Raw genomic sequence first — 144,179 nt, 5'->3', positions numbered from 1 at the left:
TAATCATCTCGTCATTGTCATGATATGCAGACATGCAGATCATGATATACAGACAGGCAGCTAATGAACACAGAGAACAGGACATGACCAATGAGCAGGCAGCACACTCAGGGGTGGTATCTCACTATAAAAGGCACGAGGCACTCACACTCCATCTCTATCCACTGATGAACATCTACAGAGTGAGTCAGGGTATATGTACAGTATCACACCTCCAGCACGTGGCTAAGAGCAAGTCTGGTTCAGTCAGACAGAGTAACCACACTTAGGTTAGCAGAGAGTCGAACTCATAGAGAACTGTGCAAACTGTGCTACTGGTTCAATAAATCAGATTGAACTAACTTCAAGGTCTGGAGTATCTTTTGGTTAAAACTGCAGTCTGTTGCAGCCTGTGTTATCCCAGAGTACATAACACGACATGCTACCAGGAGACTGCTTAATCTAGGTGGTTTACCTCAGTCCGTTCCGTGACGACCAGCGAATGTATCCCGGCACCATGGAGAAGATTCAGGCTCCTCACCAGCTCAGGACCTACGGCAATCTCAGCATTCAAGCAAAGGTTTCTGCTGTACATCGAAGCTTCAGACCTCGTGGGTGCGTCTGATGCAAGGAAGATCGCGCTTCTCCTCTCAACAGCGGGTGATCAAACCATCAAACTCTTCAACTCTTTTCACTTCACCGAAGGTCAGGACAAGACAAAGTTTCAGACCATCCTGGACAAGTTTGACAGTCACTGTGAAGTGGACACCAATGAAATCTTCGAGCGCTACATATTCAAACAGCATCTACAAGGTAAAGATGAATCTTTCAACTCCTTCTTAACTAACCTCCGCCCGCTAGCGCTGTCCTACAACTTTGGTGATATTGCTGACTCCATGATCAGAGACCAAATCATTTTTGGAGTTCACTCTGATCCTCTGAGAGAGCAGCTACTGAAAATCAAGCATATGACCCTGCCAGTCGCGATTGAAACATGCATGAGCACTCCAAAAATGGCTATGCCCAGTACAAATCGGCTGAAAATGAGAAACTTGCCTCCCACGAGGCAGAGAGTGTGCAGGCCATTTCCCGGGTGCAGCGCCTCAGCATTGATGAAAGTGGCCATTTCATGCGCTTTTCCCGTGGGCCACGCATGCGCGATGTGAACGGGATAACGAAGCGGCCGACACCCGCACTGCACATGTGCGACGACACGCGGAGCGTCAGGACGCCGCCGTCATGACGTGCTCGAACTGCGGCAACGCCCACTTATAGAATCACTGCCCTGCAAGAGGCAGGCGATGTTTAAACTGCGGGAAGCCTGGACACTATGCAGCCTTGTGCAGGTCAGCACCACCAGTCAGGGGCCAGCGCTCCCAATTCCGACAATGACGCATTCAGAGTGTGCAATTACGATTGCAGGATTCAGATCCTGGCAGCGCAACGGATCCAGAGGAAGAATGCCTGGACTCCGCCTACTGTGTGGGCATCATTACCAAATGTGAATATGCCACATCCAACTCATCACAAATTCAATCCATCCTCGCTGTGGATTCTGCGGACGAATGGCGTGCGGTGATGCAGGTCAACCACTGCTCCATCCAGTTGAAGCTGGACACAGGTGCTTCTGCCAGCCTCCTCTCACAGGCAGATTTCAAACGCATCAAGAAGCCCCCCAAGGTCCTTCCAGTAGCCTGCAGGCTCATGGACTACAACGGAAATGCCATCACGGCACTGGGATCCTGCCATCTACTCGTCTCCAACCGGAGCCCCCATGCACGGTTACGCTTTGAAATTGTCAAGCCAGACAGGGCATCCCTACTTGGCGCGCATGCCTGCAAGCAGCTGAACCTCGTGCAGCGGGTTTACACAATGGCAACCTCCAATGTGGATCTTCAGGCCGGCATTGATGACATCCTCGCTCAGTATCCGGATGTGTTCGACGGGATGAGCATGCTGCCATATCGATACAAGATTCTGCTACGACCTGATGCCAAGCCAGTGGTCCACGCACCACGCTGGGTCCCGGCTCTGCTGAGGGAGCGCCTGAAGGCACAGCTCAAGGATCTTCAGCAACAGGGCATTATTTCCAAGGTAACTGAACCGACTGACTGGGTCAGCTCGATGGTATGTGTTAGAAAGCCTTCGGGAGACCTGCGCATCTGCATTGATCCCAAGGATCTCAATAAGAATATAATGCATGAACACTACCCCATCCCGAAGTGGGAGGAACTCACCAGTGAGATGGCACACACACGTTTTTTCACCAAGTTAGATGCGTCACATGGATTTTGGTAAATCCAGCTGGATGAGTCCTGCAGAAGGCTCTGCATCTTCAACACACCGTTTGGCAGATACTGCTATAATCGCATGCCATTTGGCATTGTCTTGGCATCGGAGATCTTCCATCGCATCATGGAGCAGATGATGGAGGGCATTGAAGGGGTTCATGTGTATGTGGACGACATCATCATATGGTCCACGACCCCTGAAGAGCATGTTTCCCATCTCCAGCAGGTATTCCGCCGTGTCCACGCCAATGGCCTGAAGCTGAACAGGTCCAAATGTTGCTTTGACCAATGAGCAGGCAGGACACTCAGGGGTGGTATCTCACTTTAAAAGGCACGGGGCACTCACACTCCGCCTCTTTCCACTGATGAACATCTACAGAGTGAGTCAGGGTGCATGTACAGCATCACACCTCCAGCACGTGGCTAAGAACTAGTCTGGTTCAGTCAGGCAGAGTAACCACACTTAGGTTAGCAGAGAGTCGAACTCATGGAGAACTGTGCAAACTGTGCTACTGGTTCAATAAATCAGATTGAACTAACTTCAAGGTCTGGAGTATCTTTTGGTTAAAGCTGCATCCAGTTGCAGCCTGTGTTATCCCAGAGTACATAACACATCAGTCATATTTGCAAAACTGTCTAAAACGATATGGGGAAAGTGAAAGCAAATACAATTAAATGGATAACTCCTTTAGAAAGCCAACACAGGTCCATTGATTTTAATTGCCTTGCTCTGTGTTGTAAAGCTATACAAAGACCATTTTAGCCCTCCCCACCCAAGGGTGACCAGCAAATGGGCAGTTAAAATCACCCAGGCTGCTTACCTGCTTACCAGCTGAGCTGCTGGTTGCTGATTTTAACCCTCTGTGCTGACCAGATAGCAAGGACGCCTGCCTATGTTCGGTCCCATTTAGAAACCATTCAGACCACAAAAAGTGCCCGACACACTGACTCCATCAGTCATCCGTCTGACTAATGCAATATAGGTATATGAATCTATGTTGTGTCAGTGACTCGTACAGCCCAGCAAGCTTCCAGCTTCAATCACTACTGTGCAAAATTGTCTCATCTGACAGTGAAGGTGCTGCAGACCTCAAGGGAGCCAAGTTAGGGAAGAAGAAAATAGACTCAATCATATTTCCTATTGCTCTTTACTGCTTGAGGCACGATCAATTGGACAAAGACGATAGTTGAATCCAACTGAGGCTTTATTGCTATCAGATGTGTGGCCTCCCACAGCAGCTGGCGAAATGGCTGCTGGCTGGAGGACACGCATATTTATACCCCGCCTCCTGGGCGGAGCCAGCAGGCAGGGACTACCGGCGAACCTGTCGTACAGGTCCTACCGTACATCACCTAATACAGTGTAACAGTGGTTTACCACACTGTTAAAATGCAGATTTCTTTTAAAATTGAGAGTACCCAATTTTCTTTTCTCCAATTAAGGGCAATTTAGTGTGGCCAATCCACCTACCTTGCACATCTTTGTGTTTGTGCGGGAGATGTGGGGAGAATGTGCAAACTCCACAAGGACAGTGACCCGGGGCCAGGATCGAACATGGGTCGTCTGCACGGTGAGGCAGCAGTGTTAACCACTGTGCCACCATGCCACCCTTTGCTTAAACTCAAATGTGTGTATGTCAAGTGGAGAGAGAATCAGACTCAGTTATGAAGTCCCATGTTTGAATGGGCTCTTCTTGACACTCACTGTTTAGGCTTGTGCCTGAAGAATGTCCGCTTGGCTCAGTTACCAAACAAGTTGCTAACACACGGTGTTACAGTCTCCAGGTGAGGGAAGGGGAAAAAGAACAAAGACAGCTGTGACCAAACAATTGAATAATCTGTACCACGCTGATTTATTTCCTGTAAATTGCTGTGACCTGGTGCCTATTTATAAATAGGTCACAAGCTTATTTCAAATAGTAGTGAGCATTTTTAATCATACTTACAGCTCAGAAAGAGCAATTGGCACAACTATGTTCAGTACAGAATAGATTAGGTTATCGATGGAACAGTAGGTTAACAGTCCACCATCCTATCCTAATTTGAACTTAGACCGAACAAATTATTTTTTTTCTCTCTGGTTGTAGTAACTTTCGTAGATACAATTAGGCAAAAATTAAGTGGTTCTTGGGTGTTCCTACTCATAACGTGGCACAATCTATCACTTATTTAAAGGTCATGTGGGAAATATTAAAAACTTGCAAAGGTGCTGTAGGTGGAGAGGGTTCTCGTTTGAGCGCTAAATTGAGATATGTTATTGGAACAAAATAAAGGAGCTTTTGTACACCTGGAAACAACAAATTGGTAAAATTTCCTTCTCACTTTGAAGAATATTACAAATTATCTAAAATTATTTTGAAAGCCTCTGGTTTTAATTTGTTGGCATTTATGCAGATATTGTTTGGAATATAATTCTCAGATAAGACAAGACAATGGTCCATCTAATTCGTCTATCATACAGGCTACATCTGTATCCTGTGGCTGCCAAGGGAACCAGCAAATCTGAACCATATGAATAGCAAAACCATTGGTTTTGAATTGATCAGAAACGAGCACGATTCAGCGACCCTGTTGTGCCCGGCACGAAACCGGGAGCAATGGGTGAATCGCCAGCCGGGCACATTAGCAGTGCCACCTTGGCACCCTGGCAGGCAGTGCAACCCTGGCATTACCAGAGTGCCATGGTGGCAGTGCCAGAGTGCCCAGGTGCCAGGTTGGCACTGCCAGGGGAAGCGCCTGGGGGGGGCCTTGCCAGGTAGAGGGGAGGTGAGGGCGGGTGACAGGGGCCTTCCCAAGATTGGGGGAGTGTGGGGCAGGGGGTCAAAAGCACTGGAGGGACCTGAAAGTGGGGGGGGGGGGGGGGGGGGGGGGGGGGGGGGGGGAGGGGCAGCCGGTCAAAATGGTGCCGCGATCTGCAAGAAGCCTTTCCTGCAGGAAATCCTTGGTCCAGTCGCGGTGGAGTGAAACTCCCCAAGACCAAAAGTGCCATTGGATAGCGTGATGTTTCTCGGTGTTGGAGCCATTGAGGAACACCCTGCTAAATGCACCATTCAGTGGACTTAAACTTCAGTCTGCTGAATCGCGCCCAAGGGGTATCAAAAATATCAGATCTACAATTCCACATGTCCCAATTCGACATCTGAGTCAATACTGTTCAGAATCATTGTTGTGTAAAGTGTAAGGGTTCAAACTAAACCTTTGCACAGAGCCCCACAAATGCCCTCCTGCATCTATATCTACATCACCCAGATACAACATCACCAATGTTCTCCCCTTCCAAGTTGTATACTATATAAATTACTCATCAAACAGTCATTCTTCACGAACATTCTGTACTTCATTTTATTCTTTCGCAGAATGTGGGCATTGTTGCCTCGGCCAGTATTTATTGCTCATCCCTAATCACCCTTGAAAACGCAGTGGTGAGCTGCCTTCTTGAACCCCTTATGTCCATGTGGAGTAGATACACCTACGGCACTGTTAGGAATAGAGTTTCAGGATTTTGACCCAGCAACAGTCAAGGAATGGTGAAATAGTCCCAGGTCAAGACCCTGAGTGGCTTGGTGGGGTATTTGCAGGTAGTGGTGTAGCCATGCGCTTGTTCTTCTAGGTAGTAGCACTCATGGGTTTGGAAGGTACTGTTCAGTTTCTGCAATACTTCTTATAGATGGTACACACTGCTACTACTGTGCTTCAATGGTAAAGGGAGTGAATGTTTGTGGATGGGGTGCCAATCAAGCAGGTTGCTTTGTCCTGTATGGTGTCAAGCTTCTTGGGCGTTGTTGGAGTTGCACTCATCCAGGCAAGTGGAGAATATTTTATCACACTCCTGACTTGTACCTTGTAGACGGTGGACAGGCTTTGTGCAGTCAAAAGGTAAGTTACCTGCCGCAGAATTCCCAGTCTCAGACCTGCTCTTGTAGCCACAGTATTTGAATGCTGGTCGAGTTCAATTTCTCGTCAGTGCTAAGCCCATGGTGTTGATAGTGGGAGCTTCAGCTATGGTAATGCTATTGAATGTCATGGCGAAATGGTTAAATTCTCTCTTGTTGAATGTGGTCATTTACTGGCAGTTGTGTGGCGCGAATGTTACTTGCCACTTATCAGCTTAAACCTGAATGTTGTCCAGGTCTTCCTGCATATGTGCATGGGCTGCTTTAGTATATGAAGAGTCATAACTGTGCAATCGTCAGCAAATATCCCCACCTCTGACCTTACAATGGAGGGAAGGTCATTGCATGAACTAGCTGAAGCTTAGGGCACGACCCTAAGGAACTCATGCAATGATGTCTTGGGACTGAGATGATTGACGTCCTATGACCACAACCATCTTCTTTTGTGCTAAGTGTGACAAAAATAGGTCCTGCTCCATTGAACAGAACGTGCCTTTTTTTGAAAATCCTCCTGTGGCTTATGTCCACTCTACCTTTGCAGTTTCTTTCTCACTCTGCCCCTTTTTGCATCCTACCTCTCTCTGTTCTGTGGTGTTGGGTGCTTTGAGGTACAGATGAACCAACACGGTTGCGATTGGTACAATGCAGTTTTATTCCAACTTGTTATTTACAGATCTGTATTGGTACTCAGCATGTGGTGACTGTGTGAGTGTCTTGTTAATCAGGTCCTGTCCTTGTCCTTGTATCCAGATGGACTGTCCACCAGGTGTTGTGTTTCTTGTCTTATACTGTGTCTGCTCTTGTCTGTGATTGGCTGTCGTGTTATGTGTGCTAATTGGTCTGTTGGTCTATCAATCATGATGTGTGTGTTTGAATATCATGACATCCCCCCTTTTTTTACAAGATTATGAGCCTACGTGGTTATAAATATGAATGTGTCCTGAGTGCAGCTAAAGGTGTGTGTGCGTGATATTTACAGCATGTACATGTGGCGTAACTATATACATGGGGCAATGTCAGGTGTGGCATGCTAACGAGGTTTTACCATAACAAAAGAAGAAAAACTTTGAAGTGTGGTCCGGTCAAACGAGATGTGGAACGATAAAACACTAACATGTTACAATACAATAGTTGCTAAACTTTGACGTGTGAACAGTCTCATAAGTCCAGTCTAGTAGGTGGGAGACGAATTCGGGTTGACCGCCTCAAGGGTGGGTCGTGAACCACCGGCTGAGGTGCGAGCCTGGCCACGGGTGGCGACAGAAGGGGCATGGTATATGGCAGCTCCACGAAGTCACTATCAGGAACCAGTGGAGGACACGGTGTCTGTGTATGGTTCCGTTGCGAGCGTGGAAGTAGGCGAAGGGCTCGCCGATTGCGCCTACGCACGGATCCATCCGACATGTGTACCAGGAACGAGCGGGGAGCCACGCGTCGGAGAACTTCGGCAGGTGCTGACCAACCACCGTCTGGTAGATGAATGCGGACTTTGTCTCCAGGGGCCAGGGGGGAAAGATCAGTTGCCCTTGCGTCGTACGATCTCTTCTGGTGATCACGCTGCAGTTGCATCTTATGCAGTACCGGAGCATGGTCTGTTGTTGGTGCCAGGATGGAAGGCACAGTGGTTCTGAGGGCGCGACCCATCAGCAGCTGTGCTGGTGAGAGAACAGTGGCTAGTGGGGCCGAGCGATAGGCCAGCAGGGCGAGGTGAAAGTTCGATCCGTGTGCAGCAGCCTTGCAGAGGAGCCGCTTGGCAATGTGAACGCCCTTCTCCGCCTTTCCATTGGACTGGGGATGCAGAGGGCTGGACGTCACGTGTGTGAAGCCATACGAGGCGGCAAAGGACGACCATTCCTGGCTGGCAAAACAAGGCCCATTGTCTGACATGATAGTCATCGGAATGCCGTGGCGAGCAAAGGTGTCTTTGAAGGCCCTTATGACAGCGGACGATGTTAAATCGTGCAGGCGTATGACTTCTGGGTAATTGGAGAAGTAGTCCATGATAATAACATAGTCCATGCCAAGCGCGTGAAATAGGTCGACACCCACTTTCGCCCAGGGGGACGGCATCAGCTCATGGGGCAGAAGCGTCTCAGGAGGTTGCGCCGGCTGAAACCTTTGGCAGGTTGTGCAGTTGAGCACCATGTTGGCAATATCGTCACTGATGCCCGGCCAGTATACCACCTCTCGGGCCCTCCGTCTGCACTTCTCGACCCCCAAGTGGCCTTCGTGTAGTTGGTCGAGAACCAGCTGGCGCATACTGTGCGGAATGACAATCCTGTCTAGCTTCAGAAGGATCCCATCAATGATGGCTAGGTCGTCCCGTACATTACAGAACTGCGGGCACTGCCCTTTGAGCCATCCTCCCATCATGTGGCGCATCACTCGCTGTAAAAGGGGGTCGGCCGGTGTCTCTCGGCGGATGCGGGCCAGACTGGAGTCGTCAGCCGGCAGATTTGCCGCTGTCAAGGCCACCTGTGCCTCGACCTGACATACGAACCCCTCCGCATCTGGTGGTGTGCTCACTGCTCGGGATAGGGCATCCGCCACGATGAGGTCCTTCCCTGGAGTGTAGACCAGTTGGAAGTCATACCTCCTGAGTTTAAGTAGGATGCGCTGGAGGTGAGGGGTCATGTCGTTCAGGTCCTTGTTTATTATGCTGACCAGGGGGCGGTGGTCAGTTTCGACCGTGAACCGTGGAAGACCATATACATAATCGTGGAACTTGTCCAAACCGGTTAGCAAGCCCAGGCATTCTTTTTCGATTTGCGCGTAGCACTGCTCTGTGGGGGTCATGGCCCGCGATGCATAGGCAACCGGGGCCCATGACGATGTGTCATCCCTCTGCAGGAGCACTGCTCCAATGCCGGATTGGCTGGCATCAGTTGAGATTTTGGTGGGACGAGACATGTCGAAGAACGCCAACACTGGTGCCGTGGTGAGTTTGTGTTTGAGCTCCTCCCATTCCAGCTGGTGTGTATGTTGCCACTGGAACTCTGTAGATTTTTTTACGAGATGGCGCAGAGTCGTTGTGTGGGAGGCAAGGTTGGGAATGAATTTCCCTAGGAAGTTGACCATGCCAAGGAATCGTAGGATAGCCTTCTTGTCGGCCGGCCGCGGCATGGCTGTAATGGCGCTCACCTTGTCTGCATCCGGACGGACCCCTGACCGGGAGATATGATCCCCCAGGAACGTCAACTCGGTCTGGCCAAAGGCGCACTTGGCTCGGCTGAGGCGCAGGCCGTTTTCCCCGTATGCGGGCAAAAACGCGTTGGAGACGATGTATGTGCTCCTGCGGTGTGGTGGACCAGATGATGACATCGTCCATATATACGCGCACCCCTTCGATGCCTTCCATCATCTGCTCCATGATTCTGTGGAAGACCTCGGATGCCGAGATGATGCCAAATGGCATCCGGTTGTAGCAGAATCTGCCGAAAGGGGTGCTGAAGGTACATAGCTTTCGGCTGGACGGGTCCAGTTGGATCTGCCAAAACCCTTTAGAAGCATCCAGTTTCGTGAATATCTTCGCTTGGGCCATTTCACTGGTGATCTCCTCCCGTTTTGGTATGGGATAATGTTCCCGCATAATGTTATTATTGAGGTCTTTGGGGTCTATACAGATGCGGAGCTCGCCAGAGGGCTTCTTGACACACACCATGGAGCTGACCCATGGCGTGGGCTCCGTGACCCAGGATAGGACCCCTTGGTCCTGGAGATCCTGCAGCTGCAGCTTGAGGCGGTCTTTAAGTGGCGCAGGAACCCTGCGAGGTGCGTGAACGACCGGGATGGCGTCCGGTTTGAGTAGGTGTATGGCAGTGTTCCCATGCCTTCGAATGCCTCCTGGTTGTGGGCGAGGAGCGATTGGAGCTGTGCGTTGAACTCAGCATCCGGGAAGTCAGATGTGTCGTCTGGAGAGAGAGACAGAATTTGTTGTACAAGGTGGAGAGCCTTACATGCCTGTGCGCCCAGCAAGGAGTCCTTCAATGAGCCAACTATTTCGAACGAGAGTGTGGCCGTGTGTGTTCTGTGTGTCACCTGGAGCTGGCAGGATCCCATGGCCGGGATAATGTTCCCTTTGTAGTCGACCATCTTGCACCGGGATGGCTGGATTGGTGGTCTGACCTTCATGGCATAGAATGCTGACCATGCTATGAGGTTGGCGGATGCGCCAGTGTCCAGGCGGAAAGTGATCGGCGATCGGTTGACCGTCAGGGTGGCACTCCATTCATCGGCCGTATTGATGGTGTTGACCCGGTTCACATCAATGACCGCAACCCGGAAGGCGTCTTGGTCATCTGTGTCGTTGGGTTGGATGTCCTGATGTGGAGGCTGGATGGTTCGCACGTGTCTGCGAGGTTTTCGGAGATGTGGAGGATCCATCGGTTGAACCGCTCGACAGTAGGCAGCGTAGTGGCCCATCCTGCCACAGCGTAGGAATTGTCGGGTTTTTGCAGGACATTGCCCTTTTAAATGTGTAGCTCCACAGTTGCTGCACGTCATGACGTCATGGCGTTCGTTACGCCACTGCGCATGTGCAGTTCGGTCTTGTGTCGGGCGCGCCTGCGCAGTGCGTCCCTCGATGTTGCCGTTGGTTTTGGCGCGCACAAACGCGGGAGACCTCAAAAAGCGCGCAAAACGTCTGCCCTCATCCGGGCCGCGGGCCGGGAGAAACTCGATTGCCTGGATATGTTCGGCCTCGTGGGCAGCCTGGCTTGCCGATTCGATCACTTGGGACCCCCTCCGTGCCGATTCGGTCGCCTGAAATTGGGCAAAGCGGCTGGTTGCATTTTCATGCAGGACACAGGCTTCCACTGCAGATGCTAAGGTCAGGCCTTTAATTTTAAGAAGCTGCTCATAGGCCACTGGAGGCAACGCCAAAAACGATCTGGTCCCGGATCATGGACTCTGAAGTGGTGCCGTAACCGCAGGACTGCGCGAGTATGCGGAGGTGCGTCAGAAAGGGTTGAAAGAGCTCATCCTTACCTTGCAGGCGTTGCTGAAAGATATACCTTTCAAAACTTTCATTGACCTCAACGTTGAAGTGCTGGTCGAGCTTGAGGAGGACCGTGTCATATTTAGATTTGTTCTCGTCTTCCGCGAACACCAAGGAGTTGTATACATCGATGGCGTGCTGACCTGCGGTAGTGAGGAGCATGGCAATCTTTGTTTCGTCCGAGGCACCCTGTTTGTCGTTGGCTCGCATGAACAGTTCAAATCGCTGCTTGAAGAGCTTCCAATTGGTGCCCAGGTTCCCAGCGACTTGCAACGGCTGCGGTTTGTTGTGGGTGTCCATGGCTCAGGATGGCAGATTTGCCGGCAGGTATCGATCCACTCACTGGTATCATGTGGTGTTGGGTGCTCTGAGGTACAGATGAACCAACACGGTTGCGATTGGTACAACGCAGTTTTATTCCAACTTGTTATTTACAGATCTGTCTTGGTACTCAGCACGTGGTGACTGTATGAGTGTCTTGTTAATCAGGTCCTGTCCTTGTCCTTGTCTCCAGATGGACTGTCCACCAGGTGACGTGTTTCTTGTCTTATACTGTGTCTGCTCTTGTCTGTGATTGGCTGTCGTGTTATGTGTGCTAATTGGTCTGTTGGTCTATCTATCATGATGTGTGTGTTTGAATTTCATGACATGTTCCAGCCTCTTCTGTTCCACTTTCAGTATCTGCAGCTGCGGCATTTCATTATATTGCAGTTCTTAGAAAGGCTTTGCCAGGATTGGAGCATGTGCGATTGAGTCATGTCCGACCTTCAAAAAGTGTATCTGACTTTGATGCGGCCAAGTATATAGACTTTTTCATGCTGAGCATCTGCAGCCTTTTCCTTTATAGGTGACAGGTTATGGCCATGTAGGTTGGTCTGGAGTATGCTGGAAATGGTGGGATTTACATTGTGACATTTTTCAGTTGAAAACAAAAAGATCTTGGAGGGGTCACACTCTGGCTGAAACTGGGATGCAATGACGGGCACGGGTGTGTCGCACCAGCACCCTGGCATCTGCAGCTGGCAATGCCATGCATCACCTCAGGGTCTTCTGTTTCTTTTCCTGCATTCTCATTTGATCTCTGCATTGTCCCACTTGCTGCTCCGTTCCTTCTTGGCCCATTTCAGTACCCTCTCTCTGTCCGTAAACTGGTGAAATCTCACCACCATCGCCCTTGGCAGCTCATTTGCCTTGGGCTTCCTCGCCAGCACTCAGTGCGCCCTTTCCAGCTCCAGCAAGCCAGGGGGGGCCTCCGCACCCATCAGCGTCCCGATCATTGTGCCCGCATATGCTGCGGCATCGGCCCCCTCCACTCCTTCTGGGAGACCCAGGATCCTCAAATTGTTTCTCCTCGACCTGTTCTCCAGGTCCTCGAGTCTTCCCGCCCACGTCTTGTGCAGCGCCTCGTGCCGCTCCACTCTCTCCGCCAGGCCCACGAGCTCGTCGTCGTTCTCACTCACTTTTTCCTGGATCTCCTGGATCTTCACCTCTTGGGCTTTCTGGGTTGCTCCAAGTCCTTCAATTATTGCCAGCATAGGTGCCACCAACTCTTTGCGCAGCTCCTCGAAGCAGCGCTTAATGAACTCCTGCATCTCCTCTTTGTCCGTGGGCGCCGCCATTTTGCTCTTTTTCTCTTTCTTCTCCCGCTGCTCCAGGGCCGCTTTTCTCGCCGATTCGCTGCGTGTCCGGTCCATGCAGGTTAGTAGGGGACCTCTCTCCTTCCTTCCCCACGGGTTGTCTTTATCAAAAGTTCCGTTGGGGCTCCGTTAGCGAGCCCAAAAGTCTGTCTTTGCGGGAGCTGCCGAATCGTGCGGCTTAGCTCCTCATCGCCGCAACCGGAAGTCTCCTGCATTCTCATTTGAAGATGAATCCAGCTCCTGCATCACCCCAGCTGGTAATTCCTCACCCCCCTGCTGCACAAGGTTGTGTAGGGTACAGTAGACCACAATAATCTGAGGGACTGCCTGAGGTGCATACTGAAATACTCTGCTTGAACAGTCCAAGCAGTGGAACCGCAGCTTCAACAGTCCAGTGGTTGGGTGTATTGTTGTTCTTGTGAGGCACGGAAGGCATTGGGCTGGATTCTCTGCACCTCGATGCCGAAATTGCGGCCGGCGCACGGGCGGAGAATCCATTTTCCCGCACGGAATCGGGACCGGCGCCGGTTCCCCGATTCTGCGGGCCCCAAAAAGCGGAGTACTCGGAGAGTATGCCGTGCCGCCTACCGATTACCTAGGGCCATTTCCAGAGGCCCGCTCTGCCATTCTCCGCCCTCGACCGGCCAAAGTCCCGACGGCATGAATCTAATGTGGTCCACCCTGTCGGGATACTCGCACGGCAGCTGTGGACTCAGTCCACGGCCGCCCAGGTCAGGGGGGGGGGGCGACCGGAGGGCAGGGGGGCCTTATAGGCGGCCTGGAAATGTTTGTGCAGGCAGACAGGGTCGGGCGCGCGGCTGATCGGGGAGTTTATTTTTAGGGTCCAGCTCCGCGGTCCGAGTCCACCATGGAGCACGGGACGGCTGCTGGAGGCCACCGCCGTGCGCATGCATGGCCTCCGACCCAGATGTGCGGGGACCCGTATCTACAGCTAAAGCTGCTAGATCTACGCCGGGTCCCTGTTAGCCCCCTGAGGGCTAGGAATTTGTGGCCCTTTCATGCCAGTTTTTCTGGCGTGAAACTCCACAGTTTTGATGCCGGTGTGGGGACATGGTCCCAGTAATGGAGAATCCAGCCCACCGTGTCTTTCCTCTGCTGGGACATGTGTGTTCTGCATAGTGCTTTGAGCCAGGTCTCCCTTGGGTATCCCCTGGCATCCAGGAGCCATCACTGCACATGTGAAGAGTGAGCAAACATCTGTGGCACCTGAGTGACTGTGTCGGGTGAGGGCGATGAGGGAGTCTTGACAGAGATCCCGGAGTTGGGGAGGGAGCATCTCCTGGGTGGGGGGGGGGGGGGGGGGGGGGGGAGACCTTTTGGGGGGGGTGGGGGCATCCGATATGGAAAAGGGATCCATGAGGGAGGCACCTCTTTCTGCCCAAGGCCCAAGTTGAGTTGATGTCTGTACTTTACCCAAAGATAATTCACACCTTCCTAGCTTTTTTAAAAACAAACATGTTTCCGATTATTTGCATTTTTGTACTCAAGATCTTGCGTTTTTTTTGGTACAGTCCTAAGGGATTTGCCATTTTCTCGATTTTCTCTTTGCAAATACTCAGGGACCTATTGAACATTTCCAGCCTTTGTACTTCAGATTTCATTTTCCTGTGCCATTGTGCCAAGCTATCCATGTCAAGAAAGGTAACTCACACCACAACAGAAAGAGAAAATTAAAGAGAGTGACCTTACTTTATAACCTCCGAAATACAACCAAGGAGATGAACTCACTCATAGTTTAAACAATTATCCAGTCATTTTCCAGAAACTCAAAATCGGAAAAAGGGTGAATTATTCAGGAAGTTTTTAAGCACAAAACTAAAAGCAAAATACTGCGGATATTGGAAATCTGAAACTCAGCCACGAAGAAGAATCACATTGGATTGAAAACATTTGTTTCTCTGCAGATGCTGCCAGACCTGGTGAATTGTTCCAGCACATCCTGTTTTTATTAATGGTATTAAGTATTCTCTGTTTTTATGCGGCTGAATGCTTTCTCACTGCAGCAGTTACAAGGCACCTAAGTGTTGCAGCTATTAAATTGTCCTGGAGCCATATTTAGATTGCTTCCGTAGTTCATAGAAAATTGTCAGCTAACTTAATTGGATTCATCATTAAAATGTTATTATCCTGCTACAATTAATTGAAGGAATATAGGTTTTGTTCCATTTTGTTGTCACTTTGAAAGACATGCATGCACTTGAATCTGTCTTATTATGTTTGTCGTGTTTAAAGCTATTAGTTATTACAGCAGCCAGAGTGATGTATTAAGCAAATTTATGACACAGTGTTATTTCAGGTTTGCTGTTTACTCAGGTTGAGTCATTACACTTAGATTTTCTTTTTGAGTCTCTTCCTGTCACGCCATTCATTACATTTTTTTTTTGAAGTATTTGTGAATTAGTTTCTTCCTTTATGCAACCCACTAACATTCTCCATTTCTTGTCTGACATTACTTTACCAATGTCACTATTCCTAAACAGACTTTGTGTCCATTCCATTCTTTCCGTGGTGAAGTACCTCCTTCACCTGTCACCCATTTTATTGGTCAGTCAAATTCTCGACCGACTTACGTAAGGTAATTAGTGACCTGTGCTCTATCACTCTGTTGTACAGCACATTGGTTCATCACTAAAGCACCATAAACCCACTACAAGGCTGCAGGAAGGACTGTTCGGCAGCAAGAGTCTTCGGGAGCAGAGGGGTGGAAAGTTGAGTGGCGAGGAATGTATAGGTGGGGCAGGGATTCAGGCCTGTGTGGGGGGCAGGGGGTGTGGGAGGTCGGGTGCTTGGCGCAGAGGGAATCGGGTAAGTCTTTCAATAGTTCAGCTGAAGTGAAACAGGAGGGTGGAAGCGCCATGGTCTCTGGTGGGTGGGATTGATCTTGTGCATGTCTGAAGGGTCATGGAGGGTGTACAGGTCTGAAAGAGCATGGGGGAGTTGTAGAGGTGTGAAGGGATTCACATGGAGGAGTCAGTGAAGTGATGGTTGACTCCTGTGGAGCAAACTGAGGATAACCGTGGTAGGAAGGTGTGGCGAGGGTTAAAGGAGGCAGTGGGAGCTAGTAGGGTGAGAGGGTGAAGATCCAATGACACATGAAGAGGCGCTGAGCATTATTGGTGGGGTTGCATCGATGGGCACAGATTCAGGGCATGGACAGGATGAGGGCGGGCAAATCAATGCTAATGGGTTTGGGATTCTTGCGTTGGAAGGGGACCTCAACATTAGTCTCGATGTTTGCAGAGGTGATGGGGAAGGGTTGAAGAGTGATGGTGAGGAGGTCAAAAATGGTTCCGATGGGGTCAATGGTTATCGGGGAGAGGGGTGAGTGACTGGAGAAAGAAAATGCTGTTGGATAGAAGTAAAAATTACTAACACTATGGCTGGGCAGGTCGTAACGATGCAGAGCCTCATGGTGGAGATCTCAAAATGCTGCAATTGTGTTCAGAGGCGGGCAGAGATGCAGATCATCTCCACTGTACAACTGAAAGGGAACTCCAGCATATAGCTTTTGTATTGCTAGGACTATAGAACACGGGAGAGCTTGAACCCAAAGGCTCAATGTGCATGGGAAAGTGCTTCTACATGGCTTGCAAGGGCCCAGGTAAATACCTCTGCCTCCCCGCAGATGCCTCATTCTGGGGGATGGGGTGTGCCCGGGAAGGTGAGTTGGGGGTGGAGGGGAATACTAAACCTGAAGGAATATCACTAAAATAACACAGTAGACATAAGTAAAGTGAAAATGAATATATTTACAAAAGTTTGATATCTGTGTTATTCAATAGTGCACCTTTTCAACCAATTGTGATTTCAGTATTTCTTAATTTGTCTCTCCCTGCACCTTCTTCAAAGTGCTCCACTGACATCCGCAGCAGGGGGAGAGGCAGACTGCTGACCAGTTGGCTCTGGTGCCTTGGATGAACTTGGCAGCCGTCCTCTGGAGACCCGAGGCCTGGAGGGTCCTGACTTACTTTGGCTGATCTGCTGTGGGCCAGTTGCTCCCTCTGCAGTGACAGAGGATGGGGATGAAGGGGTCACAGGCAAAGTGGATTCAGAAAATGTAGACAACCTATGAAAGTGCTCAGTGGAGGTCCCAGGGATGTCCAACTGCTACTCGTCCTCCATTGGGGTTCCCGGAGGTCTCTACCTGACTCCTGAGGGGAAGGGGCACCCGGAGGGAGGTCAAAGCACCCTATTCCCCTCTCAAATAACATTGTGAAAGCTCACCCAAGGCTAAGTAATGGCTTGCCGTTCTGCACCAATCTCCGGCAAAGCCCTTTGACTAGGACCTCAATGGAGTCCGCCATCCTGCCCATGGAGACCTCCATTCATGCGCAGGTTGACCCCATTTCATCAGCCAGCAAACGGAAAGCCTCCTCCACCTTGGCTTGATGTTCCCCCATCTCTTGCTGGCTCTGCATCATCATTTGGAAGGCCGATTCCAGAGGCCTGCCATCAGACCTGACTTACAGGTGTCCCCAGTACTCCTCTAACTGCCAGCGAGCACAGCCGACATTTCCTCCTCCTGATGCAGACATGGGTCCATGTGGTGACGACCAGAGTGCGAAACCCTTCTTGCTCGAGAGCTAATACCCACCAAGGTGTTTGTCTCTGGGCTGGTGAAGGGTGCAGGTGTGTCGACTGTGTTGCCTCTCCAGTCTTCTGTGATGTCCTTCTTGTGGCTTCGCCCTTGCCCACATCCTGGTGACACATGTGAGTGAGAGAGGAGAGAGAGCGAGTAACAGCACGTGCTACCTCCAACATGGAGGCACCCTTGGCACCAATGTATGGAGCCTTACTACTGGAGGCCTAAATCCAGTCTCCCCAACTCCAATGCCTACCAGCTGGACTGTTCACCCTCCAAAATCTGTCACTTCCTTCAGATGTGGCTGACCACCACCTCCCAAACACAAACCAACCCCCCCCACCCGCCCAACTCCACCCCGTCCATAACTCCCATCTTATTGGTTTCTTGGCAGTTATGGCTTAAGTCTCCTGCTCAAAGAGAACAGAGATGATGGGGAAGAGGAATTGTCACCCCCCCCCCCCCGCCCCCCCCCCCCCCCCCCCCGCTCCACCCCATCCATAACTCCCATCTTATTAGTTTCTTGGCAGTTATGGCTTAATGTCTCCTGCTCAAAGAGAACAGAGATGATGGGGAAAAGGAATTGTATTCAGCATCCATTTGTACATTGCAAATTCATGTATCTTTCTCATGCTTGCTGTCTTAGAGATAACCCATTAGGTTTTGTGGCATGTGATGGATGTGCCACATGATGCCACATGAATTGCCGGTAGCCTCCAGAGCAGAAAATATTCTGCATCCTCTTCTATGCCCCCACCATGGGTCATAGCCCTGGGTCAGAAAATTCCATCCAGAATAGAACAGCAAGAGAGTTGGATATCGAGGACAGTAAGCGGGCATGGGAATAGAAAGAATTTGGGGTGTGGAGGCAAGAGAGGAGGATAGAGTAACACACAGAAAAGAAAACACGGAGGGCAGCACGGCGGTGCAGCGAGTAGCACTACTGCCTCACGGCTCTGAGGTCCCAGGTTCGATCACAGCTCTGGGTCACTGTCGGTGTGGAGTTTGCACATTCTCCCCATGTTTGCATGGGTTTCGCCCCCCACAACCCAAAGATGTGCTGGTTAGGTAGATTGACCACGCTAAATTGCCCCTTAATTGGAAAAAATTAATTGGGTACTCTAAAATTTAAAAAAAAAGAAAAGAAAACACGGGCGACATTTGTCTGACCTCCCATGAGCAAGAGATCAATTTGCGCTTTCTTCAAGAATCAAACTTCCGATAAGCAATTGTTTTCCTTTTTGACATTTTTTTATTCAGAAAATATTAAAATCTAACAGCCTAATTAAATTCATATTGCTAATAATTGCTTTTATTACCTTAGGTTACTAATTTTCTTGAAATTGAATTTAATGAACAAAATTTATTCATACTTGCCCAGGAAGGATTGGCGGGAGGCCAATTGATTGGCTGATGTCTGTCCAAATTTCAGTCTGCAGTCCAGCTTTTTATGAATTTGTGGCGACTGAGGTTTGGCAGCATTCATCAAATTAAGGTCTGTCCTATTAGCAACTTCAGGTGGAACACAGCAAAGCATCAGGAGGAAAGAAGTCTAAGGTCTTAGGACAGAGATGAGGAGAAATCTCTTCACCCAGAGAGTGGTCGGCCTGTGGAATCTGTTACCACAGGAAGTAGTTGAAGCCAAAACGTTGCATGTTTTCAAGAAGCAGTTAGATATAGCACTTGGGGCGAAGGGGATCAAAGGATATAGGGAGAAAGTGGGATTAGGCTATTGAGTTGGATGATCAGCCATGATCCTAACGAATGGCAGAGCAGGCTCGAAGGGCCGAACGGCCTCCTCCTTTTCCTATTTTCTATGTTTCTATGTATGGAGTGACCATACAGGAATGTCACAGCAGGCAGCATGGCATGGAACTATTTTTAATCTAGTACTGCCAGAAAACAAATATGGGGAGCTAAAGGGAATATCCTAAGTGCATGGGGTGCCCGGGCAATTTACTGTGCGGTCCAGTGAGATGTGTGTGCATGGACTGTTAATAACAAACGTTTGAGAAATAACACAAGCTAATATCTATTCTCTTTCTGTGATCATTATTGATGTGTGTTTTATGAAAGCACTCTTCATAGACAGCTCCTCCTAAACCCATGGCTTGCCCCACCTAGAAGGTGCATGGGAATAAAATTACCTCCAGGTACCCCTTCAAGTCAAACGCCATCCCAATTTGTAGGCTTTTCCTTTAAAGTCAAAATCCTAGAATTCCCTACGTCATAACACTGTGCGGGTACCTTCACCACATCGACTGTAGCAGTCCAAGAATGTAGCAGTCCAAGAATGTATATGTAAAATGGAAGCCCAAACAGTTTAAAAGTGTTAATGGAGTGATTTAATTGGTATTGATCAGTTTCATGGGATCAGGGCAGTTCCTGAACGGTAACCTTGAAAACAAATTGAGGTATTTGATCAGTTATTTTGGTCAATGCTTATTTTGCTCCTATTTAAACAATCAAATGTTTAATAATTGACTTAACAGAAAAATAAGTGTTATTTAAGTTAATTGGGATTATTTTTGTCCTGAGCACGCGTGGTACTTTAGAAGTGTGACACGCTGAAGTATGAAAGCTCTGGGATGCGGGGCCTTTCTGGCTACAGGGGCTGGTTTAGCCCAGTGGGCTAAATAGCTGGCTTGCAATGCAGAACAATGCCAGCAACGCGGGTTCAATTCCCGTACCGACCTCCCCAAACACGCGCTGGAATGTGGCGACTAGGGGCTTTTCACAATAACTTCATTAAAGCCTACTTGTGACAATAAGCTTTTATTATTATTACATTTACAGGTGCTGCATCTTGAAAGGTGGAATGAAGGATTTTTTAAGATAGCAAAAGCATTTGGACTATTTTAAAACCTGTTTAAGATCCATGAGTGCCTGTATCATTCATAAGTCAACTTTTATCTCCCATAGAGACAGACAGCTATGTTTTTAGATAAAATTCAGCAGAAAACAGGTTTCAGTCTTTTGAGGATAAAGAAAAACTGTTTGGATGTGATGAGGCAAATCTTTTGAAGTCTCCATTCCCATTTTTAGGCTCATTCTTACTTCAGATATATTTTCACACCCGACAGATAACTATTTCTTAACGCGAGATTTTTAAATATAAACAAGCACTCTGATGAAAATATCATAAAAAGTCTTGAGTTTGTGAAGTATTGTAATTTGTGTTTGTTTTTATAAAGCCAGTTAGAGCATAACTGAAAGATCACAGTGAAAACTTGATTCCTGGTTTGTAATACTTACTGACATATATAATTCACAGGGCTTTTTGATCAGCCTTTTGTAACTTCAGCAGGAATTGTTTTGTTACAATCAGTGCCATAGAAGCCATGGAAGCAGAAATACAATGATATTGCACAATGTATTTAAGTATGAACTGCTTAATGAGATTTCTCCTGTACATTTCCAAATAAATTTTAATGTTTTATTAATCTTTCTTGAACTTAGAATCTCTCTGTCTGAAGGGCCTGATTTTACCCCTTTCAAAACCCTGCGGCTGACACGGAGTTAAAATCGGGTTCACTGTTTCCTTTCCGATTCCCTTTAACATCAGGGGTGGGATTCTCCGACCCGCCGCCAGTCGGAGAAACCCCGGGGGGTGGATTAGACATGGTCCCACACGGCGGGACCTGGTAGGTAAGTCGGCTGGGGCGGTCCTCGGGGGGGAGGGGGGGGGTCAGGGGCCGGGGGATATGACCCCGGGGGGGTCCCTACGGTGGCCTGGCCCGCGATCGGAGCCCACCGATCTGCGAGCGGGCCTGTGCCGTAGGGGCACTTCTTCCTTCCGCGCCGGCCCCTGTAGGACTCCGCCATGGCCGGCGCAGAGAAGACACCCCCCTGCGCATGCGCCAGAATACGCCGGCCCTTTGACACATGCGCGGACATGTGCAGTCCCTCCAGCGCGGCTGCTGCGGTGCCAACCCCTCCAGCGTCCACCTAAAGAACAAAGAACAAAGAAATGTACAGCACAGGAACAGGCCCTTCGGCCCTCCAAGCCCGTGCCGACCATACTGCCCGACTAAACTACAATCTTCTACACTTCCTGGGTCCGTATCCTTCTATTCCCATCCTATTCATATATTTGTCAAGATGCCCCTTAAATGTCCCTATCGTCCCTGCCTCCACTACCTCCTCCGGTAGTGAGTTCCAGGCACCCACTACCCTCTGCGTAAAAAACTTGCCTCGTACATCTACTCTAAACTTTGCCCCTCTCACCTTAAACCTATGCCCCCTAGTAATTGACCCCTCTACCCTGGGGAAAAGCCTCTGACTATCCACTCTGTCTATGCCCCTCATAATTTTGTATACCTCTATCAGGTCGCCCCTCAACCTCCTTCGTTCCAGTGAGAACAAACCGAGTTTATTCAATCGCTCCTCATAGCTTATGCCCTCCATACCAGGCAACATTCTGGTAAATCTCTTCTGCACCCTCTCTAAAGCCTCCACATCCTTCTGGTAGTGTGGCGACCAGAATTGAACACTATACTCCAAGTGTGGCCTAACTAAGGTTCTATACAGCTGCAACATGACTTGCCAATTCTTATACTCAATGCCCCGGCCAATGAAGGCAAGCATGCCGTATGCCTTCTTGACTACCTTCTCCACCTGTGTAGCCCCTTTCAGTGATCTGTGGACCTGTACTCCTAGATCTCTTTGACTTTCAATACTCTTGAGGGTTCTACCATTCACTGTATATTCCCTACCTGCATTAGCCCTTCCAAAATGCATTACCTCACATTTGTCCAGGTTAAACTCCATCTGCCATCTCTCCGCCCAAGTCTCCAGACAATCTAAATCCTGCTGTATCCTCAGACAGTCCTCATCGCTATCCGCAATTCCACCAACCTTTGTGTCGTCTGCAAACTTACTAATCAGACCAGTTACATTTTCCTCCAAATCATTTATATATACTACAAAGAGCAAAGGTCCCAGCACTGATCCCTGTGGAACACCACTGGTCACAGCCCTCCAATTAGAAAAGCATCCCTCCATCGCTACCCTCTGCCTTCTATGGCCTAGCCAGTTCTGTATCCACCTTGCCAGTTCACCCCTGATCCCGTGTGACTTCACCTTTTGTACTAGTCTACCATGAGGGACCTTGTCAAAGGCCTTACTGAAGTCCATATAGACAACATCTACTGCCCTACCTGCATCAATCATCTTAGTGACCTCCTCGAAAAACTCTATCAAGTTAGTGAGACACGACCTCCCCTTCACAAAACCGTGCTGCCTCTCACTAATACGTCCATTTGCTTCCAAATGGGAGTAGATCCTGTCTCGAAGAATTCTCTCCAGTAATTTCCCTACCACTGAAGTAAGGCTCACCGGCCTGTAGTTCCCGGGATTATCCCTGCCACCCTTCTTAAACAGAGGAACAACATTGGCTATTCTCCAGTCCTCCGGGACATCCCCTGAAGACAGCGAGGATCCAAAGATTTCTGTCAAGGCCTCCGCAATTTCCTCTCCAGCCTCCTTCAGTATCCTGGGGTAGATCCCATCCGGCCCTGGGGACTTATCTACCTTAATATTTTTTAAGACACCCAACACCTCGTCTTTTTGGATCACAATGTGACCCAGGCTATCTACACCCCCTTCTCCAGACTCAACATCTACCAATTCCTTCTCTTTGGTGAATACTGATGCAAAGTATTCATTTAGTACCTCGCCCATTTCCTCTGGCTCCACACATAGATTCCCTTGCCTATCCTTCAGTGGGCCAACCCTTTCCCTGGCTACCCTCTTGCTTTTTATGTAAGTGTAAAAAGCCTTGGGATTTTCCTTAACCCTATTTGCCAATGACTTTTCATGACCCCTTCTAGCCCTCCTGACTCCCTGCTTAAGTTCCTTCCTACTTTCCTTATATGCCACACAGGCTTCGTCTGTTCCCAGCCTTTTAGCCCTGACAAATGCCTCCTTTTTCTTTTTGACGAGGCCTACAATATCATTCGTCATCCAAGGTTCCCGAAAATTGCCGTATTTATCTTTCTTCCTCACAGGAACATGCCTGTCCTGTATTCCTATCAACTGACACTTGAAAGCCTCCCACATGTCAGATGTTGATTTGCCCTCAAACATCCGCCCCCAATCTATGTTCTTCAGTTCCCGCCTAATATTGTTATAATTAGCCTTCCCCCAATTTAGCACATTCATCCTCGGACCACTCTTATCCTTGTCCACCAGTACTTTAAAACTTACTGAATTGTGGTCACTGTTACCGAAATGCTCCCCTACTGAAACATCTACCACCTGGCCGGGCTCATTCCCCAATACCAGGTCCAGTACCGCCTCTTCCCTAGTTGGACTGTTTACATATTGTTTTAAGAAGCCCTCCTGGATGCTCCTTACAAACTCTGCCCCGTCTAAGCCCCTGGCACTAAGTGAGTCCCAGTCAATATTGGGGAAGTTGAAGTCTCCCATCACCACAACCCTGTTGTTTTTACTCTTTTCCAAAATCTGTCTACCTATCTGCTCCTCTATCTCCCGCTGGCTGTTGGGAGGCCTGTAGTATACCCCCAACATTGTGACTGCACCCTTCTTATTCCTGATCTCTACCCATATAGCCTCACTGCCCTCTGAGGTGTCCTCTCGCTGTATAGCTGTGATACTCTCCTGAACAAGTAGCGCAACTCCGCCTCCCCTTTTACACCCCCCTCTATCCCGCCTGAAACATCTAAATCCTGGAACGTTTAGCTGCCAATCCTGCCCTTCCCTCAACCAGGTCTCTGTAATGGCAACAACATCATAGTTCCAAGTACTAATCCAAGCTCTAAGTTCATCTGCCTTACCCGTAATGCTCCTTGCATTAAAACATATGCACTTCAGGCCACCAGACCCGCTGTGTTCAGCAACTTCTCCCCGTCTGCTCTGCCTCAGAGCCACACTGTCCCTATTCCCTAGTTCTCCCTCAACGCTCTCACCTTCTGACCTATTGCTCCCGTGCCCACCCCCCTGCCATACTAGTTTAAACCTAGCCCCCAGAAGTGCGGAAAATCCCGCTACGTCCGGTCGGCTCGACGCCGGAGTGGTTCGCCTAATTTTTGACGCCGGCGTCAGGCCATCGCGACGATTGCGGAGAATCCAGCTGCAAATGTGGGGAAGTTATTGAAATCTGTTGGACAGAAGAGAGCAACAGCACATGGACAAGTATGAACTGATCAAAGTGAGTATCACAGGGAGGGACAGGACTGGCTGCTCAATATTCCGGAGTGTAGAATCTTCCAGCAAGATCGGGGGGAGCGGGGGGGAGGGGGGGGGGGTGGAGGCGGTGTCGTAACAATGATCAATGGGTTAATCACTGCAGTGAGGAGGGATGATATGTTAGGAGCCTCCTCAATTGAGGCCATATGGGTAAACTTAAAAACAAAAAGGGGACAATCACATTGCTGGGTGTGTACTATAGGCCCTCAGTCAGGGAGATATAGATGAGCAGGTATGTGGACAAATCTCAGAGAAGTGTAAAAGCAACAGGATAATAATAGTAGGTGATTTCAAATTCCTCAATATTAATTAGGATTCTGAAAGTGTATCCAGGAGAGTTTTTAAGCCAGCACCTCGAGCGTCCTACAAGAGAGGAGGCAGTACTTGACCTAGTTTTAGGGAATTAAGCCGATCCTGTGGCTATGTCCGCAGGATTCGTCTAGTCTTACGACTAGAAAGTCGGCGCCGGGACTTCCGGTGGCGCCCTCGAGGAAGCAGGTCGCAGGTCGGACCGCTCTTGCCCGCGATGGGCAAACGGACCTGTCTTGCAGGATTTCTTCAGGACCTGGCGGCCTGAATCGGTGGAGGAGACGAAAAGAAGAGGTTTTCCTCCCGGGGTATGGACAGTCGGACCAGAAGTGGTCGAGTGGAGCGGCGAAGTTCGAAGCAGGAGCAGCGGGGACCTCTGACCGGGCGGCGAAACATGGCGGCCAGCAGGGAACAGGGAGCGGAGGCTCACTGGCCAAGGGAGCAGCAGATGGAGTTTTTCCGGAGCTGCTTCGCCGACTTGAAGAGGGACACGTTGGACCCGACGAGGGCGGTGATGGCTCGAATGGTCGAGGCGCAGGCGGTCCAAGAGAAGGCGCTCAGGGAGGTGAGGTGAAGCTCTCCACCCAGGCAGACACAGTAACGGAGCTGGAGCACGAGGTAGAGGAGCTGAACGCCCACCAGAGGAGGATGCAGAAGCAGCTTGAAGAGCTGGGGAACAGAGCCAGGAGGCAGAACCTGAGGATCGTGGGCCTCCGCGAGGGCTGTGGGAGATGCTGAAAGAGAAATAAAAATCTCAGGAGCACATTCATTTTCATAATCTGAACACTAACCTGTCAAGGATAGGGGGAGGTAATCCCACCTCTGCAAGTCTGTTTTGATCCTGTCCACCAGATTTGTGTAATTTAATTTATGAAGCGAGGCCTTGTCGTGGGCCACCCGGACCCCCAGATAACGAAAGCTAGTCTTGGCAAAGGGAAAAGGTAACATCTCCAATTGGGCCCTCCTCCGATGGGGGGTTCACTCTCGCTCAAGTTCAACTTGTATCCTAAAAAGAAGCCAAAAGTACAAAGCAGTTTCATTATTACGTCCACAGAGGGGAGTTAGAACATAGAGCAGTACAGCACAGAATAGGCCCTTCGGCCCTCGATGTTGTGCCGAGCATTGTCCGAAACCAAGATCAAGCTCTCGACCAAGCTCAAGCCATCTGAGTAAAGGGACACCCGATGCTTGGTAGAGAAATCTACAGACACTTTCAGCAAACTATCCGTCCCCCTCCTCCTCCACCGCATGCTACCACCCTTGAATACAACCACACCCAAATGCAAATACAAACAGAGACAAGGCAAACACAGAATACTGAAATCTACTTCTAACAAACCTAAACAAAACAAAATCGCCAAACTCATAATCTAAACAAACTACTATTATGAGCTAATGCCAACCCCCCAAAACTTCTCTTGTGAGCTAACTCTTAGGTTAATAGGGGGGGGGTTCCCGACTGGAGATAAGAAAAAATGGTTACAGACAACAAAACCCATGAACCTTGCACTCCAAAAGGGAGCTATATATTATCATAACAAACTGAGCCCCACATAGAGCTAAACCCAAAATCTAAACAAGAACTATAAAAGTTTAACCCCAACAAGAACAGGAGAATACAATACAACTATGAAATCCCACAATGCAACAATTTAACATTCTCATCAACAGAATCAAAAATTCAATTACACCGTGCCTATCTTGCGTTTTTGACCGAACGAGTCAGCCTTTCCCAGTGCGTCAAAGAAATCTTTTCCTTCGAAAGTTACTCTAAACCGAGCAGGGTAGATCAACCGAACTGAACTCCACTGTTATATATGGATGGCCTTGGTCTATTGAATGCAGCCCTATTCTTCTCCAGCTCCGCACCCACATCTCGATAGAACCTGATGGATTGGCCTTTCCACTTAAAGACACGGTGTTCATTCGCCCAACTCTCTTTCTCCTTGAAGTTGTGGGACCTGATTATCACTGCACGCATGGATCTTCAGAATGAGGCCTCAGTGGTGCGTACAATGGACTCGGTCCAACTCAGGATGGAATGTACTACAAAGTACTCCTTGGGCATTGGGCCTTCCATCCCCTCTAGCTGGTTTGATCCTGGGCCTATCCTCTAGGTCACGGGTTTTCAAAATTAAGGTTGCGATCCACAGGGCAGGTTTCAGGCAGTTGTCAGGAGGGCCGCGGAGTATTCAATCAATGCCTTACTGATCGCGGGAGTAGCACCCAACGGCCCTGACCAGCTTTTATGAATGCCGGCCAAGACCGGGCTTTTAAGTTGAGAATGTTGGCCACAACCGGCCTTTGAATGCTGGAGTCTTCCCACCAGAAGCAGTGGCAGAGAGCAGGTCACGCACCCAGCAGATACACTGACATCACTCATCCTGTAGGTCCATGCTTTGTGCTTGAAATAGAGATGCCTCTATTTTGTAGCTGCCAGCTAGCAAGCAGGAGGACTGTGAACAATGGAAGATTGTTTTGTAATAAGGAAGAGAGTTGGAGACACAAAAAGGCCAGGATTTCATAATTGAATCTGCTGGAGTGACCTTCCCAGGAGAGTCCACAGCAGGACAAAACATATGCTGGTGCGAGCTGTATCCAGAGCTCCAGGGCCTCTGGTGAACAACGCATTAAGAAGTAGCTGAAATCGGGTTCAAAGCAGTATAAAGATTATTTCTTGAGGTATGGTACTGTTAATTTTGCCAATGCAAATCAGATGCAAAGCCCATGTGTGTCATATGCCGGTAAGTAGTGGCAAATGAAACTTTAAAACCCTCAAAACTTTAAAGGCATTTCAAAGCTAAGTATGGCGAGTTCGAGGACGAACCTCTTGATTTTTTCCAAGGGATACAACAAGAACTTAAATCTTTAGCTGAAGTCCTTCGCAGAAATATAACATTGAATGACAAAGCAAGTGAGATTGTGAAGATCAAGCAGACTCACACGTCGCATTAAAGGTAAGCAATAATGGTGGGTCGCGAAGGTCAGCTTGGGCCCCGAAGGTCAGCCGGTTGGTAAAAGTAGGTCCCGGGGAAAAAAGTTTAAAGAACACTGCTCTAGGCCATTTACTTTGGCCTTCAATGGCTTGTTCACTTCAATCATCAAAGATAGCTCCGATTCCAGTGAGGCAATGCTGTGGCTCAAATGGACCACTTCCATATCTTTGCTCATGGCTCCATGGGCTTCCACGGTTTCATTGGTTTGCCCCAGAGCCGCTCAAAGGGGGACCAAGGCCTCTTCCATTAATTTCTGAATACAATTCGTTGGTGCTTGCCAAGGTATTAGAAAGCACCTCGGCCTTTAGTGGAGTGGCTGGAGCACCAGAGACTGATTCTGCCTTTTTACCTGCCAATGAACTCTGAAAGGCCTTAGACCCTATTGACAAACTACTGCTTTACACCTTCTTTCACAAGACTTTTTTTGGCATCGCAGTCATGATGTGTTAGGCAGGTTGGTTCGAAGTGGACTGCACTCGATACAGGGAAATTAGAAACAGACGTCTAACACAGGAGAAGATCCAACAATGTTTTATTCAACTAGATGAACTGCTGTACATATTCAGCTGTGGGTCGACACTATACTGATCTGACTAGTGACCTTGCAGTAGCCTGACCAGACTTACCAGCTACCGCATGGTGTTTGTGCTTGCTAGCTCGTGGACTCTGACTGTCTCAGTAGCTGAGTCCCGAGAGCACGGGAAACCTAGTGCCCTCTGGCTTTATAGTGGTAGTGTCCTATTTGGTGATTGGCTGTGCTGTGTTGTATGCTTACTGGTCACCCTATGTGTCAATCACTGCCTGTCTGCATCTCATTATATACATGAGTGGATATTATGACAAGTCATACAAGATCCTTATTACATTAACTACGTGGGTTTTCATGAGAAAACAAGCCATGATACTAAGAAAAGGGGCAAAAAGTACAGTACTCTAGCGGGAGCCACCTCTTGCGCGTCTTCCCCCTATATTACACCACCAGAAGTCTAGGCCTGACATTTATGATTCCAATTGGCTGATGTCCCACTAAACAAAGGTAGGTGTTATATCCTTTTTAAAATAATTTCAGAGTACCCAATTCATTTTTTCCAATTAAGGGACAATTTAGCGTGGCGAATCCACCTACCCTGCACATCTTTGGATTGTGGGGGTGAAACCCACGCAGACACGGGGAGAATGTGCAAACTCCACACGGACAGTGACCCAGAGCCGGGATCGAATCTGAGACCTCGGTGCCGTGAGGCAGCAGGGCTAACCACTGCACCACCATGCTGCCCTAGGTGTTCTATCCTGACAGCTTCACAATCCAACTGCTACCATTGCTGCCTTGGGCCAACCTGCAAAGATGGAGAACCCAACAACATCCTGAAAAGCCTCTCCAAGGATGAAAATATAGCGAGCAGGGGTCATGAGGTGGATTTGCAGAGTAGGAAACTATTCTGACTCCTTCAGGAAAATATGACCGTTAACACTGTTAGTCTCTTCATAGGTGCTGGGCGGGATTTTCCGGTCGCAAAAAATAGCTTAGACATCGCTTCTCAGCCTTTTGGCTAAGATGAGCATGAGGCCAGGTGTAATGCCTGGATCTGGTCTGTCTCTCTTGTGGAAACCATGAATTGGATTCAATTTGAATTGGTTTTTGGAGCAGGCAAGGAGCTGGATTAGGGGTTCGCCCCTATCCACACACTGAGCCCTGGCTTTGTAACTCTGATAAAGTAATTTTTTTTAAAAATCGTAGCGGGAGGGGGGGATGATATTCTGCGCTCCCCTCGGTGTGTCTCCCGGCGGCAAGCGCCGGCCACTGTTGGCCGGTGGCAGAGTCTTCTAGCCCCGCCGCTGTCAATGGGATTTCCCATTGCATACTTTGGGCAGCACGGTAGCACAGTGGTTCGCACAATTGCTCCACAGTTCCAGGGTCGCAGATTAGAGTCCCGGCTTGGCTCACAGTCTGTGCAGAGTCTGCACGTTCTCCCATTGTGTGTGTGGGTTTCCTCCGGGTGCTCCGGTTTCCTCCCACAAAGATGTGCAGGTTAGGTGGATTGGCCATGCTAAATTGTCCTTAGTGTCCAAAATCGCCCTTCGTGTTGGATGGGGTTACTGGGTTATGGGGATAGGGTGGAGGTGTGGGCTTGGGTAGGGTGCTCTTTCCAAGAGCCGGTGCAGACTCGATGGGCCAAATGGCCTCCTTCTGCACTGTAAATTCTATGATTCTATGATCAACATCAACTAGCCGCCAGGAATCCTGTGGCGAGGGTTTGCCATCGGTGGGTCTGGAAGATCCCGCTCTTCCGAGAACGGCCAGAAAATCTCCCATAGTGTTTCCATGAGACCATACGAAACTACCTTTATGTCAAGGAGCAAATTACATTGACAAAGAAATGGTCCATCCGTGTCATGATGAGATGGCAATGGTTCTGGGTGGGGATTGGATTGGATTGGATTGGATTTGTTTATTGTCACGTGTACCGAGGTACAGTGAAAAGTATTTTTCTGCGAGCAGCTCAACAGATCATTAAGTACATGGGAAGAAAAGGGAATAAAAGAAAATACATAATAGGGCAACACAACATATACAATGTAACCACATAAGCACTGGCATCGGATGAAGCATACAGGGTGTAGTGTTAATGAGGTCAGTCCATAAGAGGGTCATTTAGGAGTCTGGTGACAGTGGGGAAGAAGCTGTTTTTGAGTCTGTTCGTGCGTGTTCTCAGGCTTCTGTATCTCCTGCCCAATGGAAGAAGTTGGAAGAGTGAGTAAGCCGGGTGGGAGGGATCTTTGATTATGCTGCCCGCTTTCCCCAGGCAGTGGGAGGTGTAGAAGTCAATGGATGGGAGGCAGGTTCGTGTGATGGACTGGGCGGTGTTCACGACTCTCTGAAGTTTCTTGCGGTCCTGGGCCGAGCAGTTGCCATACCAGGCTGTGATGCAGCCCGATAGGATGCTTTCTATGGTGCATCTGTAAAAGTTGGTAAGGGTTAATGTGGACATGCCGAATTTCCTTAGTTTCCTGAGGAAGTATAGGCGCTGTTGTGCTTTCTTGGTGGTAGCGTCGACGTGGGTGGACCAGGACAGATTTTTGGAGATGTGCACCCCTAGGAATTTGAAACTGCTAACCATCTCCACCTTGGCCCCGTTGATGCTGACAGGGGTGTGTACAGTACTTTGCTTCCTGAAGTCAATGACCAGCTCTTTAGTTTTGCTTGCATTGAGGGAGAGATTGTTGTCGCTACATCACTCCACTAGGTTCTCTATCTCCCTCCTGTATTCGGACTCATCGTTATTCGATATCCGGCCCACTATGGTCGTATCGTCAGCAAACTTGTAGATGGAGTTGGGACCAAGTTTTGCCACGCAGTCATGTATGTACAGGGAGTAGAGTAGGGGGCTAAGTACGCAGCCTTGCGGGGCTCCGGTGTTGAGGACTATTGTGGAAGAGATGTTGTTGTTCATTCTTACTGATTGTGGTCTGTTGGTCAGAAAATCGCGGATCCAGTTGCAGAGTGGGGAGCCAAGTCCTAGGTTTTGGAGCTTTGATATGAGCGTGGCTGGGATTATGGTGTTGAAGGCGGAACTGTAGTCAATAAATAGCAGTCTGATGTAGGAGTCCTTGTTTTCGAGATGCTCTCGGGATGAGTGTAGAGCCAGGGAAATGGCGTCTGATGTGGACCGGTTGCAACGGTATGCGAATTGCAGTGGATCAAGGTGTTCTGGGAGTATGGAGGTGATGCGCTTCATGATCAACCTCTCGAAGCACTTCATTACGACTGAAGTCAGGGCCACTGGACGGTAGTCATTGAGGCACGTTGCCTGGTTCTTCTTTGGTACCGGTATGATGGTGGTCCTCTTGAAGCAGGTGGGGACCTCGGAGTGGAGTAGGGACAGGTTAAAGATGTCCGCGAATACCTCTGCCAGCTGGTCCGCGCAGGCTCTGAGTGCACGACCAGGTATCCCGTCCGGGCCCGACGCCTTCCGAGGGTTCACTTTCAGGAAGGCCAATCTGACTTTGGAAGCTGTGATGGTGGGTATGGGTGAATTATGGGCTGCTGGGGCACTCGACAGCGGATTGTTGGTTACCTGCTCGAACCGAGCATAGAATACATTGAGTTCATCGGGGAGGGGTGTGCTGCTGCCAGAGATACTGTTCGACTTCGCTTTGTAGCCCGTTATGTTGTTTAGTCCTTGCCACAACCGCCGAGAGTCTGTCTGTTACTCTAGCTTGGTTTGATATTCTCTCTTGGCATCTCGGATGGCTTTGCGAAGGTCGTACCTGGATTTCTTGTATAGGTCAGGATCATCTGTCTTGAACGCCTCAGATCTGTCCTTCAGTAGGGAGTCAATCTCGCGATTGAGCCATGGTTTCCGGTTGGGGAACGTACGTACTGCTTTCTTTGGCACGCAGTCGTCCACACATTTGCTGATGAAGTCTGTGACGGTGGTGGCATACTCATTTAAGTTGGTCGCTGAGTTCTTAAATATGGACCAGTCCACTGTCTCTAAGCAGTCACATAAGAGCTCTTTGTTGTGGTTAATGGTAAAGAGCCAGAGTCACAGATGATAAATCTTTTCGACAACCAAGTTCTGGTATCTCTCTGATTTCCTGATTTCTTTTTCTCACTCTGTTTTGTGGTTGGAAAAACTGGATGGTGGTAAACAAGAGACAGTCTAGACGGTGTCACTACTTTCATGTTGTCAGGGCCTTCACTCGACTACACCCATAATCTTAAAACCATACTTCCTTTGTTTCTGATGAAGAGTTCTAAACATGGCATGTAAGGCCAAAGATACAAAGCAGCAAACTGGCTTAAACATTCAATCGTGGATTTAGCGTCTTAGTCAGGCACCAGAATTCTTTAAATATTGGCCTATTAGCATGCACCATTAATGTTTCTATTATGGCTTCAATTCATATGGCTGCTGTGATCTGTCACCAAAGAGACCTCATAAATAAAATAAACATTCCATTATGTGCTTTTGTGTATGTTGTCAGAAGTAGAAAGGTGACAAATGTGGATGTTTCAGAAACTAGTCCTATTATCTGCCTTCCCAATTATCCACCAGACGTTTTGCAGGCTGAAACTTAATTTGAGCCATTGCCTGACTGCAGAATAATAGTTATTGCTGCTGATCAGAGAGACACAGCAGGAAAGGTGGATCAGAGTCGTTTCTAAATGATGGGACGCAAGTAGGCAGAGAGATTTCAGGGTCCAGGCACCAAAAGCATGAAAATAAAATGGACAGCTAGAAAAAAGAATTTCAAGGGTTAATGGAATGTTCGGTGAGATTCTCCCAAAGGGAGACGAAGAGCTGAATTCTTCGTTTCTGAGACTAGGGGCTAGATTCTCCGATTGTGGGGCTATGCCCCCACGCCGGCGTGGGAACGGTGGCGTTTAACGTCAGAAAACATGGTGCAAAACGGCCACCAATTCCCCACTTAGCTGGGGACTAGCAAGACGGCAGCGTAGAGCACCCGGATCTAGCTGCCGATACGCACTGCAGAATTTCTGGGTCCGTGGCCACGCATACTCGCGGACTCGGCCCGCAAAATAGTCCCCCCCTTCGGCCGGCTCCCGTGCCCCAGACAACGCTCTCACAGTGCCCCCCACCCCAAATAATGTCCCCCCCCTGCTTGCAGATCGGCCCTCCCCCGACTGTGGCGCCACTAGACTGAGCCCGCAGCCGCCACACTGAGTTCCCGACAGGTGAGACCACACGTGTCCCACGCCGTTGGTAACTCAGTCGGTCGAAGGTGGAGCATCGGGGAGGTGGAGCGTCAGGGGGGCGGGCCTCAGGCAATGTCCTGATGCCATCGCTACGTGGCGTGGCATACTCCTAAAGTATGCCGTTATGGAGGGGGCAGAGGATCGCAAAATCAGCTTCATCCCCGATTTAGTCAGGAACTCTGATTCTCCGGCCGATCGGCAAACGTTATTTCGGCGCCGGCGACCGGAGAATCCAGCTCTGAGTGTTGACGCCGGTGCAGAATTCGTGAGTTCCAAGACAGCAAAACTGGCGCCACACCTACCGATTCTGCTACCGTTAAGGAGCTAGCACCAACACCACATGGAACTCAATCGATTCCAATGAGAAACGATGCCGAATTTGCGGGTTTCGCGATTGACACTCAGGAGGCTGACACGCTGCAGCCACATATACACACTTCACTCCCCACACACACCACCACAGTCAGCAAGATGGCAGCGAGGAGAGCATCACCGAGTTCACCGAAGCCGAGCTGAAGACCCTCTCAGTTAAGGTGGAGGAGAGGCGGATGACCCCACCAGCCACCGCCACTCGCCGTGCCCGGGCGCAGGTGGCACAGGCGGTGAGCACCGTGGGTAACACTGTCCGGACCGGCCAGTAGTGCTGGAAAATTTGCACAACTGCCTCAGGGCGGCCAGAGTGAGTAGGCAGCACTGTGCACCTAGCTCCAACCCCCGTCCCACACAGCCGTAAGCAAACCCTCCAACCCAGAGGGCGGCCGAACTCCCACCCTGCACCACATGCCAGCATCCATATCGGCCGCTATGGCCTTGGCCACTGAGGCCACCAGCTACCCACCCCCTGGGCTGCATGCATCGGATTGTCTAACACTGTCGTTTTCCATTTGCAGCCCCCCCTGCCCCGGTCCCCTACCCCAGGGGTAGGTCCCAAACAACCGCCGGACCTATGGCCCCTCACCGTGGCAAAGCAGAGGGCCCTGGACGCGGTCGGCGGCCTAGAGGAAAGGAAGTTTGCCGGAATGAAGGTCGGCTGCGGGCGAGGAAGTGAGACCCCACTGAGTTGAGGTTTCCCGTGATACATGTGCCAACCACGCCCCCCGCCGTAACACCCCCCCCCCACACCACCCTCACCCCACACCACCCTCACCCCCACCGTTCACCCCCCCCACCCCGCCACCCCCACCCGCACCCTCACACCCACCACCCCCACTCCCTCCCGGCCCACGGTCTAATCATGCGTCTTTTCTTGTATCTTGCAGGACCTGCTGCCGTTGGGGCAGGTCCAGCTGGTGTCCCAGGCCCCAGCCAGTGCCACAGCCGAGCCCCCTGTGAGCCGAGCACCGACGATGAGAGCAGCTCGGAACCAGTCCTCCGCCTGAGATTCAGGACACCCCGGACCTCGGGTCAGTGGATGACATGGATTTTCCATCACAGCTGTCTCCAACACCCTCCACCATCCCAGAGACGCTCACCTCGGTTGGGCATGTTAATGAAGAGGCTCCTGGGACACTCTCTGGTGCATACCACACAGCTGATCCAGTACAGCAGGTGGAGGTGGGAACTCCTAAGGGGGTGAAAGGTCGGAGGGCAGGCCGACCCCAGGAACTAGCTGCCATCCAGATGTGTTTCGGGCTTCTCGAACGGACAGTCCCATCGATTGTGGAGATGCAGTCGCAGTGTCAGATTCTACATGAGGGGTTGTCCGCGAGCATCCAGCACCTGCAGGTGTGGCGCAGTCCCTGACGGAGATGGTCCACTCCCTGTGCTCAATGGCCACGAGCGAGCAGACCCTGGCCTAGAACAGATTGGGCAGGAGTCAGTTGTTGTCAAACGATGTGGAGCACCAGAGCTCATCGTAGAGCGGGTTATCATCATCCTCCATCCCATGGAACAGACACGTTGTCACTGCCAACACAGGGCCCCAAATCCCATAGTATGGCAGGTATGTATCACAGAGCGGATTGCAGGCGAGGGGGTGGCTGGGGAGGGGATGTCGGGAGGGGATGTCATGTGCGTGGCCCTGGCAGTTCCACCCCACTTAGTTGGTGAACCTGGAGGCGATCTGAGCAACCCGTGCACGTTGGCTGTGGCGCACACCTTGTGCCGCCTTCCTTGTCTGCCTGGGCTCCATGTCCTGCCCATCCTCCCTCTCTTGGCATACCCCCTCATCCTCCAGCACATCGTCCCTTTGTTGTGCAATGTTGTGGAGGACGCAGCAGGCCTCCACGATGCGGGCGACCATCACAACATCCTACTGGAGGGCCCCTCCAGCGCAGTCCGGGCACCTGAACCGTATCTTCAGAAGGCAGAAGCACTGATTGATCACACTCTTGGTCGCTATATGGGCGTCATTGTAGCGGGTCTCTGCATCAGTCTGTGGCCTTCAGATCAGCATCACCATCCACGACCGCAGCGGTTAACCCCTGTCACCAAGAAGCCAACCCCTCAGCCAAGGTGGGGGCATCTCGAACATGTCAGCAATCTTTGAGTGTGTCAGGATGAAGGTGTCGTGCGCACTGCCTGGATATCGGGCACAGACATGTATGGTGCGCAGCTGATGGTCACATATCAGCTGCTTGCATCCCCATCCCCTGGAGTAGCCCAGGCGACATCGGGCAACCCGAGGGAGGAAGAGGCGATGGGGCCTGAACTCGTGACCCTCGCAGGGGAGGTGCCAGAATACCACAGCACGCGGAATCCCCCCTCCCCCCACCTCCTGTCCCTGATGCATCACATGAGGCAGCCGGCAGAATAGGGTGGCACCACGCCACGTGGGAGACCCGAGCAGCAGCCGGGCCCATCCAGGCCCGGTCGCCCCAGAAGACGGCCGCCAAAGGGGACCCAAGTCATAGGGCGGGAACCGCGGTAGACCGCCTCCACTCCTGATGTACCGCCTGGCTAGCTACCTAGGCGTAGCATTAGGACCCGTAAGGTCAGAAAAATAGACACCAGTTAAGTTGGCACAGGTGCAGGGCACCATATAGCAATAGGGGCTAGGGCACAATCCCAGGGTCTTTTCACAGTAACTTCATTGCAGTGTTAATGTGAGCCGACTTGTGACAATAAAAGATTATTATTATATTATTATAATATATATTTTTCACTTTAAACACCTGTGCACCACATTCTCCCCGTGTTTGCGAGGGTTTCTCCCCCACAACCCAAAGATGTGCAGGGTAGGTGGATTGGCCACGCTAAATTTCCCTTAATTGGAAAAAATGAATTGGGTACTCAAAATTTGTAAAATAAAATACCTGTGCACCACGTTGCAACCTACTTTGGTGCTCTGTCAGAAGGGTGTGAGGGATGGGCTGGTCTGGGCTGGTTGCGCAGTCTCCCGTGCCTTCCCGGGCCCCATGTCCTGTCCTGGCATCCTTGCCCTGCCCGGCATCTTCCTCTTCGGACGAGGACTGACATTCATCCTCCTCCTCCAGTACGTCGCCCCTCTGTGCGCGATGTTGTGGAGGTCTAATCACGGCAGCAGGCTACCATAATGTGGGAGACTCTCCAAGTGCTATTCTGGAGGCTCCCTCCAGAGCGGTCCAGGCACCTAAATTGCATCTTCAGGATACCAAAGCACCGCTCCACCACGCCGCTGGTCGCAGCCTGTGCATCATTAGCGGATCTCCGTGTCGGTCTGTGGCCTCCGGATAGTTGTCATTAGGCTCACCGCAGAGGATAACCCCTGTTGCGCAGGAGCCAAGCTAGCCCGGGATGCGCCTTGAAGAAGCCAGGAATCTTTGAGTCTGCCAGAATGAAGGTGTTGTGCACACTGCCCGGGTATCGGGTGCAGACGTGCATGATTTGCATCTCAGGGTCACACACCAGCTGGACATTCATCGAGTAGAACCCCTTTTGTTTTGTGAAGACCAGTCTTGTGGTGTTGGGTGTTCTGACACACAGATGAGCCAACACAGTTGTATATGGTACAACGCTTCTTTATTTAAACTCACTATTTACAGTTTGGTCTTTGCACTCTGCACGTGGGGGGCTCCCTGCTTGTGGTGTTTCAACAGCTCTTTCTTGTTCCCTTCTCCCCAGACCAACCGACCTCCAGGTGTCGTGCTCGTGCTTTTTATGTGGTTGGTGTTCTTGTCTGTGATTGGTTGTGGTGTTGTGTACTCTGATTTGCCTGTTAGTGTGTCCATCATGATGTATGTGTTTGAATATCATGACATCCCCCCTTTTTACAAAGATATGTGCCTACGTGGTAATAAATATGATCGTGACGTGAGTGCATCTAAGAGTGTGTGTGTGTCGTGTGCAGCATGTGCCTATGACGGAACTATGTACATGGGGCGATGTCGGGTGCGTCACATGAATCAAGTTGTACCATAACATAACAGAAATGCGAACGAGAGAAGAAGAAGAAAAAAAAAAAAACTTGAACAGTTGTCCAGTCAGACGACATCTGGAACGATAAACAACGATAAAGTTCCACGATTATCATGTAAAATCGTGGAACTTGTTAAACATATGAACGGTATTATAAGTCCAGTCTAATGGGTTTGCGACGAATTCGGGTTGACCGCCTCAAGGGTGGATCAAGAACCACCGGCTGCTGTGCAGGCATGGCCATGGGTGGCGATGGAAAGGGCGTGATGTGCGGCAGCTCCACAAAGTCATCCTCGGAAGCCTGTTGAGGATCTGGCGTGCTGTGTGGCTGTGAGCGTGGAAGTCGGCGAAGGGCGCGCCGATTGCGGCGACGCACGGAACCATCCGGCATGCGAACCAGGAACGAGCGGGGAGCCACTTGTCGGAGGACTTCGGCCGGTGCTGACCAGCCACCATACGGTTGATGGACGCGTACTTTGTCTCCGGAGGACAGGGGGGGCAGGTCCGTCGCTCGTGTGTCGTACCGACCTTTCTGGCGATCACGCTGCAGTTGCATGTTCCGAAGAACCGCCTCATGGTCTGTTGTCGGTGCCAGGACGGAAGGTACCGTCGTCCTGAGGGAGCGACCCATTAGTAGCTGCGCTGGCGAGAGGCCCGTGGATAACGGGGCCGATCGATAGGCCAACAAGGCAAGGTGAAAGTCCGATCCGGCATCAGCCGCCTTGCACAGGAGCCGCTTTGCGATGTGGACACCCTTTTCAGCCTTCCCGTTCGATTGTGGATGCAGAGGGCTGGATGTCACATGAGTGAAACCATATGCTGCGGCAAAGGACGACCATTCACGGCTGGCAAAACAAGGTCCATTGTCTGACATGACAGTCCTTGGAATGCCATGGCGAGCAAACGTTTCCTTGCAGGCCCCAATGACTGCGGACGACGTCAGATCATGGAGAGGCATGACTTCCGGGTAGTTTGAGAAGTAATCTATAATAACAATGTAATCTCTGCCGAGCGCGTGAAATAGGTCAACACCCACCTTCGCCCAGGGGGACGTCACCATCTCGTGTGGTAGAAGTGTTTCCGGAGGTTGCGCCGGCTGAAACCTCTGACAGGTTGTGCAGTTGAGCACCATGTTGGCTATGTCTTCATTAATACCCGGCCAATATACCGCCTCCCGGGCCCTTCGTCTGCATTTTTCGACGCCCAAGTGGCCTTTGTGTAGTTGATGAAGAATCATCTGGCGCACGCTGTGTGGAATGACGATTCTGTGCGATTTCATAAGGACCCCGTCTATATTGGTGAGATCATCCTGCACATTATAAAACTGGGGGCACTGCCCTTTTAGCCACCCTTCCGTCATGTGGCGCATCACTCGCTGCAGAAGGGGGTCAGTCGCCGTCTCTGCGCGTATGTGGGCCAGACTAGGATCATCAGCTGGCAGATTTGCTGCTGTCAGAGTCACGTGTGCCTCAATTTGACGCACGAACCCCTCCGCATCTGGTGGTGTGCTCACCGCTCGGGAAAGAGTGTCCGCCACGATGAGTTCGTTCCCCGGAGTGTAGATCAGTTCAAAATCGTACCTCCTGAGTTTGAGTAAGATGCGCTGGAGGCGAGGAGTCATGTCGTTCAGGTCTTTGTTAATGATGTTGACCAGGGGGCGGTGGTCAGTTTCGACCGTGAATCGTGGCAGGCCATACACATAGTCGTGGAACTTGTCCAGTCCAGTTAACAAGCCCAGGCATTCTTTTTCGATTTGCGCGTAGCGCTGTTCGGTAGGGGTCATGGCTCGTGAGGCATACGCAACCGGGGCCCATGATGACGTGCTGTCTTTTTGCAGGAGTACCGCTCCAATACCAGATTGGCTGGCGTCTGTTGATATCTTTGTCGGGCGAGTCGTGTCAAAGAAGGCCAGCACTGGTGCCGTGACCAGTTTGTGCTTGAGCTCCTCCCATTCCCGCTGATGCGATTGGTGCCAGTTGAATTCCGTCGATTTTTTTACAAGATGGCGCATATTTGTTGTATGAGAAGCCAGGTTGGGAATGAACTTCCCAAGGAAGTTGACCATGCCCAGGAATCTTAAGACAGCCTTCTTGTCAGCCGGTCGTGGCATGGCTGTGATGGCGCTAACCTTGTCTGCATCGGGACGGATCCCGGACCTTGAGATGTGGTCCCCGAGGAATTTCAGCTCCGTCTGGCCGAAAGCACACTTCGCACGGTTGAGACGCAGGCCATTTTGTCGGATGCGGGTAAAGACACGTCGTAGACGATGCATGTGTTCCTGCGGAGTGGTGGACCAAATGATGATATCGTCCACATATACACGTACCCCTTCGATGCCTTCCATCATCTGCTCCATAATGCGGTGGAATACTTCAGATGCCGAAATGATGCCGAATGGCATCCGGTTGTAGCAGAATCTGCCAAAAGGGGTGTTGAATGTGCATAGTCTCCGGCTGGCCGGGTCCAGTTGGATCTGCCAGAATCCTTTGGACGCATCCAATTTAGTGAATATCTTGGCTCGCGCCATCTCGCTGGTGAGGTCTTCTCGTTTCGGGATGGGATAGTGTTCCCGCATGATGTTGTTGTTCAGATCTTTTGGATCTATACATATACGGAGCTCGCCAGAGGGCTTCTTTACACAGACCATGGAGCTGACCCATGGCGTGGGCTCCGTGACCTTGGATAGGACCCCTTGGTCCTGAAGAATTTGCAGTTGTGCCTTGAGGCGGTCTTTGAGAGGCGCAGGAACCCTGCGAGGTGCGTGAACGACAGGGATGGTGTCCGGTCTGAGTCGAATTTTGTACGTGTGTGGCAATGTCCCCATGCCTTCAAAAACCTCCTGGTTGTGAGCGAGGAGGGAATGGAGATTTGCGTGGAACTCAGCATCCGGGAAGTCGGATATCTCATCTGGAGAGAGAGACATGATACGCTGTACCAGGTGAAGGACCTTACACGCTTGTGCGCCCAGTAACGAGTCCTTTGATGAGCCAACAACTTCGAAGGGGAGTGTGGCCGTGTACCTCTTGTGAGTCACCTGTAGCTGGCAAGATCCTATGGACGGGATAATGTTCCCGTTATAGTCAACCATCTTAAGCCGGGATGGTGTGATGGGTGGTTTGACCTTCATGGCCTGGACTGCAGAGTAAGCAATCAGGTTGGCGGATGCGCCGGTGTCCAGACGGAAGGCGACGCGCGATCGGTTGACCGTCAGGGTGGCACACCACTCATCGGCTGGATTGATGGCATTGACCTTGTTGACATCAATGACGGAGACTCGGAATGCATCCTGGTCATCTGCATCACTTAACTGGAAGTCTTGATGCGTGGGCTGGACGGTCCTGACTCGTGTGCGAGGTTGTCGAGGATGCGCCGGATCCATGGGTTGAGGCGCACGACAGCGGGCTGCGTAGTGGCCCATCATGGCCCATCTGTGGCACTGTCGGTTTTTTGCAGGACATTGCCCTTTTAAGTGTAGACCTCCACAATTGCTGCACGTCATGACGTCACGGCGTTCGTTGCGCCACTGCGCATGCGCAGTGCGATCTTGCGGTGGGCGCGCCTGCGCAGTGCGTCCCTCGTTGTGGCCGTTATTTTTGGCGCGCACCTGCGCGGGAGACCGCGAAAAGCGCGGGAAGCGGCCGCTGTCGTCCGGGCCGTGGGTCGGGAGGTAATCGACGGCCTGGATGCGTTCGACGTCGTGGGCGGCCTGGATTGCGGATTCGACGGCTGGGGACCCCCTCCGTGCCAGCTCGGACGCCTGAAATCGGGCAAAACGGCAGGTAGCATTTTCGTGGAGGACACAGGCTTCCACAGCAGACGCTAAGGTGAGGCTTTTCATTTTAAGAAGCTGCTGGCGTAGGCCACTAGAGGCAACGCCAAAAACAATCTGGTCCCTGATCATGGACTGTGTAGTGGTGCCGTAACCGCAGGACTGCGCTAGAATCTGGAGGTGCGTCAAAAAGGGTTGAAAAAGCTCCTCCTTACCTTGCAGGCGTTGCTGAAAGATGTATCTTTCAAAACTTTCATTTACTTCAACTTGAAAGTGCTGGTCCAGTTTGAGGATGACCGTGTCATATTTGGCCTGGTTTTCGCCTTCTTCGAACACCAGTGAGTTAAAAACATCGGTTGCGTGCGGGCCTGCGTAGAAGAGGAGCATTGCAATCTTCGAGTCATCCGAGACATTCTGTTTTTCGGTGGCACGGATGTACAGGTCAAATCGCTGCCTGTAGAGCTTCCAGTTGGTGCCTAGGTTCCCCGTGACTTGCATCGGCTGCGGTTTGCCGGTGTGGTCCATGTCCAGAATGGCAGGTTGGTAGGCAGGTATCGATCCACTCCTGTACCATGTGGTGTTGGGTGTTCTGACACACAGATGAGCCAACACAGTTGTATATGGTACAACGCTTCTTTATTTAAACTCACTATTTACAGTTTGGTCTTTGCACTCTGCACGTGGGGGGCTCCCTGCTTGTGGTGTTTCAACAGCTCTTTCTTGTTCCCTTCTCCCCAGACCAACCGACCTCCAGGTGTCGTGTTCGTGCTTTTTATGTGGTTGGTGTTCTTGTCTGTGATTGGTTGTGGTGTTGTGTACTCTGATTTGCCTGTTAGTGTGTCCATCATGATGTATGTGTTTGAATATCATGACAAGTCTGTCATGTGCAAGTGCTTGTAGGGTGGCATGCATCCCATCGATCACTCCCTAGACCTGGAATATGTCGGCGATGGCGACCAACACCCGCTGCCCAGGCCTCCCAGTAGGTTCGGTCCACATTGAAACGGATGTAATGTGCCGACTGGGTATATAGGACCTCCGTGACAACACGTATGCACCCGTGCACCGGGCTTTGAGAGATTCTGAACACGTCCCCACTTGGTGCCTGGAAGGACCCCATGCAGCCGTTGTCACTGCAGAATAATGATTTTAAAAGCACAATTGAATCTCACCGACGTGAATACTCCCCCAGCAGAGGCAGAACATCGCGGAGGCCCTGGAGAATACTGGGTCAGGCCTGCTAATGATATGTGAACATTGTTTACTGTACGTGCGGAGTGGAATGCGTTGAAGCCGTTATTGAGGCACCAGAGAATTACAATTTGGCGTGGACCCGGCACCCCCCACGATTTTTGCTTCACGACCGATTCTCCATCCAATCACCTTTCCCGATTTTGGCATCAGCCAATGGAGAATCCAGACGCTAATGTTTTGGCTTCAACTACTTCCTGTGGTAACGGATTCCACAGGTTGACCACTCTTTGGGTGAAGAAATTTCTCCTCATTTCTGTCCTAAATGGTCTACCCCGTATTCTCAGACTGTGGCCTGTGGTTTGGACACGCCCACCATCCTTATTGCATCTACCCTGTCTAGTCCTGTTAGAATTTTATAAGTCTCTATGAGATCGTCTCTCGTTCTTCTGAATTCCAGCAAACACAATCCCAACCAATTCAATCTCTCCTCATAAGTCAGTCCTGTCACCCCAGGAGTCAGTCTGGTAAACCTTCTGTGCACTCCCTCTGGAGCAAGACTATCCTTCCTCAGATAAGGAGACCAAAACTGCAAACAGTGTTCCAGGTGTGGCCTCACCAAGGCCCTATATAACTGCAGCAAGACATCCCTGCTGTTGTACTCAAATCCTCTACTATGAAGGCCAACATACCATTTGCCTTCTTTACTGCCTGCTGCACCTCCATGCTTACCTTCAATGACTGGTGTATGAGAACACCCAGGCCTCATTGCACATTCCAATCTCCTAATGTATGGCCATTCAGATAATAGCCTGCCTTTCCATTTTTGCTACCAAACTGGATAACCTTGCATTTCTGCCATTCTTTTGCTCACTCACTCAACTTGTCCAAATCACACTGAAGGATCTCTGCATTCTCCTCACAGCTCACCCTCCCACACAACTTAGTGTCATCTGCAAATTTGGAGATATACAATTTGTTCTGTCATCAAAATCATTAATATATATTGTGAACAGCTGGGGTACTAGCACTGATCCCTGCGGTACCCCACTAGTCATTGCCTGCCTCTTGGAAAAAGACCTGTGCATTTCTTTGTTTCCTGACTGCTGGCCAGTTTTCTATCCATCCCAATACCTGCTCCTAACCCCATGTCCTTTAATTTTACAGCCAAATCTCTTATGGTACTTTGTGTCTCATTCATGTCCTGTGCAATTGAAGTATAACCTCCCTACTTTTGTGTTGAATTCCCCTCACAATAGTTGACCTGTAACCTTCTCAGAATGGTAATCTCCAGCGAATTGACACTCTCAACGGATTAACTTTGCTGCGATTCCAAAGACCCTGTCTCGTATAACCTTCCTCACTTAAACTGGGTGAAACAGGAACAGCGAAGCACGCCCCCAGCTCCATCGGTGTTGAGTAATTGGAGCGCAGAGAGGAAAGTCACTCCCCCTTTTTACAGTAGTAGATTTAAAGGGACTATTAGAAGGTAAGTGATTAGGACAATGGGATTGGTGGTCAGGACGGACCAGAAGGGAAAGAGAGTGGTGAGGTCGAGTAGGACCGGAGGGAAGAGGAGTGGATATCCCTCTACACATCAGAGATGTGCAATCTCTCATTATTTAGGTAATATGCTCCCTTTTTATTCTTCCTGCTAAAATGAGCAATTTCACTTTTTCACCACATAATGCTTCATTTGCTATTTCTTTGCCCACTCACTTAACTGATCTATATCTTTTCTACCCTCCTTATACCCTCTTCACAAGTTACTTTCCTACCTCTCTTCGTCTCATCAGTAAATTTGGCAACTATCCTTTCAATGCCTTCATCCAACTCATATATGAACATTGTAAACTGTTGAGGTCCCAGCACGGATCTCTGTGGCATATCAGTCGTTACATCTTGCCAAACTGAAAAGGCTCATTTATGTCAATTCTCTGCTTCCTGTTAGCTAGCCAATCTTCTGTCGATGCCAATATGTTACCCCTGCACTATGGTATTTTATTTTCTGCAATAACCTTTGATGTGGCACTTTATCAAATGACCTCTGAAAACCTAACTACATCCACTGTACATTGGGATTTGTGGGAGGAAACCGGATCACCCGGAGGAAACCCACACAGACACAGGGAGAACACGCAGCCTGAGCACAGACATTGACCCAAGCTGGGATTTTATCCCGGGTCCCCGGTGCCGTGAAGCAACAGTGCTAACCACTGTGCTATCATGCTGCCCTTATGTGCTTGTTAGGTGAATTGGATATTCTGAATTCTCCCTCAGTGTACCCGAACAGGCGGTGTAGTGTGGCGGCTAGGGAGATTTCACAGTCACTTCATTGCAGTGTTAATGTAAGCCTACTTGTGACAATAATAATTATTATTATCAAAGAACTCTAGTAAATTGGTTAAACGCAGTATTTTACAGTGGTGGAGGTGGCTGGCATTGGTCGCCACGGGATCATCTGGTCCTGCTGATGTCTACGACGTCTTGTGTGACTCACCCGTATCACCGCCAGGGTGCCCACCGCGGAGGGTCACCAACGGGAAGGGCTTGAATGTCCCGATCATGATTTCCCTTTCACAGAACCATGTTGACTCTGCTTGATTACCTTGAACTTACCCAAGTGCCCACCTGTAACATAAGTAATGGCTTAAAACATTTGCCCATGTCAAATGTTAAGCTAACGGGGCTATAATTTTCCGCTTTCTGTCTTCCTCCCATTTTGAATAGTGGAGTTGAATTTGCGATTATACTGCACTTGCACCGAGCTCCGGTTAAACCATATCTAGAGTATTGTGTTCAGTCCTCAGCACCATACCGTTGTTTGCCTTGGAGGGGGGTGGAGCAGAGATTGTTTTTTTTTTCATAATACTTTAATGGGACATGGGCTTCACTGGCAAAGCCAGCATTGTTGCCTATCCCTAACTTCCCTTGAACTGAGTGGATTGCTAGACCATTTCAGAGGCCAATTCAGAGCCAGCCACATTATCGTGCACCTGGATTCATATGTAAGCCAGAGCAGGTAAGGATGACAAATTTCCTTCCTCAAGCACTTCCTCCACAATTATACTGGGGCTAATAGTTTAAATTATGAGAAGAGGTTGCATAGATTAAGTTTTCATTCCTTTTGGTACAGAAGATTAAGACCTCAAAACGTAAGACATTCAGCCCATCGAGTCTGTTCTGCAATTCATGACTGAGATAAGATTTATTTGAGGTGTTTAAGATGATCAAAAGATTTGATCTTCTGGCTGGTTAATCTAGAATACAGGACATAAGTGGAGCCAGGTTGCTCAAGGATGATGTCAGGAAGCATTTCTTTGTGCAATGGTTAATGCAAATTTGGAGATCTCTCCTCCACAATGTTGTTGGGACTATGTCAATATAAAGGTTCAAAGCTGAGATTTGATAGCTTTCTGTTAGACAAGGGTATTCAGAGTTACGGGACCAACTAAGTTAGATAGAATTAAGATACAGTGGGCAGCACGGTAGCTTAGAGGTTAGCACAGTTGCTTCACAGCTCCAGGATCGATTCCTGGCAGGATCACTGTTGTGTGGAGTTTGCACGTTCTCCCTGTGTCTGCGTGGGTTTCCTCCAGGTGCTCCGGTTTCCTCCCACAATCCAAAGATGTGCGGGTTAGGTGGATTGGCCATGCTAAATTTCCCTTAGTGTCCAAAAAAGGTTAAGTGGGGGTTACTGGGTTATGGGAATAGGGTAGATATGTGAGCTTCAGTAGGGTGTTCTTTGTAAGGGCCGGTGCAGACTCGATGGGCCGAATGGCTTCCTTCTGCACTGTAAATTCTATGATTCTATGAGGTCAACCATGATATAACTGATTGGCAGAACAGGCCCGAGGAGTTGAATGACTTATCCTTGTTCCTACTTTTCTATGTCATAACATTAAAAAAACATTCAAGTGCTTTATTGTAATAGCACCTTGCTGCTCCCTCTTTAGATGTTAGTCATCAGCAAACAGACTTGATTCAGTTCTCATGTAATTCCTCTGATGTTAGCAGGAGCAAGGCACTCCCTTTGGTTAGCTCAGCTGAATTACCAGTTCCAACAGATTCTTAGCTCGGACGAGTTCCTACCCCTGTGACTGATAGCAGTTCAAGGCTGGGTTAGGCAGACAACAATGAAAGAGGTGGAAGAGTATATAAATGAGGTGGCGTGATACTTTAATTATTCCTTCTAAAGAAGCCTTGACTGACACGACAGGAGCCATGCTTCAATCTTTAGTGTCAAGCATTTGTCATATACTTTGGTTGTGGTGGGTCTCTCTAAAATTCCAGTACTATGAGTGATTTGATCAATTTTACTGATTTACCCCATAAAATAATTAACGTTTTAAGGCATTGCACAAAATTCCTGTCAGTTTAAAAGAAAAATATTTGTATAAATAGGGTTTAAAATATAGTTGTACCTTGATCCCAGGCCAGACCCCAACAGTAGCGAGGATACTGGAGGGAAACCCCAATCTTTTAGTTTGTTTTGTAAGACTGTGAGGAAAGAATACTTCGCTCCAGGAGTGATTGCAAGAAGAAATAGGGATTTAGACTTCAAACTTTGATTGAAACGTGATACAACAATCATCGTCTGAGACAAGGCATGTGTACCCACGAGAAACCATTTGAGAATATTTTGTTTATTAAAGGTCAACAGTAACAAAGATTTGAAAATCAGCTACATATATTCCACATATCACACTAAGCATTAAACAAGAAGGAAATATCACTATTTCATATTGATACCAATACAAAGCTATATCAGCTCATTTTCACAAAATAAACAAACACACAGGGCTGGATTCACCGTTTCTGAGACTAAGTGCGGAGAACCTGTACCGTTTTACAACAAAACAATCGGGTCAACCCCTCACCGGGCACAGGATCGGACAGGTGCACCAAGTAAAACTCCCGGCTCCCACGATATAAACGCCTGGAGAACGGCCTTGCCCATGGCCGAGCATGCGCATGGCGATGACCTGCGGCAGTCTGGCCATAAAACATGGCGCCGGCTGTGCGCAGACCCGACCTGCCAGACAGTGCCCCCCCCGTCCACCCCTTGTCCACCCCCACCAGTTCCCCCAGCCTCGTGGAAGTCCCTCCGGCCAGCAGCGTGGCTCCCACTCGACTGTGGTGGCGCTGGACACAGTCCGCAGCCATCACACTGGGTTCCCGGCCGCTGAGACCACACATTAACCGTCAGGAACCCGGCCCAACGAGGGCGGAGCATCGAGGAGGGCCTTCAGGTGATGCGCTAATGCCATGCCAATGGCGTGCGGCGCTCGACGTGATGGCACCATTTTGGGGGGCGGAGAATACAAAACAAGCGCCACCCCCGATTTCAGCGTCAGAAGGGATTCTCCGCCCGATCGCCAATCCCGAAATCGGCGTCGGGAAACGGTGAAACCCGCCCTAAGTGTTGATGCCGGGGTAGGATTCGTGGACTTTGATGAGAGTAAAACTGGCGCCGGACCTTGAGCGATACAGTGACTGTGGAGGGGCTAGCACTGGCACCACGTGGAACACAATCGATTCCAATGAGAAACGATGCAGGATTCGCCGGGCCTGTATTAGACACTCGGGAGGCTGACAAGCTGCAGCCACATATACACATTACAATCCCCACACACACTCATCCCAGCCAACAAAATGGCACTGGTTGTGCTTGAGCATGTCCATACAGTTGATGGGTCGGCTGGCACCAGAGGGCACTTAGTGGAGTGGCCTGGGGGGGGAACCTATACGACCCATGGTCTTAAGTTCACAGTGGTCTGTCAGCGGCGTGCGCAACTGCATGGCTGCCATTCCAGCTGTGGCAATGGTGTTCTGTGCCCGTCCACCCCAAGCCCACAGCCGACCTTCTGGCCACTCCCCACAACTCCCCCTGTCTGTGGCTGGAGCCCCCTGGCCAGTGGCATAACTGCCAGCTAACTATGGCGATGTTGGACACTATCTGCAACCCCTCTCTCTCCCTCAGTAGCCAGATGCCAGTTTCACGATTTTTAAAAGCACAAAAGAACCACGCCATTGGGAACTCGGCCCATAGGAGGCGGAGAATCGTGGCGGCCCCGGAGAATACCGGGTCAGGCCCGCTAATAATATGCAAACGGTGTTTACTGTACATGCGTTCCAGACCGCATAGTCGCCACTGTCAAGGTGACGGAGAATCGCGATTTGGCATCAAATCAGTGCCTGCCGCTCTATTGGCAACGGAACCTATTCTCCACCCAATTGCGTTTCCTGATTTCGACAGCAGCCAATGGAGAATCCTGCCCACAATATCATCCCTCGCAGGTCCTCAACAGAAATGAAGGATAAGCCTAAGAATGTGTTATCATGTTCAGAACTTGGTCGTAGAAATTATCTGTCCATCAATGTATTACTTGTTCCACGTATCAGTGCCATTCTCTGTCCAGGACCTGCAGCCACATGACCCAATCTCACCAGAATCAAATCCTGGCACCCACATATTCCACTGGCGCTCAAGGTGCAGTTGAACATCCTTGACTTCCAGCGTGTTCAACTCGCATTGACGTGCCAGTTACATGCAGCACTCACCACATCAGAAATGAAAGCACCAGCAATCTGCTTAATTTTCCCCCGAAGAAGTCGATAAACGGCTGCCACCTCCGGGCGAACCCTAATGTCGATCCTCTCAGGGAGAACATAATCTTCTCAAGCCTGAGAAACCCGCCCATGTCACTAACCCACAACCCTGATTTCGGGGGTTCTGAGTCCCTCCACGTCAATAAAATCCGTCACCGGGCAAAGGAGACAAAGGTCAAAACGTCAGCCTCTCTCGCCCCCTGAACTCCCGGGTCTTCCGACATACCAAAAATCGCCACCTCTGGACTCGGTGCCACCCTTGTCTTTAATACTATGGACATGACTGTCGTGTTAATCACTCTGGCGTAACACGGACTGCAACTGGATGCAATTGTATTTGAAAGTAGACTCCAAAATGTGATGTTAGTTCAATATGCTTTATTGAACTTGTTAAGCAGTGCACACAGTTCACTGTGGGTTTGACACTCTACTAATCTAAGCTTTCCCACTATAACTAACTAGACCAGACTACCTCTGAACCACGTGTAGAAGGTGCTAACTGATATATACACCCTGACTGTCACTACAGTTGTCACCAGTGGAAAGAGGCAGAGTGTTGATGCCTCATGTGTTTTATAGTGGGAGACCACCTTCTAGTGTTCTGCCTGGTGATTGGTTGTGTTCTGTCCTGTGTGTTGATTGGCTGTACTGGGTGTCTGTCACTGCCTGTCTGTATCTCATTATGTGCATGAGTGCATATCATAACAATGACATTGGCAAATCCTTGCCAGAATCCATTCAGCTTCGGACACGCCCAAAACATTTGGACATGATTTGCGGGCCAACCCGCACACCGCCCACACCTGTCCTCCACCCCTTCAAAGAGCCTACTCAGACGGGCCACGGTCATATGCACCCGATGGACCACCTTAAATTGTATCAGGCTGAGCCTGGCACACGACAAAGACACTTGGACTCTACTCAGGGCATCCTCCCACAAACCCGCCTCCAGTTCCTGGCCCAACTCTTCCTCCCATTTACACATTACCTCCCCTATCTGGGTTCCCTCCCACTCCATGAGTTGGGCCATTTCCGGGATCCTCCCTCCCCCCAATCCCATTTTCGAAATTACCTTCACCTGTATCCCCAAGAACGGCAGAACCCGAAAGGTCAAAACCTGCCTCCAAGCAAAGTTCCTCACCTCCAAATACCAGAACCCATTCTGACCTGGCAGCTCAAACTCCTCCTTCAAGTCCTCGAAGCACGGAAAGATGCCTTCAACAAACAAGTCCCCTATCCGCTTAATCCCTGCTCTCTGCCACCTCCAATCCGCCCCCCCCCCCATCCAGCCTCCCCGCCACAAACCAGTGGTTACCATAAATTTTAGTCCATACCAACGCTCCCTCCACTCCCTTATGCTTCCGCCACTATCTCCACACCCTCAAAGCCGCCACCACCACCGGGCTTGTGGAATACCGAGCCAGGGAGAACAGCAGAAATGCCGTTACCAGTGCCTCTATGTGCCCTTATATGATGCCGCCTGCGTCTGCTCCCACACCGACCCCTCCCCTACCACCCACTTCCTGATCATTGCTATATTTGCCACCCAATAGTAGTTCCTGAAGTTCAGTAGGGCCAACCCCCCCCCAACCCCCCCCCCCCCACCCCCTCCCCCCCCCACCACCACCACTGCCCCCCCCACCCCCCGCCTTGGCCCCGCTCCAGCAGCACCTTTGTTACTTGCGGGGTTTTGCCTGCCCACACAAACCACAAGATCGCCGCATTGAGCCTTTTAAAAAAGGCTTTTGGAATAATAATAGGGAGACACTGGAATATAAACAAGAATCCCGGGAGAACTGTCATCTTTACGGTCTGTCGTTCTCGGGGTACAAATTAAATCTAGACAAAAGTAAATATTTTGTGGTGTCTCGGCTGGGGGTGGGGGCACAGGTGGGGGGGGGGGGTGCGGGGGCTGCCATTCCATGGGGCAGTTACTCACTGTAGATACCTGGGAAGCTCGGGATTGGGGTGAGCTCCTTAGGTACAACATTTCTAGTTTTGTGGGGAGGGTGAAAGCTGATCTGACAAGGTGAGATGGTCTCCCCCTGTCACTGGCGGGTTGGGTACAGGCAGTTAAAATGAATGTGCTACCGCGATTCCTGTTTATTTTCCAATGCCTGCCGATTTTCCTGCCAAAAGCATTTTTTAGAGAGATTGAAGGGATGATTACCTTGTTCATATGGGGAGGGAAGGTGGCCAGAGTGAGAAAGATGCTACTACAGAGAGGAAGGCAGGCAGGGGGTTTGGGTCTTCCGAACCTGATGTATTATTACTGTGGAGAAGGTACGGAGCTGGGTCTGAGGGGTTATCTTCCAATGGGTCAGAATGGAGGAGAGTTTGGGTAGGGGGTCGGTATTGAAGGCGCAAGCGACAGCGCTGCTCCAGACAGCTCCGGGGAGATACTCAGTAAGTCCAGTAGTAATAGTTTTGTTGAGAATTTGGAGGCAGTTTCACCAGCACTTCGGGAAGGGGGCAGGGTCAAGGGAAATGCCGATTCGGGGGAACCATAGATTTGAACCAGGAAGTTGGATGGAAATTTTCGGAGACGGGAGGAGAAAGGAATTAGGACATTAAAGGATTTGTTTCTTGGGGCTCGGTTTGCAGGATTGAAGGAGCTGGGAGCAAAGTATGGGCTGGAGCAGGGGCAAATATTTAGATACATGCAGGTTTGAGATTTTGCCAGGAAGGAGATACAGAGCTTCCCAGCAGAGCCGGCTTCCACATTGCTGGAAGAGGTGCTGGTGACAGGGAGACTGGAGAAGGGGGTAGTGTCGGAGGTTTACGGGGCTATTTTGGAAGAGGTGAAGGCGCCACTGGAAGGGATCAAGGCAAAGTGGGAGGAAGAATTGGTAGAGGGTATGGAGGAGGGGTTCTGGTGTGAGGTGCTCCAGAGGGTGAACGCCTCTACCTTGTGTGCGAGGTTGGGGCTGATACAGCGGAAGATGGTATATAGAGCACACCTTACAAGGGTGAGGATGAGCTGGCTGTTTGAGGGAGTAGAAGATGTGTGCAAACATTGCGGGGGGGGGGGGTCCCGCAAACCACGTTCTTATGTTTTGGTCCTGTCCAAAGCTGGATGATTATTGGAAGGAGGTGTTTTTTAATAAATTTAGAGTACCTAATTAATTTCTTCCAATTAAGGGGCAATTTAGCGTGGCCAATCCACCTACCCTGCACATCTTTGAGTTGTGGGGGCGAAACCCACGCAAACACGGGGAGAATGTGCAAACTCCACACGGACAGTGACCCAGAGCCAGGATCGAACCTGGGACCTCGCCGTAGTGAGGCAGCAGTGCTACCCAATATGCCGTGCTGCCCTGGAAGGAGGTTTTTAGGGTGAAACTGGACCCGGGCCCTCGGGAGGCCATATTCGTGGTGTTGGACCAGCTGGGGTTGGAAACGGATGCGGAGGCAGATCTTGTAGCCTTCGCCTGTTGATCGCCCAAAGGCGAACCCTGGTGGGGTGGAGATTAACCTCTCCACCCTGTGCCCTGGCGTGGCGGGGGAATCTGCTGGAATTCTTGACTCTTGAGAAGGTGAAATTTGAACTGAGGGGAAGGATGGAGGGGTTCTACAATTCATGGGCATTATTCATCATGCACTTTCGAGAATTGGATTACATCGAGCATTATGGGGTGGGGAGGGGGACTGTGTGTGTTAATAGTGACTTGGCGATTCCTGATTCCTTTTTGTCATTTGTTTATGTTAGTATGCGGGCTAATGTTTGGGGGTTTGGTGGGGGGATGGGATCGTTGTTATTGATATGGGGATTGACATTGCATTCGTTTCTGATTATTGTTTATTGTTGGGTGTAAATTTGGAAGAAAATGTTAAAAAGGAGGAGAATAAAAATATCTTTTAAAAAAAATCTTTAGTCTGTACCCTCCCTGCCAGTGACAATGGGAGCATATGCCACCTTCGAACGTCCTCCTTCATCTGCTCCACTAACCAAGCCAAATTTAATTTGTGTAGCTGCTCCCTACCCCACACCGCCTGGATTCCCAAATACCGAAAACTCCCTTCCACCACTTTGAATAGCATCCCCCTTATCTCCTCTCCTGCCCCTTCGCCTGGATCTCAATATTCAATTTATACCCCGAAAACCGGCCAAATTCTCCTAGGATCCTCATAATCTCGCTAATCCCCCACAACGGTCAGAAAGATACAGGAGTAGGTCGTCCGCGTATAGCGAGACCCCGTGCTCCACCCTCGCACTATCCCCTGCCAGTCCTTTGAAATGAAATGAAAATCGCTTATTGTCACAAGTAGGCTTCAAATGACGTTACTGTGAAAAGCCCCTAGTCGCCACATTCCTGTTCGGGGAGGCTGGTATGGGAATTGAACCGTGCTGCTGGCCTGCCTGGCTCTGCTTTCAAAGCCAGCTCTTTAGCCCTGTACTGACGCTCTGAGCGCCATCGCCAGTGGCTCAATAGCCAGGGCAAACAGCAGTGGGGAGAGTGGGCACCCCTGCTTCGTCCCCCGGTGCAGCCTAAAATAATCCGAGCTCACTCGGTTCATCCGCATGCTCGCCACCGGTGCCTGGTACAACAACCACACCCAGTCCACAAAACCCTGCCCAAACCCAAACCACCTTCTCACATATACTCCCACTCCATCCGATCAAAGGCCTTCTCCGCATCCATGGCGACCTTTACCTCCACCTCCCTATCCTCAGAAGGCATCATGATCACATTCAGGAGCCTTCTGACTTTGGCCGTTAACTGCCTCCCTTTTACAAACCCCGCCTGGTCCTCCCTTACCCTGGCACACAATCCTCTATTCTCCAGGCCAAGATCTTGGCCAACAATTTGGCGTCCACATTCAGAAGAGAGATTGTTTTGTATGACCCGCATTGTTCCGGGTCCTTCTCTCGCTTCAGCATCAGGGAGATCGAAGCCTGTGACATCGTTGGGGGAAGAACCCCTCACTCCCCAGCCTTATTAAACCCCCTCACTAGCAAGGGCCCCAGCACGCCAGAAAATATTTTGTAAAATTCCACTGGATACTCGTCCAGCCCTGGGGCCTTGTCCGACTGCATAGTCTCTAACCCTTCCACTACTTCAAACAGCCCGACCGGGGCCCCTAGGCCCTCCACCAACTCTTCCTCCACCCTTGTAAACTCCAGTCCTTCCAAAAACCACCTCATCCCCTCCACCCCGGCTGGGGGTTCCGACTCATACAGCTGACTATAAAATTCCCTGAACACTACGTTCACCCCCGCTGGGTCCAAGATCGTGTTTCCCCCCCCCTCTATCCTTCACTCTCCCTATCTCCCTTGCCACCTCCCATTTCCTAAACTGGTGTGCTAACCTCCTGCTGGCCTTCTCCCCGTATTCGTACACCGCCCCTCTTGCTTTCCTCAACTGCCCCACTGCCTTCCCCATAGATAGCAGCCCAAATGCCATCTGCAGATTCTGCCACTCCTTCAACAGCTCCACCTCCGGGACCTCTGAGTACCTACTGTCTACCTGAAGAATCTCCCTAACCAGCCTGTCCATCTCTGCCCGCTCCACCTTCTCCCTATGCGCCCCTATTGAGATACACTTCCCCCCTCACTACTGCCTTCAACACCTCCCATACCTTAGCTGCCGAGACCTCCCGTGTCATTTATCTCCACATAATTCCGGATAGCCTCCCTCACCTGCACACACACCTCCTCCTCTGCTAACAGTCCTACATCTAATCTCCAGTGCGGGCACTGGCCCCCCTCCTTGCTCACCTGTAAATCCACCCAATGTGGGGCACTACAATCACCGAGTACTTGGCATCTACCACCCCCGCCAGGAAAGCCCTGTCTAAATAAAAAAAAATCAATCGGGGAGTACACTTTGTGTACGTGGGAAAAAAAGAAAACTCATTCGATCTCGGCCGCCCAAACCTCCACGGATCCACCCCTCCTATCTGTTCCATAAACCCCTTTAGTTCCTTCTCAGCCGCTGACACCCTCTCTGTCCTCTAACTCGACCGATCCAGCCTTGAATCTAATAGTGTTGAAGTCTCCCCCCATAATCAGCCGGTGGGAGTCCAAATCAGGAATCTTCCCCAATACCCGCCTCATGAACTCCACATCGGCCCAGTTCAGTGCATAAATTTCACTGATACCACCGGCGTCCCCTCCAACTTCCCGCTCACCAATATGTACCTGCCCCCCAAGTCCGCCACTATGCTTCCCACTTCAAATGTCACCCGCTTATTCATCAGAATCGCTACCCCCCTTGTTTTAGAGTCTAGTCCTGAATGGAATATCCGCCAAACCCATCCCTTCCTCAGCCTAGTCTGATCCACCACCCTCAAGTGTATCTCCTGTAGCATTGCCACGTCCGCCTTTAAACTCTTCAGGTGTGCAAACACACGGGCCCTCTTGACCGACCCATTCAGCCCTCTCACATTCCATGTCAGCCTGGTCAGGGGGCGCCCCACCCGGCCCACCCTGCCGATCAACCATAACACTTCCTAGGCCAGCCCCCGGTCTACGTCCCGCGCCTCCTCAGGCCCGACCTCGGCGCCCACCCTATTGCCATTCAGCAGACTTCTACCCCCCTCCCTTTCCTCCCCCTCCCATCCCATAACAAAATAACAATCCCAATCCCCATCAACAAACTTTTCACCACTGCGCTTCCGTGAGCTAGCCCACCCAGCTAGCCTGGTAGTCCTCGCCCAAGGTGCCTAGCATTCTAACCCCCTCCATTGATTACCCCCCCCCCCAACCAACTTCTCTATACAAACATTACAATCCCCAACAAACACAAAGGAGAAAAATCAACCCAGCATCCCCCATTAAGAACAAACAAACCCACAAAACAAAACTGAGCAATGGCCCCAAACATAGTGCAAAAAGTGTTTCATACAAACCAGAAGAAAAGGAGCTCAACAAAAGTTTCAAAACATAAACACACACACCAGAGTTCAATATCCTCCATCTCCTGCCAGTCCTTTGTCCCTGATAAAGTTCATCGCCTCCTCTAGTGATCCGACGTAAAGTTCCTGGTTCGTGTACGTGACCCACAAATGCATTGGGTACATCATGCCAAACTTTACCCCCTTCTTAAAGAAGACCGACTTCACCTTATTGAAGTTTGCCTTTCGTTTGGCCAGCTCTGCATCCAGGTCCTGGTAGACATGCAGCTCAGCACCTCATCTGCTTGGCCCACCTCAAGAATCTGTTCCTTATCGAGGAACAGGTGTATTCGCACCAGCATTGCCCTCGGCGGCTCGTTTCTCTGCGGCTTCCTCATAAGCGCCCTGTGCACCCAGTCCACCTCCAAGGGCCGAGCAAATGCTCCTTCACCCAGCAGCTTCTCAAACATTCGTGCCACATATGCACTCGATACATTCCCTCACTGTCCCCCGGCAGGCCGATGATTCTTAAATTCTACCTGCACAATCTATTCTCTAGATTCTCCACTTTACCTTGCAGCCTCTTCTGATGATCTCTCCTCAGCCCCATCTCCACTGCCATCGAAGCGAGCTGCTCATTGTGCTAGCCCACCGCCTCCTCCACCTTCTGGATCGCCTGGCCCTGGGCCTCTAACCTCAGTTGCATGTGGTCGATCCCCTCCTTTATAGGATCCACCACCCTGGCCAGGTCCTCCAGACATTCCTTCCTCTGCTGGGCAAACCTCTCATGCAGAAAGGTCACAAGTTGTTCATTCAACCACTGGGCCGGCAGACTTGGACCCTGACCCTCCGTCATCTTCCCCTGTGTCGCAGGCTCCAAACGAGTTTTCAACGAACGCACTCTCCTTTTTAGACTACTTCTGGTCCTCGAATCCATAAACCGGTGGGATACTCTCTTATTGCACCTCACCAGCACCTTTTACCATCACTCAAATCGGAGAAAAAGGTCCAAAAGTCCACCACGAGCGGGAGTCACCAAATGTGCGACCACTCACTCCATGGTCGCCTCCGGAAGTGAGCCATGATCTTTGGAATGGCAAAGCAGACTCGAAGGGCCAAATGTCCTACTCCTGCTCCTATTTTCTACATCTCTAATGATTCTGCATTGTGGTTTAATTACCTTTAACTGAAATTGTTGGGCAAAATTTTACCCAAATAGTCACGTGATAGTACAGAACTTGAATATTTGTGAAAAAAAGACCTGCTTCCGAAGCTTTTCATTTTCCACTAATCAAGACAGATTTCAAAGGGAACAGCAATTTATGCTGCATGAGATGAATTAGGGTGCTGATTGGTTGTCAAGTGGACTCTTGATTGGTAGAGGCATTGCCATCGAGAATGCACCAGGGAACAATTAATTGGCAAGCTTTTGATTAAATTTAAAGCAGGCAAATCGACTATGATTAGTTAAGGTATTGCCAAGGGGAATGAACTGGGGAATGGCTGTCCCCCAAGCTTTTAAATAAAAGCAAATTACTTTGGATGCTGGAATCTGAAACCAAAAAGAAAATGCTGGAAAATCTCAACAGGTCTAGCAGCATCTGTAAGGAGTGAAAAGAGCTGACGTTTCGAGTCCAGATGACCGTTTGTCAAAGCTAAAGACAGAGAAAGTGGAAAATATTTATACTGTGGAGTGAGAATGAAAGATGAGTCATAGCCACAGAAACCCTGGGAAACGGGGTGCTAATAGCCACAGAAACCAAGGGAAAAGAGTGCTAATGGCAGTTCCCAGAGAGGACAAAAGGTGTGAAAGGCCAAACTGCAGAGAAACTAACATCAGAGGGTAAACCTGGGAAACCATCTGATATGAGGGTCACTGTGAGGAGTCTGCACGTTTTCCCCGTGTCTGCGTGGGTTTCCTCCAGGTGCTCCGGTTTCCTCCCACAGTCCAAAGATGTGCAGGTTAGGTGGATTGACCATGCTAAATTGCCCTTAGTGTCCAAAATTGCCCTTAGTGTTGGGTGGGGTTACTGGGTTATGGGGATAGGGTGGAGGTGTGGCTTGGGTAGGGTGCTCTTTCCAAGAGCCGGTGCAGACTTAATGGGCCGAATGGCCTCCTTCTGCACTGTAAATTCTATGATTCTATGATTCTATGACTCCTAGTGTTGCGCCCGACTAACTGTACACGACTGCGTTCTTCAGTTCTGAAGTAGAGTCATATTGGACCCGAAACATTAACTCAGTTTATCACTCCATAGATGCGACCAGACCGGCAGAGCTTTTGTAGCACTTTCTGTTTTTATTTCAGATCTCCAGCATCTACAGTATTTTGCTTTAATTTTATTGTACACTACTGTGCCTTCATCCCTGGTAGATCTGTGACAGGACATATACTGTATTAATGATGGAGGAGTATGAGATGTTCACTAATATATATAACTGAGAGTGTGACCATTACTTGGCTCACATATAGGACATCTCACAATTTGGACGTCAGTCCCTAATTGATGAAGCCGATGCTGCAGATTCAGCTGGGCTGGGATTGTCAGGGTCTTTTCTGACCCAGTGTCTGGATCCATCCAGTATTTTCTGATTTTAGCCATGATGTGGAGATGCCGGTGTTGGACTGGGGTGAGCACAGTAAGAAGTCTGACAACACCAGGTTAAAGTCCAACAGGTTTGTTTCGAATCGCTAGCTGAGGAAGGAGCTGTGCTCCGAAAGCTAGTGATTCTGTGACTTTTGACTTCTGAGACTAGTGACTTTAATCTGGTGTTGTCAGACTTCTCACTATGTTCTGATTGTTTTTTTTGTAGCAGTTGTTTTACAAATGAATGGGTTTTTAGGACATTTGAGAGAATTTTGAGAGTCAACTCTTTTATTACGCTCCTGGATTATAGAACATAGAACATAGAGTGCAGAAGGAGGCCATTCAGCCCATCGAGTCTGCACCGACCCACTTAAGCCCTCACTTCCACCCTATCCCCGTAACGCAACAACCCTTCCTAACCGTTTTGATCACTAAGGGCAATTTATCACGGCCAATCCACCTAACCTGCACGTCTTTGGACAGTGGGAAGAAACCGGAGCACCCGGAGGAAACCCACGCACACACGGGGAGAACGTGCAGACTCCACACAGACAGTGACCCAGCAGGGAATTGAACCTGGGACCCTGGCGCTGTGAAGCCACAGTGCTATCCACTTGTACTACCGTGCTGCTTGATATACTACGGAGTGTAATTTGTGTTACTCAAACCTTGGTTACTGATCAGGGGTGTCATTCTCCGAACCCCCGCCGGGTCAGAAAATCGCCGGGGGCTGCCGTGAATCCCGCCCCCGCCGGTTGCCGAAGTCTCCGGCACCGGAGATTCGGCGGGGGCGGGAATCGCGCCGCGTTGGTTGGCGGGGCCCCCTGCTCGATTCTCCGGCCCGAATGGGCCGAAGTCCCGCCGATAAATTGCCTGTCCCGCCGGCGTAAATTAAAGCACCTATTTACCGGCGGGACAAGGCAGCGCGGGCGGGCTCCGGGGTCCTGGGGGGGGCGTGGGGCGATCTGACCCCGGGGGGTGCCCCCACGGTGGCCTGGCCCGCGATCGGGGCCCACCGATCCGCGGGCGGGCCTGTGCCGTGAGGGCACTCTTTCCCTTCCGCCTCCGCCACGGTCTCTACAATGGCGGAGGCGGAAGAGACTCCCTCCACTGCGCATGCGCGGGAAACTGTCAGCGGCCGCTGACGTTCCCGCGCATGCGCCGCCCCGACATGTCATTTCCACGCCAACTGGCGGGGCAACAAAGGCCGTTTGCGCCAGCTGGCGGGGCGGAAATTCCTCCGGCGTCGGCCTAGCCCCTCAATGTTGGTGCTCGGACCCCAAAGATGCGGAGCATTCCGCACCTTTGGGGCGGCGCGATGCCCGTCTGATTGGCGCCGTTTTGGGCGCCAGTCGGCGGACATCGCGCCGTTTCGGGAGAATTTCGCCCCAGGTTTCTGAAAATCGATGAAGAAGACTCAAACTTGTCCAGTGGTAACAAAAGGTTTATTGAGTAACTATAACAATAATTGCGTGAATTCTTTACTTTTTTGATACTAGTGATAAGGTTGACAAGATCGAACTACAGTAACAACACTAACCATCTGAGCTAATCTGATACTCCTGCCCTTGTCACAGTCCATCCAAAAGAGAGCGAGAGAGACCCAATGTGGTTGCCTTTATACCCCTGTTGGTCCGGCCATCTAATGATCATGTGGTGCTACTGATGACACATTAACCCCTTATGTACATGCACATACAGAGATCACTACATCAACCACATGTGGAGCTGGAGTCACATGTAAGGCAGCTTCACCCTCCTGAAGGGCATTAATGAAATGTAGCCCACAAGTTACCAGATTGATTGAATTTAGTTTCACAACTTTGTAGAATAGGATTTGAAACTCACAAGGTTGTTAGTCCAGTGACATAACCAATAGGCTACACTACCTCATGAAAACCAACAAGGAGATCTAAGTGACTCCACCCACCACCATTTTTGCCCCATAAATTGACCTGGATACAAGATTCTTCCTGACATTCATATTGCTTTGTTAAAAGGAAATGGTACCTATAGGAATTTTGGAGTAGGAGAATTCTCTCTGACCTTGCCTTTTACGACACCAAAGGCCTGTTTGGGATGGACAATGGGCTGCCCTGGGCCCTAGCAAAAATTCTATCCAAACTTTTTCAGGATAGAGAGCCAGCATTTCCAAGTCCTGTTCAATTTTCCACTCTTTCGGGGCTTCTTGCTTGTGTCACAGCCCATTACACTTGAAGCCCTGGGGAAATTCTGGGTCAATAGCTTTGGAAAAAGTACATGGAATGGCTTACATTAGATGCAAGAGTGATTGCATTGACTGTAGCCGAAACTCAAAGATTGCGCCGGGCACCCGATGGAATGCCATGCTCCGGTGCCTCGACCGCAGTGTTAATGAGTTCTATGTCGTACGTTGATGCACTATCAATTATGATGAGACGAGAGTCCAGAGTAATCGAGGCTTTATTACGCAGAGATGTGTTGCCTCCTACAGCTGCTGCCAAAATGGCTGCAGCTGGGTGAGCACACACATTTATACTCCGCCTACTGGGCGGAGCCAGCAGGCAGGGATCTACCCCCTTACCTGTAGTACAGGAGCCTTACTGTATTACATCTCATATGCGCACTATAAACAAACAGTGGTGTATACCGGTCAACCATTCGGTCCATCTCCTGTTGGGAGACCGAGTCCCCATTAGTGACGCCGAAGGGAACCCTAAGGAAGTGGTAAAGGCAGCCCTCTGCTTCGAACACAGTGTATTGGTGGTTTGCCTTTCAGTGGGGAGCTGGTGGTAGGCAGATTTCAGGTCCACTGTAGGGAAGACCCAGTACTGTGCAATCTGATTGACTATATCAGATATGCGTGGGAGGGGGTACGCGTCGAGCTGCGTGTACCGATTGATGGTCTGACTGTAGTCAATGACCATCCTGTGTTTCTTCCCAGTCTTTACAACTACCACTTGGGCTCTCCAGGGGCTGTTGCTGGCCTTGATGATGCCTTCCCGCAGTAGCCTCTGGACCTCCGACCTGATGAAGGTCCTGTCCTGGGCACTGTACCGTCTGCTCCTGATGGCGACGGGTTTGCAATCCGGGGTGAGGTTCACAAACAGGGAAGGTGGGTCGACCTTAAGGGTCGTGAGGCCGCACACAGTAAGGGGTGGTAGGGGCCCTCCGAATTTCAGAGTTAGACTTTGGAGGTTGCAATGGAAGTCCAGGCCAAGTATCAAGGCAGCGCAGAGGTTGGGGAGGACGTAGAGCTGGATGTTGCTGAACTCTACGCCCTGGACGGTGAGGGTGGCAGCGCAGTACCCCCGGATATCCACGGAGTGGGATCCAGAGGCCAGGGAGATTCTCTGGGTAACGGGATGTACCGCGAGGGAACAGCGCCCTTACTGTATTGGGATGGATAAAGCTCTCCGTGCTCCCGGAGTCGAGAAGGCAATGTGTCTTGTGGCCATCGACTTTCACCGTCGTTGTCACTGTTGCGAGGTTGTGTGGCCGGGACTGGTCGAGCGTGATGGAGGCGAGCTGCGGCTGGTGTTGGTGGGCCCGGGCTGGTCGGCGGCGGTTGCGGGCGATGAGTGGCCCGATGAGGTGCCCGACGAGCAGGGGTCCTGAGGTGCCGTCCAAAATGGCGCTGAAGATGGCTTCGCCCATGGGGCACACATGGCGGGCGGCGTCAATGATGGCGGCGCCCATGGCCCGCACGAGGTCTTATGGGGGGGGAGATGGCGGCACCCACGGGCCGCACGTGGGTTGCGGGGGCGAAAATGGCGGCGCCCATGGGTCGCATGGGAGGGGGGGGGGGCTGGTGCAGGAACAATGGGGCTGGTTACAGCGGTGATCGACCGGGCCTGGCACACTGCGGTGAAATGTCCTTTCTTCCCTCAGGCCTTGCTGAGTGCACTCCGCGCTGGGCAGCGCTGGCGGGGGTGCTTTGTCTGCCCGCAGAAATAGCACTTGGGCCCCCCGGGGTTGGCTGGCTGCCACACGGCGCAGGCTTGGGGCAGTCGCTGGTGGGGTCCACGATGTCCATGATGGGGTCGCCGTGCGGTCGGGGGCATACGCTTGTACATTACGGGAGACTACCGTTAATGAGGTCGCGAGTTTCTTGATCTCCACGAGGTCGAGCGTACCCCCTTCTAAGAGGCGCTGGCGGATGTACGCCGAACCCATGCCCGTAATGAAAGCGTCCCTGATTAGGAGTTCGGAATGTTCAACAGCCAAAACTGCCTGACAATCGCAGTTCCTCGCCAGGGCGGCAGGGCACGCCAGAGATCTTCCAATGACTCACCGGGAAGTTGTTGTCGCGTGGACAGGAGGTGCCTGCCATAGAGTTTGTTGATCGGCCGGGTGTAGTTCTCTTTCAGAAGCGCCATGGCCTCAGTGTAGTTGGGCACGTCCTGGATTAGAGGAAAAATATCGGAGCTCAACCGCGTGTACAGGATTTGAAGTTTCTGTACCTCTGAGGATGGTTCAGTCGCTGATCCGATGTAGGCTTCAAAGCAAGCTAGCCAGTCGAAGGTCGACATGGCTTTGTCTGCTTGAGGGTGCAGCAGCAGGCGATCTGGCTTGATGCGAAGGTCCATCGCTGTAAAATCGCTGCGTAATAAATTGATGCACTATCAATTACGACGAGTCGAGAGTAGAGAGTAATCGAGGTTTTATTACGCAGAGATGTGTTGCCTCCTACAGCTGCCGCCGAAATGGCTGCAGCTCGGTGAGCACACCGGGCGGAGCCAGCAGGCAGGGATCTATCCCCGTACCTGTAGTACAGGAGCCTTGCCGTATTACATTTCCAATGTGCACTATATACAAATAGTAGTGACTACCACACACGTACAGCAAACGCCGTTGGCATATCATTAACAGGCCCGTCCCTGTATATTCTCCAGGGCTCCCGTGATGCTCCGCCTCCACGAGGCTCCACAAGGTTCACTTGTGGTTTTAAAAATCAGGAAACAAACGCAGTGGCTGCTTCAGATCAAAGAAGCGGCTTCAGATCAAAGTCCAGTTAGTGGAGAAAGAAACTATGTGCACCACACTTCCAATGCAAACTATTCCTGTGTGATGCCTGTCTTTCCAGCCGGAAAATCACTGCATGCAGCAACCCTTGCATGAGCCCTCCCCTATAATACCAATACGTTCTACTTAGAATATATAGAAGCCTAGGTTGGTCTAATTATTGTGGGCACATATTCTGTTTTTTCACATAATTTTCAACCAGTTTAAAAAACATATTGGGACTGACTCCAGGATCCACCAAACCCAAGGTGCCACGGCATCTCAATGACAGATATTGAGAGTGATTCAGTCCCTCGTGAGCACAATGCCTCACAGTGCAGTTAGAGGTACTTTCGACACAAAGAACCTTGCATTTAAATAAGTGGCGGGACTCTCCTTCAGCCAACGCCGGAATCGGGAACCACGATTGAGCGCAGAATCGCACGTCAGCAGAAAATCAAGGCCGATGCCGGGCGTCCAATGGATGCCATGCTCCGGTGCTTCGACAGCGACGTGAATGCATTCTACTCCGCAGTTACAGTAAATACCGTTCGCGTATCATCAACGGGCCAGTCCCAGTATTCTCCAGGGCTCCCGCGATATTCCACCTGCGCCAGGAGGAAATACCGACAGGAGGAAATACCGACAGTGAGCTTCACTTGTGGTTTTATAAATTGGGAAACAGATGTAGTGGCTGCTGAGGGAGAGAGCGGAGGTAGGACATGTTCCCAAAGGCTAGTCCTGCTGCTGGCATAGCTGGCTGGGGGGGGGGGGGGGGGTAGCAGGGGGTGACCAGGCAATGCGCCATGGCATCAGGGTGACCTCAGGGGCTCCATTGCCAGGGCCTGTGAGGTAGCCACTTTTCTGCGCACCCCACTGATCACCCACTGTGGTCCGTGGTTGCGTAGAGCGACACCAGCTGTATGAATGCATCCACCCAACCTCCCCCTCTCCCAACACCTCCCTCCACCCTACCTCCACCCCAGGGGGTATGGTGCAGAGGGCAGAGTGCCAGGAGGAACGGCAGGGGTAAGTGTGGGGATGGGGGAGGAGGGAGGGGGAGTGGGAGGAGGAGACATGCAGGGGCAAGGGTCTGCACTGCAGACCGGGGCCAACGTGCAGCCTGTTGGACCTGGCTGGGCACGATGGTACGCATCATGTGATCATGTCCACCTTTCACCCCCTGCAGACAATGGATTTTGGGATCCACCAGGAATGGTTGCCATTACCCTAGCCGCTGCAGCCCTGGGAGATGCTATGAGGCTGCATGAGCAGGAGCTGCTCGGAGAAGGCCGTGCAGCAGTGAAGCATGTCCCAGTGGAACAGGAGCCAACCGGTGAGGATGGATTAGCCGGCCGCCCAACAGGTCGAAGAGCAAGTGGGAAGGGGGCGCCGCATTAAGCCTTGTGTAGCGGCAGCGCCTGTCATTAGAGAGCCTGCCGGACTGTACAACATATCCTCCGAATGATGACGCACCTGGATCCACAGGGGTTTGGGGGAGGATACCCTCTCCAGGTGGCCTTCTAGGTGTTGGTCGCCCTGAACCTCCTTGCCACGGGGTCCTTCCTGGCACTGAGTGAGGACCTGTCTGGGATCAGACTTCAGTGCGCAGGTGCATCTGCACCCTCATGGAGGCCCTGTATGCCTGCCCGGCACAATATATCGGCTTCAATGTGGACCGAGCCCACCAGGATGCCGGGCAGCAGGGTTCGCCGCCATCGCCAGGATGCCCCAGGTCCAATGGTTCGATGGGACGCAGATGCCCCTATGAGCACTGGCGAATGAGGGGGTGGTCTTCACAAAGCGAAAGGGGTGCCACTCTATGAACGTACCGCTCTATGAATGTGTGACCTTGAGATGCACGTCATGCACATCTGCGCCCGATATTCGGGCATTGTGCACGACGTCTTCATTCTGACACGCTTGATGGTTCCTGAACTCTTTGAGGCGCCCACCTGTGTGAGTGGCTGATTCCTGGGCGACAGGGGGTTTCCATTGGGGTCATGGCTGATGATGCCTATCTGGTGGCCACAGACCGACGTGGAGACCCGCAATAAAGATGCCCATTGAGCGACCAGGGGCCTGATCGAGCAGTGCTTCAGCATCCTGAAGACGCGGTTCAGGTGCCTGGACCATCTGGTGATGCCCTCCAGTATTGTGCTAGGAGAGTCTCCCATATCTGGTGGCTCCATAACATCGCGCAGCAAAGGGGCGACAAGCTGGAGGAGGGGAATGAACAGCAGACCTCGTCTGACGAGAAGGAGGAGGGGGAGGATGGGCAGGGCATTGGGCCCGGGCACGCACAGGAGGCCACACAACCTGCTCTAATCACCTCCAGGTTCACTAAACAGCCCGTCCCACCACCACAACCACCCCCCCCCCCACACCATCTATCCCCTCTGTGATTTCTACCTAGCTGAGTACAAGGTGCGGGCCCTGGGTTGGCAGTAACAGCAGTTCTGGTGCACGGGATGGAGGATGATGATGACCCACTCTGTGATGAGGTCAAGTGCTCCGCATCGTTTGACAACATCTGACTCCTGCCCACAGTCCACTAGGTGATCCCTGCATGTGAGCTGGCCATTCCATCACACGGTTCCATCGAATCCTTGGGGTGGTGGAGGTGGGGATGGTGTGCGGCGGATAGCGGGGCGGTGCGGGTGTTGGGGTGGAGTGGGATGGGGGTAGGGCTGGGTGCCGCGCGGGTGAGCGGTGGCTGACCTGGGAGCCCTGGCCAGTGTCCCCCACCAATGGCTGCCCATTCCCCACAGCCGCCCCACCATCTCCAGCCATGTCTGCAGCCAGCCCAGCCCATCCCTTACACTCTTCTGACAGAGCGCCAAGGTAGGTGGAAATGTTTGGGGACAAGTGTTTATTGTGAACAGGTGAGCATATATGTACAGGGTTGTACCCCAGCCCCTAACGCTATCCTGTGTGCTGCACCCATGCCAACTTAACTGGTGTCTAACATTGTGATCTTACGGGCCCTAACGCTATGTCTAGGTTGATCCCCAGGTGGCACATCAGGGGTGGAGGTGGCGTGCTGCGATTCCCACCATATGACTTGGGTCCCCATTGGTGGCCGTCTTCTGGAGCAACTGGGTCTGGACAGGCCTGCGCAGTCTCTCGGGCATCCCAGGGTGGTGCCACCCTTTCTGCTTGCTGCCCATCAGATTCACCAGGGATAGGAGAGGTGGGGGGGAGGCTCAGGCGCTGCGGAGTTCCGGCACTTCCCTTGTGGGGGTCACTGGCACAGGCTCCACCTCCTCCTCCCTTGGGAGTCCGATGGCCTCCAGGCTATTCCTTGGAATGGGGTTGCAGCCGATGCGAGTTCTGGGAGCTCCCCCACCACCTGGCGCTGCCAGTCTCAGAGGCCCACTCTTGACCCCACCAGGGTCTCAATGTTCAAGCCCATGGAGCACTGGGACTGAGCCATGTCCCTTTGTGACTGCGTCAGGTCCCATTGTGACTGGCTCAGGTCATCCAGCGTGGGGACTGCCCACAGCCATGACCCGTTGTGACTGGGCCAAGCTCTGGAGCGCCACTGCAATGTCCAGCTGGCTCTGGTACATGGCTGCCTGCGACAGGGCAGCCCTGCCCTGTACCTAAGCCACCGCCCGCACAGAATGCCCCAGGCCTTGGACATCTTGATCCAGGGTCAATACCTTCGCCCTCAGGGCAGCACGGTGGCGCAGTGGGTTAGCCCTGCAGCCTCACGGTGCCGAGGTCCCAGATTCGATCCCAGATCTGGGTCATTGTCCGTGTGGAGTTTGCACATGCTCCCCGTGTTTGAGTGGGTTTCACCCCCACAACCCAAGATGTGCAGGGTAGGTGGATTGGCCTCGATAAATTGCCCCTTAATTGGAAAGAATTAATTGGGGACTCTAAATTAAAAAATATATATACCTTTGCCCTCAAGGCCTCCACCACGGACACCACCCATGCAGGGTTGGCCTGGGTGGCACATGTGGTTGGCACTGCCTCTTACCCCTGCAGTTGGTTAGACTCCTCCAACTGCACCTGCAGGCGCTGGATGGTTGCTGATGCCCCCTCATGTCGTCCCCTGCTCAGTGTCTGCATTTCCAGCATCAATGGGACAGCCATTTCCAAAATTCTGTCGCCCATTTTCTAACTCACACCAAGTCCTGTTCACCCAACACCACTGTGCTCTTGTTCGCTTTATGCCTTCTTATTCTCTGCTATTATAATATCAAGTTAGAAGTGCCAAGTTGGCAAAGCTAGGTTGGCAATGCCAGCCAGGGCATGTCCCTCTACTCCCCCCAGAGGCTATAATTACCACTGCGCCCCCGGGAAGGGATGCCCTTGACTGCCTCACACCTGAGCAAACCTGTTGCAAATGTAAATCGCAGCGAATATTCCGTGAGGGGTGAAGGTCTGGAGAGAGTATTCGCTAATGACATGCTAATGTATTAAAATGAGATTCCGTGCTCCTACAGTGCAATTCACTCCACTCCACTTGAGGTGGGGTGGTGGTGGTGAAAATTCTAAACTCCAATCCTGCCGGGGAGAATCATGGGGCTGGATTCTCTGCAGCCCCGCCCTGAAATCGCATTCGCCGCGGGGGCAGAGAATGGCTGTTTACGAGGAGATCTGGACCGGCGGCACTAAAGAATCGCTCTACATATTCAATCGATCTACGTGGCACGGCTAGGTGGCCATTGACAGTGGGCCCCCCCCTGCGATTCTCCATGCAAAAACTGGCCGAGTTGCCGATGGCGTGTGTCTTACCATGTATCGGCCGTTGGGAACCTCGGGTGGCGGCTGCGGACTCAGTCCCTGGTGGGGTGCGGGGGGATCGAGTGCCGGAGGGGGCTTCATGGACGGCCAAGGGAGCGACCGGGCAGCACGGATCCACGGGTGAGCGCAATCTCGTGGGGTCTGTTGCTGATTGTTGCCTTAGTTTAATTGCTCTTGTTCTATCACCTTTGCTCTGGAGTCGCCAGGTATCTTTCTGATACCGCCACGTGGTTCAAGTCCGAGTAATGATCAATAATCAACACACCGCTTAGTAAGAGTTAAATCAACACACATTTATTATATACAGTAATCAATACTTATACATTAATTCTACTTCTAAGCTACTTCCTACAACTAACAGGCCAATACTTAACTTTGGGAATGGCCCACCAGGTCAGGGAAACGAATGGCCTTTTGTATGGGTTCTGAGCCTGCGGGATTCGAAGCTGGTACAGGTCGATAGCGAGGAGCGCCTATCTCGTAGCGAGCATTGAAGTAAGACTTACGATTTGAGCGGTTGTTGCAGAAGGTCAGCAGAAGGGTCTCGAAGGGTGCGGAAGGATGAAGCAGGGTCGATTTGAACTTGGACTCTATTCTTATAGTCCCCAGGGGCTTCCCACCTTTCGGGGCGGACCCTGTACCTGGTTCCAAGTGATTGGACTTTGTCCCAATCACTTGGTTCGATATTCTCCAATGCTGGAGCGATTCCTTGATCGATGGGCGGTTTTGGGGTGGTCTTTCACCTCTCTTTGTGTCGGCTCCCGCTGGCGCCGAAAAGTCTGGGTTGGCTTTGTGTGTCTAATTTGTTGGACGTTGTCCCCGGGGATTGCTAATTAATATTCAGATGGCTGGTGTGTTGTTATGCTGATGGCTGCAGGTATCGATTCTGTCTGGCCTTCCCAGAGGCGAATACACAGTTTTACCTGCAGCTGCTTGTTTGAGTCCTGTTGGCTGATTTTCCAATCAGCCTTTTCCGTTCGCCATTTTAAATCGGGGTTGGCCATTCTAAATCGGGAGTTAGCCATTTTAACTGGCTACATTCCCTCCTTGTGATCCTAACGCGAAGCATGAAGGATCACATCATTATGTTACTTTCCATTCCCTGACCGGGGGGGACACCTCCTACATGGCCTCTGCACTAACCATAGCTATGCACAAAAATTTTTAACTAACAATTCTAAGGGCGCTATGTCAGACAGGGACATGCATTACAAAACAATAAACTTGGAACCTCTAACTTATTCTTAATATACTACACTCACCTAAACATTCCATTATCCTACCTTCCTCAATAATACAATCATACAACAAAATTATAGCATTTCATACAGTCGTTCCTGGCTTGGCAGTCAAGCTCAGGATCATACAATTTTTTGCTCATGAAAAAGTTCTTTATTTACAATAACAATAAACGCAAGTGAATGCACTTTATTACTTTATTATAGATCGCGGGGGTCGGGGGTCTGGTCGTAACCGAACATAGGGGATCTGATCCTATATACCGGGGTTCGAGCGCGGTAGGCTCTCCTTCTCCATTTTCATAGACGCATAGTCTGCACTACACAGCAGAGTATCGCCACGCTAGTAGTGTTTCGATCACATAGGACAGAGAGTACCAGGTTATGAACCTGGCACACCAGGATGATGTGGTGTCGCTGGAGACTGGGCTCTGGGTACTGCGGGGCAGTGAAACATTAACGGCTGGGGGGGTTTGAAGTCACGGGGTTCGCGGTCACGCGCAACCAAATGTCCAATAACATTATGTTGATCCATATGAAGGAAGTCCTCATGGCTGTTCTCTTTCCTTTTCTTTCTTTGTCTTCTCCGGTCCTGGAGCTTCTGGAGTTCGGTAGAAACAAGCATAGTGTCTGTAATTATCTTTGTTTAATATCTGGTATGCTAGTGTGTCTGTCCTTTGGTGCCAATTATTCCCTTCATAATTGGTCACTATGTGTGACTCCCTCATTTTTTTTTCAAAAAAACAATTTTTAGGACACAGCACACTTCCCAATAATAAACCAGTGCTGATTTAGCATCCAAATGTTCCAGGATGTAAATAGTAAATGGCTGGCAACCTAAAGGTTACCTAAACAAACAAAACGTTTTGAAATGAAAATGCCAAAATGAGGTGCATATGGGCCACGACGGGTAAGAGATGGATGGAAAGCTGTATCTCTCCTACCCGAGCGTAGTTGACCAGCGGGGGGTTCCCAGGCAGGGCGGGTCTCAAGCCGTTTCTCCACTGCCTGAGCAACCGACAAGAACGGGCAAAAATGTAGTCATCGTGGTGGGGCTGCCGTAGTGGTTCTATTTTTCGAACCAGAAGGGCAGTTACGATCGGGCGTCTGGTACCCGAACAAGTGTCTGCCGACAAGCTAGTTCCTCTGAACAAGTGTGTGGCAACGGTGAGTCTCTGTGGGCAAGTGCTCAGAGGTTTCAGTCTGAGATAAATAGATGAGCAGATATGTCGGAAAATTTCAGAGAAGTGTAAAAGTAATAGGGTAGTGATCGTCGGGGATTTCAACTTCCCAAATATTAACTGAGGTAGCCATAGAGGGAGTGGAATTCTTAAAATGCATCCAGGAGAACCTTTTAAGCTAGTAGGTAGGAGGTCCTGCAAGTGAGGGGGTAGTCCTGGATTTAATTTCAGTAGCGAAGCTGGGCAAGTGGTTGAAGTATCAGTGGGGGAGCATTTTGCAGACAGCGATCATAACTCCATTAGATTCAAGATTGTCATGGAAAAGGACAAATATGGGGCTGAGCTCAAAGTTCGAAACTGGGGAGGGCCGATTTTAATAAGGTCATATGATTTTGTCAGAGTGGACTGGGAGTACACACTTTTAAGTAAATCTGTGACAGAACAATGGGACACATTCAAGAAGTAAATAGGGAGAGTGCAGGGCCAACATGTTCCAATCAAGAAAAAGGGATGGGACCAACAAATCCAGTGAACCATGGATATCGAGGGAATTACAGCATTGGATAAGGAGAAAAAGGGAGGGTTATGGCAGATATCGAGGTGAACTGTAAAAGCCCTGGAGGCGTATCGAGTGTGCAAGAGCAAACTTAAAAAGGAAATTAGGAGAGCAAAAAGGGGACATGAAAGGATACTGGCAGGTAAAATAAAGGAAAATCTAAAGTTGTTTTACAAGTACATTAAGGGTAAACGGATAACTAGGGAAAGAGTAGAGCCCATTAAGGACCATACAGTGGTAATTTGTGTGTGGAGCCGGAGGATGTCGGTAGGATTCTAAATGAATACTTTGTGTCAATGTTCACTAGCGAGAGGGTGGATATAGCAATCAGGGATAATGACTGAAATAAAATTAAAGAGATTAGCACAGTAAGAGAGGGGGTTTTGAATGGTCTGACAGGCTTAAAAGTAGACAAATCTCCAGGGCCAGATGGAATGTATCCCAGGCTGTTGAGTGAGGCAAGGGGAGCAATAATTTTCAATTCCTCTCTGGCCACAGGAGGTGCCGGAGGACAGGAGGATAGCCAACGTGGTACCATTATTCAAGAAGGGAGGAAGGGATAAAACCAGGAAACTACAGGCCAGTCGGTCTAACCTCAAAGTTGGGGAAACAACTGGAAGCAATTCTGAGAGACAGAATTAATCGGCTTTTGAATAGGCAGGTTTTAATCAAGAGCAGACAGCATGGTATTGTTAAGGGGGGGCATTATGTCTGACCGACTTGATTGAGTTTTTCAAAGATGTGACTGTGGTAGTACCAGGTATTGCGGTACCGAAGAGGTGGATGACCATTGGTTAGAGCCAGGAGTCTACCATTGGCTGTTGTACATAGCTTTGCCCTGAGAGGCGGAGTATAAGAACCGGTGCCGTCCCAGCAGCCTTCACTCTGTATCGAAGCTGCTGGGGAAGAGTTCTAGTAGATTAAAGCCTATTAGTTATGGAATCACTTCGTCTTGAGTGTAATTGATTGTGCATCAATATAATCTGCTACAACTTCAGTTGGAAGGATGGATCTCCACATCAAACCGGAGTGCCTCCAGCTCAGCCCCCACGCGGATAACTCTGCTGCTATTTTTAAACACTGGCTGGCGTGCTTTAAGGGCTACCTCGACACAGCCGTAGGCACCCCCATGGAAGGACAAAAGATGCATCTCCTGCGCTCCCGGGTCAGCCCTGGGATCTACCCCCTTATCGAGGAGGCGGAGAACTATGCTGCTGCTATCGAACTGCTGGAAACACATTACATCTGCCCTGTGAACCAGGTCTACGCTCATCACCTGCTTGCGACTAGGCGGCAAAGCCCCGAGGAAACGTTGGAAGATTTCTACCGGGCACTACTGGTGCTGGGCCGAAACTGTGGCTGCCCGCCAGTTTCGGGGAGGGAGCACACGGAACTTTTAATCAGGGATGCTTTCGTTGCAGGTATAACCTCCCCCGATATCCGCCGAAGGCTCCTAGAAAGGGACACTCTGAGACTTACAGAGGCACGGCCCCTGGCAGGGTCCATGGACGTTGCCTATAAAAACGCGCTGTCCTTTGCACCCGATCACGCGGCGGCCCCCTGGGCTGCATGGCACCCCGCAGCGGCAGCCCCTCAGACCTTCCCCCTAACCCCGCAAGCCTGCTAGGCAAGACGGCCCGCTAACGCCGCCGGACCCCGCTGCTTCTTCTGCGGGCAGGCAAATCATCCCCGCCTGCACTGCCCGGCCCGCACCGCCACCTGCAAAGGGTGCGGCAAGAAGGGCCACTATGTGGGGGTCTGCCAGGCCCGTGCCGTGGCCGCGATCTCCAGCAACTATGGACCGCCGCGGCAACCCTCCCTTCAGGCCCCGACCGGCCAGCACTCACTGCCCCCCCATCCTAACGCCACGTGCGACCCACGGGCGCGGCCATCTTGCCCCCCGGACTCCACGCTGGACGGGTGGGCGCCGCCATTTTGTCCATCACCGACGCCATCTTCTTCATCCCCGGACACCATGTGCGACCCATGGATGACGCCATCTTGGATGGGGCCCCAGGCCCCCGGTTCGGTCGACTACACGCTGCCCGATCAGAACTCGCAGCTGCTTCATCTGGCCTCGGTAACACTGGACCAAAGTCGACCCCGGACACTCGCAACAGCTACAACGACAGTCTTCATCAACGGCCACGAGACGTCGTGCCTGATTGACTCTGGGAGCACGGAAAGCTTTGTTCACCTCGACACAGTAAGGAGCTGTTCACTTGTAACCCACCCTGTAAATCAAAGGATCTCCCTGGCCTCCGGGTCACACTCGGTGGAGATACAGGGGTTCTGCCTAGCGAACCTCACTGTCCAAGGCAGGAAATTCAACAATTTCCGCCTGTATGTCCTGCCGCACCTCTGCGCGACTACCCTCCTGGGGCTGGATTTCCAGTGCCATTTGCAAAGCCTGACTTTTAAATTTGGCGGCCCTATACCTCCCCTTACTGTCTGCGGCCTCGCGACCCTTAAGGTCGACCCGCCTTCCCTGTTTGCGAACCTCACCCCGGACTGCAAACCCGTCGTCACCAAGAGCAGACGGTACAGTGCCCAGGACCGGACCTTCATCAGGTCAGAGGACCAAAGGCTGCTGGGGGAAAGGGTCTTCGAAGCGAGCAACAGTCCCTGGAGAGCTCAAGTAGTGGTGGTAAAGACCGGGGAGAAACATGGGATGGTCATCGACTAGAGCCAGACCATCAACAGGTTTACGCAGCTGGATGCGTACCCTCTTCCCCGTATAGCCGACCTGGTAAACTGGATCGCACAATACAAGGTTTTCTCCACGGTGAACCTCAAGTCCGCCTACCACCAGCTACCCCTCCGCACTAGTGACCGCAAGTACACTGCCTTCGAAGCAGATGGGCGGCTGTATCAATTTTTAAGAGTTCCCTTTGGTGTCACTAATGGGGTCTCGGTCTTCCAGCGAGAGATGGACTGAATGGTTGACTGGTACGGCTTACACGCAACGTTCCTGTATCTGGATAACGTCACCATCTGTGGCCATGACCAGCAGGACCACGACACCAACCTCCGCAAATTCCTCCAGACCACGAAAATCCTTAATCTGACATACAATAAGGATAAATGCGTGTTTAGCACCGACCGTCTAGCCATTCTAGGCTACGTAGTGCGAAGTGGAGTCATAGGCCCCGACCCTGAGCGCATGCGCCCCCTCATGGAGTTCCCCCTCCCCACTGCCCCAAGGCCCTAAAGCACTGCCTCGGGTTCTTCAGCTATTATGCACAATGGGTCCCTAATTACGCAGACAAAGCCCGACCCCTGATCCAGTCCACAACCTTCCCCCTGTCGACGGAGCCCCGCCAGGCCTTCAGCCGCATCAAAGCAGACATTGCTAAGGCCACGATGCGCACCATCGACAAGTCCCTCCCCTTCCAGGTCGAGCGTGATGCGTCCGACGTAGCTCTGGCGGCCACCCTCAACCAAGTGGGCAGACCTGTGGCTTTCTTCTCCCGAACCCTCCATGCTTCCGAAATTCGCCACTCCTCGGTCGAAAAGGAGGCCCAGGCCATAGTAGAAGCTGTGCTGCATTGGAGGCATTATCTGGCCAGCAGGAGATTCACTCTCCTCACGGACCAACGGTCGGTGGCCTTCATGTTCGATAATGCACAGCGGGGCAAGATTAAGAACGACAAGATCTTGCGGTGGAGGATAGAACTCTCCACCTTCAATTACGAGATCTTGTACTGTCCGGGGAAGATAAACGAGCCTCCTGATGCCCTGTCCCGCGGCACATGTGCCACCGCACAAGTGGACCGCCTACGATCCCTCCACGAGGACCTCTGCCACCCGGGAGTCACTCGCTTTTTCCATTTTATCAAGGCCCGCAACCTGCCCTACTCCATCGAGGAGGTCAGGACAGTCACCAGGGACTGCCAAATCTGCGCGGAGTGCAAACCGCACTTCTACCAGCCAGAGAGGGTGCACCTGATAAAGGCTTCCCGTCCCTTTGAACGCCTCAGCGTGGACTTCAAAGGCCCCCTCCCCTCCACCGACTGCAACACATACTTCCTCAACGTGATTGACGAATACTCCCGGTTCCCATTCGCTATCCCCTGCCCAGACATGACCACAACCACCGTCATCAAGGCCCTCCAGGGTATCTTTACACTGTTCGATTTACCCGCTATATACACAGTGATAGGGGGTCCTCCTTTATGAGCGACGAACTGTGTCAATTCCTGCTCAGCAAGGGCATCGCCTCGAGCAGGACGACAAGTTACAACCCCCGGGGAAACGGGCAGGTAGAGATGGAGAACGGAATGGTCTGGAAGACCGTCCTGCTGGCCATATGGTCCAGGAATCTCCCAGTCTCCCGCTGGCCGGCTCCACTCCATCCGGTCACTGATCTGTACAACCACAAATCAGACTCCTCACGAACGTCTCCTTGTTTTCCCCAGGAAGTCCTCCTCCGGGACCTCGCTCCCAACGTGGCTAGCGACACCCGGACCTATCCTGCTTCGGAAACATGTGAGGGCACAGAAGTCGGACCCGTTTGTCGAGAGGATCAACCTGCTGCACGCCAACCCCCAGTATGCCTACGTAGCGTTCCCTGATGGCCGGCAGGACACAGTCTCCCTTCGGGACCTGGCACCCGCCGGAGCCCCACTCGCACCCGAACCATTGCCCCCACCCCCACCCTCCCCACAGCACCTACCGGGAGGGTCAGTACTCCCGCCGCTCCTGCCTAGGCCCGGCCATACACTGATGCCCCCTACAGGCGCTTTCCCCCCTTCAACCTTTTGCCCCAACAGCGCCGCCTAGGGGTGACGAAGCTGCCAAGGAGGACGACATCACGCTCCCGGAGTCGCAACCGCTGGGACGCCCATCAGAATCACCGCCGAGGCTCAGACGCTCCAAAAGGACGACCAGGCCACCCGATCGACTGATTGTTGCACTATGAACACTTTGTAAATACCCTTGACATCACGGTACCTCCATACCTGGTCATACCATGCGAAAGGCGACTATTAACGCTGGCCACCATCCCCGCCCAGCTCTTTTTTAACATGAGGTGAATGTGGTAGTACCAGGTATTGTGGTACCTAAGAGGTGGATGACCATTGGTTAGACCCAGGAGTCTACCATTGGCTGTTGTACATAGCTCCGCCCTGAGAGGCGGAGTATAAGAACCGGTGCCGTCCCAGCAGCCTTCACTTTCTGTATCGAAGCTGCTGGGGAAGAGTTCTAGCAGATTAAAGCCTTCAGTTATGGAATCACTTCGTCTTGAGTGTAATTGATTGCGCATCAGTGACCAGGTGTAAAGATGAAGGAAATGCATTTGACATAGTCTATTTTTGATAAGGTCCCCCATGGAAGTCTGATGGCGAAGGTAAGAGACCATGGGATCCAAGGAAATTTGGCAAATTGCATCCAAAATTGGCTGCGTGTCAGGAAGCAGAGTGTGATGGTCGAGGGGTGTTTTTCTGACTGGAAGCCTGTGTCCAATGGGGTCCTGTAAGGATCAGTGTTGGGGCCCTTGCTGTTTGTAGTTTATAGAAATGATTTAGATTCGAATGTAGGAGGGTTAATCAGTATGTTTGTGGGTAATACAAAAATTGGTGGGGTGATAAATAGAGAGGAGGATGGCCTTAGATTACAGGAGGGTAAAGACGGGCTGGTCAGATGGGTTGATCAGTGACAAATGGAATTCAATCTGGATAAGTGTGAGGTGAAGGACTTTGGCAGGACAAACAAGGCAAGGGAATAGCTGATCAATGGCAGGGCCCTGGGAAGCACCGAGGATCAGAGAAACTCTGTTGTGCATGTACACCAGTCCCTGAAGGTAGCAGAGCAGGTGGATACAGTGGTTAAGAAGGCATATGGTATTTTTGTCTTTATTAGCCGAGGCATAGAGTTTAAGAGAAGGGAGGTTATGCTGGAACTATATAAAATGTTTGTTAGACCACAGCTCGAGGATTGTGTGCAGTTCTGGAATCCACATTATAGGAGGAATGTGATAGAACGGGAAAGTGTGCAGAGGACATTTACTAGAACGTTGCCGAGGCTGGAGAGATTTAGCTATGAAGAGAGATTGGATAGATTGAGGTTGTTTTCCATGGAGCAGAGGAGACTGAGGGAGAGTATGATTGAGATGTATAAAATTATGAGGTGAATAGATAGAGTAGACAGGAAGAAAATGTTACCCTTGGTGGAGAGATCACTGATCAGGGGGCATAGATTTAAGGTAAGGGGCAGGAGGTTCAGAGGGAATGTAAAGAAAAACCTTTTCATCCAGAGGGTGGTGGGAGTCTGGAGCTCGCTGCCTAAAAGGGTGGTGGAGGCAGAGACCCTCATAACATTTAAGAAGTATTTAGATGTGCATTTGCGATCCCAGGGCATGCAAGGCTATGGGGAAAGTGGTGGAAAAGGGGAACAGGTGGTTGTTTTTGACTGACGCAGACACAATGGGCCATAGGGCCTTTTCTGTGCTGCAGGACTCCATGACTAAGTGAAAATTGTTGCACATTAATGGCTCCTACAGTATACAAATCACACAGCAAGAACACCTTTATTCCAGCATGTCAGACAGAAAAATGCTATTTCAATGCCATATGTGTTTTTCCAATTGATTTTGTCAAGCTGCTCCACAATAACTCTCATAAATGACATAGGCCATCGGGTAATAATCAGCATGAATCTGCACTTTGATTTGGATTTATTTTTGCAACAGGCTTTCTCTAGACTACAAATGAAAATCTCAGATGTTCAACTCCAGTAAATGACCAGGTTTCCTATTACAGAGTTGAGTGAACTATGTTGTAGCATGCACAAGGTTTCCAAGGAGTGTAATAATTATGTACATATCACTACAAATATACCCAGGTTATTCTGCAGATGGAAAACACTAGCAATCATTTTGGTTGCTGTACCAATTTGATATCAGATTTGTATCAAAATAGAAAATTAGAGCTGCCCAATTAAATTTACCTTGACGTCAGAAGTGTTAAAACATTGTGACCACAACATTTGGCTCTGTAACATCACTGGTTTCAGCATTACAGGAGCAGAAAGATGTAAAGTATGACGGGATGATAGTCCCCATACGAGCACCTGTGACCACCAGCTACGCATCATACAAGTCTGCGCCCGAAACCCAGGCAGTGTACACGCGTCTTCATCCTGGCGGACTCTACTATTCCTGACATGTTCGAAACGGCCCCCCAACTGGGTGGTTGGCTCCTGGGCGACAGGGCTATCCACTGCGGTTGTGACTGATGACACCCATCCGGAGGCCACAGGCAAAAGCCGAGACCTGCTACAGTGGCGCCCATGCAGCGACCAGGACTGTGATCAAGCAGTGCTTTGGCGTCCTGCAGATGCGGTTCAGGTGCCTGGACCGCTCAATAGGGGCCCTCTGGAGGTGGCCTGCTGCGTCCTCCACAAATCGCACAGCAGAGCAGTGACGTGCTGGAGGAGGAGGATGAATGCGAGGCCTCATCCGACAAGCAGGATGCTGTGATGGGCAGGACATGGGGCCCAGGCAGGCAGCCGCGTAACATGCATGCAAGGGCCAAAGCGCACGGGATGCTACAATCGCCTTCAAGTTGGGGGAGGGGAACTGGCCAGGGGAACAGACACCGCACCCACCCAAACTCCCACACTACCCCACACTACGTGCCTCCACCGCGAACGTCACCATGCAGGTGTTGGCCTGGGTGGCACACATGGACTGCACCACTTCCTGCTGCTGCACGCAGTTGGACTCCTCCAGCTGCACCTGCAGGTACTGGATACTTGCCGACAACCACTCTGGCTCTGCGACTGCATCTCCATGATCACCGGCCATTCCAGAAGCCCGAAATCCGTCTGGGCGGCAGCTAGTCCCTGGGGTCGCCTTCTGACACCCTTGGGTGTTCCTACCTCCACCTGCTGTACCGGATCAGTTGTGAGGTGAGCATGGGTGTCCCATGAGCCTCTTCACTAAGGTGCCAACCAAGGTGAGTGTCTCTGGGATGGTGGAGGGTGTTGGAGACAGCTGTGACGGGAAATCAGTGTCATCCCCGGACTCGAGCTCCAGGGTGTCTTGGGTCTCTTTTTGAGGGCTGCCATCCATGCTGCTCTCTTCATTCATTGCTGGTTGGCACACTGGGAGGCTCTGGCTGGGGACAGGGTGGGGGTGACGATGGTATGGGGGTGAGGATGGTGTGGGGCTGAGGAAAACAACAGCGTTAGACAGTCTGATGCATGCACCCAAGGGATGGGTAGCCGGTGGCCTAAGTGGCCAGGGCACCCGGCCATGGCACATGGTATGGGTGACGAAATGTGGTGCAGGGTGGGGGTTTACCTACCTTCAGGCTTGCGGGGGCGGGGGAACATTTACGGGTATGAGGGACGGGGTTTGGTGCCAGGGGTACAGCGCTGCCTCCTCACCCTAGCCGCCCTGCAGAGGTCGTGCAGTTTTTTTACGGCACTACAGGCCAGTCTTGCCGATGTTGCTGATGCCGTTGACCGCCTCTGCCACCAGGCACAGCAAACGGTGGCGGCCGGCAGCCTCCTTCCTGCGCCGGGTACAGGGTGACCTGCCTCTCCTTCACAGCGTGCAGAAGGGTCTCAAACTCAGCGTGCGTAAAACGGGGTGCCACTGTCCTCGCGGCCATCTTGTTGGCTGGGATAGTGCGTGTGGGGAGTGCAGTGTGTATTTGTAGCTGCAGCTTGTCAGCCTCCTGAGTGTCAATTGCGAATCTGGTGAACCCAGCGCCGTTTCTCATTGGAATTGATTGCGTTCCACATGCTAGCCCCTCCACAGTCCAATTGGTCCAGGTCAGTGCCAGTGTTGCTGTCCTGGAACTCCACAAATCCTGCCCCAGCGTCAACACTTAGGGCTGAATTCTCCGATTCCCGACGCCAAAATCGAGAAACGCTTCCGACACCAAAATAGTGGTAGGCGCTGGTTTGACACCAAATCGGTATGTTCAGGCACCTCACAAATGGCATAAATGCATCGCTCTCCCTGCGGGGCTAAAGTACAGTAGGCATATCATTCGCGGCCTGACACCCTGGGATGCCAAAATCACGTTTGGCGATCGGCCAGAGAATCCCTATTCACGACCAATTCGCAATGCTCCACCCCCTCCAAAGCGGCGTACTGGGAGAGTACACCACGCAATGTATCGACGTCAGGACATTGTCTGAGGCCCAGCCCCCGATGCTTCGCCTCCAACCGGCCGAGTTCCCGACGGTATGGGTGTCTCATGCTCTCACCCGTCAGGAACTCGGCATGGCAGCTGTGGACTAAGACCAGCGCTGGCAGCCGGCAGAGGGCTGATCCGCAGGTACGGGGGACTTTACCAGGGGCCGGGGGCACTGTTGGGGGCTGGTCCGGGGCTCGCGAGCGGGCCAAAGGGGGGGCATTATTTCAAAGGCCGGGTCGACGAGCGTCCGGCGCCGTGTTGCACCGGGCCATATCGGCTAGAGCCAGGTGCTCTATGCTGCCGGCATGCTCGCCCCAGCTACACGGATGATCGGTGACCGTTTTGCACTGGATTTTTGGGTGTCAAATCCACCGTCCGAACGCTGACATGAGGACATAGCCTCACACTCGGAGAATCCAGCCACATGTTTCAGGAGACCTCCGAGATTCACCGCCTCTGATGGGCTGAGTCCTCAACAGCATAGTTCTCAAAAATCATGAACCTGTCATCCTGGCTGCTGAGCGAGAGAGAGGCGGTAGGAAATGGCGTGGAGTGACTGCGGGTTGCCGGCCCAGTCACTGGCCATGCTGGCTGCGGTAGGAGGCCCCTGCCAGGGCTGGAGGAGGGGGGGTCAGGCCGAGCAGCCAGGGTGTCCCCCCACAGGACTGGGGTGGTACACAGGCATTGATCGCCATTACGGTGGCCATTTTGCTGCGCACCCACTGACCACTGTTATGGGCCAGGGTTTAGAGAACCCCAAAATGTATCATGGAGTTCACTTGACCCACAACTTTCAATAGATTGTGGTCATGGGGAGCACACTGGCTTACCTTACAGGTGTGATGCACCAGAGATCCACAGTACTTTTAAATTAAAATAATGTTTATTTATGAAACCAGTTAACACTTTATAAACCCACAGTAAACATCTTAACAACTATCAACACCAATCCTTCCCACAGATACAATATTCTATAACTAAACCTTAATCTTTCCTTATTAACATCCATAAGACAAAAGACCTTTTTTAAACACATAGATCAGGTTTAAATTCTCTACTGAGAGCAGTTATCACTTTGAAATCAGCCAAATGAACACTCTTTAGCTTGTAGAGAAATCCATACACATCTGCTGGCTTTCACTGCAGCTCTTCTCTCAAAAATAAAAATAAAACACACCCTGTAGCAAACAGCCAAAAATGAAAGTAAAGCAGACAGACAGCCCAGCTCCACCCACACTCTGACATCACTAATAAACATCCATTTCTTAAAGGTACATCCACAACAGATATTTCAATAAACAAACACCCATTTCTTAAACACACATTTCTTAAACGTACTCTCACATGACACCACCTACCTCGGCCCCGGGTTCTACACAGTGACACCGGCCTTATGGGTGCGCTCACCCCCGCACCCCACTCCCCGCCACAGCGTGTGTCCCCGGCCACAAACACACCGCCCAGCCGGCCACGATCCACTGGAAGACCACCCACGGCTGCACCCAAGGCAGCCCCCAATGAGGGCAGTGCCAGCTAATGGTACCCCTGGCAGCAGGGACGGGTGCCAGGATCGGGAGCAGCTACGGTGCTGGATACTGACGGGATAGGGGTGTAGGGGTGGGGGAGGGACATGCGAGGGCAGACCACGCAGTGCCAACCGGGGCCGTGTAGATCATGGAACCTGGTTAGGCATGTGGGTATGTGCTATGCTAACATGTTGCCCTTCCACCCCTTGCAGACAATGGTGTTTGGCGTTCAACCAGCAATGCTGGCCGCCCTGGTGATGGTCACGGTTCTGCGAGATGCCCTGCGGAAGGGTGAGCGGGGGCCGCTCGGAGAGGAGGAGGAAGCTGCAGCAGCGGAGCAGGTAGCAGAGGACCAGGTTGCAGCTGCACAGGCTGGAGAGCCGGCCTCCTAACAGGCCATGGAGGAGGAAGTGCCAAGGAAGTGCCACATGAGGCCTCGTGTATCGGCACGACCTGTCATTGCAGGACCTGCCGGACCAGACATGCCGTCGGAGACTCCAGCTGAGCAGAGAGACTGTGCGACATCTTCCAGAAGGTGGCACAACTGGCACCGCAGGGGTATGGGGGAGGACACCCGCTCCCAGTCACCGTCAAGGTGATGGTCTTCCTGAACATCTACGTGACGAGGTCCTTCCAGTCGCCAAATGGTGACTTGTCTGGGATCTCACAGACTTCGGTGCATAGGTGCATCTGAACCATCACAGAGGCCCAATATGCCCAGGCGGATCATTACATCCATTTCCATGTGGACCGAGCCCACCAAGATGCCCGGGCAGCGGGGTTCGCTGCAAATTCCAAGATGCCCCGGCATGGCCCAGGTCCAGGGGGTGATAGACGGGATACATATCGCCCTCTGGGCACCAGCGGATAACAGGCCGCAACATACCGAAGGGGGTACCACTCAATGTGCGTACAGCTGCTCTGTGACCATCAACTGCACATCATGTGCCCGATAGCCAGGCTGTGTGTATGATTCCTTCATCCTGGCACAGTCAGTGATTCCTGACATGCTCGAGGGGCACCCGCCCACTGGCTGAGGTGTTGGTTCCTGGATGATAGGCTTTTATCCGCTGCGGCCGTGGCTGATGATACCTATCCGGAGGCCACAGACCGACGCAAAGATCTGCTACAACGACGCACATGCAGCGACCAGGAGTGTGATCGAGTGGTGCTTCGGCATCCTGAAGATGCGGATCATGTGCCTGGGCCACTCTGGAGGGGCTCTCCAGTACGATGTTGAGAGGGTTGCCCACATCGTGGTGGCCTGCTGCGTCCTCCACAACATCACGCATGAGCTGCAGGAGGAGGTTGAGGAAGGGCAGGCCTCATCCGACGAGGAGGATGTGGGGGAGGGGGATGATGAGCAGGACATGGGCCCCGGGCAGGCAGGGGAGGATACACAATGTTATCACCAGGGCTAATGCACACGGGATGCTCTGATCAGCTCCAGGCTTCTCCATTGGATGGGGAGCGAGCGTAGCCATCCCCTGAGTCTCTCCCGCCAGCTGGCACTGCCAGTCCTGGAGGCTCTTTCTGGTCTCGACCAGAGTCTGCACGTTCACGGCCATGGAGCATAGGGAGTGGACCATCTCTGTTTGGGACTGCGCCACATCGCACTGCGACTGTGACGCCACACTGAGGGCATGTGCCACATCAGCCAGTGAGTGGGCCACCTCCCTCTGGGTCGATGGAACACTGGCCAGCACCTGGTCAATGCCACTGATGTGACTGGGCCATGATGCTGTGACTGTGACTGGGCCATGATGAAGAGTGCTGCTGCAATGTCCAGGTGGCTCTGGCACATGGCTTCCTGTGAGACAGCAGCCCTGTCCTGGGCCTAGGCCTGCGTCTACACAGAATGCCCTAGGCCATTGTTAAGGGCCAGTGTTTAGAGAACCCCAAAGTGTATCATGGAGTTCACCTGACCCACAACTTTTAATAGATTGCGTTATGGGGAGCACACGGCCCACTCTACAGGTGTGGTACAGCCGGAATGGAAAAGTATTTTTTAGCAAAACAATGTTTATTCTATGAACTCAAGTTAACCTTTCTAAAACATAGTGAACATCTTAGCAACCATTAATTCAAATACAACCCGCAAACAGTAAGTAATCCTGAAGCTGTTCTTTTAACATTTATAAGACTTTAAAAAAAACTTTTAACAGAAGCACATCAGATTAAAGTCACTACTGAGAGCAGTTATTAGTTTTAACTCACCAAAGGATCGATTTACAGTCTTTAGATTACAGAGAGAGAGACTACTACCCCTTCTGGCTGTGACTGCCGCTATCCAGCTCTGAAAACGAAACTAAAACACACCCTGCAGCAGACAGCCTAAAACGGAAGTAAAAAGCTGACAGGCAGCCCAGCTCCACCCACACTGACATCACTGCAGTAATAAACACCCATGTCTTAAAGGTACCTCTCACATGACACCTCCCTCCAAGAAAAAAAACCCCCATCAACTTCAAGATGGTTTCATTTTTCACCTTTTCACCATCCTTTAAGAAATGCACACAATAAATATACATTTTAGTTTCAAAAAGCAACTCACGCAAACAGATATAATAATATAGTCCATTTTTGTTCTTCTTTCTCCAACAGAAATACTTCTTGCTTGACAGTCCCTTTGAACAAGAAGGTCCTTGCACAATCCGTCCATTTCTCTACGCCTCGGCATTTCTCTTTAAAGTCAAATACTTTAGTTCAATCTGATCACAGAGTCCCTTGTAATTCTCCAACACATGAGCATTGGTTATCACAGCTTTCAGGCCGTCAAATGTATGTTGAAAGTCCTCTGTCCACTGAAATCTTTGACGTGTCTTCGGCAAATCTATCAGTGGAGCAACCACGCTACAAACATTTTTCACAACTGTTTGATCAAATCCACTCATGCCAAGAAATCGCATTATTTCCCTTCGTGTCGAGGGTATCGGAAACTCCCCAATAATTGTTTTCACATCCCGTGGGACCATTCGGCCCTGTTCGATTGTATGGCCTAGGAAAGTGACTTGAGCTTTTCCAAATTCACTTTTGGCTAGGTTTATCACCAAACCCACCTCCTGAAGTCGGTCGAATAACTCCATCAGATGTGTTAAATGTTCTTTCCATATCTGGCTGAAAATTACCAGATCGTCGATGTATATCGCACAATTGGGTAATCCTGAATCAACTTTGTTAGTTAACCGTTGAAATGTGGCTGGGGTGTTTTTCATGCCAAATGGCATAACTTTGAATTGGTATATACCATCTGGAGTCACAAAACCCGAAATCTCCTTCGCCCTTTCGGATAAAGGTACCTGCCAGTAACCTTTAAGTCAATCCAGTTTGGAAATCAAAGCAGATTGTCCCACTTTCTCAATGCAATCCTCCAAACGTGGGATAGGATAAGAGTCCGTTCATGTAACTGCATTAACCTTTCTTTAGTCCACACACAACCGTTGGGTAGCGTCTGGTTTATCACTAGCGTTAGGTATCATCACTATGGGTGAGCTCCATTGGCTGCAACCCACTTCAATTATGCCATTTTTAAGCATACCCTCAATCTCTTTGTTATTCTGTGCCAATTTTAAACGGTTAAGTCTGTATTGATGTTGTTTGTTTGATTGTGTAGCCATCTGGGATGGCCACGTCCCGATTACAAAATGGACACCCGCAAAGAATGCAGGGAAAATTGGACAATGCTAAGAAACAAGCAGGTGCAAGCTCTGTCTGTTGATTAGAACCTTAAACTCTCAGACAAGACAGAAGCTGCCAAACAATCTACATACTAATGAGCCATCTCTGGGGACAAAAGGGAAACATTTAGATACACAATGTTAAGGCAGACTCCCCGACGCCAGAAGAAGCTAAGACAAAGCAGACTGACAGTCACCAGGACACGCCCAGCGATCAGGGAACCACCCCTCTATTGGAGGAAAATTGATACAGATGATTGGGAAAGACCCAATTAGTTGAGGCCAAGTTCAAGGCCCGCCCAAAAGCGCGCAAAGCCCTTTTTAGTATAATAGGTATCCCCCAAGGGAGAACCGCCCTCTTTTGGCTTTGGCTCTCATCGAAGAGAGAGACCTGCCTAGCAGCTGCATCAGACCAAGTAAGTCCCAAGTCAACGCACACTATGAGATAGACGCTCCTAGTTGCTATCCTGTAAACAGCTCAACCCAGCAGCCTCAGAACCGAGCAACGGCCATTATTCATCTGACTGAGTGGGAGCCCGAAGCTAAGTATAGGCTTTAGTAATAGTGGTAGTTTAGTTTGTAGAGTTTAGAACATAGAACATAGAACAATACAGCGCAGTACAGGCCCTTCGGCCCACGATGTTGCACCGAAACAAAAGCCATCTAACCTACACTATGCCATTATCATCCACATGTTTATCCAATAAACTTTTAAATGCCCTCAATGTTGGCGAGTTCACTACTGTAGCAGGGAGGGCATTCCACGGCCTCACTACTCTTTGCGTAAAGAACCTACCTCTGACCTCTGTCCTATATCTATTACCCCTCAGTTTAAAGCTATGTCCCCTCGTGCCAGCCATTTCCATCCGCGGAAGAAGGCTCTCACTGTCCACCCTATCCAACCCCCTGATCATTTTGTATGCTGCATGAGTATATGCATGAGTAGATATGACTGTGTGTAAATAAATGAGCATTGCTTTTGAACTTACTAACTGGTGTATAGAGGTTCTGAACTTTGTGGCGGTGTCGAAAGATACCTGGCGACTCTTGAGCAAACGTGATTAAACAGAGCCAAATTAACAGCCAACCAAAGGGTAGCAACAATTGGAACAACATTTCCCACATCTACATCATGTATAGCCATTTTAGTACTTCCCAATTTATCTCTACTAATTTGCCCACATGATATCAATAACTCTTTCAGGTCAGTTCGTTTTTCCTCTGGAAGGTAACTCAACAATTCATCCCAATTTTTAAGAACATCCTCGTTTTCCAATTTAATTTGAGGTATGTCAAATTCACAGTCATCTGGATTTGGTTAGTCAGTTTTGAGTTAGAATCATTAAAACCTCCTCCTTTTTCGCTCCTTCTCTTTCAAAGTACCTTTTAAGCATATTCACATGACACACTCGTGAGTCTTCGTTCTATCTGGTGTTTTTACCACATAATTCACCTCACTTAATTTTCTTTCAATCTGATAAGGTCCACAAAACGTTGCTTTGAAAGGCTCACCTACCACTGGTAACAATACTAAAACTTTATCTCCACTGGCAAAACTACGAACTTTGGATTTCTTGTCCGTGACCCGTTTCATCACATTTGGTGCAACTTTCAAATGTTGTCTCGCCAATTCACCTGCTCTATTTAATCGTTCCCTAAAATTTGACACGTAATCCAATCATGTAATTTCTGATTTCTCACCCACCAATTTTTCCTTAATCAATTTAAGTGGTCCTCTTACCTCATGACCCAACATTTGTTCAAAAGGACTGAATTTGGTTGACTCATTAGGTGCATCCCTAATTGCAAACAGTACGAATGGAATTCCTTTATCCCAATCCTCTGGATAATCTTGACAATAATCCCTCAACATTGTCTTTAATGTCTGATGCCACCTTTCTAACGTTCCCTGCAATTCGAGATGGTACGCAGTTGATTTAAATAGTTTTATTTCTAAGCTATCCATAACTTCTTTGAATAACCTTGAGGTAAAATTTGATCCTTAATCCGATTGTATTTCTGTGGGTAGTCCATATCGAGTAAAGAATTTAAGTAACTCCTCCACAATCTTTTTGGCTGTAATATTACGTACTGGAATGGCCTCTGGAAACCTAGTAGACACATCCATTATCGTCAAAAGATATTGATTCCCACTTTTCGTTTTAGGAAGCGGTCCTATGCAATCAATTTGGACCCTTGTAAAAGATTCCTCAAATGCTGGAATGGGTATTAAGGGCGCTGGTTTTATCACTGCTTGAGGTTTCCCTATCACTTTACATGTGTGACATGATTGACAAAATTTCACTGCATCTTTATGTAGTCCAGGCCAATAAAAATGTTTCTGGATTTTAGCTTGAGTTTTCCTTATTCCCAAATGACCTCCCACTGGTACCTCATGTGCAACTCGCAACACCTCCTTTCCATACCCAACCGGCAATACTACTTGATGAACTTCTGCCCACTTTTCATCCGCCTGCATATGTAAAGGTCTCCATATTCTCATTAAGACAACACTTTTACGGTTATAACACTCTGGTATACACTCAGTTTCCTCTTCCGTGTATGCTTTCTGATACATTTCTACATCTTTCTGTTGTAACACCGCCAATTTTCCTGAACTAAAAATATCCGCCTCATCCTCCACTTGTTCTTGTTCTTTTTCAACCATCTGATAAAAAATCGTTTCTGATAATTGCACTTCAACTTCATCTTCACTCTTTGATTTCTCCTCTTGTCATAACCTGTGACTTTGCAACCTTGTTACTACACAATCCGGAAAAATCCCAGGATATTCGTCCTTCAACACTTCAGTTGTGTAATTTTCCACTGGCTTATCACTCCCACCTGCGATCCAGCTATATCATTACCCAAGATAAACTGTATTCCTGGACAAGGTAGTTTCTCTGTTATTCCTACTACCACTTCACCACCCTTGACTGGATTTTCCAACCTTACCTTATATAATCCTCTCACCCTGCATTGCACATATTACCACCTTTTCTGGCAATATTCTTCCAAAACTACATAACTCCTCATCTCGTAACATTAAAGACTGACTAGCTCCCGTATCTCTTAAATTTGTGACTTCTTTACCTCCCCTCCTGATTGTCATGTGAGAGTACCTTTAAGAAATGGGTGTTTATAAATGGATGTGTATATAAATATCTGTAGTGCGAGTACCTTTAAGAAATGGGGGTTTATTACTGCACTGATGTCAGAGAGTGGGTGGAGCTGGGCTGTCTGTCAGCTTTTTACTTTCGTTTTGGGCTGTTTGCTGCAGGGTGGGTTTCAGTTTTGTTTTCAGTGTTGGAGCTGAAGCCAGCCAGAGCAGGTGTACTGTTGATCTCTCTGCCATGAAAAGACTATCTCTTGATCATTTGGTGAATTGAGAATTATAAATCTTCTCAGTAGTGAATGAAAACCTAATGTGCTTCTTTTAAAAGGGGTTCCTTAAGTCTTCTGGATGTTAAAAGGACAGCTTACGGATTACTTAGTGTTGTATTCTTTGGGGGTTGTATTTTAATTGATGGTTGCTAAGATGTTCACTGCATGTTAAAAAGGTTAACTTGAGTTCATAGAATAAACATTGTTTTCCTTTTAAAAATATACTTTTCCATTTTTGCTGTACCACACCTGTAGAGTGGGCCGTGTGCTCCCTATAACACAATCTATTAAAAGTTGTGGGTCAGGTGAACTCCATGATACACTTTAGGGTTCTCTAAACCCTGGCCCATAACACTGAAACACGAGTAAACTTTACCCACACAAGTAAATTCTTTAAAGAGATCTGGCACCTTCTTATCAATCACCTCTTTATCAGACTGTACAATCCTTTGCCCCTCCTTCTTTTCCCTTGGGCTTTCCTTTACCTCTCAAACCACACTGTCTTCTTCTGTTTTACCACATCAGCCTTCCCAGTGCTTTTCTTCAACCACCAACACTGTGACTTTACATGGCTTAGGTAATTACAGTGAAAACATTTGAAACTTCTCATTTCTTTTCCACCCTCCTGGATTTCTTTTTTAAACTGAGGTACACTCTCGTTATTATCTCCCATCAGATCACCTTTATCTTTACCACTTGAGTATTTCTCATGTCCCCAGTTTCTATCCCTCACCGTCTGAAACTGATGTTGGAAACCAAGCTTTGATTTATGAACTAATTCATAATCATCTGCCATTTCTGCTACTAATCTCGCAGTTTGAACCTTCACTCTCCCACATGAGTTCTCACTACATCAGGAATTGAATTTTTAAACTCCTCCAAAAGTATAATTTCTCTGAGAGCTTCATACGTTTGGTCTATTTTCAAAGCCCTTATCCACCTATCAAAATTACTCTGTTTGAGCCTTTCAAACTCCATGTATGTTTGACCAAATTATTTCCTTAAATTTCTAAACCTTTGTCTGTAGGCTTCAGGCACCAGTTCTTATGCACCTAAGATGGATTTTTTTCACCTCCTCATACGTCCCAGATACCTCCTCCAGTAGTGATGCAAACACTTCACTAGCCCTACCTATCAGCTTTGTTTGAATCAGTAATACCCACATGTCCTGTGGCCATTTCATTTGTTTAGCTATCTTCTCAAATAAAATGATAAAGGCTTCTACCTCCTTCTCGTCAAACCTTGGCAATGCTTGGACATATTTCAATAGATCTCCACCAAACCTTCGACTTTGACGCTCTTTCTCACTAACGTCCAACTGTACATTTCCCTTTATGTCTGCCAATTTTAACTGACCGTGATGATTCATGACCATTTTCTGAAGTTCAAACTCTCTCTCTTTATCTTTTTCCCTGATCTGTATCTCCCTTTCTCTTTCTTTTTGTTCTGCTAGGGCTACTCTTTCTTTTCTCCTTTCTTCTCTCTCCTTTTCTTTTTCCTCTCTCTCTTTCTTTTGCCTCTCTCTCTCTCTCTCTTTTTCCTCTCTTTCATATTCAAGCTGCTTTAATTCTTTCTCATGTTCCATTTGTTTAATTTGTAACTGAATTTTTGCCATTTCCAATGAGTCAAACTGTATCTCAGGCAACTTTAAATGCTTAGCCACCGCCATAATTAATTCATCTTTTCGCATTTTGTCAGGTAGTGTTAACTGCAATCTTTTTGCCAAATCTGACAGCCTGCTTTTAGTCTCTGTCCGTAAGGTACTGCGTGTGACCATCTCCACCCCCAAAAACTTCAGAGCCTCTGAAAGAGCCATTGTACACAACACATTCCCTACTTAAACTAGAATACCACACCTGAAAAGCAACCACAATATGCTCACCCCTCACTGTCTTTAAGTTCACTAAGCCAATCCAATAGATAGGCTTTTATCCCCCACGAGCCCCCATCCCTCTCGAGCCCCCAATTTGTTATGGGCCAGGGTTTAGAGAACCCCAAAGTGTATCATGGAGTTCACCTGACCCACAACTTTTAATAGATTGTGGTATGGGGCGCACACGGCCCACTCTACAGGTGTGGTACAGCAGAAATCGAAAAGTATTTTTTCGCAAAACAATGTTTATTCTATGAACTCAAGTTAACCTTTCTAAAACATACAGTGAACATCTTAGCAAACATTAATTCAAATACAACCCCAAAAAATACAACACTAAGTAATCCTTAAGCTGTCCTTTTAACATCCATAAGACTTTTAAAAATAAAACTTTTAACAGAAGCACATCAGGTTAAAGTCACTACTGAGAGCAGTTATTAGTTTTAAATCTCCAAAGGATCGATTTACAGTCTTTAGATTACAGAGAGAGAGACGAATACCCCTTCTGGCTGTGACTGCAGCTATCCAGCTCTGAAAACTAAACTAAAACACACCCTGCAGCAAACAGCCTAAAACGAAAATAAAAAGCTGACAGACAGCCCAGCTCCACCCACTCTCTGACATCACTGCAGTAGTAAACACCCATTTCTTAAAGGTACTCTCCCTACAGATATTTATATACACACCCATTTATAAACACCCATTTCTTAAAGGTACTCTCACATGACACCATGGACAGTCTGACACATATCCGGCGTTGTCAGCCTCGGTGGCACGCATGACTGGCACCACCCCTGCTCCTGCATGTGGATGGACTCCTGCAGGTGCTGGATGCCTGCCGTCATCCCCTCTTGTCATCCCTGGGTCTCTGAGTGTACCTGCTCTTTGGCTGGGATTGGATGTTTCAGAGGTCCGGGACCTGTCTGGAAGGCAGCTGGTTCCTGGGGCTGGCCTTCCCTCTGACAATCCGGCCCCTCGGCTGCCCCTACCTCCACCTGCTGTACCAAATGCAATGTGTGGTGCGCATCAGATAGTGTCCCAGGAGCCTCTTCACAAATGTGCCCAACCGAGTGAGAGTCTCTGGGATGGTGGAGGGTGTAGGAGACAGCTGTGACGGAAAGTCAGTGTCCTCCTCCAACCCGAGCTCCGGGGTGTCCGGAGTATCGGGCAGGGGGCTGGTGTCCGGGTAGCTCTCCGTGTCAGTGCTTGGCTGTCTAGGGGGCACAGGCTTTGGCACTGGCTGGGGGCGGGGGGGCTCCAGATGGACCAGCCCCATCACCGGCAGGTCCTGTAAGACACAAGACAACATGTTTGGTTAAGACAGCGGGCTGGGTGAGTGGGGGGGGGGGGGGGGGGGGGGGGGTGTCCACACATGTGTCATGGGGATCCGCAACTAAGCAGGGTCTCACTTCCTCTCCCAACCCGAACCGGGTGGGGGGGGAGGCCGAGTTACAGGTGTGTGAGGTGGGCGGGGTTAGTGTCAGGGGCACAGCACAGCCTACTCACCCTGGCTGCCCGGAGGTCATGGAGTTTCTTCCTGCACTGGATGCCAGTCTGGGCGGCGTTGCGTACGGCACTGACCGGGTCTGCCACCTGCGTCCAGGCACGCTGAAGAACGGAGCTTGGCAGCCTTCCTCCCGGGCCGGGGTACAGGATCATCCTTCTCTCCTCCACGGCACCCTGGAGGGTGTCCAGCTCAACCCTGAACTGTGGCGCCGCTCTCCTTCCAGCTATCCTGTTGACTGGGGCGGTGTGTGTGTGTGGGGGGGGGGACTGTTTAAGTGCAGCTATGGCATGTGAGCCTCATGTGCGCCAATCACGGACCCGGTGGATCCGGCACCGCTTTGTATGGAATTGATTGGGTTCCACGTGGCGATGGTGCCAGCCCATTTAAAGTAGTTGAATCGGTGCAGCTGTTGCGCCATTTTCTCCGTCGTAAATCGCCACTGTTCCCACGCCGGCATCGGCACTTTGACTCACAATCGGAGAACCCAGTCTTTGTTTCATGCACAGGTTGACAATTGGATCCAACAACTATGTATTCACTGAATAAGTTAGAAGACAGTGATATGAAATGAGTTCCTGGAATAGAATGATGACATATGAAAAGGGGAAAAATAAGAGGCTTTAACTTTATGCCACTGTTGTTCAATCTGTCACATGAACATAACATGACCAGTGTTTTGTAACAACACAATCTTCTCTCTGGATATGCCTTTAAATGCCCGATGGTCCCAGCAGGCCCTGTCAGGATCACTTTCAAAGGCCCCATTCAGGTTTTGCACCATTAAGCTTCTATAAGACAAGCTTTTATTTTCTTTTGAACGTTGCCAGAGAAAAATCATAATCCGTGAAATTACTCTTACTCAACCGATCATCTCACAAAATGGAGAATGGCTCACCTGTGATTTCTGCAAAGGCTGAATTGCTTTTAGATCACTTACAAAACAACATTGGCATGTACAAAAAAAATGATGATAAAATTACCCTCAATAAATGAAAACGATTCTCAAACAAAATGCATTTTACATTGACTTGCAAACTCCTTTTTTTAATTCTAAAAATTAGCAGTAACTGGAAGTTCCACATATAACATCCTTCTGCCTTAACTGTTAATGTGAACAAAATCTTCCGCTTTTGCAGAATTGCACCTCCGAAGATTCTACCAATCTTATTCAGAATTGCAATAGAATGTATAACACACTTACAAGCCATTCGGCTCAACAGATTCAAACCAGTGTTTATGCTGCTCATGACCACCATCCACTCCTACTTCAATTCACTTGATCAACTGCACCTACCTCCACCTGCTGCACCGGATGTGATGTGTGGTGCACACCAGATAGTGTCCCAGGAGCCTACTCACTAATGTGCCCAACCAAAGTGATAGTCTCTGAGATGGTAAGGGTGTTGGAGACAGCTGTGACAGAAAGTCAGTGTCCTCCTCCGATCCGAGCTCCGGGGTGACCCGAGTCTCGAGCAGAGGGCTGGTGTCCAGGCAGCTCTCCAAGTCAGTGCCCCGCTGTCTGGGGGGCACCGGCTCTGGCACTGACTGAGGGCAGGGGACACTGGATGGACCGGCCCCATCTCCGGCAGGTCCTGTAAGAGACAAGACAGAGAACATAGAACATACAGTGCAGAAGGAGGCCATTCGGCCCATCGAGTCTGCACCGACCCACTTAAGCCCTCACTTCCACCCTATCCCCATAACCCTATAACCCCTCCTAACCTTTTTTTGGTCACTAAGGGCAATTTAGCATGGCCAGTCCACTTAACCTGCACGTCTTTGGATTTGTATGTATGCGGCATGTATGATAAGACAGCGGGCTGGGGGACCGGGGGGGTGGGGGGGGGGGGGGGGTGGGTGCCCACACAAGTGTCAATCGCAACTCAGTGGGGTCTCACTTGTTTGCCCATGACTGCACTCCACCTCGCCCACATCCCTTTCCTCTGGGCCACCGGCCACGTTCAGGGCCCTCTGCTGGGGCATGGTGAGAAGCCTCGGTCTTCTCCCGCTCCCGGAGGTTATGCACGGCCTTCTTGGGTGTGGGGGCAAACACAAGCAACAACACCATTAGACAGTCCGACGCATGCAACCCAGGGTAGATGGTGGCCTCACTGGCCAGGGCACATGGCCATGGCGGCTGGCATGGGTGCTGGCATGTGGGGTAGGGTGGAGGTTCAGCCATCCCCCGGGGGGGCAGGGGCAGTGCCAGGGGCACAGCTGTCTCACCCTGGCCGGCCTGAGAAGGTCACCCTGGCGTGGCGCTGACCGTGTCTGCCACCACCAGCGCCCAGGCACGGCAAATTGCGGTCTTCCTCCAGGGCCGGGGTACAGGGTCCAGGAGGGTGTCCATCTCAGCGTCCCAGGACCGTGGCGCTGCTCTCCTTGCAGCCACTTTGTTGTTGGGACGGTGTGTGTGTGGGGGAGTGGATCGTTTATGTGCGGCTGTAGGGTGTGAGCCTCATGTGCACCAATCACCAACCTGATGAACCCGCCACAGTTTTGCATTGAATTGATTGTGTTCCATGTGGTGATGGTGCTGGTCCATTTAGAGTAGCTGAATCGGTGCAGCTGTTGCGCCATTTCTTCTGTCGGAAAATGCCACGGTTCCCATGCTGGCGACAACACTTAGCCTCAGAAATAGGGGGCGGGATTCTCCGACCCCCGCCGGGGTCCCACATGGTCCCATACGGTGGGACCTGGCTGGTAGGCCGCCTAGTGGAGTCCTCGGGGTGGGGGGGGGAGGATCCGGTCCCCGGGGGGGGGGCCACGGTGGCCTGGCCCGCGATCGGGGCCCACCGATCTGCGGGCGAGCCTGTTTGTGGGGGCACTCCTTTCTTCCGCGCCGGCCTCTGTAGGGCTCCGCCATGGCCGGCGCAGAGAAGAACCCCCCCTGCACATGCGCAGGAACACACCGGCCGGTCTGCGCATGCGCCAGCCCCTCTAGCGCCGGACTAGCCCCTGGAAGTGCGGAAGATTCCGCAACTTCCGGTTGGCCCGATGCCAGAGTGGCTCACGCCATTCTTGGTGCCGGCCATCCCGCCCGGAGAATCCAGCCCCATTTGTCTAGTTAGTCTCTTCCTGGATGTTATAATTTTCCTTTGCATGTCATGCTGTCTCACAGTGCCAGTGGCAGGCAGAGATGTAATTTAAAACAGAAATATATGCATTTGGAAGAGATCCAAATTAATTTGTGTTTCTTGATCTGAAACTTGAATGCAAAGAATATTAACATTTTAATGTAAGGTCTGAATTTTTTCGACATTCAAGGTTAATGTTTAAAGAATCTACAAAGTATCCCTCCATTCGCTCAATATAAATTTTTGAACAATAAATGTGAATTTATGAAGTACGAACCCTAAATTAATACTTTCCTCTCACACAAAAATGGAGTTAAGAGTTCAGGTGGCCTTTTTCAAGACAGCACTTGAAACTGTAAGAGCACTGAGCTCTTACATCTGGGCCAGTCTTGGTGATGTTGGTAAAATGCAAATGATCCTTCCTGTCATAATTGTTGCATATCTCCAATTAATGAAAAAGACTGGGTTCACAATCATGTTGCAACTTCTGTGACTCCAAACTTGAAATCCAGAAACTATGGGCAGAATCTTACCAAAAATTGGCAAAGTGTCAGTCCCGGTGAGAAAAACGGAGTGAATCCCACCGACTGAGTCAATTGGATTTCTCACAGAGTTTTATGCCTCGTAAGGAAAAGATTTCTCCCCAGGAGAATCACGCCACGTTCTTGGCACCTTCCCGCTGATTCACTCGCCCCAGGGAAACTTAATCACTGCAACACTAGCAGTGCTCTGTCTCTCCATAAGGACGTGCTGCTGCTGACTGGTCCACCCCCAGACGCTCAGACCTATCATTGCAACCAGGCTACTCAAGTAATGAGGATGTATGGGCTGACAAAGTGTAGAGAGGTAGACCCATCCCAGATGTTAGTGGGAAGGGCACCAGATCTCGAAGGGGGCTGTTGCAGATGAAAGCTCATACCAGCTTCTCTAAACCCCATGATAAGCCCTTTTCTTGTCAGGATGAATTCAGCTCTGTCAGGCAGGGGTCAGACATATCGCTGAGGATGAGAGGAGCATCGAGCAGTCCTCAATGCAAGTCATCATCCTTCTCCTGCAGAGTCCAGCCAATAGCTGTAGAGCCTTGTCCATGGTATCAGGAACCATCACTGAAACCTACTGCAGGCTCCACAGATAGCAGTCCCCATGGTTAGAGATATCCTCACCCCTATTGCTGCTCATCCCCAAACCTAGAGGCTATGTGGGCGTCCCTACATTGATGGCCAAAGGGAGTCCTGGCCATTGCTCAAAGGTCCTTCCACCTACTCCACAGGTTGGTGCTGTAGCCATCTGGGATGGCCACGTCCCGATTACAAAATGGACACTTTCAAAGAATGCAGGGAAAATTGGACAATACTAAGAAACAAGCAGGTGCAAGGTCTGTCTGTTGATTAGAACCTTAAACACCCAGACAGGACAGAAACTGCCAAGCAATCTACATACTAATGAGCCATCTCCGGGGACAAAAGGGAAACATTTAGATACACAATGTTAAGGCAGACACCCCGGCGCCAGAAGAGACTAAAACAAAGCAGACCAACGGTCACCTCGGACACGCCCAGCGATCAGGGAACCACCCCTCTATTGGAGGAAGATCGAGACGACTGATTGGGAAAGACCCAATTAATTGAGGCCAAGTTCAAGGCCCGCCCAAATCCGCGCAAAGCCCTTTTTAGTATAAAAGGTATTCCCCAAGGGAGAATCTTTCTCCTTTGGCTTTGGCTCTCAGCGAAGAGAGAGACCAGCCTAGAAGCTGCATCAGACCAAGTAAGTTCCAAGTCAATGCACGCTACGAGATAGACGCTCCTAGTTGCTACCCTGTAAACAGCTCAAACCAGCAGCCTCAGAACCAAGCAACAGCCATTGTTCCTCTGACTGAGTGGGCACCCGAAGCTAAGTATAGGCTTTAGTAATAGTGGTAGTTTAGTTTGTAGAGTTTATGCATGAGTAGATTTGACAGTGTGTAAGTAAATGAGCATTGCTTTTGAACTTACTAACTGGTGTATCGAGTTATTGATCAGTATTCGGTTATGAACCTTGTGGCGGTGTCGAAAGATACCTAGCGACTCTTGAGCAAACGTAATTAAACAGAGCCAAATTAAGAAACAGTCAAAGTTAGCAACAGTGCTCACCGGCCTCCTCAACCTCTTCCTCATCTGAGGAGGTGTGGCGCTCCTCCATCGCCTCTAGGTTCAGATGGTCTCATCTCTGCAGCGCCAAGTTGTGGAGAGTGCATCGGACCACAATAATGTGATGCACTCTCTGGGGTGGACTGGATAACACTCCCTCCAGCCCGGTCCAGCGGCCAGAACCGCATGTTCAGCAGTCTTATCGCCTGCTCGAGCAGCATGTACATTGATCACTATAATGCGTCTCTGCCTCTGCACTGGCATCATCAGCCATCTCCCTATTGGGTACCCCTTGGGCTGGATTCTCCGTTATTGGGACTATGTCGCCACGGCAGCGTCAAACTGTGGAGTTTCACGCCAGACAAACTGCCATGAAGGGGCCACAAATTCCTAGCCCTGCAGGAGGCTAGCAGGGACCCGGCGTAGATCTAGCAGCTTTAGCTGCAGATACGGGCCCCCGCACTTCCGGGTCGGAGGCCGCACATGCACACGGTGGCGGCGTCCAGCGGCTGCTCTGCGCTCCATGGTGAACATGGACCATGGAGCTGGACCCTAAAAATAACCCCCCCCCCCCCCGCAACGATCGGCCGCGCACCCAGCCCTCAATGCCCGCACAAACATTTCCCGCCCGCTATAAGGCCCCCCTGCCCTCCGATCGGCCCGTGCCCGACTGAGTCCGCAGCCGCCTTGCGAGTATTCCAACCGGCTGGATCACATCAGATCCATGCCGTCGGGACTTCGGCTGGTCGGGGGCGGAGAATGGCAAGCGGGCCTCTGGCAATAGCCCCAGGTAGGTGCTAGGACCGCAGAATCGGGGAACCGGCACAAGTCCCGATTCAGTGCGGGAAAATGGATTGTCTGCCCCCGCGATGGCCGCGATTCCGATGTCGGGGTGCAGAGAATCCAGCCACTTGTCTCTGAGGAGCCATGCCTCCAGATACTGCTCTCCTTCAACGATGTCTGGGATCTGCGAGCGCCCCAAGATCTAACTGGCATGGACACTCCCCGGGAAACGGGCACACATCTTCATGATTCTTATAGTGTGGTCACAGGCAATCTGCATGTTGATATAATGGAATCCCTTGTGATTCATAAATGCAGCCTTATGACGCCATGGGGATCGCAGGGCCATGTGGGTGCAGTTTATCAAATCCTGCATTTGGGGCATGCTTGTTAAACGGGCGAAGTCCATGCCCAATACCATCTTGGCTCTCCTAGTCCCAGTTCAAGTTGATGAAGCTGTGGGCCCTCATATGAAAGGCATCTGTCACCTCCCTAATGAATTTGTGTGCAGCGGACTATGAGATGCCACACAGATCATCAGTGCTGCCCTGAAACAAGTGACTCGCAAAGAAGTTCAGAACAGCAGCGGCTTTAAGGGCCATGGTAAGTGGGTGTCCTCCCATTCCATGTGATGTCAGCTCTTGCAGGACAGTACGAAGTCTTACAACACCAGGTTAAAGTCCAACAGGTTTGTTTCGATGTCACTAGCTTTCGGAGCGCTGCTCCTTCCTCAGGTGAATGAAGAGGTCTGTTCCAGAAACACATATATAGACAAATTCAAAGATGCCAAACAATGCTTGGAATGCGACCATTAGCAGGTGATTAAATCTTTACAGTTACAGGACAGGGCAAAGGTGGTCCACCATCCTCCAGGACAGACAATGAATACAAATTTCACCATCTGTGGTGCCATTCTCCGCCCCTGACCAGCCGAAGTTCTGACGGTGTATTTCTAATATGGTCCTAGCTGTTCAGGATACTTGTGTGGCGGTTGCGGACTCAGTCCGCGGTCACTATGGTCGGGGGCGGGCGATCCGGGTCGGGCGCACGGCCGTTCAAGGGTACTGTTTGCGAGGTCCAGCTCCGCAGTTTGAGTCCGCCATGGAGCACGTGTGACCGGTCGAGGCCGCTGCCATTCACATGCGTGGCTTTTGACCCGGAAATGCAGGGGCCCGTATCTGCAGCTAAAGCTGCGAGCTTCACAAAGGGTCCCAGCTAGCCCCCTGCAGGGCTGTGACTATGTGGCCTTTTGATGCCAGTTTTTCTGGCATGAAAGGCCACAGTTTTTACGACAGCGTGAGGACATAGTCCCTGAAATGGAGAATTCAGCTCCGGTAGTCCGACATCGGGAGACCCTTGGCCGGTATAGTCTCAAACATCATATGGCACCATTTATGAATCACAACGGATTTCATTCTATCAACGTGCAGATCGCCTGTGACCACACAATGCAAATCATCCAGGTGTCTGCCCATTTCCCAGGGAGCGTCCATGATAGGAACTTGCGGTGCTTCTCCCTGTACATCTAAGGGCCATGGCTTCCCCTGCCCTCCAGGGTGCTGGACCTGGCCACATGCTGCGCCACATCTCCCCCTCTGCTGCTGCTCTATTGCTAGGAGTAGAAACGACAAATCGACAGGCTCCATGATTCTCCAGAATCATGCACTGAAAAGAGAAGGAAACCAAAGTGAGTAGTGAGGGTTCCTGAGCACGACCTGCCCCTCAGCCCTCTACTCCTCTGTGATCTCCATGCTCTTCCCCCTTAGTGAGTGCCTCTTCACTGAGCCTCACACCCTCCCCTCTCACACTGGTGAATCCCCACTCCTGTCCCTTTCAAATCCACCAGGATTATGCACCTGGGCTCTCAAGAGTCTCACTAGAACATTTCTCGTGGCCAATCCCCAACCAACAACTTAGGTGCCGTCTTCTCCGGCACTGTGGTGCTGACATCTGTAGACAGGAAGTACAACGTCAGAAGACCCTTGGCCAGTACAGCCAAGGTGACAGTGCTATTGAGAGGATGTATCGGACCCGAATCTGCATCCTCACAGAGCACCTCAAAGAAACCCCCTGTCATGGCATGTAATGGGGTGAGTAATGAAACATTTGGAGGGCACTCTCATTCTCCCATTCCACAGCCCTCCACACTCATTCCTGAGAGACAAACACCCTTGAAGGGAAATTGATATTCAATAAAGCTGAACCCCTTGGTACTCAAGAGTTGTGCCTGAAAGGGACTTCCGGGTGCAGCGATGACCAGCTAAGTCGCACGTTTTGGCAGCTCCCGGTGGAAAGGACTTTTGGGCTCTTAATAGGAGCCCCAACGGCAATTTTAACGGCTAAAAACACTGTGCGGTAAACCAGAAGGGAATCCCCCCTGGACACGGATGGAAAAAGGAGGGGAAAGTGGCCGGATTGCGGTGGATCCTCTAGAGCAGCGGCCAGAAAGGCAGGCACAAAGCAAGATGGCGTTGGAAGGAGGCAGTTTAATATGGGGCCCTGACCAACAAGAGTTCCTGCGCCGTTGCGTGGAAGAACTTAAAAAGGAGATGAAGAAGGAGCTGTTGGCCCCGATATTACAGGCGATTGAAGGGCTAAAGGAGGAGCAAAAGATCCAGGAGCAGGAGCTTCGGGTCGTGAAGGCAAAGGCTGCTGAGAATGAGGACGACATACAGGGCCTGGTGGTGAAGACAGAGATGCACGAGGCACAACACAAAAGGTGTGTGGAATGGCTGGAGGTGCTGGAGAATAATGCGAGGAGGAAGAATTTAAGGATTCTTGGTCTTCCCGAAGGTGCAGAAGGGGCGGACGTCGGGGCATATGTGAGCACGATGCTGCACTTGTTAATGGGATCGGAGGCCCCGACGGGCCCGTTGGAGGTGGAGGGAGCCTATCGAGTTATGGCGTGAAGACCGAGGGCTGGAGAAATTCCTCGAGCCATAGTGGTGAGATTTCTCCGATATAAGGACAGAGAGATGGTCCTCAGATGGGCAAAGAAAACTCGGAGCAGTAGGTGGGAGAATGCGGTGATCCGCGTATATCAAGATTGGAGTGCGGAGGTGGCGAGAAGGAGGGCAAGCTTTAATCGGGCCAAGGCGGTGCTGCACAAAAGGAAGGTTAAATTTGGAATGCCGCAGCCGGCAAGACTGTGGGTCACACATCAAGGGAAACACCACTACTTTGAAACGGCAGAAGAGGCGTGGACATTTATTGTCGAGGAGAAACTGGAATAAGCGGGCTAGAAAAAGAAGGTTTGGGACAAAGTGGTGGGGCGAATATGTGGGGTAAAGAGGGGGAAAAGGGGGAAGAGATGATTTCCCAAGTTGTTAATCCTGCGACCCTGTAACTTTTCTCTCTTCCCCATGTCGTGGGGGAGGGGGGGAGGGAGGATGAGGAGCTGGGGGCGCCGGCCATTGGGGGCGGGGCCAAATGGGAAGCGCGGGCTTTGTTCCCGCGCTATGGTAATCATGGCGGGAACAGGGAAGCAGGAAGGAGGGGGCCTCGCACAGTGGGAGCCGAGGTCACGGGGGGAAGCCGAGGTCGGCCAGAGTTTGCTGACTTCTGGGAGCAACATAGGGGGTGCAATTACGCTAGTGAGGGATCTAGTGGGGGGGTGGGGTTGGGGGTTAACTGGGTTGCTGCTGCTGGGGAGAAGGGGGAGCTGGTATGGGGTGGGGTGGTCGGGGCGGGAGGGCGCCGTTGGGGGGAGATACGGCTACGTGGGAACCGGGTGAGGAGCTGGATTGAAAAAGGAGATGGCTAGTCGACAAGGGGGGGGGGGGAAAGAGCCCCCCAACCCGGCTGATCACGTGGAATGTGAGAGGGCTGAACGGGCCGATAAAGAGGGCACGGGTACTCGCACACCTAAAGAAACTTAAGGCAGATGTGGTTATGCTGCAGGAGACGCATCTGAAACTGATAGACCAGGTCAGACTACGCAAAGGATGGGTGGGGCAGGTGTTTCATTCGGGGCTAGACGCAAAAAACAGGGGGGTGGCTATACTAGTGGGGAAGCGGGTAATGTTTGAGGCAAAGACCATAGTGGCGGATAGTGGGGGCAGATACGTGATGGTGAGTGGCAAATTGCAAGGGGAGGCGGTGGTCTTAGTGAACGTATATGCCCCGAACTGGGATGATGCCAACTTTATGAGGCGTATGTTAGGACGTATCCCGGACCTAGAGGTGGGGAAGTTGGTAATGGGTGGAGATTTTAATACGGTGCTGGACCCAGGGCTGGACAGATCGAGGTCCAGGACCGGAAGGAGGCCGGCTGCAGCTAGGGTGCTTAAGGACTTTATGGAGCAGATAGGAGGAGTAGACCCCTGGAGATTTAGTAGACCTAGGAGTAAGGAGTTTTCGTTTTTCTCCTATGTCCACAAAGTTTATTCACGGATAGACTTTTTTGTTTTGGGAAGGGCACTGATCCCGAAGGTGACGGGGACGGAGTACACGGCTATAGCTATTTCGGATCACGCTCCACATTGGGTGGACCTGGAGATAGGGGAGGAAAAAGACCAGCGTCCACCCTGGAGAATGGACATGAGATTATTGGCAGATGAGGGGGTGTGTTTAAGGGTGAGGGGGTGTATTGAAAGGTGCTTGGAACTCAATGATAATGGGGAGGTTCAGGTGGGAGTGGTCTGGGAGGCGCTGAAGGCAGTGGTTAGAGGGGAGCTGATATCTATTCGGGCACATAAAGGAAAGCAGGAGGGTAGGGAAAGGGAGCGGTTGTTGAAAGAACTTCTGAGGGTGGACAGACAATATGCGGAGGCACCGGAGGAGGGACTGTACAGGGAAAGGCAAAGGCTACATGTAGAATTTGACTTGTTGACTACGGGTAATGCAGAGGCACAATGGAGGAAGGCACAGGGTGTACAGTACGAATATGGGGAGAAGGCGAGCAGGTTGCTGGCCCACCAACTGAGGAAAAGGGGAGCAGCGAGGGAAATAAGGAGGGTGAGAGATGAGGAGGGAGAGATGGAGCGGGGAGCAGAGAGAGTGAATGGCGTGTTCAAGGCATTTTATGAAAGATTATATGAAGCTCAGCCCCCGGATGGGAAGGAGAGAATGATGTGCTTTCAGGATCAGCTGGAATTTCCTAAGGTGCAGGAGCAGGAGAGGGCGGGACTGGGAGCACAGATTGAGACGGAGGAAGTAGTGAAAGGGATTGGGAGCATGCAGGCGGGGAAGGCCCCGGGACCAGACGGATTCCCAGTTGAATTCTATAGGAAATATATGGACTTGCTGGCCCCGCTACTGATGAGAACCTTTAATGAGGCGAGGGAAAGGGGGCAGCTGTCCCCGACTCTGTCAGAGGCAACGATATCGCTCCTCCTAAAGAAGGAAAAAGACCCGCTGCAATGCGGGTCCTATAGGCCTATTTCCCTCCTGAATGTGGACGCTAAGATTCTGGCCAAGGTAATGGCAACGAGGATAGAGGATTGTGTCCCGGGGGTGGTTCATGAGGACCAAACTGGGTTTGTGAAGGGGAGACAGCTGAATACAAATATACGGAGGCTGCTAGGGGTAATGGTGATGCCCCCACCAGAGGGGGAAGCGGAGATAGTGGTGGCGATGGATGCCGAGAAAGCATTTGATAGAGTGGAGTGGGATTATTTGTGGGAGGTGCTGAGGAGATTTGGCTTTGGAGATGGGTATATCAGATGGGTACAGTTGCTGTATTGGGCCCCGATGGCGAGCGTGGTCACAAATGGACGGGGTCTGATTATTTTCGGCTCCATAGAGGGACGAGCCAGGGATGTCCTCTGTCCCCGTTATTGTTTGCACTGGCGATTGAGCCCTTGGCCATAGCATTGAGGGGTTCCAGGAAGTGGAGGGGAGTACTCAGGGGAGGAGAAGAACACCGGGTATCTCTGTATGCGGATGATTTGTTGCTATATGTGGCGGACCCGGCGGAGGGGATGCCAGAGATAATGCGGATACTTGGGGAGTTTGGGGATTTTTCAGGGTATAAATTGAACATGGGGAAAAGTGAGTTGTTTGTGGTGCATCCAGGGGAGCAGAGCAGAGAAATAGAGGATTTACCGTTGAGGAAGGTAACAAGGGACTTTCGGTACTTGGGGATCCAGATAGCCAAGAATTGGGGTACATTACATAGGCTTCATTTAACGCGGTTGGTGGAACAGATGGAGGAGGACTTTAAGAGATGGGACATGGTGTCCCTGTCACTGGCAGGTAGGGTGCAGGCGGTTAAAATAGTGGTCCTCCCGAGATTCCTTTTTGTGTTTCAGTGCCTCCCGGTGGTGGTCACGAAGGCTTTTTTCAAAAGAATCGAGAAGAGTATTATGAGTTTTGTTGGGCCCGGAAGACCCCGAGAGTGAGGAGGGGATTTTTGCAGCGTAGTAGGGACGGGGGGGCTGGCACTACCGAGCCTAAGTGAGTACTACTGGGCCGGCAATATTTCAATGGTGTGTAAGTAGATGGGAGAAGAGGAGGGAGCGGCGTGGAAGAGATTGGAGAGGGCGTCCTGCAGGCGGACTAGCCTACAAGCTATGGTGACGGCACCGTTGCCGTTCTCACCGAAGAAATGCACCACAAGCCCGGTGGTGGTGGCTACATTAAAAATTTGGGGGCAGTGGAGACGGCATAGGGGAAAGGCGGGAGCCTCGGTGCGGTCCCCGATAAGAAATAACCATATGTTTGTTCCGGGGAGAATGGATGGGGGATTTGGAGCATGGCAAAGAGCAGGGGTAGCACAATTGAGAGATCTGTTCGTCGATGGGACGTTTGCGAGTCTGGGAGCGCTGACGGAAAAATATGGGTTGCCCCAAGGGAATGCATTCCAGTATATGCAACTGAGGGCTTTTGCGAGGCAACAGGTGAGGGAATTCCCGCAGCTCCCGACGCATGAGGTGCAGGACAGAGTGATCTCAAAGACATGGGTGGGGGACGGTAAGGTGTCAGATATATATAGGGAAATGAGGGACGAGGGGGAGATTATGGTAGATGAGCTGATAGGGAAATGGGAAGAAGAGCTGGGGGAGGAGATTGAGGAGGGGCTGTGGGCGGATGCCCTAAGTAGGGTAAACTCATCGTCCTCGTGTGCCAGGCTAAGCCTGATTCAATTTAAGGTGTTACACAGGGCGCATATGACTGGAGCACGGCTCAGTAAATTTTTGGGGGTAGAGGATAGGTGTGCGAGATGCTCGAGAAGCCCAGCGAATCACACCCACATGTTCTGGTCATGCCCGGCACTACAGGGGTTTTGGGTGGGGGTGGCAAAGGTGCTTTCGAAGGTGGTGGGGGTCCAGGTCGAACCAAGCTGGGGGTTGGCTATATTTGGGGTTGCAGAAGAGCCGGGAGTGCAGGAGGCGAGAGAGGCTGATGTTTTGGCCTTTGCGTCCCTAGTAGCCCGACGCAGGGTATTGTTAATGTGGAAGGAAGCCAAACCCCCGGGTGTGGAGACCTGGATAAACGACATGGCAGGGTTTATAAAGTTAGAACGGATTAAGTTCATACTAAGGGGTTCGGCTCGAGGGTTCACCAGGCGGTGGCAACCGTTCGTCGACTACCTCACAGAAAGATAGAGGGAATGGAAAAGAAGAAGACAACAGCAGCAACCCAGGCGGGAGGGGGGGCGGGGGGGAGGAATCGGACTGACTCTCAGGGATGTTATTGTATATGTATAGGCACTTGTTTTAGGTAATGTATATTGGACTGTTGGATTGTATCTTTGGAGAGTATTTATTTTTGACAAGGCAGTTGCCATTTAGTTTGGATTTTGTTTCTGTTCATATATTATTTATTTATTTGTTTAAAACTGGCCACTGTTATTTATATTGTTTTATTGTTGTTTAAAAGAAACACTACGTACTGTTATGTTTGGCCAAATAATCTTGAATAAAATATTTTTTTTTAAAAAAGAGTTGTGCCTGAATGCGGGGTTCTATGCACAATTTAGTTATACTTCCCCAAGTGAGAGCATCTTCATTACTCATGAGGCAGGGATGCAAACCATTCTGGAGGCGCACACTCTCCCCTTACAGCCTCGCTTCTCATGGGACCCATCCAGTTACCTCACAGTCCCCACCAGTTACAGTCCCCCCTCCAATGCTGACGCTCATCTCCTCCCACCCACTTTCAAGCTCCCAGTAAGGATGGGCACTCAACTGTGATTTAGCCAGAAGCTCAAAAAGGAGGACACAGGAAGTAATGCCTGCATGTCAGCCTGCAGAACCCCTTAAAGCAAGTAGCGCCCCAAAGTGAATGGAAGGCAAGGACTGCGAGTGACCCCCTCTCCCCGAGAATGTGACCGACTCCCAGCCACATCTTGAACTTCTGTGTCCCCCACATAGTCTCTGGTACATCCTGAGCAGTAAAGAACCTGGTGAATCAAGGCTGCCTGAGCGCTCACCTCCGATATCCCCCTTGGAGGGGAGGCTGCCAGGTTCATTCCTTTGCATACTTGTTGTAAATGACCCCGATGTACGTCACACTGGTGCCCGGTGAATATTCCGTGAGGGTCAAGATCTGGAGATATTGCTCGCTAATGACATGCTAAATGTATTAAAATCAGGTTCCCGGGCTCCTACGGCGTGATTCACGGGGGCGGGGAGAAGAAAGAAAGATTCTAAAAGCCTATCACGTCAGAGAGAATCATGTTTTTCCCTTCTCTCTGAATTTTGAGCCTGTGCTCACGGATAGAGAGGGAGGCCTCAGAATCACCCCGAACAGGTGTGAAAATTTCTGTTTTGTCAAGGTAGTATGCGGATGAGTGATTCCAGGATGTTGCCCCAGCGACGGTGAAGGAACGGCAATATATTTCCAAGTCAGGGTGGTGAGCGATTTGGAGGGGAACCGCCAGATGGTGGGGCTCCCATGTATCTGCTGTTCTTGTTCTTCTAGATGGTAGTGGCCGTGGGTTTGGACGGTGCTGTCTAAGGAACCTTGTGAGTTACTGCAGTGCATCTTGTAGATGGTACACATAGCTGCCACTGTTCGTTGGTGGAGGAGGATTTGGATGTTGTGGAAGGGGGAGCAATCAAGTGGGCTGGTTTGTCCTGGGTGGTGTTGATTGCTAGCTTTCAGAGCACTGCTCCTTCCTCAGGTAAATGAAGATGTGGGTTCCTGAAACATATATACAGACAAAGTTAAAGATGCAAGACAATACTTTGAATGCGAGTCTTTGCAGGTAATGAAGTCTTTACAGGTCCAAACGGAGAAACTAGAGAGAGGGATAATCACAGGTTAAAGAGGTGTGAATTGTCTCAAGCCAGGGCAGTTGGTAGGATTTTGCAAGCCCAGGCCAGGTGGTGGGGGTGAAGGTAATGCAACATGAATCCAAGGTCCCTGTTGAGGCCGTACTCATGTGTGCGGAACTTGGCTATAAGTTTCTGCTCGGCGTTTCTGCGTTGTCCTGCGTCCTGAAGGCCGCCTTGGAGAATGCTTACCCGAATATCATGGGCTGAATACCCTTGACTGCTGAAGTGTTCCCCGACTGGAAGGGAACAGTCCTGCCTGGCAATTGTCGCGCGATGTTCGTTCATCCGTTATCATAGCATCTGCATGGTCTCGCCAATTGTAGCACTATATACCGTATACTTCACTCGCTGTCTGTTTATGTATTTTCATTATATATCCTGATGTATTTATCATATGTTCTATGTTTTCTTGTATGGAGTAATCTGCCTGGATTGTACGCAGAACAATTGTACCTCAGTACATGTGACAATAATAATAATTGTCACCAGTAGGCTTACATTAACACTGCAATGAAGTTACTGTGAAATCTCCTGGTCGCCACACTCCAGCGCCTGTTCGGGTACACAGAGGGAGAAATTCAGAATGTCCAAATTACCTAACAGCACGTCTTTCGGGACTTGTGGGAGGAAACCGGTGCACCCGGAGGGAACCCATGCCGACACGGGGAGAACGTGCGGACTCCGCCACAGACACAGACCCAGGCCGGGAATCAAACCTGTGAAGCAACAGTGCTAACCACTGTGCTCACATGTGGCCCATAAACATTTTGAATCACAGCTGCTGCGAGCAGGGTAGAATCTAAATCTAATCTAAGTCTTCAGTACTGTTGCTGGAATATTGTCAGGGCCTTTGCAGTATCTATGACCATCAGAAACTAGTTATGAGGACATCGGGAAAAGATGCTCTGATCACATGACAGAAAATTTCTGATAAAATGTTAAGATATATTCTGGCCAGACAGGCAGAAACATCTGTGCCAACAATGGGAAAAGTTCTGCCTACAAACACCTGCTTTTAAGCCACATGTAGACAGAGATTCGATTTAGCCTTGAACACCCTACCTCAGGTACTGTACTTGGGCTCCGCTATTGCACATTGACTGGAGTCTAATAAGAGGAATATGCTACTGTGAACATAAAAACATATCAAACCTTCCTTATAAACTCAGACTTTTTATTGGTGGACAAAAAGGATTACAGGCCTTATCATAGAATTTACAGTGCAGAAGCAGGCCATTCGGCCCATCGAGTCTGCACTGGCTCCTGGAAAGAGCACCCTACCCAAGGTTAACAGCTCCACCCTATCCCCATAACCCAGTAACCCCACCCAACACTAAGGGCAATTTTGGACACTAAGGGCAATTTATCATGGCCAATCCACCTAACCTGCACATCTTTGGACTGGTTTGCATTGGTTCAAGTCTTCACCCCATGGAAAAGCAAGTGTAACAAAGACTCTTGAAATTATGCAACAGATACATATGCTAGCTTTATAATCGCAATCTCTTCCAGAGTGTGTATGTGTGTATCTGTGTGGGGGTGAGCCTGGGTTTAGTTGTGTATATTCAGCTGGTGAACAATAAACATTTATGTTTATTACTTAAACCTATCACATGCCCGTTCCTGACAATTAAAGCACCTCAGGAGTTACACCACTATTTTTTCAGATATGCTGTGTTTAGTCATTGGATAGGTGAGAAAGGAAAGCCATGAGCTGGATTCTCCGGTCGAGTTCGGTGATCGGCCGGAGATCAAAGTTCCCGACCAGATCGGGGGTGGCGCACTTTCGCGGATGCTCCGACCCCTCCAAAGCAGCATACAGCGCCATGTATCGACGGCCTCAGGACATTGCCTGAGGCCTGCCCCCGACGGGTGAGTTCCAGACAGTGTCAGTTGCGTGTGGTCTCATCCGTCAGGAACTCGGCGTGGCAGCTGCGGACTCAGTACAGCGGGGGAGGGCTGATCCGCGGGCAGAGGGGACATCATCAGGGGCTAGGGGCACCATGTGGTGCACGAGCCGGCCGAAGGAGGGGACTATTTCTCAGGCCGGGTCCACAAAGCCCCAGGTACCTCAGGAATCTGCACATTAGAGTAATGCTTACTGCCTCGCTCTAATATGAAGATTTACCAAATAGTGATCCCACCCATTGTGGGCGAGAGTCTCTTTACAACATCTCGTGAGGCATCGCGAGTCTCCCAGCTTGCACCGGCCTTGCTGCACTGCAGCGAGATGCTTTTCCAGCGCAGCGTGGCCGAAACATCGCACCCCATGTTCTCCCGCCGGAGGAGAATTGCTACCAATTGACGTTACCCCAGGAAATCTATGCATGGCAAGGAATCGTAGGGAATCCCGCTATCAGGCTGGCATTTTGAGAGGCGATTCGATAGTAAAGTCCCAAGGCTGGCCAGCTCCCCGTCCCACCGCGCCGCAAATCAGCCCCCACCTCCCCCGCATCGCAAATCAGCCTTCCACCCTCATATTTTCTGGGTGCACATCCTCTCCCCCACACCCCCAAGTATGGGGGTGACCCCCACCCCTCCCCATCCCCCCGGGACTCCTTAACTTGGGAGACCCACAGGGACTCCATAACTAGAGGGACTCCCCACTGAGACCTCCTAGAGAGAGGGATCCCCCCAGGGACCACCTTAATAGGAAGTGAGATAAGTGTTACAACTGTAATTTCTGTCACTGCCCCTTGTGGACTGCTTTCTAGCTTCCAGACAAGGGTCTTTTTTCTGAGGATAAGGGTGGCCCTTCGGTAGATTTTGGGACAACCCCCTTAAGGAGTTGCCCCCTGTCCCACCGCAGGGACAACCACATTAGGTCCACGTTTGGTGATAGCTGTGGTGATCCGCGTCCACATGATTCCCAGCGCAGAGCACCAGAGAATCGCGAGGGCCCAGAGAATCTGGTACCGGGCCCACTAAATGGATGTAAATCCTCCCGCTGGCGCAAAGACTCGATCCCACCACCAGTGGAGGGCTGGTGCATCGCGGTCGGTTCGGCGCTGGGCATGAACCTCAATTTTGGCTGGACAACCGATTCTCGGCCCGATTGCAATCCGCATTGCCGGCGTTGCGGGGCAGAGGATCCAGCCCGGTATTCCCTTTTATGACCCACAAGTGCATCTGACAATGAAATCTCGCTTTCACTGCAAGTTGACAATAATGCGAAACAAGAACCTTGATCACTAACGCAAGATCAATACATCCGTAACAGCGAGACAACAGTTTGGCTAATTGGAGAACAGGTTTGCTCATGTAAGCAGGTCTGATCTTAAAATCAGCGTACAACTATGTGACTTTAATCAATGTCTTCTTGCATTAGATAAAACATTTCTCAGCGGAGCTCACAGCGAATAGAATATTGTCAATACACTCAGCAATTAAATTAGAAAGCCCAACAAGCAAGGCACACCTTAATTTGGTGTTGAACTTTGCTCACCATTGAGCTATTACACCTTTAGGAATAAGATAAATTTGTTACTAATGCATCCAATGATACCATAAGGTATCTTCAGAATTCGTGTACCTCAATCCCATGGCAGAAAATAAGTCAGACTTATGCAGACATAATTTAAAAATATTAACATTTTCAGCAAAACAGAAGCTCTGCTTTTCCCTGCAAACAGTTTTGGTCATGACTTTAATCTGATGAAGTCAAAGAATGAAGTAGCTGTATCTACTAGTTACACAGGACAAGTAAGGACAAGTATGTGGTTGATATAGAGTTTATTTGCTCAATGTATTATGATAAATAGTTTAACCCACCTCCAACACTGGTGTTGATTACCACATTGCAAGATAAAAGACTGCATTAACTCCACTTTTAACTCAGGTGGCAATCTTATAGGCCAGGACTAACTGAGGCAGACAGGAAACGGTCCCACATTCATGAGGCCCTGCAGCATGAGGCTCAGGAAATGTTAACACTTGGGCCTCATCTAAACATGCGCAGATTAGGTAGATTAGCCATTCTAAATTGCCCCTTCGTGTCCAAAAGGTTAGGTGGGGGTTGCTGAGTTACGGGGAAAGGGTGGAGGTATGGACTGGAGTAGGGTGTTCTTGCCAAGGGCCGGTGCAGACATGATGGGCCGAATGGCCTCCTTCTCCACTATAAATTCTATGATTCTATGATCTACATTGGCCCTTTTTGGCTCCTCACCAAAACTGGCAGGATACAGCCTTTCTAATGGGAATGGATTGGTGGGCAATTGGAGGCTAATGCCAGGGTCTGAAGGAATGGTCTTTTGCATATGGTTAAATTTCCTGGAGGGGATTTACCTCCCCTACTCCAATTCCTAATCACCTAAGAAAGTCAAAAACGTTTTTTAAAAACAAATCTTTTTTTAGTCAATTGTGGTCCATCTCCTCTTCCTCTGTGGTCAGCACAGCAGAAAAACCAGCTTCTGTCAAGCTTACTAAAATTATGTCATCTGATCCCGACCTACATATTCAAAGAAGGTCTCTGATGATGGGGTGTCATATAGGTCACTATGTTGCTGACTGTGTAGTCAATGAGAATAGGAATCCAACCTTAGTTCAGCTGCACTCTGCTCTTGCCCGAACTGAGACAGAGCTCCGGACTTGTCTTTTGAAGCTTCACCTAACTCCCTGTTTCTACACAATTCGAAAAGCACTCTCTTTTAGCCAAGCAGAACTCACAGTGCAGCAAAGGTAGTACTGAGGTGGCCTCCCTTTATTGGCCTCAAAAACGATGCTTTGGAAACTGGATTAAAGCAATTGCACAGTTAACCAGGTACAGCTCAGCTGACTCCCCTTTCACAAATGTAACAAAATTACACCCAATCAAAAGAGCAGCTTTTAGTTACTAGATTGAAGAACTAATTTAGCTTGAAATTAAGTTGAATTCATAGATTCATAGAATTTACACTGCAGAAGGAGGTTATTTGGCCCATTGAGTCTGAACTAGCCCTTGGAAAGAGCACACTACCTCCACCCTATCCCTGTAACCCAGTAACCCAACTGTTATAACCTGCCTGCTTATCATTGGCTGGGGACTAATGACAATCCCACAATCCTGTGGGAGTATGAGCTTCCCCAATGAGGGGGGCGGAGAAATCATTAGCAGACTCCCTGTATAGATAAAGCTGGCCAGTTTGGAACCAGCCGGAAGGAGTAAGCAGCAAGCGAGGTTGCTGCTGCTGTTGTGTATATATATGTTATTGTAAATAAATGTTATTTCTTTGTGTCCTTGAAACGTGTGCTGGATTCTTTGTGGCCCTCACAAAACTGGCGATGAGGTTTAAAGTGAATAGCTGTCTACACTGCTGAAGCCACCTCCCTGGATTTTTGTTGGATACAGGTTGGAAGTTGTTTTCTATTACACCATGCCTCTGTACGGACGTTTGGATGTTTTTGATGCTGCGCTGGAAAGCTGGAACCAGTATGCACAATGGATGCGTTACTATTTCTGGGCAAACAATATCACCGAAAACTAGCGCTAGGTGGTCATATTGCTCACTGCCTGTGGCCTGCATTTGTTTGGGGGTGATTAGGAACCTTGCGTACCCAGCTGCGCCGGACACCAAAACGTTTAATGAACGTGTGAATTTAGTGGGGCAGCATTTTAACCCAACCCCATCCACGATAGTCCAACGTTACCGGTTTAATACTGCTGAGAGGACCCAAGGAGAATCCCTTGCCGACTTTCTATCCAGGCTACGCAGGATTGCAGAGTACTGTGACTATGGTGAGACCGTATCAGAAATGTTACACGACCGTTTGGTTTGCGGTGTTAACAATGCGGCCACCCAGAGAAAGTTGTTAACTCAGCCAACATTGAATTTTCAACAGGCCATTCAAATAGTATTGTCCCGAGAGAGCGCAGAACGAGGAGTGCAGGAGATACAGGGAATGGAAGTGCATGCCTTGGGGCGCAACCCCTTCCGCCCAAAAATGTCCCCCCGCACTCTTGCGGTACCTTGGGCGAGAGGACGTCCGGATCGACGCCAGTGGCCGTCGGACATTCCTCCCCGAAGGGAGCCTTCTCCAGAACCAATGGATGAGGAGCCATGTCCGTGTCAGACTTGTAGGCGCCGACCCCGTCACGGACGCCGGTCCTGGGGGCGCCAGAGGCGCCGTCGTTCCGACCAAAACTGGGACCAGCCCAGGGGCTGTACCTTCCATGTGGATGAACCTGCGGCGACTACTCCTGAGGATGTGGAGACGGTGGACGACTGCCTGCAGCTGCATTGTGTGGCAGCTGTTGCTAACTTTCCAGTTGGTTCAATTGCTCTGTTTTATTACCTTTGCTCTCAAGTCGCCAGGTATCTTTATGATACCGCCACAAGGTTCAAGTCCAAGTAATGATCAATAACTCAATACACCAATTAGTAAGATTCAAATCAAAGCACATTTAGTATACACAGTAATCGCTACTCATGCACAAATTCTACGTCTAAGCTACTTCTACAACTAACAGGCCTATACTTAACTTCGGACTGGCCCACCAGGTCAGGGGAACAAATGGCCTCTCGTTCGGTTCTGAGTCTGCGGGATTCGAAGTTGGTATGGATTGGTAGCTAGGAGCGGCTATCTCGTAGCGAGCGTTGAATTAAGACTTACTTCCTTCGGTGGTCACTGCACCGGTCACGGTCAAGGTTGGTTTGCGTTGCTGGGTGACCCGGGCAGGACGAAGAGAGCGAGTTGAACTTGGGGGCTTAACTTTATAGTCCCCAAGGGCTTCCGGCCTTTCAGGGCGGACCCTGTACCTGGTTCTAGGTGATTGGACTTTGTTCCAATCACTTGGTTCAATTTCTCCAATACTGGAGCGGTTCCCTGATATATGGGCGGTCTTGAGGTGTTGGTTAACCTCTTTTGTCTTGCTTTGCTTTGTGTGTCCCAAATGTTACTTATTGTTCCCGGGGATTGCTCATCAGTATGTAGATGGCTGCTACATTGTTATGCTGATGGTTGCCGGTATCGATGTGTCTGGCCTTTTGCTGAGTTAAATACACAGCAAACCTACACCTGCTGGTTTCTGCCTGTGTTGGCTGACTTTCCCATCAGCCTTTACCGTTCACCATTTTAAATCGGGAGTTGGCCGATTTAGGTGGCTACACTCCCTCCTTGTGATCCTAACGCAAAGTGTGAAGGATCACATAACTATGTTGCTTTCCATTCCCTGACCTGGTGAGCACTTCTTTCATGGTCTCTACACTGACCATAACTATGCAAAAAAATGTTAACTGGCAATTCTAAGGGGCGCTATGTCAAACAGGGACATGCATTACAAAAAAAAAAATGGAAACCTCTAACTATCCTTAATACACTACACTCACTTAAACATTTCATCACTCTAACTTCCTCAACCATACAAACAAAATCATAGCAGTTTATACACATGTTTCCTGGCTTGGCAGTCAAGCTCAGAATCGTACAATTGCTCTTCAACATTTCTTTATTTACAACAAAAACAAACGAATGCTCTTTATTATAGATCTCGGGGGTCTGGTCGTATCCGAAAATAGGGGATCTGATCCTATTTACCGGGGTGCGAGCTCGGAAGGCTTTCCTTCTCCATTTTCTCAGGCGCATAGTCTGCACGATTGCGCAGAGTATCGCCAATACCAATAAGGATTCTATCAAGTAGGACAGGGAGTACCAGGTTATACACCTGTCACACCAAGATGGTGTGGTGTCGCTGGTGACTGGGCTCTGGGTACTGTGGGGAAGTGAATCATTAACGGCTGGGGGGCTTGAGGTCATGGGGTTCGCGTTCGTGCGCAACCAAATGTCCATTATAACGATGAACAATCCGGAGGATGTCCTCATGGTTCTTCTTCTTTCACTTCTCTTCTCTTCTCTTCGCTTCTCTTCTTTTGTCCTGGAGCTTCTGGAGTTCTGTGTGATCAAGCATAGTGTCTGTTACTAACTTGGTTTAACATCTCGTATGATAGCCTGTCTGTCCTTTAGTGCCAATTACTCCCTTTATAATTGGTCACGGTGTGTGACTCCCTCATTTTTTTTTTTCAAAAACCGAATTTTAGGACAAGACACACTTCCAAATAATGAACCAGTGTGAGCCGTCTCACAGGCTGTGCGATTTACCATCCCAATGTTTGAGGATGTAAATAGCATGTGGTTGGCAACCTAAGGGTTACCTGAAACAAAACAAAACTTTTTGAACTAAAACTTTCCAAAATGAGGTGCGTATGGGCCGCGACGGGTAAGAGTTGGATGGAGTCCCCGGGTAGGACGGCGACCAATGCTGTGTGTCCCCTACCCGAGCGTAGCTGACCAGAGGGGGGTTCCCAGGCAGGGCAGGTCCCAAGCCGTTTCTCCACTACCTGAGCAACCGACAAGAACGGGCAAGAAATGTAGTCATCGTGGGGGCTGCCGTATTGGTTCTACCTTCGAACCAGAAGGGCAGTTATGAACGGGGGTCTGGGTTTCCGTCGACAGACGAGTTCTGCTGAACTGGCGTCTGGGACCTTAACACGTCTCTGCAGACAAACTAGTTCCTCTGAACTAGCGTCTGGCCAAGTGCAAGTCTCTGTGGGCAAGTCCTCATAGGTTTAGGCCGAAAAGGCGTGGGGCCGTGGAAATTTTTTTCCCATCTGACATACAACATTTAACAAACACTACAAATAACATAAAACATGCTGCAGGTTCCATCAGAAAGGACACCGTTTCTCCCAAGCGGTTCCTTTTAAAACATCATCTGGACACCTCAGTTATCAGTTGCGAACATGGTCGCAAAGGGGTTCTCGTTTTTGGGAGTCAGACTCAAGGTCGTCATCTTCTCCCGGATGCCAAACTCTTGAATGTATCAGGGCTGAAAGGGCTGCTTGGTATGATTTTGGATCGCTCTCGTCATTCCGGACGAGTCTGAACGAATTGTCCCTGTGCCAATAGGTGGTGTCTAGTTGTGTGGGGACGGAATAGTGTCGTCATGGTAGGTCGGTGGTCGGTGGTGGGGTTTGTTTAGGAAAGTGATCATGAAGGGATCACTTGAATCATGGTCAGATTCGCTGGGTGTGTGTCCTGTTGCATGGGGATAGTAGGGAGGCGTGCTGTGGCGATCATCCGAGTCACAGTCGCTGTCTCTGCTGCTGCAGTCTGTGGGCGTTCCGGGGCGGAGTGTATATGTCGGGAGTGGAGTCGAGGTTGAGTCCGTGGCTGGGCTGGACGTGTTGGGGGATGGTAGGGTTACATTGGCTGTGGGCGGGGTGTGGTGTGCTGCGTCGAGCATGACGTGGTGTGAGTGGTTAGACTGTGTTCCGTATGCCTTCAGCTGGTTGATATGGAACCACACAGTCTTTCCCTTAGGATACTTTATCTTGTAGACAGAAGGGCTTACTTTGTCCGCAATGGAGTACGGACCCGAGTACTTTGGTGACAGGAATGTGCTGGGGTTGTATACAGAGAGCATAACTTGCTGTCCTACACTGTACACAGTCGCATGCACTGTCTTGTCGAAACAAGCCTTGCTCTGTTTCTTTCTTGTGCCCAATTTCACTGCGGCTGCGAGCTGAGCCGTTTTAACATTCTCTACCAATTGTTTGACTGCGTTCTCGTGTGTGAGGGCCATCACTTTGGGGCTGGTCAAGTCTAAACCTAATAAAAATTCTGTGCCTTTCATGGGGCATCCGGTCATGAGAGTGTGTGGGGTGTAACCTGTGGAGGTTAAAACTGTATTACGCAAAAACATCAGCGCAAAAGGGAGGACTGAGTCCCAAGTGGTGTTGTTTTGCTGGACCATTTTTCTGAGGGTGGATTTTAGGGTCCGATTCATGCACTCCACGATACCACTCGACTGTGGGTGGGATGCAATGTGGAATTTTTGGGTAATGCCAAATATCGTGAGGGCGTTCTTCATGACACGTCCCGTAAAATGGGAACCTTGGTCGGATTCAATGCTGCGGGGGAGTCCCCATCTTTTAAAGATATGGTGGGTCAAAATTTTGGCTGTGGTCTTTGCAGTGTTTGTCCTGGATGGGAATGCTTCCACCCATTTTGTAAACGGTGTCTATCACCACGAGTACATATTTGTAACCATTCCTGCAAGGGGGCAATGGTCCTATAAAATCAATCTGGAGGTTAGTCCAGGGGCCATTAACGGGTCGGGTGTGACTAAGCTCAGCCTTTTTGGCATATCTGTCCGGATTATTCTGGGCACAGATAAGGCAATTCTCGATGTAGTGATTAACATCGTCCTTTAAATTCGGCCACCAACAAAGCTGCCTGAGGTGGGCTGTAGTGGGATCGATTCCCTGATGTCCACGACCGTCATGGAACAAACAAATCAGTTGATTCCTGTCCTGTTCATGAACCACATAAAGGGTGTCTTTTAACACCACACCATCATGTGTGGTCAGTGTATTCTTAAACCTCTCATAGGGGGCTGGATAGTTTCCATTTTAAATCTCTCTGAGATTGCTGTCCTGCTTCTGGGCCTGCACTAAATCCTCGATCTTAGGCTGCGAGACCTGAACTGCATTCACTGGGGCGCTTTCGTGGGGTGTCCAAAGGTATCCATGCCTGGAACCTGCTTTAGCCAGTGCGTCGGCTTTCACATTTCCAGGGGGGGAGGAACGATGGTGACTTCGAACTTTGACTATACCAAAAGTCCTGTTCTGTGCTCTCTCTAAAATGTGACGGAGCAATGGAGCTGAGGGGAGGGGTTTTCCGTCTGCGGAAACAAATCCTCTTGCTTTCCACAGGGGCAGGAATTCCGTAAGGCTGTTGCAGACATAGAGGCTGTCCGAGTATATGTCTGCTGGGCTGGGGAAGGAATCTGGGTGTTCCACTATATACGCGATGGCCGCAAGCTCTGCTGCCTGCGCGCCTAAGTGTCCTGGAAGTTTTATTGCTATCTCTTCTAGGGTGCGTCCCTGCGCGTCCTTGACATATATACTGCAACCTGTTATGCGCTTCCCATCCAATATTGTGGAAGATCCATCCACATATATCTTTATGGGCTCGCACGTGTCTGTGTGCTGGGGGCTCTGGGTTGAACTACCTATCTTTCTAGGGGGGGTTTTAGCAATAAAGGGGCCTGTGTTGTGGTGTGGAGAGGTAATTTCACATTCTTGGGGGGTTCCGGGGTACTGTAAGTTGTCGGCTAAAAAAGTGTGGGTCTTTGTCCGTTTAACAGTGATGTCCCGTCCCTGCAAGAGAAGGGACCATCTAGCTGCTCTTATCTGACTGATTGTACCGTCCTTGAGTCGTCCGTCCAGTAAAAGTTGGGTGGGGGTGTGTTCTGTGAGGATTGTGATGGGGTTCAGTCCGGTAATGTACGAAAAATACTGAACTGCCCAAAATACTGTGAGCAGGTGCCTCTCACAGGCTGAAAATCCCTGCTCCACAGCATCTAAAATTCTGGAGGCGTAAGCTACGGGCCTTAACTGTTCGTGCCGTTCCTCGAGGAGCACGGCCGAAAGGGTGCGGTCTGTGGTTGCTACGTCTATAGTGTAAGGGGAAAGCAGGTCTGGAACTTGTATTGCGGGGGTTGCTATGAGTGCCTGTTTTAAAGAGTCCACAGCATCCGTATGCTGCGGAAGCCATTCCCAGGGGGCTCCTTTCTTTAGGAGGTCTGAGAGGGGTGCTGCCTTGCTGGCGAAACCGTCAATGTGGTTTTGGCAGTAGCCAACCAGTCCGAAAAATGACCGGAGGGCTGAAACGTTCTGGGGAAGGGGCAATTTAGCAATCAAGTCAATCCTTTTATGCTCGATCTCGCGTTTACCATGTGTGATAATTGTTCCCAAATATATCACCTTATCTTCCAAAATCTGGGCCTTTTTGGGGTTAACTTTACAACCAATTGAGTGTAAGAGTTCCAGGAGTTCGGACAGAAGCTTAATGTGCTCTTCCTTGGTGTCTGTCTGCAGTAGTAGGTCGTCAACATACTGGACCAGACATTCGGGGCGAGAGAATTTGGCTAAACCATTTGCCAGCTGTCGGTGGAAAATGGAGGGGGAGTTGTGGAATCCTTGTGGCAGGCATGTCCACGTGTACTGCTGATTTTTAAAAGTGAAGACAAATTTGTACTGGCACGCCTTTGCCAATGGAATGGACCAGAATCCATTACTGACATCCAAAACTGTAAAGAATCGGGAATTGAGTCCCTGCTTGAGCATGGTCTCGGGACTTGTGGCTATTGTGGGGGCTGCTGCAGGGGTGATTTTGTTGAGTTCCCGGTAATCGATGGTCAGTCGCCATGATCCATCGGGCTTTCTCACTGGCCAAATCGGGGCATTATTAATGGAGGCTACTGATCTAAGTAGGCCCTGCTCTAATAAGCTGTCGATTACCTTTGAGATTTCTCCCTCTGCCTCTTGGGGAAATCCATACTGTTTTTGGGATCTAGGGTCAGGTCCTGTTATTTATACGGAGCCAGTCATCCGTCCACAGTCGTGCTTGTGGGTCGCGAATGCTGTCCTGTTCTTTTGCAGAACTGCCCTAACCTGCTTGTCCGTACTTAGCGTGGTCGGGTTGAACCAAAATTCGCCTCCGGCGCTAATTTTGTTCATGTACTCTCCTATGTTGAGCGTTGCGGGGGCTCTTGCAGATTTTGCCATTTTCCAGACACACTGGTTGACTGGATCAAATGAAAGATTGTGGGAATTCATGAAATCGATTCCCAGACTGTGTTCTGCTGTGTGGGGCAGGTCAACTAAAACCACGGGGTGCGTGGTGGTGATGTTGCCGATTTGAATGGGTACAGAGGCCGTGATGTGTCCCTGCTGTGAGTGGCCTGTAAAGCCGCTGAAGGTGATGGTGGCTGTAGTGGGCAACGTGTCTTTTTGAAACAGGGTGGATGAATTTATTGTGGTGCGGGACCCTCCTGTGTCGCAGAGAAACTCGATGGGCTGCCCCCGAATCTTTGCTGCAACTACCGGTCGTCCGGACCTATCCCAAAGGGTGTCGCAGACCCAACTGGGGGAGCCCGAACACCGTCAGTCCGTTCCGGTCAGGTCCGTCTGTTCTGAACGGGCGCTAACACTATGAATCGGCTCTGTCTTCTTCTTACTCCGAGTGCCCGTCTGCTGGGCTCTCTGTGGCTTTCTAGGGGCATTGCACTTTCTTGCAAAGTGTCCCAACTGTCCACAGTTGTAACACTCCTGTGACTTGGGTGGGGGGCTGTTCTTTCCTTCATTTACCCATGCGGGGTTCTGGTGTGTTATAACTGCCTGTATATCTGCGTCGGCCTGCTTTTCTTCGGGATTTTTAACTGCGGGTTTGCTTTGTACAGATTGCTCCCAAGTGCGGGACAATTTTTTTACTCCCCATTTTTCATTATGAGCCTCCTCTGAGGGATCATAATTGCCGCAAGCTTTTTGCCCTGTTTCTGTGGCATGGGAGATAAGGGTGCTGGTCCATTTGGCCATGTTGTCTGTGGACAAATGGGCACAGTCTAAGTCTCCAAAGGCTGCTGCAAAGTGGATCCACAGGCGTCCAGCGAACGCTGTGGGGTGCTCGGATTTCTTTTGCCTGCATTTATTGAGGCCATCTATGGGGTCACCCCGGTTATACCCGATTGCATCCAGGATCGCGGTATGCATTTCTGCAAGGATGCCTCCTCCTACGTTCAGGAAGGGCTGCTACGACTGAAGGGTCTAAACTTAAAACTGTGAGCTTTACATGCTCTCGCTCATCCAGGCCGTACATGGTCGCCTGCTGCTTTACTCTGGCAAAAAAATGGTGGGGGTCTGAGGTGGGAGGAACGGTGTGATTTTCTCGCACGTGTCCCGTAATTGAGTCACTGTTAAGGGAGCGTAGTATAGAAATTCCGTATCGTCCAATATGGCTGTGCGGTGGGTGGTTACAGGGTTCATTGGAGCCTGAACTATCTGCTCTGTGGGGTGTTGGGGCACTTTCCTCTTCTGTGGCTTTCCCTGCGCACATGTTCCCTGAATATATCTCTGCGCTGTCTCGTTTAATTCTTCCCAATCAGGGCCATCTTCCTCTTCTAACTTTGCTCCAAAGGTTTCCTGGAATCCTTTCTGAACTGAAAGCAGAGATTGCAGCTCTGCAATCTGCTTCCGGCACTTTGCGTGGTCTAGTGAGCTTTGTCTTTGCTCCGTGGTGGCAGCATGGAGTGCTCTTAACGCTGCCTTCAGATCACCACACTGCCTCTGCAATGCTTCTACCTGCTTCTCTGTTTCTTCACGTACCAGGACTGCACGTTGCGTGTCCTGATAGGCCTTTTCATATTGGGACTGGAAGCTGCTTAAGTACGCCAGACAAGACTGGTGTGCCCTTTTGGCATCCTCCACCTCTCCGTCTTTTGCTGCCAACTTCCCCCTCAATTCTAAGTTCTCTTTTTCTACCTCGCTTACATCGACCTTACTCATTCGATGTATGCCTTCTACTTCTTTCCGGAGTGTCCTAACGACCTCCTCTGTGCCTCGCAATTGTGCCAAGCAGGACAGGATTGCCATCGGCTTGCGAGCTTTTCCTCAGCTCTTCTTGTGGATTTCGCTCAGGGTCTCCCACCAAGTATGTCCTATACTCTCGGGGCCTGATTCCTCGTTGTCACAGAATTCACTCCAAATGGGTCACCCTTTCCCTTTGAGATATTTCCTGATTTCTTCCTCCCAAATGGGACATTGTCCCACTCTACTGTTGCTGGTCGCTGCGACCGCAAATTCCTCGGGGTTCATGAGGCATTGCATTGCCTGCACTGCCATCATTCCTATCCGAATGCTGCTCTTCAAATTTGGGACAGGGGTATTAAGGCGGTGCTGTAAATACGGGTACGGCTTTCGCTACTTTCCGAAATACAAACTCCCGACAGTTTTGTCGCAACAAAAAATCTATCAGTTTTACCTTATCGCCCTGTTAGTTACGCATGCATACACACACTTCCGAATTATGAGTATTGATCAGAACTGCTTGAATGCTTGTGGTTTTCTGTTCCCAATTGGATCTCTAATTCAAATTCTGGGTTCTGCCGGAGTGGTTATGCCACTTCTAGATCGGGTCCCGCCAGAGTCGCCAAATAATGTTGCTAACTTTCCGGTTGGTTCAATTGCTCTGTTTTATTACCTTTGCTCTCGAGTTGCCAGGTATCTTTATGATACCGCCACGAGGTTCAATTCCAAGTAATGATCAATAACTCAATACACCGATTAGTAAGATTCAAATCAAAGCACATTTATTATACATAGTAATCGCTACTCATGCACAAATTCTACGTCTAAGTTACTTCTACAACTAACAGGCCTATACTTAACTTTGGACTGGCCCACCAGGTCAGGGGAACAAATGGCCTCTCGTTCGGGTTCTGAGTCTGCGGGATTCGAAGTTGGTACGGATTGGTAGCTAGGAGCACCTATCTCGTAGTGAGCGTTGTATTAAGACTTACTTCTTTCGGTGGTCACTGCACCGGTCTTATAGTCTCTTATAGTCCCCACGGGCTTCCGGCCTATCGGGGCGGACCCTGTACCTGGTTCTAGGTGATTGGACTTTGTTCCAATCACTTGGTTCAATTTCTCCAATACTGGAGCGGTACCCTGATCGATGGGCGGTCTTGAGGTGTTTGTTAACCTCTTTTGTGTTGGCTCTTGCTGGTGCCAGGGAGTCTGGCTTTGCTTTGTGTGTCCCAAATGTTACTTATTGTTCCCGAGTATTGCTCATCAGTATGTAGATGGCTGCTTCATTGTTATGCTGATGGTCGCTGGTATCAATGCTGTCTGGCCTTTTGCAGAGTTAAATACACAGCAAACCAGCACCTGCTGGTTTCTGCCTGTGTTGGCTGACTATCCCATCAGCCTTTGCCGTTCGCCATTTTAAATCGGGAGTTGGCCAATTTGGGCGGCTACACAGCTCCCCGTGTGGCCCCCATTAAGGTGACAGTACGGGTCAATGGTCACCCGCTTGAGATGGAGTTGGACACTGGTGCAGCGGTCTCCGTGATCGCCCAGAGGACATTTGACCGCATCAAGCAGGGTATACAGACCCTTACATTAACCGACACACAGGCCAGGTTCGCCACCTACATGGGGGAACCATAGGACATTGCAGGAACTATGATGACCCCTGTTGTTTATGGACGCCAGGAGGGGCGTGTCCCACGTATCGTGGTGCGCGGCCATGGGCTCAGCCTGTTGGGTCGGGACTGGTTGCGCCATTTGCGCTTGCAGTGGCAGCACATCCTCCAAACAGTTTCTGGAGGGTTGGCTGAGTTGCGAGGACGATACCCAGATGTATTCCAGCCTGGTTTGAGGAAAATAAGTAGCCCGTATCCAAGTCGAACCAGGAGCCACGCCGTGCTATTTCCGGGCCTTACGCCTTGCTCGAGAAGGTAGAAGGAGAGCTCACTCGTTTGGAGAGTTTGGGTATTATCAAGCCCATCCATTTCGCTGACTGGGCAGCACCAATTGTACCCGTAATGAAGCCAGATGGCACAGTTCGCTTGTGCGGCGACTAAAAACTTACAGTGAATACGGCTTCCCGACTCAACCGATATCCAATGCCTTGCATAGTGGAGCTCTACGCAAAGCTTGCAGGTGGACTCTCGATCACAAAATTAGATATGAGTCACGCCTACCTACAGTTGGAGCTGGACCCTGCATCCCGACCATATGTAACGATTAATACACACCGGAGCCTGTATCAATATACATGATTGCCCTTTGGAGTATCCTCTGCCTGCGCTATTTTTCAATGCGTTATGGAGGGCATTTTGAGAGGTGTACCGCGTGTCGCTGTCTACTTAGATGACGTTTTGATCACAGGGACGTCGGAGCAGGAACATTTGGAAAATCTGGAGGCTGTCCTTAGACGCTTTTCGGAGGCTGGAGTCCATTTACGTCGCACAAAGTGCGTCTTTCAGGCAAAGGAAGTAGGCTACCTGGGTTATCGGGTGGACCACGAAGATTTGCACCCCGTCACAGAGAAGGTGTGCGCGATTCAACAGGCCCCCGCCCCGACTGACACTTCGCATCTTTGTTCTTTTCTCGGCCTTGTAAACTGTTATTGTAAACAACAGGGGTTGTTTAGCACAGGGCTAAATCGCTGGCTTTGAAAGCAGACCAAGGCAGGTCAGCAGCACGGTTCAATTCCCGTAACAGCCTCCCTGAACAGGCGCCGGAATGTGGCGACTAGGGGCTTTTCACAGTAACTTCATTTGAAGCCTACTTGTGACAATAAGCGATTTTCATTTCATTTCATTATGGGATGTTCCTCCCCAATCTGGCAACGACGCTGGCCCCGTTGCTTCTTCTGCTAAAGAAAAATCACACCTGGGTTTGGGGTCAGCCGCAAGAAACCGCTTTCCGGCGGGTAAAACAACAATTGTCGCTGTCTGGGTTACTAACCCACTATGATCCTGGAAAGCCTTTGCTCGTCACATGTGATGCATTCCCGTATGGTATTGGGGCCGTCCTGTCCCACAAAATGGAGAACGGGGCCGAACGGCCGATAGCTTTCGCCTCGTGCATTGACTGCAGCGGGAAAAAAGTACGCGCAGATCGGGAAGGAAAGCCTGGCAGTGGTCTTTGCGGTGAAACGTTTCCACCAGTACGTGTACGGCCGCCATTTCACTATCGTGACTGATCATAAGCCCCTGCTGGGACTCTTCAGAGAGGATAAGCCAATACCGCCCATTGCTTCTGCAGGGATCCAGCGCTGGGCTTTGTTGCTCGCCGCATATGAGTATTCTCTGGAGCACAAACCAGGAACGCAGATAGCGAATACCGACGCACTGAGCCGATTGCCTTTATCGACCGGCCCCATGTCGACCCCCACGACCGGTGAGGTGGTTGCAACCCTAAATTTTATGGACACCTTGCCTGTCACGGCATCACAGGTCCGTGAGTGGACCCAGACGGAACCAGTCCTGTCAAAGGTTCGGCACATAGTCCTGTATGGTGGGCAGCATAGACAGCTCCCAGGCGAGTTGCGGGCATTTTCCTACAAGCTGTCAGAATTCAGCGTGGAAGACGGCATCCTCTTGTGGGGGACGCGTGTGATTGTCCCGGAAAAAGGACAGGAGCTGATACTGAGAGACTTGCACAATGGGCATCTAGGTGTGACCAAAATGAAAATGTTGGCCCGGAGTTTGGTGGCCAGGCCTCGACGCCGACTTTGAGAAGGTGGCCCAAAACTGCTCCATTTGTCAGGAGCATCAGAAGCATCCGCCGGCCGCGCCCCTACATCACTGGGAATGGCCAGGGCGGCCTTGGGCACGCTTACATGCGGATTTCGTCAGCCCTTTTCAAGGATCCATGTTCCTTTTATTAATCGACGCCCAGTCTAAATGGCTAGAGGTGCATAAGATGCAAGGGACAACGTCCTGCACAACAATTGAGAAGCTGCGTTTGTCTTTTAGTACGCATGGCCCCCCCGAGGTGCTGGTCACGGATAACGGCACTCCATTCACAAGTGAGGAGTTTGCGAGGTTCATGAAGATGAACGTCATACGTCCTATCCACACTGCCCCTTACCACCTGGCTTCAAATGGGTTGGCGGAGCGCGCAGTGCAGACATTCAAACGAGGCCTAAAGAAGCAGTCTTCCGGGTCAATGGACACGAGGCTGGCTCGCTTTTTGTTTTCGTGTAGGACCACCCCATATGCGGTGACTGGGTAGCTCCCGCAGAACTCCTAATGGGCTGGAGACTTCGCACCTGCCTTAGTATGGTTTTCCCGGGCATTGGCGCAAAAGTACGCTGCACACAAGAACGGCAGGGACAGGGATTTTCTCGGCATCGGCCGATTCGGCAGTTTGAGCCCGGTGACCCAGTGTTCGTTCGCAATTTTGCTGGTGGTGCCCAGTGGGTCCCTGGCATAATCTTTCGCCAAACGGGCCCTATATCTTACCAGGTGCAAGCCCAGGGTCGTCTCCAGCGCAAACATGTAGACCATGTTTGGTCCAGAAGACTACTCCTTCCAAAGATTCCCCGCCCCCGGAGCTCATTTCTACAGCCGCAGAGACCAGAGACAATGGAAAGTAGTCCTCACAATCTTCCTCTGGTGCCTCACTCAAAGCCTGCGCAGGTCGTTACAGAATTGCGCGGAGATAGAGACGCCGAGATGACAGAAGCAGCAGACACTGACTCCGAGATGGAGACATAGGACGCATCAGAGGGGGAATCCTCGGGTCCACGGGCCGTGGATGTACAACCGTTACGCCGTTCATCACGGAAGGGCCGGTCTCCATCTCGTTACACGCCGCCCGATCCAGCGCCTCGTGCAAATGGTGTCCGGTCTGCGGCAAAACGAGTCCGATGCCCTCCTTCGCCAGAGTCTTCGGTGGATTCCTTGGACTTTGGGAGGGAGGGATGTTATAACCTGCCTGCTTACCATTGGCTGTGGACTAATGACAATCCCACAATCCTGTGGGAGTATGAGCTTCCCCAATTAGGGGGGCGGAGAAATCATTAGCAGACTCCCGTAATAAATAAACCTGGCCAGTTTGGAACCAGCAGGAAGAAGAAAGCAGCAAGCGAGGTTGCTGCTGTTGTGTGTATATATATGTTATTGTAAATAATATGTTATTTCTTTGTGTCCTTGAAACTCGTGCTGGATTCTTCGTGGCCCTCACAAAACCAACCTACCCTTTTTGGACACTAAAGTCAATTTAGCATGACCAATCCACCTAACCTGCACATCTTTGGACTGTGGGAGGAAACTGGAGCAAACCCACGCAGACCCTGGAAGAACGTGCAGATTCCGCAGAGGCAGTGACCCAATCCGGGAATCGAACCGGAGGCCCTGGAGGTGTGAAGCAACAGTGCTAACCACTGTGCTACCACTGCTGCCCAATTGCTACTTACCCCTTACAATTTACCCCTTGAGTTTCTTGTTTCCACCCAACTCCAAAAGCACTCTCATATTGCTAAGCAACATTCACAGTGTCCCTCCAATCTTCTCACAAAAAATAGGCTAAAATCAAAGTCTCAGGGAAACGAGCAACACCTTGGCTGTTGATTTCTTGGGCAATTTTAACTACCTGCCATCTAATTTCCAGTCTCAGCCCCATTACAACTCTCATTGATAGTTGGAAAAGTCCATCTTCTTTTTTCTTTTTTAAAAAATATTTCTATTTAAATAAGGATTATACTTAGCAACATACAAACAATCTCTAAAAAAAATAAACAATCTATAACAAAATACAATCCTCCTAATTTGAGATTTCTTTCCTCTTATTTCCATTAAACTTTTCCCTTTTTTCCACCCCCCTTATCCCATCTCCCCTACCCCCCTCCATTTACCCACTGGCAACAAATAGATCTGTAAATAGAGACAAGAACAACTTCCATCATGTCCAGAAATCCCCAATGAGCCATGAAGGGCAAACTTAATTTTCTCAAGTTGAAGGAATTCCACAAGCTCCCCTAACCATGTCAATATTTTTTGGCAGATTTTCTAACTTCCATTCTAATAAAATTCGCCTCCGGGCAATCAATGTGGCAATGGTCACCACATTGGTCCTTTTCCCTTCTATTAGTCCTAGTATTTCCAACACTCCAGAAATTGCCTCAAGAGGTCCTGGTAATATTTCCACCTCCACAATTTAATGTTTTAAATACCGAGGTCCAAAACCCCACTAATCGTGGACGTGACCAGAATATGTGGATGTGGTTAGCTGGTCCTCCTTTACACCTCTCACATTTTCTTGTACCTCTGTGAAGAATCTGCTCAGTCTTTCCTACATCATATGGGCCCTATGTAATACCTTGAATTGTATTAAGCTCATCCTAGCAGATGAAGATATAGTATTGACCCTGTGCAAATTTCACTCCGTAGTCCCTATTCCAATTCCATATCCAACTCTTCCTCGCACTTTTGTTTTATTTCATTAATCGGTGTTTTCTTTGTGTCCATCAACCATCAATAAATATTAGCAATTTTCCCATCTCCTAACTCATCTGGCCAGAGCAATTTATCAGATTGTTATGGGGTAGTCGAGGGAAAGAGGACAAATTCTTTTTCATCAAATTTGGTAATTGAAGAAATTTAAACTTCTCCTCCCTCTGCATTTGGTGTTTCTCCCTCAATTCTTCAAAGTTTGCAAATCTACCTTCTAAGAATAAATCTTTTACCTGTCTCAATCCCCCTTTATGCCACAGTTTAAACGTTGTATCCAAGAAACCAGAATTTCTTGTATGACTCATGTTCCAGTAGCATTCTTCTCTAGGACCCTCCACACTTCCGAAATTCGACACCCCTCGGTCGAGAAGGAAGCACAAGCCATAGTGGAAGCCGTGCGGCACTGGAGGCACTACCTAGCCGGTAGGAGGTTCACCCTCGTCACCGACCAGCGGTCGGTCGCCTTCATGTTCGACAACACACAACGGGGCAAAATTAAAAATGACAAAATCTTGAGGTGGAGAATTGAACTCGCCACCTACAATTACGATATCAAGTATAGTCCTGGGAAGCTCAACGAGCCCCCAGATGCCCTGTCCCACGGCACATGCGCCAGCGCGCAAGATGACCGACTTCGGGCTATCCACAATGACCTCTGTCACCCGGGGGTCACCCGGCTTACCCACTTCATTGAGGCCTGCAATCTGCCCGACTCAGAGGTCAGGGCCATGACCAGGGACTGCCAAGTCTGCGCAGAGTGCAAACCGCACTTCTACCAGCCAGACAAGGCCCACCTGGTAAAGGCCTCCCGGCCCTTTGAGTGCCTAAGCATTGACTTCAAAGGGCCCCTCCCCTCCACCAACCGTAATATATACTTCCTCACCGTTATCGATGATGACTCCCGCTTCCCCTTCGCTGTCCCCTGCCCCGACATGACCTCGGCCACGGTTATAAAAGATGCACAGCATCTTTACACTGTTCGGTTTCCCTGCCTACGTCTACAGCGACCGGGGCACATCGTTCATGAGCGATGAGCTACGTCAGTACCTGCTCAGCAAAGGCATCGGCTCGAGCAGGACTACGAGCTATAACCCGCAGGGAAACGGGCAGGAGGAGGGGGAGAACGTGATGGTATGGAAGGCCGTTCTTCTGGCCCTCAGGTCTAGAAGTCTCCCGATCCTCCACTGGCAGGAGGTCCTCCCTGACGCCCTCCACTCCATCAGATCACTCCTCTGCACAGCCACGAACGAGACCTCTCACGATCGTTTGTTTATCTTCCCCAGGAAGTCCATCTCCGGGGTCTCGCTTCCACCTTGGCTGACAACTCCAGGACCAGTCCTTCTCCGGAGGCACATGAGGAATCATAAGACCGACCCCCTGATCGAGAGGGTCCAGCTGCTCCACGCCATCCCCCAGTACGCCTACATCGCGCACCAGGACGGACGGCAAGATACGGTCTCCCTACGGGACCTGGCAGCAGCTGGTTCCCCTGGCAACACGCCCCCCCCTCCCCGCTGCCTGCCGCAACCCCCAGCGCCCCGTACGCTCCCCTGGGTTTTCGGTATTGTCCTGTGCCACCACTGCCGCCACCCATCAACCCCCCCTGCCTACCCCCACACCCCAACCGTCTCCGACACGACGGACTGAGGCTCAAGCTCCAGACACAACGCCCCTGGAGTCACCACTTGCAACAACAGTGCCCGTCGCACCGCCAGAGATGAAGAGGTCGAAGAGAACGATCCGGCCTCCAGATAGACTGAATATGTAATGACCCCACGTCACCCCCGCTGGACTTGATTTTTTTAGCAGGGAGTGAATGTGGTGAATGTATTCACCTAATGCATGTATGATACTGTAGCCTATGACCTATGACCTGGAAGTGGTGATACGAGCTGCTTCCAGGTACTGTACTGTTACCCCGGTGGGCTCCCCCCTCTCCGGGGCCATATATAGACCGGCCGCCTGTGGGCGGCATTCATCTGTACAACCGACTCTGGCTAGGCAAGTTCATTATTAATAAAGCCCAATGTTCACTCGCTCTCTCTGCCTCTCGGTGAATTGAAGGTATATCACCCGTCATCTCTCATCCTCTCAATTTCCCCAGCCTGCCTCTTCAACTGATGCGCAAGCATCCTGCTGGCTTTCTCCCAGTATTCATATCCTGCCCTCCTGGCCCTGCGCAGTTGCCCCATCGCCTTTCCCGTGGACACCAACCCAAATACCTCCTGGAGTTTCGGCCTCCTCAACAATGCCTCATCCGGCACTGCCGACTACCTCCGGTCAACCCTTAATATGGCCTCCACCAACCTCAACCTCCACCTTCTCCTTGTGCTCCTGGGTCGAGAGAAACTGTCCCCTTACGACCGCCTTCAGCGCCTTCCACACCGTGGAGGCAGAGACCTTCCCCATCTTACTCTGCTCCACATAGTTCCGGATAGCCACTCCTATCTTATCACAAAGCTCCTTATCCGCCAATAACCCCACATCCAACCTCCACTGCGGCCGTTAGGGACTGCCCTTTGCCACCCGCAAACCCACCCAATGCAGCGGTGGTCAGACACCACAATCACCGAATGCTTCAATCCAACCACCTCTGCCAGCAGCGCCTTGTCCAGGACAAATAAGTCAGTCTGGGGCTACACCCTGTGGATCTGCGCGAAATACAAAAATTCCTTCGCCCTCGGTGTCCCAAATCACCTCGGCTCTGCCCCTCCTATGCGTTCCATCAACCCTAACAGCTCCTTTGCCATAGCCAACACCTTCAGGGTCCTGAGACATGACCGGTCCAGCCTAGGGACCAGCACCGCATTAGAAACAATGCCTCTCCCCCCTCCCCCCCTCACCCCCCGCATACAAATTTACCAGTACCACAGGCGTCCCCTCCAACCTCCCACTCAGCATCACAAATCTACACCACCTCAAAAGAGCTACCGTCTTATTGATCAACACTACCACCCCCTCGTCTTCATATCCAACCTCAGATGGAATACCTGCCCCATCCAGCCCTTACTCAACCTCGTCAGGTTCCCCCACCTTCAAATGCGACGCCTGAAAATACATCACGTCCGCCTTCAAACTCCTCAAATGTACGAAAACACGAGACCTCTTAATCGGCCCATTCAACCCCCGAGCATTCCACATAATCAGCAGGTTGGGGGCGGTGGGGTGCGGGGGGGCTGGGGGGGGGGCTCCCTCCCCCTGCTCCCCTCCCCCTGCTCCCCTCCCCCTGCTCCCCTCCCCATGATCCCCTCTCCCTGCTCCCCTCCCCGATCAGTCATAGCCCCTCTTTAACCAGCTCCCCGAGGTCCACACCTTGCTCACCCTCTGAACCCCCCCCAAGATGTGTGCCACCTTCTCCCCTTAACCAACCGTGCCACACCAACTCCACCCACGTCAGTACCCCCACCCAATCTCACCCCGTAAACAAAGAAGCAGAAATCCAACCCACCCCAACCCTCCCACCTCCACACCCTCTACTGATCATCCCACCACTGCACTCCTGTCAACTAGCCTACCCGCTAGCATGGTGGCATCCACTTGAGGCCACCGCCTACCCCCCTTCCCCTCTACCACCCTTCACCTGTAATTTCCCCAAAATTGTTGAAAACACTTCCCCAATCCTCACCCACACATGGTAAATACAACAATCTGCCTGGCATACACACCCATGTTCCCCGTACTGACATCTTCAAAGTTCATTACCTTACAAGCCTCCCAGTCCATGCTCTCTCATGAAATTACTCACTTCCTCCGGCCTATCAAAGTAAAACTCCTGATTCTGGAGCGTGACCCACAGATGAGCAGGATACAACATCCCGAACTTCACTCCTCCTTGTAGAGGTCTGCCTTGACTCTGTTGAACCAAGCCTGCCGCTTGGCCAACTCCGTACCCAGGTCCTGGTAGATAAGCCCCACGTTTCCTTCCCAGGTAAGTTCTCTCGTCTGCTTCGCCCACCACGGAATCCTCTTTTTGTCCAGAAAATGATGCAACCGCACCACCATCGCCTCGGCTGCTCCCCTGCCTTGGGCCTCCTCCTCAATGCTCTGTGTGCTCGATCCACCTTGAGTGATTCATCCAGTCAGCATATTATTTGAAGCTTCTCCTCCATCCCTCATCCTTTAAGGCCAGACCAAGCCTTGTATCTGGCTTCGGTCTGCCACTGGCCTCCCTCCCATTCATACCTCCATGTGAATGGTCACTCAACAGAGTCAAGGCAGACTTCTACAAGGAAGAGTGAAGTTCGGAATGTTGTATCCTGCTCATCTGTGGGTCACGCTCCAAAATCAGGAGTTTTACTTTGATAAGCCGGAGACGGAAGTGTTAGTGAGGATTCACTTTGGGACCAGTGACCATAATTCCATTAGTTTTAAGATAGCTATGGAGAGTGATAGTTCTGGCACAAAAGTTAAAATTTTTAATTGGGGCAAGGCCAATTTCGAGGGTACTAGGCGGGAACTTTCAAAAGTTGATTGGGGGTGCCTATTTGCAGGCAAGCGGACCGCTGGTGAGTGGGAGTCTTTCAAAAAGGTGTTAACTAGGGTTCAGGGTGAGCACACTCCTCTTCAAGTGAAGGGTAAGGCTGGTAGAAGGAGGAAACCCTGGATGACTCAGGATATTGAGGCCATGGTCTAAAGGAAGAAGGAGGCATGTGACATGCATAGGCAGCTGAGACAAGTATAGGACTTGTCGGAGTAGAGTTAACGGAGAAATCAGGAAGGCAAAAAGGGGACATGAGATTGTCTTGACAGATAAGGCAAAGGAAAATCCAAAGAGCTTTTACAGATACATAAAGGGCAAAAGGGTGACTATGGAGAGGGTAGGGCCTATTAAGGATAAACAGGGTCATCTATGTGCGGATCCGCAAGGAATGGGAGAGGTCCTAAATGAATATGTCTCATCAGAATTTACTGTTGAGAAAGGCACGAATGTTAGGGAGATTGCGGAAACAAAAAGTAATATCCTGAGGAGTGTACATATTACAGAGAAGGAGGTGCTGGAGGTATTAAAGCGCATCAACATAGACAACTCTTCAGGACCTGATGAAATGTAACCCAGGACGTCGTGGGAGGCTAGGGGGAAATTGCCCGCCCACTAGCTGAGATATTTAAATCATTGGCAGCCACAGGAGAGGTGTCTGAAGATTGGAGGGTAGCAAATGTTGTGCCCTTGTGACTCTGATTGGATGAGAACCAATGAGCGAGAAGGTAAGTGGCGGTTGGCAGCAGGTGCGTGCAATTGAGATCCAGCCTGAAGTGAAGAAGAGGTGTGGCAGCCGACGATAACCAGGACACAGTGAGGAGAAGATTGGTGCGGTGCTGGGAACAGAACCGCCCGCCCCCTCCAGGCCAGCAGCAGGTGGGGATGTTGAGGGCGGTGTCAGGTCCAGAGCGGACCCCCCCCTCCGAAGGCAGCATTGTGAGCAGAGCGGACCCACCTCCTCTCACCCAAGCCAGCAGCTTGCGCACGTGCATGAGGCAGGCTGCCTCGTGCATGCGAGACGAGCGACGAGAGAATGGGAGAGTGTATGAGCGCTGTGGGTCTGGGAGGGTGGGGGGGGGGGGAGTCTGTGAGGGATGGAAGGTCGGGAGTTGAGTTTGAGGGTATGAGGAGCGAGAATATGTGAGGGGTTTGGGGGAGGGAGATTATGAGGTGGTTGCGGGGAGGGAGGGTTAGCGAGGGGATTGCAGGGAGGGAGAGTTTGTGAGGGGGGAATGGGCAAGGGGAGAGCTGAGTGAGTGTTATTTGAAATCCATGATCCGAATCATAGCTTCTAGGTAAAGGATGAATCCCATTTTTGCAGAGCTGGAACCTGATTAAAAACGTGGGATTGACTTTGCAAACGCCTGCTCTTTCAGAGACTTTATTAGCTGCCTAAAATCAATAATAATAATAATAATAATAATCGCTTATTGTCACAAGTAAGATCAGTTTCTTTAGCAATATGAAGGAATACTATAAACGTGGCAGCAAAAAAGTAGAAAAATGAAGGCGAGGCAAAAGGATGAAGTTAGGCGAAAAGACAATTTATCATTTTATTTTAGAAAGCTTGAAGTATTTAACAGTGCATATTCATTCAAAGGTATGGGTGCTTTACTTGATGACCGGAGCTGGGATCGAACCCGGGTCCTTGGCGTCATGAGGCAGAGCTGAGGGAAACTTAAATAGCGTTCTGATGCCGCCGGGATGGAACTAGGGGTAGTTCCTCCTCCTCTTCTGCTTAGCCTGCTTGCTGGTACCTGGAATGGAGGAGAGAAAGATTTAGCTGATGCTTCAGCAAACCTACTTAACAAAACAATGACTCACTCTGTTGGTGCATCTGATAACTGCAGATTGGGGCATCCTCACCATTTTCCCCTGACAGTCCTGTCTCGCCATCACCGCAGGCAGGCTCCCAGTCCTCCCCAGCTAATCCCCTCAAATAGGGTGGGGATTCAAATATACAGCAGTTCACTGTCAGTCTAGGCCCACTCCCTCCTGTGGTGTGCGTTTTTGTCCTGCAGACAAACAGAAAGATTGATTATCATCCCAATGGGTGCACGAGCAGTTTAAGAGCATACATGCCTATGGAAGCTTCTGAACCCTCCTCGGCAGGTGATCAAGAAGCAGTATGTCCTGCAACCTATGGAACATTGAGAGCATGAAGCGGCTGCTACACATACAGTGCTCATATCCCATCTGTTGCTGACTCCTGCAACCCAAACTCCTGCCTGACTTCAATGTGCACTCACACACATACACTGTCTGATGCCCGTAAGAGTGTCACTTTGCGGGCAGCACGGTGACACAGTGGTTAGCACTGCTGCCTCACGGCACCGAGTTCCCAGGTCCGATCCTGGCTCTGGGTCACTGTCCGTGTGGAGTTTGCACATTCTCCCCGTGTTTGCATGGGTTTCGCCCCCACAACCCAAAAGATGTGCAGGGTAGGTGGATTGGCCACGCTATATTGCCCCTTAATTGGAAAAATGAATTGGGCACTCTAAATTTATTTATGTTTAAAAAGAGTGTCACTTAGCTGGCGAAGGCAGCAGATCATTCATCTATTTTCCACACTAGAGCCAGGATAGTTTTATGTCCGATGATGTAAGGGTGCTTTGTGCTGATTCTCTTATTTCCACTTTCTTTATTTTTACTGATATCATTTCAATCCATAGATGCTGTTGTATTATGTACTCTGGGATAACACAGGCTGCAACTGGATGCAGCTTTAACCAAAAGATACTCCAGACTTCGAAGTTGTTTCAATCTGATTTATTGAACCAGTAGCACAGTTAGCACAGTTCTCTATGAGTTCGACTCTCTGCTAACCTAAGTGTGGTTACTCTGTCTGACTGAACCAAACTAGCTCTTAGCCATGTGCTGGAGGTGTAATACTGTACATACACCCTGACTCACTCTGTAGATGTTCATCAGTGGAAAGAGGTGGAGTGTGAGTGCCTCGTGCCTTTTATAGTGAGATACCACCCCTGAGTGTCCTGCCTGCTCATTGGTCATGTCCTATTCTCTGTGTTCGTTAGCTGCCTGTCTGTGCCTGTCTGTATATCATTATCTGCATGTCTGCATATCATGATAATGCTTAATAGACATGTATCTTTATGTCAAGCAGCAGAGAGAATGAGGAATTCATGGAGTTGCAACATAGCATATGGTGCTTTGGACAGCAAGACCCAGACTTTTCGGCACCCAAGAGATGGGGTGGGACTCGATTGATTTGCTGGTGGCCAAGGAATTGGCTAAAAGGACATAATCTGCTCTGCACCGGCCTCCGAACGAGCACTCTACCTGGGCACACACTCACATCCTATTGCCATAACCCCTTATCCCGACCTAACGTTTGGCCACTAGGGGCCAATTTTAGCATGGCCAATCCACCTAACCTGCACATCTTTGAGAGGAAACCGGGGCATCCGGAGGAAACCCACGCAGACATGGAGAGAATGTGCAAACTCTACACCTAAGGCCGAAATTGAACCTGGAGCTGTGAGGCAGCAGTGCTAACCACTCTGCCACCATGCCACCCACTTCTTTCTCTCTCTCTAGAAAGGCTCTGAGTTTCTGAATCTGCAGAGACCTGAATGACTCTGAGTGAAACCATTACTGGTTGCAAGCAGGGACCTGGATCTGAATATGCTGCCATCATCAGACAAGAGCACCTCTTGTCATCCCTGGGGGCAGGGTAACCTTTCCAGGATGACCTGGAAGAGAACCTGTAGGGATGTGGCACTGAACTGTGGGGCAACATGTTGACTTCTGCATCATCACTCTTTGCAGCAGGGTGTGAGTACCATAATAACAGTGATACCGCTGGCTTGCAGTGTGTGAATGGCTGTCCAGGAGCCTTTTAAATATGCCTTCTGGACCTTTGACCCCCCCCCGAGGTAAGGACAGGCATAAAACTTCCTGCCCACCCCGCTGTGAATGTTGTCATACTGCTTGCACACGTAGCTATAATGAGCTAACCAGCGCATGCCACCAGCAACCCCGTCTTGTCCCGAGCAGAACTCACTCTCATTTCCTACCTCCCAATTTCTACTCCTGAGCGGAGATAGCAGTCCAAGAAACTCCTTAAGAAAACAATTTTGGAAAATAGTGCTGCAGGTGGCTTTAGATCTATTTTTAGGCTGCAGAATAGAATCGCACCATTGGAATCAAACACTATTATAGTGCTTTGTAGAAATTTGATACGTTTTAGAAATAACCAATCGAACTATTGAAGACTGAAACGTATAGATTTCAAAGGCTGTGTTCAGGTTCATAACCGCAGGTTAAACATGTTACCAACAACAATGCTTTTTTCACTGTTAGAAAAGTACTTCCTTTTAGAGATACAGAGACTGAGAGGCAAATATCATGACATCATTGTTCTTTGGCCTCTGGTGTACAGTTTATTCAATTCAAGGGTGTGACCTTGATGTGCTAATACACACCGAGCCATCCTACCTCAATGAAGAGGAGACAAAACAGATTGCAGAATGCTGCTGCATATGCCACAAAGCCTACATACATTACATTACAATGGGGGCATTTTCTACCCGCGTTACTGAATGTGAAATACACATGTACCTTGGAAACACAATTGTGGTTTCACAATTGGCACCAGGCAAACTAATTGATGGAGTGAGTCACAACTTGCTTTAAAGTTCCACTTAAGAGCACTTTAAGGTCTTGTGCAAGAATGTAGCAGTCTTGAGAGTGATCCATGCAAAGGAAACATGCCTGTTTTTTCAGTAAAATATCTGATCCCATGGGAGAGAAAAAGATCTGAATCTCCTCATGACTATTGCCGGGTACTGATGGAAAACTGCCAAAATAAGACAGTTAAAAGAAAAGGAGCAGGGCAGATCTATCAAATTACTAGTTTTCATTATGAGCTTGAAATGTCCGATGCCAAAGAACCTCCTCAAACTTACAGGGCTCAATTCAGCAGACTTAAAACTAAGGGCAGCACGGTAGCACAGTGGTTAGCACAGTTGCTTCACAGCTCCAGGGTTTCAGGTTCGATTCCCAGCTTGGGTCACTGTCTGTGTGGTGTCAGCACGTTCTCCCCCCCCCCCCCCCCAGGGTATCAGGGTGTGCCAGGGTATCACCCTGCCCTGTTCCCAACCACCTGGGGTCTCCAATGGCCTGCAAGACCTCCCCTCCCAAGGTGCCATTATGCATGTTCCATGTTTGTGTAGACCAGTATCAAACAGCACCCCGGTGAAGTCCCACAGGCACAACCATTGAGTCCTGGGCACCGGTGAAACTGACATCTGGACATTTAAATGAGCCATTAGGCTAAATTAAATGTTCAGATCTGGATCTCACTCAGTGAGGGCAAGATCCAGATCGTGCCAAGCGGAGTGAGTTGGGTGACTCACGATTGGCTCAGTGCTTGGCATGGAGTCTGATTTGGGGCCTTGCAGATTTCACCGTTGTAGCCGGATCTGCGCTAGGCGCAATGGGGTCGCTGAATTGTGCCCATAGTCTCTGATCTTGACTATCCTGCTGCAGAGGGATTTTCTTGTATTTTGTAATATTTTGCATCGTACAGCGAGGGTATTGTGTGTAAGGCCTAAGTTTAAGGCACCTTAAGCACAACAGGGGTGTGTCACAGGTAACTTTATTTCCATTCATTACTTTGCATTATCTGTTAGGTTTGACACATTTGTCATGCTGTATGTTAATTCACAGAAACATTTTCCTTAATTCAATGGGATTCAATGGGCTTCGTTGGTTGCATGTTTTGTATATTGGTCAGGCTTGTAAGATGAGGGCTTTGTGTGGTGCAGGAGTTCTGTGTTGGGTTCTTGAAGAACGTTTTATTGTTACTGAGGCATTGCCATTGGATTGAGCTGGCCTCCATGCGGAAAGTTTGCTGGATCAATGCATCCCTCATGTCCCTGGCTCCTGAATGTTCATGTCATCCACCTTGAAGCCCTCACCTTCTGTGATACCAGACTCATCCTCAGACTCAACACTGGATTCATCCTCACTGTGGGCCCGCCTTGCTCTCCTCAGCCTTCACCACCCACCTCCACCAAACCCCCCACTGTCGCTACAACATGCACGATCATTAAGTGATATTCTTTCCTGCTGATGAAAGCTCCCAGCTCTGCTGGTGGTGCCCTGATAGCCACAGCCATCTAGTATATAACACCCTGTATGCGGGGAACCCTAGCCGTTGCCATGAACCCTTGTGCTCTCTCTGTCTGGCTACCTCATCTATGTGGGTATGTCTGAAGATGCATCGGTCACTAGCTTGACACAACTGAGCGGCTGATTGAGAGACACCACACAAATCCCCCGCTGAGCCCTGAAATAAATTGGAGGTTTAGAAGTTGAGGGCCACTGTGCCCTTCAATGCCATTGGCATGGGATGACCTCCATGAAGTTGGACCTATCATGTCGCAAATGGATGTCACTGTGTGCCTGAAAAGGTGCACAGCACTGAACCTCAGACATTTGCAATTATTTGGTATGCTGCAGGTATACTCGGGCCACTGACGTCTTTGGCATCTCCTCCTGTCTTAGCCTGCTGCTGACATTGCTCCAATTGAGCCTCTCCTCTTACAGGTCACCTACCCTCTTTTCACTCCTGCCCCTCTCTTCCTCTTCAGAGGAGGTCCCACCAGCAGAATAGACTATCCCCAATGGAGAAGATGCAGAAGACCAGTGCTTTGCAAATGCTGGAATATTGTCCTCCAATCCTCAGGAAAACCCGCTAGGCAAGTCCTGAAATGCTGAAAGTTACGCCTCAAATGCGAACCAAAAACTAAGAAATGCAAGCGAAAATCTATACTATGCAGCTACCAACTCTATCACAGAAAAGCTGCTGCTGGTCTATGGGCCTTTCAACTCAACACTGGATGAGGAATTGAAAAGAAAACGTAATGGACGCCCACCCGTTTTCCCTTACAACAAGCTATAAATAGCACGGATGTCATAAAATCGCTTTCGATTTGACTTTCAATAGTTTTAATTTGCCCTTTTAATTGTCAGCAGCCACACATCTGAATCACAAATGTACCCGCCAACCTTGAAATCACGCATGCACAAAGACGTCAGGAAACACTCCTGCCATCTTCTTGGGAGATTTTAAGCACTTCTACGTCGGGCGCATGAGCGGCCCAGACACGTAAAATTCTGGCCACTAAATGTGGAGCGATGCATTTTGGAAGAAAGAATGAGGATCTATAAACTAAATGGTGCATTTCAAAGAGACTGCAGGAAAAGAAGTACATGGGGGTTCACATGTACAAATATGGCAGGACAAGTTGTTAATCGTGTTACAAAAAAGCACACAGAATCCTTAACCTTGTAAATAGAGATGTTAGAGCTTATGCCAAACCATTAAAGACACAGCTTAAGCCCCAAATGGAGTACTCGCCAATTCTGAATGTCACACTTTTGGAAAGGTGTCAAAGCCTTGGTGAGGGTGCAGGGGAGATTTATTAAAATGGTACCAGTGGTGTGGGGCTTCAGTTTGGAGAAACTACAAAAGCTGGAATTGTTCTCCTCAGCATAGAAAGTTAAGGAGAGATATAATAGAGGTGTTTTTAAAAAGATATATTCATGGGACGAGGGCGGTGCAGGCTGTGCCAGCATTTATTGCCCATCTCTAATTGCCCTGAAGGGGCAGTTAAGAGTCAGCCACATTGCTGTGGGTCTGGAGTCACATGTACATAGAACATAGAAAATACAGCACAGAACAGGCCCTTCGACCCATGATGTTGTGCCGAACTTTTGTGCTAGATTAATCATAGATTATCATTGAATTTACAGTGCAGAAGGAGGCCATTCGGCCCTTTGATTCTGCACCGGCTCCTGGAAAGAGCACCCTACCCAAACTCAACACCTCCACCCAACACCAAGGGCAATTTTGGACATTAAGGGCAATTTATCATTGGCCAATTCACCTAACCTGCACATCTTTGGACTGTGGGAGGAAACCGGAGCACCCGGAGGAAACCCACGCAGACACGGGGAGGACGTGCAGACTCCACACACACAGTGACCCAAGCCGGAATCGAACCTGGGACCCTGGAGCTGTGAAGCATTGTGCTATCCACAATGCTACCGTGCTGCCCTTAAGAACAAATAAATCTACACTATATCATTTTACCGTAATCCATGTACCTATCCAATAGCTGCTTGAAGGTCCCTAATGTTTCCGACTCAACTACTTCCACAGGCAGTGCATTCCATGCCCCCACTACTCTCTGGGTAAAGAACCTACCTCTGATATCCCTCCTATATCTTCCACCTTTCACCTTAAATTTATGTCCCCTTGCAATGGTTTGTTCCACCCGGGGAAAAAGTCTCTGACTGTCTACTCTATCTATTCCCCTGATCATCTTATAAACCTCTATCAAGTCGCCCCTCATCCTTCTCCGTTCTAATGAGAAAAGGCCTAGAACCCTCAACCTTTCCTCGTAAGACCTACTCTCCATTCCAGGCAACATCCTGGTAAATCTTCTTTGCACCTTTTCCAAAGCTTCCACATCCTTCCTAAAATGAGGCGACTAGAACTGTACACAGTACTCCAAATGTGGCCTTACCAAAGTTTTGTACAGCTGCATCATCACCTCACGGCTCTTAAATTCAATTTAGGCCAGACCAGGTAAGGACAGCAGATTTCCTTCCCCAAAGGACATTAATGAACCAGATGGATTTTTGACACAATCAATAATAGTTTCATGGCCATCATTAGATTTTTAATTCCAGATTTTTATTGAATTTAAATATCACCATCTGCAGTGGCAGGATTTGAATCTAGGTCTCTGGTTTACTAGCCCAGTGACAATACCTCTACACCATCGCCTCCCTCAAAGGCCAAAGTTGTTCTCACTCAGATGAGGGTTGGTGACAAGAGGGCATCGATCGAATATGATTGGCAAAAGTACCAGGGCTGAGATGAGAAGAATTTTGTTTATGCAGTGAGTCTAGATTGCATTGACTGAAAGGGCACAGGAGTGGATTCAATAGCAACTTCCAAAAGAGAATTTGATAAGTATGTGAAAAGGAAAAAAGTGAAGGACTAAGGGGAAAGAGCAAGATAGTAGCAGCAATTGGAAATCTCTTTCAAAGAGCCAGCACAGTCATTATGGGCCGTATGGTCTCCTTTTCTGCTGGAATTATTCTATGGAAAAAAAAGGAAGATTGGTAGAAACCTGAAATAAAAAGGGAATCAGAAAATTTCCAGGGCAAGGGACGGTCATTTCGCCATCAATCTTTGGTACTGTTGCTGGACTATTTTACCGCTTCTGTCTATTTTAATCTAAGTTCCTATCCTTTCCTGTATTTTTCTCTTCAAATATTTATTTGATACTCTTGATATACTTCTGCTTCTTTGGTTATGTTGGCATCATAGGCTATCATCCATATTCCATCAATATTTATATGATTAACACTAGTTATTCCAGACATGACCTACTGATATGGTGCTGCTGATAATGAAAAACTTAGAAATGGAAATAATCTAGAAATGGGTCTTGAAGATTTCAAATAGTGAGGCTGTAATTATTTTCCTTGGCAGCTTGTTCCATTGTGGGATTGTCCTTGGGAAGAAAGATTGTACGTGATATTTTGCAAGCTAGCACACGGTTTTCTTTTCACGGGCTGGGAGTCTGTGATTGAGGTCATCATAAATTGTGGAGAGGACAGCTTTAATGGGGCCATAAGGACTCTTCACTTTCAGCATGGTCTTATTTATCTTTAAGGAAGGCGGAAAGCACCAAGCATTCCCACATTGACCAGATATATCTAGCCAATTCTCTTCCTTTTCCTGATTTTGGCTCTTCACAGCTTCACTCCACAGGATTCTAACTGTAGTCTAGTGAACTTAAGATGCTGGATGAAATTTTTACTTAACTGACCCACATGGGATAGATTGGTCAGAAACACATGGGAAACCCACACGTTATATAGTTTTAACTCCACATTGTTTCACTGACATCACCAAATGGTTCCCCACCCAGGGCACAGCCTGATTGACAGACTGGACCTCCAATCAGGTGGGGAGCTGGTTGGTGAAGGCCACAAGACAAGGTGAGCCCATAGCGGACATAGGGGTGAGAAAGAGCATGGTGGGGGTGACTGGGAGGGGATGGGGAGTGGGTAGTTGCCAACTGGTATTTCGATTCTGAGGCAGATCATGGGTCTGGGGGTGGGAGGTGGAAATTGGAGTTGGGAGGAGAGGATGTGATTATTGGTCAAACGGAAGCTTCGCTTTGGAAGAATAAATCGGGGACCTGCTGGTGGAAGGGGTGTGTCTCGAGGTAGTGGTTGAATTGGGGTCATGTGTTAGGAATAGAGGCCTCAGTGGGGGTGGATGGGTGGTGGGGGAGGCCCAGTCATTGAGATTCCTCAGCCAGGTACCCAGATCAAGGAGCCAGGTGTAAAAACCACTCACCCCCTGAATCCATCAAGTTCTTGACTCGATGAAGCTGCCTGATTTCCCAATGCTCAGGGAAGTCTGTGACTGAGGTAGTCATGAATAGTGGAAAGGACGGCTTTATTGCGGCCATGAAGACTATTCACATTCAGTGTAATCTTATTTACCTTTAAGGGGGAAAGCTGCCAGCATTCTCACGATTGGCCAGAGTTGAAGTTAACAACCTTATTGGCAATGCGGCTAGCAGCCCAAAGTCTGTCCTCAGTTAAAGTAGGAAATGGGATGTGTGGAAGAGGAGAGACAGCCAACAGATTTTTCATACTTTGCCCCACTCCACCACCCAACTCAAACTCACCCATTATCGCCATTCAGATAATAATTTGCCTTCCTGTTTTTGCTACCAAAGTGGATAACCTCTTCACATCTATCCAAATTATACTGCATCTTCCATGCTTTTGCCCACTCACTCAACTTGTCCAAATCACACTGAAGTATCTCTAAATCGCTGGCTTTGA

At 50.2% G+C, this 144,179-nt stretch overlaps 1 long non-coding RNA gene across 1 annotated transcript; it reads right to left on the bottom strand.

Moving 5' to 3' along the window:
• Positions 1–25,182: 25,182 nt before the first annotated feature.
• LOC140411672 (uncharacterized) lies at positions 25,183–98,198 on the bottom strand. Its single transcript, XR_011940946.1, has 3 exons — positions 98,009–98,198; positions 25,738–25,923; positions 25,183–25,651 (listed from the first exon to the last, which is right to left on the bottom strand). It is a non-coding gene; the product is annotated as an uncharacterized lncRNA (long non-coding RNA).
• Between the last annotated feature and the right edge of the window lie 45,981 nt (positions 98,199–144,179).

This window comes from Scyliorhinus torazame, chromosome 4 (genome assembly GCF_047496885.1).
Source record: "Scyliorhinus torazame isolate Kashiwa2021f chromosome 4, sScyTor2.1, whole genome shotgun sequence".
In the NCBI taxonomy this organism is placed as follows: domain Eukaryota; kingdom Metazoa; phylum Chordata; class Chondrichthyes; order Carcharhiniformes; family Scyliorhinidae; genus Scyliorhinus; species Scyliorhinus torazame.
The sequence above is the reverse complement of the archived record's forward strand: the minus strand, read 5'-3'. Positions and strand labels throughout refer to the sequence as shown.